The sequence below is a fragment of the Centruroides vittatus genome, unplaced genomic scaffold (assembly GCF_030686945.1).
Source record: "Centruroides vittatus isolate TY-2023 unplaced genomic scaffold, ASM3068694v2 contig_1112, whole genome shotgun sequence".
Taxonomy (NCBI): Eukaryota; Metazoa; Arthropoda; class Arachnida; order Scorpiones; family Buthidae; genus Centruroides; species Centruroides vittatus.
Window position 1 is genome coordinate 755,938 of NW_027120714.1, and position 106,814 is coordinate 862,751.

Sequence of the window (106,814 nt, forward strand, 5' to 3'; positions counted from 1 at the left end):
TTTGAGGTTACGTAAAGTGGCGCCTACGTATACAATGTCGGTGTTAAAACGATGATCTTTTATCGGTATAGAATATACCCCTGTTAACTCACTGGAGCGATCCCTCCTCTTGTCGTTTCTCAGTAAACGGTAAATCGTTGGATTGCGTTTGTAAATTACGCGCAAGTTCTTCTCTCTGGCCACATTTTTGACAACCTTATTAAGAAAAGGCATATAGCTCAACACTACTGCTTTCCGTGAATTTCCATCGTTGCGCTGCCGATTGTTCTTCTGCAATTTAGTTATTAGGCGATCAACAACACTTCTTTGGTAACCATGCTGTGCAGCCACCTTTCGTATGTAGGCCAACTCCTTTAAAGTGTCTTGAATACTTGAGCAGTGGGTGTAAGCTCGCCGGATCCAGGAACGAAACGCCGCCATCTTAAACTGTCCGGGGTCTATAGAGTTACTGGGGATGACGAGGGGGTGATATACTGGTTTCCGGTAGACACTCGTTCTTATCTCCCCTTCTTTGCAGGCGATGGAAAGGTCCATGAAGTTAACAAGGAACTCACTCTGTTGATCCAATTCTACCGTTAGACCGTATGGGTTGTGGTTGATTACGTCTATGAAATGCTGGATGTTGTGATCATCAGCCCATCTTGTATTCCTTGAGGGAAACAAGGGCATACCCAGTTTAGAAGAAAAATTAAAGTGTAGTAATTGACACACAGACATATCAATTTAGTCTCAGTTTGAGTAATGAATCTTGTGACTAGACTAGAGCCTAGTGCCATCTGTCATGAAATCTTAGAACTATTTCACTGTTCACTGCTATTCTTGCAATCAAAGAAACTATGAGTTGCCCCCTTCTATTTCAGATCCTGGATATGCCGCTGGAGGGGAAGACAAAACACTGTCTCACTACTGGCTCATCTGCCCACAATATCAACAGGAACAATTTACTCTGGGCTCTTCTCTCCATTTGCACTTGACACCATCATTCTTTTTCCGTGCTGTACTGTTGTCTCACCATGCACCAGTCACCTCATCATCATATCAAAGTGCTAGAGATATTCATCAGCTGCACAACCAGCATTGGCATATGGATTCAAGATCATCATATAATCAAAACCTCCATATGAACAGCAGATTTATAGATAGATATATGACATTAAAAATTTCAGATTGCTTAATTATTTAAAAATAATTATCTCTGCAAAATCCAAAACTACAATGGTGTTTTAGGACTTAATATTTATTATTAGGGATATCAATAGCATAAAACAGTATACTGACAAAATAAAATATAAAAATTTTTAAGTTTACTAGATGAGATTATTATTATTAGGAATTCAATGAATAAATTCAAAGAATGCAATCGCTTCTAATTGACATCATCAACTCATGCTTGGTTGTCTTTATCAGCAACATACTATCGACTATGATAATAAGTCTTATTTTCTCAGTAATTAATGTTATTACTAAGAATACAGTTAGCTAAGTTACGTCACGAGAAAATCAATGCAACTTCTGTTTCAGTTTTAAACTTTAATCAATCATTAATTAATTAATTAAACTCCTAATATATTCATCAAAAACTGTTTGCTAAGTTTATTTATGTTATGAAATAATTAACTCCAATAAAGCATTTCCTGATTTTAAATCAAAATTTAGAAATAGATTGTCATTTCTATCTTTCTGTATTATTATTTAATAAATCTAGATCAATTAGGCATTTTTAAAAGTAAAAATTTTGTCATTTAAAGCATTTTTAGTTAAGTATCATGCAAACATAAAATAGTCCTAAACATTTTGTAATTAAATAACAACATTTCAAAATACATATAAGAACACTAAATAGTATACATCAATATAAGCCTGTCAATGTTTTCCAATACAATGAAACACTATAATTCAGTAAACCAAAATACCGTATTAAGAATGATTACTTGTAATTTTTACATTTGATAAATTATCAACTTTATAATACACTGCATATAAATCTTGGTATTTAAACATAAGACCAAATATTTTGCACTAATTCTTTGCAAATGATGCATTTATTTTACAATAAAATAATTTAAAATCAAAATAGTATATCATTAGTAACATAAAGCAGCAATATTAAAATGTATCTGCAATACGGGCTGAATGAGACTTGCTTTGGCTAACTATATTATGTATATTATTTAAAATAAATATTTAAGGAACAAAGCATAAATGATAAATTCATTTTATATTCTTGAAACAATAATGTTGTTACCAGGACCATCTGCTCAGAACTGAGGATTTTTCCTCTGGACCCAGATAAAATTAGGGACCTGTAATTGTTTCTACTTTTTTATAAATGAATTTTTACTGATAGAAAGTAATATTTTTAAGACTTTTTATTAAGAAAGAAACATACATATTTTGTTCAAAATAAAATGACAAAGGGCCTGCCTGCTCTATCCTGGGCCTCTTAAAAACTCTAGGAAGTACTGATTGATACATAGAAAAAGAACTGTATTAATCCATACTTGTGAAGGTTTTCGTGAGTTGTATTATGTGTGTCATGTTAAAGCTTTTACTTTATTTCTGGATACATGGGTGCAATCAAGCAGTGTAGTTAAGACATCATGTGTAGATATTAGATACAACTTCACCCGACATTCTTCATAGATGAAATCAGCAATGTCAGAATTAGCATAGATATAAATTATTTTTCAATGTTATATGCCCATTTTTCTCAAGCTTATTTTCAATATTGTTGACTATTGTATTATCTTTTCTCAAATATTCCAGAGCATCAAGCTGTATTGTAATTTAAAAACAGCTGTTAGCTAATACCTTTAATATTTAATCCTTTATCAATTAACTTCATCAAAAAGAATTTCTCATTACATCATTGCGTTCTTTGTCTTCTAGTGCTAGTGAAACATGCAAATAAAATATTCAGCTGTTTTATTTATTGCATTTACTCAAAAAAAATATTTGACATATTTCATATATGTATTAAATCGTACTATTTATATCAGGATTTAAAAAAGAATACATACAAACTAGCCATGTTTTCTCATTGAAAATAATCCAAAGGTGTTTGAATTCCATTGACAAGTCACAAAAAATGCTTTGTACGATTTACATACGGCAAAATACTTTTCCCTATCGCAAATTCAATTGGACTAGCGGCGGAATGGATAAACGACGAGGAACGATACCCAAAATATTCGGTCCAGACCATTGATGGAAACTTGAGACTTGCTCTGGACTAAAACATCTCTATCTCTGACCAGCATACAGATACCATAACTACTTTAGTCAATTGGTCCCTTCTGTATCTACTTTTCTGTCCTTTTAATTCTCACGTCTAATATAAGTCTTATTTGTTACTAACTTTACTCTTAGTCATTTCTCATTCCACAATTTTTCCTACATATATTTTGAACTGGGTTACTTACAGTTTTCCAAACTACCACTAGATTTTGTTGTTATATGAAATTAATTAAAAGAACAATTTCACCAGATAAATCATACATCACATACCTGCCCCTAGATTATGGAATAAGATTAAATTTTCAGTTCCATTATCCAATGTAAAAGTAAATGCAATTAAATTAATTATATAATAATAATGTATTAATTTAGAAAAGTATTAATGCAACAAAATTGAGAACAATTCCACTTTCACATTGTATTTCGATATTTCGTTTCGCGTAAATCGTTTTACGCGATCGTTTACGTAATTATAATTTTTTTTTTATTTGTATAACAATAGATATTAAGGCAAAAATTTTTAAATAACGCGAGCGAATTAATTGTTGTACGGTCGGCCTAGTTTTGTCATTTTTCTATTGGTTCTATTGGCATGAAAATTTAACGCCTCGTATAATATAAATTTAAAAAATTTTCGATAAAGTTAAATATTCATCGAATGGGTGAATGACTGGCCTCGCGTGACTTTGATATCAGCAGGATGGCGCGCCAGCTCATTCCCTGGTAGAGGTGCGTCAATGCGTCAGAATGGTTCGACAACCGAGTCTATACATTTATATTACCGCTGAAGGCCATAGTTTTGAACACTCATGCCCCCTACAGAAAGAAAAAGCTGTTTATGCAATGTTGATTTGCATTCTTTACACTCGGAGACTCAACGTACATTTTGCCAAAACTTAGAACGCTTGTGCTGGGGAGAGATGAGAAAATTTATGCATTGCCTTGAAGTAATGCACCGTATTCGTATACCCGAGCAATGCTGGAAAGATGCCGTGCGCCTGGATAAATGTAAAGTGAACACTGGTGTTGTCCCGATCGAACTGAAATCGATTCTAACTTACAGAATATCGAATTCTCCGGGTTAACAATTAATTTTATCCGGGATTTCGTAGAAATTGTGAAATTATGATGAAACAAAGTACTAGCAAATATTTTTATAAATTTACTTTAATTACTTGAAGACAAAGTCCTTCCCAAAAATAGGAACCACCATTTATTAACTTTATGTTCCAGTCATTACACTTTTGGCGACTGACCGCCAAATAGTCCTTTAAAACACAAGTATATCCAGTTAAAAATACGAAATGTTCGTATTTTTAACTGGATATACTTCAAATAATTAATTACAATTATCGCCATCGGACGAAGATTTACAAAAAAATTTACTTTATTTTAACAGCGAAAAAGACCGAAAGTTAATTCGCCATCTTATGCCGCAACCTGTCAACCTTTTTTTTTTCTTTTCAGCTCTTTAAAGCTAAGCTATTTCATTTCTTAATTTAAGTTGCTCCTACACAAGTCCCTAACTGGTTTAGAACTGGCTTGCACGTTATTCTTCGCATGGTAAAATAACATTGTGCATGCGTCAAGGACTTCTGTTCGAACGAACCTGACACGCCATCCGGGTCAGCAATTTTGAAAAGGTGGCAACACTACTTGGCTCTAATAGTTTGATAAGCCTCATATATCTACCATTGGTTATTTGAGATAATCATTTAATTTAATATATATATACAGTAGAGCGTCGTTATCCGAATCAGTTGGGGACGGGTTGTTCGGAGAATTGATTTTTCGGATAACCGATTATGTTCGAAAAAATAATTATTAATATACAGTAGGGGTGCGTTCTTTTATTCCTCCGCGTAACTTCGCGCGAGCGACATCCAATTAAAAATTCCTGCGGAACGCGTTCCTAAATTCCGGTGAGTGCGCGCGCCGTCGAACGGCAAAAACGGCCGCTTGTAGCAGTAGTTTACGGTGGAAACAACATGGCGTCCTCCATGGCTCAAATAGTTTCGTTTCGGGGTCCATTATGTGGTTTTATGAACGAAAATTTAGAAGTTGTGAAAGCGTGAGTTAGCGCAGATGTAAGTGTCTTTACGAATTTTTTTCGTGGCTATTTTGAATGCTCTTTCAACAAATAATTCATTTTACGGTCAAATTTTACAATTGAAACCCTTCTTTTGCCTTTAAAAGCTCATATTTTAGAATTATAGTGTTTTAAGTGGTGCATTATGTTTAGGAACCGTTTATAAGGATCTTAAACCCTTGCGAGACTGATAAGCATAGGCACACTTACTTTAAATATTTTATTTTGGACTCTCTTGGCCCGAGCGACCTCCGCTCTTACATTAGTCATGGACGTCTCCTCTTGCACGCTCCCTAGCGTGCCAGCTCCGTAACATAGTTTCCTCCATCACGATACTTTCGATAGTGAGGGCGCCGCCATCTTTCTTTCTTTCACCGTTGTTCCTAAATGCCTACAAACAGCAGCATATTCCCCTAGTAGCAGAGACGCAGAACGACCGCTATTAACGAACGCACCCTAGTATATTAATTAATATATCCCGTGTTGAAATTTTTCTCCGTTGCGTGTCGCTTCGCGTTGAATTTTCGTCAATGTTAAGCCTAACGAAAATTTTTATAATAATAATCGTGGCTATTGTATCGTTAAAAATTATTTCTTTATTTTGTACAAACGAAATAAATATATTGAAAAACATAAAAACAAAAAAATATATACTTTAGAAGTTAATCTAGTATCAAAAGCGTTCGATTCAACCCGACACAGTCGGACTGGAACGCTTTCAGTTGATCGATATTCGGATAATCGATGCTCTACTGATATATATATACATACATACATACATACATACATATACTTGTATATACTGTGTATGTGGCCATATTAAAAATATACAGTATATATGTACTGTATATTTTACAGTACATATCAAACATATTTTACATATACAGATCAAATCTAACAACATATACAGTACATATACAGTATACTGTATATGTTGTTAGATTTGATCTTACATCATCTTTGCTTTATTGTATGCTTCAATGTTCCCATTCTAAAACTATGTATAATTAAAATTTAACTTGAACCAATCTCCTCAGACTTGTCTTTTTGGCAAGGCTATAATCAATTCTATAGATAAATAAATTTTAAAGATAATTTCTTATTTATTTATTACAACAAAAATTGGAAGTGCCAATGTCAGTAGGTCTCCACCCCATTTAACAAAAACTTGACAACTACCATTAAGATGCATAAAAACATCACCATGATACAATGAGAAGAAAAAATTTTGATACATAAAAATTAAAATTGAAAAAAAAGAAAACATAAATATGTGTAAAAAGCTAAAAAAATATAAAAAATTTTACCAACACAAGAAAGATAAAATCGCAAATGTGCCAATCAGCTAATGTGGTGAAATAAAATCATTAAAATATTTAAAAAGTATATGGTCAAAGTATTTGATTTGTTCTTGGAAATCGGGAAGTCTGAATGACTCCGATGACATTTGGGATATGATTTACAGGCAAGTTACTGAATTTAAGTGCAGATATATTTTGTGTAGTCTATTAGAAATTTTGGAAAGAAGTGAAGGCGCAGCATTGGAATACAATAGTCAATAAGAGACTGAAAATTCACGAGAAATAATGAACATGAAATGGACTTAAGAGAGAGATTTTCAGAAGTGCTGTAGTATTCACAATGGATCACAAGATTTCACTATTTTATCAATATTGCCTTTGAAAATTAATTTACCAAAAATACCCCTAGATTCTTATGTGAGTTAATGTATTGCAAAGTGTGAGTTTTTTTTTATTTTTTTGTTTATTTAAAGAGTGGATGAGGTGGGTTATGTATCAAGGAAAAATATATAACAAGTTTTATGTATGTTAATAGCAAGGTTTGTTTTACCAAATACACGTATTCCACAAATTAATGAAAAATTGCTTAATTTGATCTTGCATAATCAGGTTAGGAAATGTTTAGCCACGAATGAAATGCTGGTTCTATATCAAGTGAGGTTGAGGCCAAAGTTTTAAATATGAAAATGTCAGTGGCGTGCCGTCATTGGAAGCGATGGAAGCGCCGATTCCACCTTCCAATGACCTTCCCTTGTATTTTATAAAATATAAATTTTCATATTTTAACGTACTTTGAATTAATTAAAATGAATATTTTATTATAACTGCATTATGTATCTTTTACAAATTTCTATACTACATGTGAAAAAAAAAAAAAACGATAAGATTGCTATTGTATATTCGAATAATTCGGTGGCGGAAGGAATGTCGAAACCGGGTCAGTTTCTAATCAGCCAGATTATATAGGCATTAGCACATGCGGTTTACAGAGCACCAACGTCACGGTTTAGCTGGTAGAAGCGACACACGCGTAAAGAGTACGCGACTTTATATCCCGGAGCGGTTGTGGGCTGTTAGCCGCCTGCTAGATATTCGGCCACCCTCGCCCGATTATGTGAATCATGAGCAGACTAGATCAACGGCGGGCAACCCGCGGGCCAGCTACGGCTGGCGAAAAGTTTCTATCCGGCCCGCGAGATCTTTAATAGATTATTAAATTGGAAAAATAACTATTAATTAGTTATTTTTCCAATTCTTTGTAATTTTCGAAAACGATAAAAAAAATAAATGTAGTAATTAACTTTTTATTTATATTTCATATTTGCAGACTAAAAAAATTACGAGTCACAAGAAGGCGTCAATTAACTACTACGGCGCGGAAAAAAACGTAAAATTTATTCTGGCCCATGTTATAAAAAGGTTGCCCACCCTAGACTAGATTTATAACAATCCAACCGATAGGAGTTTACTGGCACGTTTTTATGATAGTTCTGTATAGTTGACAGGAGTTTAAAAAAAACTCCATTAAAATATTTGATATATTTATTCTGCGTTTATTCCGCTCTCCCGTCTTATATTACTTACGGATTTCAATGTTAAACCGGTGATATTACGATTTAGTATGTCCCATCTGTAAGGGGATGCAGAAAAAACGTGTACAATTCTAGTACAGTGTTAAAAATTAACTGTTACTTTGGCAGCATCATTTACAACCAAATTTAATGAATGAGACGTACAGTACATACAATGGTACAAAAAAAAGCTCTAGAATTTATTTTCCTTAAATTTACGATTTATACATCCGTTGTCATAAAAATTTGTCTTTCCACTGTTTTCCCAAGACTACAGATATTCAAGTACAAAGTAACTGGTTTCGACTTATTTCTACTTAAGAAGTAACTAAATAATTAAGAGATTAGGGAATGGGGACATAAATAAAATCCTGTTGAAAGAGCCAGAATTTTACTTCAACAAAAGCTTAACAGAACCAATCACTCGCTCAGTACAGTGGGAAACTGATTTCCGTGTACACCTGGTATTAAAACGAATTAGTTAGAAAACGAATGACTATTAAGTTTAACATAGTTAGATTTTTACAGCTACGGTGAGAAACGTTTAAAATTTACAACAGCCCTGTGGCGTCCTTTGAGATATACTAGTGATGCGACAAAAGAGGCATTTGACATTGACCGGTATCGGCACCCTCGGGATTTGGCACGCACACACTCACTACACACCTACCTGGACCGTCACTAGTTCCATCCATTAGCTACTCGTATCAAGATATTTGACTAAGTGGATTGTTTTAAGATTTAAAAAGTAAAGAATATTTTATGTTATTTTTATGTACGTTTCTTTACAAAGCTATATTTTAATTATAATTTTCTTTAAAAGTATATTAATACAATCGAACAATACATTGTACCAGGTATGTATATCCACCGCACATTTTATTTCACCGAGTAAGTTTTTATAATTTATTTTTAATTTTAGCCCTTATATCGTGGCTAGCGATTCAGAATGTAATTGTGATATTAAAAATACATTTAGAGAAGTCTACAGTTTTTACTGGCTTATCGAACAAATGAATACGAATGGACCCTAGACCAGTGATTCTGACGGCCGGATGGCCGAGCGGTAAAGGTGGCAGCCTACCGCTCTGGGGGACCCGGGTTCGAATCCGAACGGGTCGAATAATCCCCAGGAATTTTTCGGGGGTGGTCCGTTCGGATATGTCGGGCCCCGTCCCTCACCACCCGGTCGCCCCATTGTGGGCCTGGCCGAACCCATAATGGGCCTACTAAAAAAGGCCCTCTTAGTGCCCACAGGGTGGAAAGAGTTAAAAAAAAAAAAAAAAAAAAAAAGACCAGTGATTCTTGACAGGGGGCCGCGGCCCCTGGGGGTCCATAAGAAGTTTGCCGGGGACCGGCAAATTATGCAAAATTTCCTTCGGAATATAATAAAAAGAAAATTGATGTATAATCCGAATATCGTATTGAAAAGTGAAATAAGAAAGATAAAGTTTTCCTATTTAGTTTTTATTTATTTATTTTGTATTTCTTCCTACATACAACTTTGTTAGTACAGAAGAAATAAATGTAAATATGCTACTTACACCGCAGTATTTACTTCTTTTATTCCAAAGCAATTTTAAGAAACTATTAATGCTTGGAATTTTAAAAATAATTAGGAAAAATAGTAGGCTTTGAAAATTTAAATATTTTTGCAAAAGTTATGCAAAATCCTTACGACAAGTGGGCGTTTTAGTTTTAGTTTAGTTTTAGCATCGACATTGGATCGATTTATCGACGTGTTTCTTATTTTATTTTCCGTTAAAAATTAATGAGTTTTCATGTTTAATTGTGAAGTTTGAATGTTATTTAAATAGATAATGAAATAATAAAATTATGATTTACATTTATTATATAAAAAATAAAGCAATAATAAAAAAATCAATTTATTATAGATAAATTATCAAATATAAATTATTATTAAAAAATGGGGGTCACAAAAAATTATGAAATATTTGGTGAGCGGCGAGTATAAAAAGGTTAAGAACCACTGCCCTAGACCATCACTGACGCGCAATAGGGGAAAAAAGTGAAATTTACTCCGCACGCGGCGCTAGTATCGATGAGGTCGTAAACAGACTAAGCGATACGTTGTCGGTTGTAAAGTACCATTTGTTTTTTCTTTAAACGAAAATCTAATAAATATTTTAAGTTTCAAAAATGCCAAGTACGTGGTGCTGTGTACCACATTGTTCTAATAGTGGTGGTCACAAGTTTCCAAAAAATCCAGCATTGCGAAAGAAATGGATTCACGCCGTTAAAAGAGCAAATTGGAAACCAACTTCATCCAGTCTCGTGTGTAAAAATCACTTCACACCTGATCAGTATAAGGAAATTAATATCTTTGGTAAGCACATTATTTAAAGAATTATAATAACTGTACAATATTTTTTTCAAGCTATTAGCAATTAAGAAGCTTCAAACACCTCGCTTGAAAAATACTTGATGTTTACATCAAAAGTCTCTGTTTAGTTTTAATATCTAGGCGTGATAAGCCCTAACAGTAGAGGCTAGTTTTGAGCACTTACATAGCATTAATGCTAAGTTAACAAAGGATAAAAAATATATATAGTATCATGGATTTAATTGTTAATTCTTTATGCTAAATGAAAAATAAATAGATTTATTTTACTTTATTAGGAAACATCCCAGCAAAGAGACAACTGAAGGCTGATGCTGTACCAAATGTATTTCTTTGGTCTAAAAAAGAGGCACCTTCGGTTGCGAGCAGACGAGCAAGAAGAGAAAACCGTGAACGCAAAGTTCAAGATAATCATGATGCATGCTATATAATGGATACTGGTACATTAGAAATAGGAGGAGAAGTAATAATAGATGAGGAGGAGGAAAAGGCTACTTGTCTTATTGAAAATAATGTGGCAAGCACTATGGTCTGTGTAACTACACAGACCCATACTTTTGAAGTCCCAATGTCAGTTGAAAGATTTGAGTTTGACAACAATGCTATACATTACTATACTGGGTTAGAGAACTACAATTCTTTCAATTTTGTACTACAAAGTTTGGGACCAGCAGCATACAGCTTAAAATATTACAAGTTTCAGGTTGTAACACTTGCAGTGCCAAACCAGTTGTTCTTGACTTTAATAAAATTAAGATTGAATACAGCAAATTTTGAGTTGAGTAGGATGTTTAGTGTATCTGAAGAAACAGTACGAAACGTTTTCATTACTTGGATCAATTTCATGTATTTACAATGGCAAGAGTTGGATATATGGAGTGAAAGATCTCTTGTTGATACATACATGCCTAGAGATTTTAAAATGAAATTTCCAAATACTAGAGTTATCATTGATTCTCTAGAATGCAAAATAAGCAAACCAAAAAATCCTGTTGCACAGCAGGCTACATGGTCATCATATAAAAATGACAACACATTAAAAGCAGTTGTAGGTTGCACACCAGGTGGTCTAGTAAGTTTTGTTTCAGAAGCCTATGGTGGTTCTGCAAGTGATCGACAGATTGCAGAAAGGTCTTCACTGTGTAAAATAACAGAGGCAAAAGACTGTGTAATGGCTGATAGAGGTTTTAACATTCAGGACTTGCTAATTACTAAAGATGTTGTGGTAAATACACCCACTTTTATGAGAGGAAAAGCACAGCTGAGCAGCAGTTTGTTATCTCGAGACAGAAAAATATCTAGTAAAAGAATACATATTGAACGTATTATAGGAATGGCTCGTACATATAAGATTTTGAGGCAACACATGCATCCGACAGTAACCAAACTTGGCAGTGAAATTATATTTATATGTTTTATGTTATGCAATTTTAGACCATGCATTGTTGGCAGAGATGCTTAATTTGTTTCACTGTTAGTCTAGCTCTATTAATTCTGTATATAATGTTTTTTTCATTCTAGACCCTAGCCTAATTTAAGTTTTCCATTTATAGTATTTTTAAATTTTTGTCTGCTTATAAATTCTAAGATTAAGAATGTATACTAGCATACACAGTAAGGTCTTCATTATGGAACTTCAATTCAAAGTAATATAGTGGTTTTAAAATTTGTACTATAGTTGAATAAATGTTTGTAAATTTGTAAGCAAATAAAAAATTTTAATCTTTAAAACAAAATCTCTTTTTATTATTTAAAAAATTTACCATCTAGAAAAATTTTACATAAACTCAAATTGTAAAATAAAAATAACAATTAGCTCAATTATTTTATAAACTTAATGTTTATAGAACATCTTTTTTAAAAGAGCTGGCTTAAAATGCTCATGGAAAAACATAATTAGTGTTTCAGTCATGTCTGCAATAAATTTATCATCTCTTGGAATGATAAAAACTTTGAAGTCACTTTTTGTGTAAATAAACAGGTGAGCAACTTGTCTATTTGTCACTGCTAATTGACCTTGGATTTGATAAAAATAATCATGATTCCGTTTTAAAGTAATTTTGTCATCAGTACATTCCAAATATGGTACATTTTGCACATTCACAGGAAGTTTAAAACTGGAGTAAGGACATTTAACTTCTAATATTTTATCATCATCCACAAGCCCATCTGGACTTGCAGCTAAGAATGGGTATTTTGGATGAAGAAACATGCCACATTCTTTCACAGGAGTATTTTCAAAAGAAGAATATGCTTCAATTGCTTCTTTTTCATACCTTAAGCCATGAGAAATTGCCTTACTTTTTATTGGCCTACTTGACAGTAACGAGTCACACAATTTTAGTCTGTCTGCTGATTTTAATTTACAAACTTTTCCAAAGTTTGAAGATGTCAAACGCAACAAATGTTCCTTCTTCCAAACTGCACTTTTTCGTTGTAATCGGGTCTCTTTTTCCAAATGTTCTATGTACTCCCTACTTGCTTCAGTTACATGTAAAGCTTTTAAAAACATTTCGGACATTGTGCTTTTGCAATAATCATGATCTGACTCTAAAGCCCTCATGTTTGCTGGTTGCCTTAATTGTAATATCGGTATTGCACAACCACTTTGCATGTTCATTGCCAAATTAATAACAAAGTTTGTATAATCAGAGATTGAACTGCCAGATGGTCTGGGGTCAAATTTCATGTCTTCCAATCGTTTCCTTTTCATTCCTCTCTTCTTAAATAAATGAAATGGAAGCTCACTAGCCTTAATTGGGGAACCTTTATGTTGGCGGGTAGGCTGATGGAATGTTTGCAGAACCTGAGTGCATGTTTTGTGACACTTATAATTGCCTGTTCTTCCGTATTCTTCTATTGCCAATAGTGTTACACATACATGTTTGCAATATGCTTTAGGCCCTTTACCTGCTGTACATTCACATATTGCATTTTCTATATCCCCATCATCTGTAATTACTAAATCTGTATAATATGTGTTCCCCTTGGTTAATTCAGATTTTACATTACCTTTAAAATATGAAAATTTTTTTTCTTTTGTTCCTCTTATTGTTAATAAGAATTCATTAAAATACATCTGCACAGCAGACAGTGGCATTCTTTGATCTGACATCTCCATGTAGGCATCAATTGTATCTATAGTCAAAACTGGTATTTGTAAACTTGGAGAGAGATCCTTATATTCAGATGAATCAGGAAGTTTGAGTTCAGGAGAGCTATCACAGGATATAGAAAAATTATGAGTTTCCTGATTCCTCTCATATGCCAGTAACCTGAAAATTATTGTAAACAAGTTTAATAACTAGTTAACATATGATCACCAATATTTTATTTAGTTTTTTCTGTCTCATTGACAGGAAAGGCAAAAATTATTATTATATATTATATTCTTACCTTAATATATTACATATAATATAAAAATAAACAGTATAAGGTAACTGAACAGTATTGACAAGCACCTAAATATGGCATATATATATAGTGTATGCCAGATTTAGTAAAAGGAAATGGGCAAAAATTCACTTGTACAAAAAGTTTATTGGTGAAGAAATTAGTCTTATTGCATTAAATTATTGAAACAAGTAAGAAGACTTGTGACCAATAAAAAAGACATTTTGATTATATTTATTTTAATTACTCCAAAAATTGTTTTCTCTTGGTAAAAGATTCAGATATATATCTCTTATATTGTCTTAGAACTTCATAGAAAGTAGTTTTGTTTGTGTTGATTGTTGTTCTAAATTACAGTGATAACCTATTGGTACAGTTAACATTTCAGATACTGGTATAAATTGGTTATAATATATCAGGTTCAGTACATGACCATATTCCAAGAGGAAAAAACTTCATTTTAAAGTTTTGACCTTATGTTTTGGTTAGGCAAATGTGAAAAGAATCAATGACAACTTTACTGATCTTTAAATGTTTTTATCGACGAAAAATGTGCATTTTGTGAAATCTTATCCTTAAAACTTTCATATACTGGTAAGTTACCTTATCATGTAATAGTTATAAGGACTTGAAATTATAAATGTAATAATTAACGATAAAAATATAGATGTAGATTATTTTAACTTACCTTTCTATTAAATCGGCTTTTCTACCAGCTAACTTGGCATTGTACTTTTTTAATTCTTCCTTTAATTGTACCGTTGTTAACCTTCCTAAAAAATATTTTCGTTCTTCCATTATTATAAAGTAAGCTATCCTTCGAACGGAACAGCTTGTTTACAACCGTATCGATATGCGCGACACCTATGTCACGTGATCACTTTTCCCCCTATTAACTGATTGCCCCTGGAAGTCGGCTTCTTACAGAAACACAGCTTCCCTGTCATCAAATGTCACGGCACGCCACTGGAAAATGTGTATGTCAGACAATCAGTGCTGCTTTCCTGTAAGCCTAGAAGTTTGACAATGGCATTTGGAATGTTGAGCATGATTCTACTGACTTTCCAAACACCATTGTCAAACTTCTAAGCTTACAGGAAAGTGGTGCCGAACGTCCGACGTACACGTTTTCGTGTTTAAAACTTCGGCCTCAACCTCGCTATTGTCTCATGTGAATACATCATGAGTACATCATGCAATTTCTTAACAATTTTTGAATATATTGATGCTAATGCTCCACGAAATAAAAAGTACATGAATGGCATTCTGCGGCCTCAGAAAGGTTGAGAACCATTGGTTTAAATATTTGTATAAAAATTAAATGGTTTTATTTTCTAGTTTAAATTCTGGTGTTAATCTACTTAATACTTTATGTATATTCTAAACAGGTGTACACAGTTTTAAATACAGTTCTCATTTAAAAATAAAATACTAATTACATTTTAAATCATTTCATTTATTTGCATATTGAAAAGTTCAGTTTTAATAAATTTATTAAACGAAAAAAAATATACAGCAACGTAAAAAATCGTCATGGTGTAGAAATTGAAAACTATCATATTCTACAAAATCTTTCATAGTCACTCTTTTAGTCTTAAGTTTTTTTTTACAAACTCTACACATTTGTTTAATAACAAAAACATGCATAAAGATTATATTGTACTTTATATATATATACAAACACTATTTAAGAATCATTCATTGGCACAGTAGCTTTGTTTTTATACATTCTATGAGATTTATTTAATAACAGGAAAAAAAGTAAAAAACTGTAGTTTATATTTTCATCAAAGAACAATTTCCAAAAATTTGTATAAAGAGAATTTAGTCTTCTAAATATTTTAAAACTTTAAACCTTTTAATATGTGAAAGGTGCAATAACAAGTGTCTCTATTCACTGACCGTCCTTCATTAGTTTCTCATCCTCCAACATGGCGTCCAACTGGTTCGAAAGGTTGGTCAACATGTGCTCTATGTCGTCAATCACATCCTCTGATGTGGTTGCAAGTTTCCTATTAAAAATTAAAATATATGTAATAAATTTTATAATTTATATCCTAATTAGTCATCCAATGTTACTGTACTTTAATATATGAGATAATATATTGTCTATTGTTAACATTTTTTTTATTTGGAAAAATTGAACTAAACAGCTACTACAATTTGAGAAATTACTATGCAAACTGATAATAAATAATTATACATTGATATTGACATCATAAATATATGCAAATCTTATTTTAAATTGAGTTTGCAACTGCATAGAACTATTCTTTCTATTTCTTCTCATTTTGTAGCGATATTAGTCCCAGTCTTTTTATGGGATCACCACTGCTTTTTCTGATTTGCCTTTGTTGTATGGATGGATACACTTCCTGTTTCCAACCTTCTCTCTCTATATGCAGACTTGAGATCAGTCATAGCAACACATTCTGGGTGAAGTTAGATAACAGCATCTGATAATTCTGTATTGTCTCTAACTGGACCATTACTTGATTCATTCATTGCAATCATCTGATGAAAATTAGTGTGCTATTTTATTTTGATTCCTTCTGCTTTGAGGACACTAAAATGGTTTTTTTAATTTTACTCATCATAGGTTTTGACCATGACCAAAATTGATTTCATATCATTGTTTGTTTTTGAACCATATACTGTATAACTCCTACTGAATACTCTTAGTGACAATTATGAAGTTGGCCAGATGATGTGAGCTCATGTCAATTAACCCATTAATCCATTAAAATTTAAAAATGGTGAGGGATGGCCTGACACAGCTAGGATAATTCATGGAAAATTCCTGACGAGCTGCCACATTTGGAAATGCTACACCAGCCAACTTGATGAGCAGGGAGGGGAAAGGTAAATGAGATGAAGAACTTTTTCAAGTTTCCCAAAATTGGCATGCCTCATAAGTGGTTTAATTTCATCATATTCAACACTAAATGACGTTTTGCAAATGATGCAATGAGCTGAACAAATATCATCATAATCACCAGTTAACCAACTTTTGATTTCATTCATTGAAGCCACGTTTTCTTAAACACATGACTGCATGAACATCACAAAAACTTACACCTTTGTAAATCCAGCAATGAATTTAATACAAGAACATTTTCAATCAGTTTCACCAACCTTCTTCAATTACAATGGAGTGAAAAGTAAAAGAACATAAATACAAATTTTAAAAAGTGTAAGTGCAATTATAAAAGAACAAGAATTATTTATTTAATTTAAAAGAACAAGAATTTGAATACAAGGACATTATTTTAAATAAATAAATAACAGCAAGTGCAGGTGAAATTAATAAAAAAATAAAATAAAATAAAAAATAAACAAATAAATATCTGTTAATAAATGTCCACATCTAATATACACATTGTAGGATATCTGGAAAAATTGGAAATTTATAAGGCTCGTAAAAAGTCCAGGTGCATCGACCATACGGATGCCATTTTGGAACCATAGGTAACATTAGCCAATAATTTTATATAATATTTTTTCAATTAAAACATAATTTTAGGTATGTTTAAACTGTTTTGCCAACCACCTGCCTTGAATTAAAATGTTGGTCAAGTCTACCCAATGCCAGCCAATTGGCAACCCTACTACCTAACCTGGACTAATGATTAAACTTAATGACAATTATGTATGCAACTTGTAGAAAGTGTTAATTTGCATTAAACATTTTTAATGAATTAAGAAAAGTGATTTATTCAAAATTGTATGCTTATTTTATTAAGTATACATTTATAAAATAAAATATATAAAAACAAATTATCATATAATTTTTACTGTGAAAGTGATAATGCTATTACTAGTCTCACAAAAAATTATTTACCTAACAAGAGCATATTCTTCACTTTTTTCTTCTGCATTACCATTCCTTCTCTTGGCAGTTACTGTTTTATTTCCTGTAAAATAATAAATATGACATGATTAAACATTTATTAAATCCGAGATTTTAAAACTTTTTATATAGGGCTATAAACTGATAAACTTAAATTCAACTTATTTATTGACATTTTAATCACTTTGATTCTCGTGAATATGATAATATTCATTCAACATTTCATATAATTGGATTTCATTTTGTTTGCCTTTAATCATTTTGAAATTACTGCTTAATTGTTTCCATCTCATTGAGAACACATGTTAGATTTTAATATATTAAATTATAAAGCTAAATAAATGGTTTTTAAAAATATCAGAGAAGTTATAGGTCTCTTCTAAATTTATGATTAAGCAGCATTTCTCTCATAGAAAGTGCATGTTTAAGTATATTTCTATAATTGCATTGTTTAATAATATAACTGGTGTTTAATGGAATATTAATCCAATTGAAATCACTATATTTTATTATTATTAAATACATTACTTCTCCAAGGATCTGAAGAGAAAATGCATCAAAAGTTATGTTTGGGAAATGATCTTGTATGGTTCATAAACATGGATATTGAGAAAAAAAGGGAGAACAAAACTACAGGCTTTTGAAATATGGTACTTGAAAAGAATGCTGAAGGTAGCTTGGACTGAAATATTGTCCAATGAGCAGGTTTTAGAGAGTAGGAGAAACCAGAAGCACTCTTAACATTATAAATAAATGAAAGAATGATGTGATAGAACAGTTATTAAGACATTCAGAATTGATGAAGGTATTGTTTGAATGGAGAGAAAAGTGGTAAGAATACTGGGATGTAGCAAAAGGCAGAACACATTACAGCAAGATTAAGCAACTAGCACTAAATAGAAGTGAATGGCAGACATGATGATGCCCACCAACAGTGGCACTCCTCTCCCCCTCCAGAAACACATATAGTTTGCCTTGGAGACCATTTGGGCACCCCTCTGCGAGTGACGCCCGGTGCATAATACACCCCCTTGCACTCCCCTCACTACGCCACTGCGCATCAATCCTTCAGTTGAGAAGAGGAGAAAAAAATACTTAAAATAAGTTTAAGTTTTCATGACATATTTCTTTTTAAAGAAATGAAAAATTAAAAAATTACTCAGGAAAAGCTTTTTCAAACAATCTCCAAGTATCAGATGATAAAATGATTGATTACATAGACCATCTTTGGAGATTACAATTTTTAGATATTTCTAAACACAAAGTGCAAAAATTCTGTGGAATTCTCAAAATTTTATATACAGTATTTTATTTATTTATTATGGAATAAAAAATATTCTATAGAATATATAGTTGTTGACATACAGCATCTAGAATACTACAGTCCATACAATTCATTTTTGTCCAAATCAAAATTATATGTAATAAATGATAGGAATTGGGATTTGACTCAAACCAAGATCTTTGCAGCAATAGGGCATGAAAGTTAAAGATTCACAACCACATCAGAAATCCTTTACTTAACTATAATATGAATATAAGAATCCAATTTATAGGAACTTCTTTACCATTTGTCAATTAGAAACTTATACTCCAAATTTCAGAAGAGGTTTTTTTTTTTAATATTTATAAATACTTCGAGTTAATTAGATTTCTTTTTTCCAAATATTTCGACAAAGCAACATTGTTTTGTAAATCTAAAATTACACATTGACCTTGTCGTTATAATGATAAATTGCTCACTTTACTGTTTTCCAAATAATTCAATTCTTTTTTCAGAAAAAATACTTCTTAAAAAACAAACACCAAGTTTTGTAATTCAGCTTTATTTAGACGAAGTTTATTGTATATATATATTTTTTTTTTAAGTAATTTCTTCTGAAAATGGAATTAAAACTCTTTCAAAACCATTAAATTGAGTATTTTAATGGCTTTTCAATGACTAAGTTAATGTATAATGTTAGACCTTGAAATAAAGAGTTACATAACATTTAAAAACTTCACTTTTTATGATTAAGAATTTTATAGTATGAAACTGTTTCAATTGTTGACATAAATTGCAAAATTTACTTGAATTTTTTGTATTCTCTTATGTTTATTTAGGTTTACATCAATATAGATTAGTGCATTGTTGAATATCTTACAACAATGCACTAAAGTGTTGAGAGAACTGCTCAATGGTCTTCCAACATTACATTTGAATTTTTAAATCAATTTACAGATCTGTATGAACATTATCATACAATTTTTTCAGACTTGACAATCAAATGTTATTAGAACTTGCATCAGTTACAGTTTCAACAAATGCCAGACTATATTATTAATTTATAAAAGTGATGGAAACTGAAGAATTATAACATATAAATAAAGCATTTGATGACTTTTATTATGATCTAAGGATATCAAAAATAAAGCAGTTTGTAGCTTAATTAAAGCCCATGATAAGTTTTGGATCCTTTTCTAAAGAACTGTGTTTTATATCAAATAACTGAATTTTATTTTAAATTTATAGTAAATCATAGTCATTTACCATATATTGCAGTAAATCGAATATGCTTTAAGTTATACACAATCACCAAGCAATCCAGCCACATATTAACAACAACACATGTTTAATAATGTAGTTCAAAACATTTATATGTTATTAAACTTGCATTATTGATAATTTGTGCTGGAGTGTTTGGTAATTAAGTACAACTTATCAAACGGTGATACTTTCAACTTCTGGTATTTGCTGGCGTGGCTTTATTAAGCCTTGTTATTTATTTTTCTTTTCTTTATTTTCCTTATACCATCTTCCTGCAGTAAAACTGTACTTCCGGCTTCTGTTTACCTAACCACGCTGTAGTTAGTTGACCCATGTGGTCTGAACTGTAATAAAACAAAAGGGGGTGACACCCGATCGGTCAAGGGGTTACCGGCCAAGGAGGGAGGGATATTCGAACAGAACAAAGGGAGACACTTTCAGGGAGAGAGGAAAGCAGGACAGAGGATACGTGAGGATGAGTACGTAAAGAAGAAAATTATTAAGAAACGAATCCGAGGTTTTTTTTTATTATTATTGCCAGTCACCCCTTTGAACTTTTCATTCTGTACAATTCCTGTATAATTCTACGACTCTTATATCTTACTCTAAATTTTGGGCCCGATATTAGTATAATTTAGTTAAGTTAAACCTAGCTATAGTAAGCTCTTTGTTTGTCGGTACTTGGGAACCTGTCAGTTGTATTGTAAAGACCGATCCCAGTTAATTTGTATATCATAGTTTGTAAGCGTGAATATTTGTATATTCAGGATTTGGAATAATTTTTGAAACCATTAAAATTTTAAATTTATCCATTATCAACGCCGAGCAATTCTCCAGATTCTGTTATTTATTACTCAACTACATTGGAAATTGGCAATCAGGGACAGAAGTCAAATTTTTTAAATTTAAATTTAGATTAAACAAAAAAAAAAAAAAAAAAAAAAAAAAGACAGTTTTGTCTCAAACATTTTTTTATGAAAATGCATCCAATGACCACAAAATAATCTTGAAAGTTTGATGAACTCTTCTTGGCAAAATCTTATTACAAGCCATTTCATTGTGCTATTTTTCAGCTGTCTGAATATCCACTGTCAACAAATGTAAACACATTACACTTTTGTTTACATTTTCAGTTATGCACCCATTAAAGATGCCATAGCGACGTCCTATTCAAATTGTTGAGACTTGATGTCAGAACCTCTAATACACACTTCTTTAGTTAACAAAAACTTTTATGTAAACAAAAAGGAACATTACAACTTCACACGTCTGAAGAAGAAAAAAAAGGTGGGAAGAGAAGAACAAAAAGAAGTAGGGGGAGTTCACAGCAAAAAAAAAAAATGATCAGTGTTGCCACTAATCAACAGATCATGAAAATGTTAATATTTTCCTTATTTTTCAACACAAATGAAGAAGTATATGACTTAACGTACATTTGCTGCAGTTGAAAGATTATGCTGTGAGAGTTATTCTGACTGGACTCCCCACTCGTGGAATGTTTTTTATTCATGCTTGGCTAATCAAATCAGAAATGAAGGTGTCATTCAACTTCATCATAAGACACAGATAGATCTGTCATCGTTACAGATTTTTATTATGTTTTTCCTACACTGATGATATGTTAAATTTTGTAACAAGATATTTTGTTATTTTGACAGTACCATTTTTTTTCATGTATCACACTTTCAAGATCATTCATTTTATAGCTGATGGAGGTATTTTCAGAGAAAATGTTTGAGACAATTTTGTCCTATCTTTTTTTTTTAGTTTAATTCAATCTAAATTAAAAAATAATATTACGTTCCATTTTAAAAAATTTGACTTCTAGCCTGGATAGCCTATTTCCAGTCAGCACCAAACAGTGAAAATATCTCTCTCTCTCTGCGTGCCATATCAGAAATCCTGACATCGGTGAGCACCTGGTGCAGGTTAATAAGTGGTTAGTTAAGGCGCCAAGGTGTATCCTGGGGAAAGTTACAACCAGAGTGGTTTCTCGTTACCTTCTCTGATGAGTGATGTCACGCGAGGGGAAATACCTTCCGGGAGGTCTTGTAAGGGAAACTGGCCCCTATTCAGGTGTTACAAACGTGGAGAAAACCCGAAAAACTTCACGTGGCAAGCCGAGAATGCGACCGAACTACCAGTGTTTAGCGACAGAACTGTTCAGCCACTGGTGGGTGCAAAAATATCACCATTCAAAAAAACACCCAAACCAGTTGTAAAAGTTCAATATAAGTATTAACAATTAATATATAATAATTTGTTCTAAAGATAGGCTATTACAATATTATCTTGTAATATTAATAACAGCAATAATTCTTAAATTAAATTTAATTCAAAGATCATTATAACAACAATTGCTGAAAAACTAATCAAAAATTAATGGCAACAACAGATTATTATTTGGATTCTATACAAAACCTTAACATTCCAAAACTATTTTTACTTATAGCATTGGCCTACATATACCAGTGAATAGATTAAGATCTGTTATTGTCCTGTATTATTTAAAATAATATGCTTGAATGATTCTAGTTGCTTGTTCATAAGTTGCGCAATCCACAAACTGATTATTTTGCTCTCTATAATATAAATGAATCATAATTTAGATCACAAAGTGATATATTATTGAGTATAAAATAATTACATTTTTGAATTGAAAATTTAAATAATTTAATTATAAAACTTTCTCCTGTTATAACTCTTTAGTACAAATGTAAAATATATTAGGAAGAATAACCACATTTTTTCATGAAATCTGAAGATAAATGTAACCAAATTATTTGAATTTATTTCTGAATATAAAATTGGGTCATCTTATCATTACAGCAATATTTAGATGTTTTTATACATATCATAATGTAAGAATATTTATTAAATAATATTCCTGGTGTAAGGAATAAACAAGAAATTTATCTATGCACTCCTTATATATCTAGAGATTTAAAATTTGCATAATATTAAATTGCGCAATGCTGTGTAAATTAAAGCAAACAGCATAAAACATCACTCGATTTTTCTGAAATAAAACAATAAATTAACCATTCTGAAACAAGGCTTAAATATTGTACAAATTAAGACAATGGCAAATAGTGTTACTGTTATTGTAAGTATTTTAACAATAATAAATTTTCAATTTAATTAATAATTTTAGAAATGTTTAGAAAATTGATTCAGAGTGGGATCAAAATGTAAAATTCTGCAAGATGTACATATTCGTTATTGTTATACCATATGGATCCCAGCAAAATCATATTCTTCTAAACATACAGACAGGGATGTTGAGAGGACAAGATGGAGTATTTGCTTCCTGCTTGGGATCCAAACAGGACAGGAGAAAACTTAGGAGCCCATAGCAGTTCCAATTTGTATAAATTAATTTTGTGTTTACTAACAAACAATAAAATATTTAAAACTACTTTGTATTAATTAATTATGCTTTTTTATTTTTTATTAATAAAAAAGCATATAAAAAGTAACTGCCAAAAAAGTTACTGCTCAAAAAATGTGAATAACTAAGTCACTTTTTTGAGCAGCAAGAACTTTTTAATAATAATCATTTTCAGTCTTATTAAAACACCATCTTCAGGTTTACAAACATTCCATTGAACATTGTAAATCTAATGGTTTAGAATGCAAGAAAATTAAACGTAAGTTTTAGGAATGCCAAACATTTTAAATTGTAACCCAAAGAAACATTCTACATATTTCATTTATTGGAAAACAGCTGCAAAAAGACCCCACTCTATCCTGGACCTCATACATGCTCTTGACAGCCCAACCCACAGATACAGTTATATTTAATTTAGAATTATCACAAAATTTCACATGCTATCTTCTAGTTTGATATCCCTGAAAAATATAGTGATATTTCATTGTGTTTGGAGCTGAATTGATTAGCATATTTGAAATGAATGAAATATTAAGATGCCACAAGATATTAAAAATTCAATTAATTCTTTGAGAGTAAGATATTATGTTGGCATATCCAATTCCATTTGAGAATGGCATTCACTTGTTAAAGACTAAAATCAATAGAGTCATTAAAATTCAGAATAAATTTTCACACTACAAAGATGAATATGTAAAAGCTATTAAACTGTTTTCAGTAGATTTACTCAACTAGACAAAGTAATGAGACATTGGCTCCAACAGCTTAGCGAAGACAGAGAAAACCCTTCCTTTGTACAAACCTTCTTCAGAGTGATGGTAGATTTTCTAATTTAGTCTAGTGTCCTCTGTGTAAAAAGGTTACAAATGCATTATATAATTTTTCAGAAATGTAATTTGACAAGGTTAAATGTGCATAGTTGTAATGTTTTTAAACCGTAATAAGGAAAAAATGTTTAATAAAAGTAACTATTTAAATTCAAAAGTAGGAAAACTATAAAAATCTAACTTAAAGTCAGCAAGTAACTGTATAAATAAGCAAATTTTAAATATGGATATAGAACAAGCACAAAACATTTTTAGCTTCTTGTAAAAAATGAAATTTGGTTGTAACATTTTCAGAAGGAGCCCTTCAATTGCTAGATGTGATTATAAAGAGTTTGTTTAATAAAGGAGATATATATTTAAATTTATTTGTTATTTGTATTGTTACATGCTTCTTAGACTTCCTGCTTTATACGTTTTATAACCTTTTTCTTTTATGACTGGTATAAATTTTCTGTTATGATCACATGAAACATGGTATTTAAATACTGTACTTTTTTTATTGGCCATTTCAATGTAGTATTATATAGTTTAAAGTCCATTTCCATGAATAACAGCTCAATTTATGATGGCTCATTTAACAACAATAGTTTTTTTTACAAACTAATTTGATTGTAAAAATGGGAGTTTACTGTATTTTATTACATGAAAATAACTCATTACAATACTCACTAAATATATATCTCTTCTAGAATAATGAAAAACAAGCTCAAGATACATGTTAATTCTATATAACATATATAACAAGTATGCGAAAAGAAATATGTTTGTCAAGAACCTTGACTATTATTTTGTCATACTTGAAGTGACATTTTTCTCTTTATTAATGTAATTAAGTAAGATTTTTTTCATTGACAGACTAAAAACAATTCTAAAAACAATTCATTAAATATTTACTACTTTTATATTTAAAAAAAAGAAGCATTTAAAATTTACTTATTAACATAATTCATTTATAGCAAATTTCTAATTCTGAACATATGTAACTTTTCAATTAGTTATAAAAATGAGTATATTCCACCATGCATCAGCCATAACCATTGGCCAATGGTTTAATAAACTTTTATTGGAACATCTGGCAACTTAGCAAGATGGCAGAAACAAATGGCACTACATTGGCATTTGGAGACTAATTTTATCAAAATAACTTTCAGTTATTTTGGATGAGTAGTAAAACTGGTGATAATAATAGAACCGTGGAGGCAGCCGTATCCACAGCCCAAAGAGTGCGATGTGAATTTGTCACTGCACTGATGAACTCATCAATGAATATCAGAATGCATTTTAGTACATTGAGGTTCACTGATGCACTGTTTGATGCATACTAGAATGCATCCAATTATAATATATTTTTTTAAACAATTAATCAAAATCTACAAGAAACGTTTATAATAATATAGTATAAATTTAACCTGAATTTATTTTATATATATTTATCAAAAACAAAATATTATTAAATTTTAAATTGTTTTAAACTTTTTTAACTATTCATTTAACAATGTTTATTTTGGAGACTTCATAAATAAATACATGATAAACCATTTGGGACATTAAGCAACAGAGTTTACACTTAATTTAATTATATTTAAATATGATTTTCAAACTGGACAAATAACAACTGTAAAGCAAAGCTTTAAAAATCCAATAACATTTATTACGAATGAATATTTTTGAGCATCATCACATTCTAGGGTTAATGTTACCTATGGTAGCGAACATGGTGGCTTGTCTCTGAAACAGTGGGGATGCACGTTCTAACCTAACCTAATCTATTCTAATAAATTACCATAATTATTGCCAACCAAATTATTAGAATAGATTAGGTTAGATTAGCACATGCATCCTCACTGTTTCAGAGACGAGCCGCCATGTTTGCTACCATAGGTAACATTAACCCATTCTAGAATGGAGCAAAATAATAAAATATCATCTAAAACTTAACTTTTAATCAAATGATAGAGTCTGATTAACTATGAGCTAGAACTTGGCTAATAAGTTACATAGATATTATGTAATTTAGAGTAAATGCAATCAATTACATTACAACCTTGTATTAAATTTAATAATTTGTTTAAATTTATTTCTCTATTCTGGAAGAAAAGATTGATCCAGAGCAGAACTTAAATGTACACTTCTGTTCACTGTGCAGGTGAGTTACCAATTGTGTTATACAGACCTGAGCCTTGTTCATAGTATCACAGAATTCTTGCTAAGTCTAGTTATGTTGTGATGCTGAACTTGTTTCTAAATACTACTTGACTCTTCCCACTGCTAGGATTCAAAGTAGTTTAGTCAGCTTATTTTGTCTATGTTACTTCTGCTAGTGATGTCATCATTTTTGTCTCAACATATGATTTGCAAGATGGCTGCTTATGCTGGACTAAATATATCTTATAATGGTCATAAAATTACGGTAAAATTATGATTATGTCATTTACCATTTTTACAGATAATCAGTCTAACTTGCTAACTCAGCATACCATTCAAGGATACTCAGAATGTTTCTTAGCTCTGTCCTTCTGGTCAATTAGATATTTTACTTAGCATTCTATGTAGTGTTGCCACCAGGCCGGTTTTCATCCAGACAAGCTGGTTTTTAAATTCATGGTCCAGATTGATTATTAATTTATCTGGATTTTGTAGAAATTGCGAAATTATGATAAAATACTCGCAAATATTTTTATATATTTGTTTTATTTTAATGGTTAAAACACTTTAACTTCACACCCTCACCCAAACTTATCCCTAGGCTAAGAGTGACATAAAATGTACTTTTAAAATTTTAACTTGCAAATATCTCTGGCAAATATTTTGAGGTTAGCTGATTGGGTGGAAAGATCGTCATGGCAGTCGAGTGGCCAAAACAATCGTATGGGTGCAGAAAGACTCACCGAGACAGGTTTACCATTTAAAACCGTTTAATAAACATAAAAATGGTGCTTACAACAGCTCTATTAATTTGGCGTAAGGCCAAACCAAAGGGTGGACCCATCGTACAAAAGTTCAATAGTCCAGTCGATCATTTGCATGTCCAGTGAAAGTGATGTGGAGAGCGTCGGCCCTGGGGCGTACAGCACAACTTGAAGCATTGATGTTCGACAGTGAGGTGTACCTGGGCGCAAATTGTCCTGAGCAGAGGTCAAAGACAAATCCGAAACGTTGACCCAGTTTTCGTTGTTAAACCTTAGCAAGAAACTGGTAGCGAAGCACTCTGAACCAAAGACTAAGAACTCCGAATGTCCTTGAAATGCATGGTTTTATAAGATTTTCATCCAAAGTTGCCTCTCAATTGGTCTCTCATTGTCACCTGGTGACAATTCGAAACCCGATGGAGGGCGCTGGAGAGGTCAATGTTGCGACTAAATACGACTCCTCTCCAGCCGCGTTTCCTCTACTTTGGTCTTTTCTATTGTTTTACATATTTTACTAAAAAACTTCCATTGTTCAATCGAGATATTCAATTCCTCCTATTTGTGTCTGAAAAGGAGATCTTTAAATTCTCGATTGCTACCCCCATTTGGACCTCCCGGTAGACCCCCGTTCGGGTCTTCACAATATTAAGTATGTTCCAACACAAGTCCCTAACTGGTTCAAAACTGGCATGCGCATTATTCAGTTCTTGGCTGTAAAATGATATTGCACATGCCTCGTACAACTTTCAAGTTTAAACCAGTCAGGAACTTTTGTTGGAACAAACCTATTCATCTTTCTTGGTTCAAAGTTAAGCAGAACAGGAGCACGCACAAAGGAGATTAAGCGAAGATTAACCTTGGGCTGCACCGCTCTAACCAAGATGGACAACATCTGGAAAAGCCGAGACATCACAATATCTACCAAGGCCAGACTGGTCCAGGCAATTGTGTTCCCAATCACAACCTATGGTTGTGAAAGCTGGACAGTAAGAAAAAGTGATAGAAGAAGGATAGATCCATTCAAACTTTGGTGTTGGCGGCGGATCCTCAGAATCCTGTGGACAGACAGCACAACTAATAAAGAAGTCCTAGAGAAAATTCAACCACAAATTTCCTTGGAGGCAATGATTGCATGCTTGAGGTTAAAGTTTTTTTTTGGTCACACCATTTGTGCTGACTCTCTGGAAAAACAGATCATGCTGGGAATGATAGAGGGACATAGGAAAAGAGGAAGGCAACATACCAGGTGGATGGATAATATCAAAGCAGATACCAGCCTGGAACTCAAATACCTGAAAGATTGGGCACTACACAGAACTCGCTGAAGGAAACTCGTCTATGAAGTCACCAATAGTCGTACACGACTCAATGGTTGAAGAAGAAGAAGAATTCTAGTGCTAGTGACTAACAAGTAAGTCTGTAGTGAGCAAGTCTGGTGTATGGATGGTTAAAGCAGTTAATTAAGGCATCAATCTACTGCTCTGGAGGACTTAGGATTGAATCTGGGCAGTCAAAAAATCCCAAGAATTTTTTCTTAGGTAATTTATCCTAGATGTGTTGGATTCTATACCTCACCATCCACCCATCCAATTGCGGATCTGAAAAAAATTTCATTTGTGCCCACAGGGTAAAAAAACATGCAAGTCCACATATTTAAAACTTCACAGTCACACAAATATGCTAAGAGAGATCCTTAATTCACTTTTATTAGTGAATTCACTCTACTTTTATCATTTTTAACATTATTTTAATGCTAAAATAACAATATTAATATAATGAAAATGAACTAATTGGTCTAATATATATTGTTTATAGTACTAAAATGGTTAAATGATGATTATACATAATTTCACAAAATAAAATAAAGGAAAATAAACATAAAAGAAAAAAAATATCAAATTTAAAATTAAACTTCCATTTATATATTACATCAGAATTTCATTTATAAAAAAGTACTATAAAAATACTTTATGAATTCCTTTTCAAAGTAATATAAAAATTCGGTTAATGTTACCTTAGGTAGCCAAGATGGCGACTAGTCTCTAATTCTAGCAAGGAAACAGTGGGGATGCATGTGCTAATCTAACCTAACCTATTCTAATAATTTGGTTGCTAATAATTATGGTAATTATTAGAATAGGTTAGGTTAGGTTAGAACGTGCGTCCCACTGTTTCCTTGCTGGAATTAGAGACTAGCCACCATCTTGGCTACCTAAGGTAACATTAACTAAAAATTCTATTTAGTTACTATAAATAAATGATATATTTATATATATATATATATTATGTTCATATTAAAAATATAAGATTAATTTGCACTCCTTGTTTGATTTCGGTAACACAAGTAAATAAATATAAAAATTATTGCTTACCTTGAATAGTCAAAGTAGTTTTACGAATTATTGATGGCGATGGAGATTTAGTTTCCGACACTTGAGGTTTGTTTATTTTCTGTTTAATCGTGCTCACATTTTCATTTGCAAAAGGTAGGGTATTAGATTCTGAACTGGAAACAGTGGAATCTAAAGAATGTTTTCTCCTTTGTTTAAACATGGCATTTGAAAATAATTCTGGAACTTCCTTTTGTTCACTATCATTATAACTATTTGTTGATACTGATGGTTTTGTATCTACTTCTATTACTGGTAATGGAGGAGGAGGGGGTGGAAATTCTTCAGAATTTCCTTGAACTGCTCTTATCTGATTTGAATTTGATGATACTTCATTATTTTTTGCTATATTAAAGTGAGATGCTAATCCTTTAACACATGTAGCAAATGCTTCGTCTTTCATTGCTTCTATGGTGCGTTCGACAGAAGAATCGCTTTTTATAGAGTTGCTTCGCTTCGGAGGTGGAGGTGGCGTTTTTTTATATTTCAACGTTCCAAAATTTGTAGACAAAATATTGGCTTGCTGAGAACTTTCTACAGAAATTTGATCTGTCTTTTGTCCATTATATTTCAAATTTTTCACAGTTTCCAAATCGTTGATTTGATTATTTTGGCGAGATTTAGCAATAATTTTAGCTACTGGTCGCGGTTTCACCAGTCCTTTTGGCCTCTGTAATGTTGCTGTTCCATCAGATTCATATAAATAGCAATGTTCTCCATGAGTGCTTAATTCGCTATCTGTATCATAACCATGATGTCTCCATGCACTAATAGTATCATACCAACTATCAGAATTATTTATATAATGATGATGGGATGATGGTATTGAATCACCTTTATCAAGATTTTCTAATGAATGCCTTCGATTTGGAGACTGCACCTAAGTAATATCAATAATTATTAATTAACTGGTTAATTACTTATGAAATAATTCATACATTTTTACCTGAATATCCACCATTTGGGGTTCAAAGTTGTTTACTGCATTCACAGGTGAGAAAGAATCTCCATTTCCAGGCCATCTGAAGCTCTCTCCTTTCATTGGAGAATATTGAAATGTTTTAAGTTCTGGAAAAGTTGAAATTTCAGCAGATGGAGAAGTTTTAACTTTAACAGTAGTGATGGCTATTTCTTGACCATGACATTGTACAGCAGGAAGTGGATTCATGGGACCTAAAATATAATTAATTATTAATATTTGTAAATGAAAAATTTAACAGACTATAAACAACATCACGAGACATACCAAGTGTTTGCGGACGGGGTAATGTCCCTCTGCCGATATATTCGGGGACAGGATTTAAATTCGGTTTTCGTATCCCACTGTTTATATCTTGAATTCTTTTAATGGCAAGCATAATTTTTTTCTGATGACCTAATAAAATTGTGAAAATAAGTAATTCAATCTAATCTATATATATCAATATTCTTCTAAAACTGATTAATAAATGACATTTACAAGTTAGTCTTCTGAAAATGAAATTAGATTATCAAACAGAAAAGAAATTTTTGTTTTATAATCTAATTTTAGTCAACTAAATGATTACTTTCTAATCAATTTAGACATTTTTATAATCCGTATTTGTGTGTCTGCATAAATAGATGAAGGAGAAAGGATTTCAGAAAAAAGAGTGAAACAATAAAATATAAAATAAAGTATAACAGATAATGATAATATTCAAATAAAATTTTCTAATCTTAAAATTCTCCCAACAGAGTGATGAAAATCCACCAAAAACAAATGCTTTCAGTCTATATCTACGACCTACTTCAGGTTACAATTTTTGCAGAAATGGAATGCCACGGGCTTCAAAGGTTGTAAGGTTCCAGAGAACATAGTTTGAGTACCACTGATTTATTTCAACATTTATTTATTTATAAAGGTAGTGCCAAGTTTTATAACCTTTTATAGTAAAATTATGATGTAATGTTTTACCATAAAAGGTTATGAATATGAAAGGTAATAAAGAACAGTATGTGGGATATCTGTATGTAATGTAAAGAATTATAAAAAGGTGATTAATGTTACCTATGGTTCCAAGATGGCGGCTCGTCTGATTCCAGCAAGGAAACAGTGGGGACGCACGTTCTGACTTAACCTAACCTATTCTAATAATTTTTTTGGTAATAATTATGGTAATTTATTAGGATAGCTTAGGTTAGATTAGAATGTGCGTCCCCACTGTTTCCCTTCTTCTATTTGCTGGAATCAGAGACGAGCGGCCATGTTGGAACCATAGGTAACATTAACCAAGGTTATAAAACTTGGCATTATCTCTGTAAATAAATAAATCAATTCTAATTTCAGGAAGTCAACCTTTCATTAAATAAAAGAAACATTTTCAGTCAGAATCTAACCGACCTCCTCAGCTTTAAATTCTTAGAATTAACAGTGATTTATTTATTTATTAAAATAATTTTATATTAAAATAGTTTATTAAAAAAGTAATAATTAAAACTTGAATTTTTATAAATGATTTAAAATTTTTGTTATAAAACTATATAGAAATTTGTTTCTGATACTGGAATTGTTTCAACAGTTTTTAAATTAGTAAACTGATTGTTTTACTTCTAAATTCAAGGTCAGAAAAACCATTAAATTTAGAATTCAAACAATAAATTTAATAATTTAAAATATACTTTCTGAAATTGTTACTGTATATTATGTAAGAAAATTTAATGATAAAAGAGTGTTACGTGACATGTATTTATTTATGTATTAATTTTAAACAATTGAGTAACTTGTGCATTTACTTTTACTTAAAATAATAAATATGAAACAAAATGCAAAGTACTTGTAACTTCAATTGTTTTTTAATTTCTGTACTTTTGAAAGCAACCAAAAGGAATGTTATGGATTTTACTTTCATTAAAAGGTGAGAAACAATAAATATGAAAGAAGATATTCCAGATAAGTGAATTTTTGATGCTTATATAAGAATATTAGAATCATATTGTTAATTGATATAAGTATATATAAAGAACAGTACAGTAGAGCATCCATTATCTGACTTAATTGGGGACTGGGGTTGGTTGGATAACCGAAAAGTATGAAAAAATACATTATTAGTATAGTGTATTAGGCCTGGTTTAAATACTAGTCTCCCTTTCATAGTCGAGCCAGTGCTGCCAGCTAAAACATGCAAAAATTTAACAAAAATAAATATTAAAGGAGCCAAGACATAACCAAATATTGTAGTGCCACATCACTAGCAGACATTTGAATTTGCCGACTAGAACGCGGTCGGTTAATTGGAGGTCGGGTAATCGATGCTCTACCGTATATGGGATATCTATATGTAACGTAAAGAATTATAAGAATTTATTTTTATAATATATAAAATTACACAAAATCGAACCTATAGTATTTTAAAAGCAACTCAGCTTTATTCTATTAATTTTAGAAGTGAAATGCTCATTTGTAGCTCTGCAATGACACACACATTAATGCCAAACATTCCGCTGTATGTGATGATTAGTTCTTCATAGCTACTATGCATATGTTCTTCATTATCCGACATTACATGAGAGATAAGCAGCTAAATTTATTGTAAAACCCGATGGGAATAAATTGAAGGGGGAGATAACAGCAATTAAGAAAGAAATCTCTTTTACCAATCTATTGTTTAGGCTTAATCTAGCAATATCATCTCTTCTTTGTAAAGAGTAGGTATTTACAAGAAGTTTTCCGGTTGACTAGTCCAGTATATCAAACGTCATTGGTGTGCCTAAATGTTATTACAAATGCAACTTATATTGACAAATAAAACTAATTACTCTATAAAAAGGCATAGATCTAAACAACATACTCAGGCATAGATCTGATTGTTGGGTACTTTAAACTTTTATTTTAAAAAATGTTTGTAATTATTCATATTATTTAATGTCACTTTATATTTTTAGGTATTTTTTTTTCCTATATTCCAACGTTTGTCAATTCTTTTGTAAAAATTTTTGTATAAAAATTTTGTAATAAAATAATAGGATTAAAAAAATTATGCATTAACCTATTTGTTTTCTTTATTTATTTAATGCCAGAATAGAACTTAATTGACCTTTTTTTGTAAGAAAATAGTATGTAATAGTTTATGTGAGAGCCCGCCAGTGGCTGAGCGGTTCTGTCGCTAAACACTGGGAGTTTGATCGCAGGTTTGCGCTGCGCTCGGAAGGGCTGGCCACGTGGAGTTTTTTGGGTTTTCTCCACATTTGTAACACCTGAATAGGAGCCAGTTTCTCTAAGACAAGACAAGACAAGACCATCCGGAAGGCATTCTTTCCCCTTGTGTAATACCGTGCTCCAGAGAAGGCAATGGGGAACCACTCTGGTTGTAACTTCCCCCAGGATACACCTTGGCGCATTACTAACCACTTATTAACCTGCGCCAGGTGCTTGCCAATGTCAGGATGTTCTGATATGGCATGCAGAGAGAAAGAGTTTATGTGATCAACATCAGTTCAGTCCAGCAATGAAAATCCAATAAAATGTTCACAAACATTTTTGGATTCTTCCTGAATCCTACTTCAGGTTAAACTTGTACTACAAATGGAATGCTTCAAAAGAACATCTGTGGAATTCAACTTTAAATAGGCATGTGCCAGTTATGCAAGGAGAGCTTTAATGGAACTGAAATTATAACAAACCGACATAAAGCACTTGCCATGCCCATGAATATTTGCATTTCATCTTATCATAATGGGAATTGCATCTCATGCTTGATGCAATTCTCATTATGGTCACTTTAAAGACTTCTGAAAATTCAAGACATTTATATGATCACATTGTAGGGCATATCAGGTATGCTTGGTGAAACTTAGCTTCTGTCATTATCCAAGGCATATACTGAGAGGGCATTCACCAGCAGGATGAGATGAAAATATTATGAGCATGAAAAGTACAGTACTTTGATGGTTTGTTATAATTTTGGTTAAAGCACTCCGTGCATGAATGACAGATACATATTTAAAGCTGAATTCCACAGATGATCTTTTGAAGCATTCCATTTGTAGTACAAGTTTAACCTGAAGCAGGATTCAGGAGGAATTTGAAAAGATGAACATTTCTATTGACTATTCATTGATGGACTGAACTGAGGTTTTTTGGCATGTTCTTGTGTACTGTAACATTCAGTTTGTGACAGATTGTGTTGTTTTATGTGACCAATTTAAATTTGTCAAATCTCAGGTAACAGGAAGCTGACTGAGAATGAGGAACATATTTCAATCTGAAAAATAAAAAAATTATAAGGATTGTAATGAGCTTAGATCCCTTGTGCTAAAAAAATTCTCCACTATGTAACTACTTAGCCAAATATATAATATCTGAAGTTTTTTTTTTCCACTTTATTTCAATTATTTTATATCAGCATTTCAAAAGTATAAAGGATTAAACAATTTGAACAATAAACAATTCAATATTAAAATAAAGTAATAGATTCATCAAAAACTTTAATTACATATATAGCAGGAGTGGCCAAATTGTGTCACAATAGGAGCCATATATCACTTATCAGAAATATGCAAGAGCCACATTCTGTATTAGAACAGTATTATATATATAAAAGTTAATGTTTATAAAAAGAAATTATATAAGTAGACTGTGAGGGAGCCACAGTAAGAGTCTAGAAAAGTGACTTGGGGCTTGCAAACCACAGTTTGGCCACTGTGAATATACAATATCTATTTCAATTACTTTTCAAATTTCAAAATTTATCTAGCATAAACACTTACCAAGTTTCTGTATTCCAATTTCTTCGAGATCTTCCCATGCCAGTTCCGTAACTCTGTCGATGGTATCGTAACCCTGTTTGCATAGTGTGTTGTGATAATCTTCCAGTCTGAGCAACTGTAGCCATTCAAGCAGTGTATTCTTTTAAATATTCAAAAATATTTCATTTAGAAATAAAAGATTAATTGTATTTATTTCTTTAAAGAAACATATATTTTTTGGTAGAAGTGCATCTAGGTAACCCCAATGGTGGTACTTCCAAGACTATGGTGTTTAATTATTTAGCCCACGTGACTATGCCGGCTTCAAGTAGCCCACTTAACTGTTTGTGGCGGATTTGATGTTATTTAGTTTTAGGAGGGTGTGGGGGCTCACCTCACCTGGGTGCCGAGGAGCAAGTGATAGCGAGCACTGAGGCGCACATCTACATGCTTTGCACATAGAATAGGTGGTAGACTGATACATGTCAAAAACTAACCTTTGTGCCATGGAGGCTACCTAAATGCAATTTTACCTATTTTTTTTATGTAAACTATTAATAACTTAAAAATATTTAAGATCTTAGATATAGAAGTAAGGATTGAAGATTGTAAAACAATTTTAACAGTTTAATTAAGATCTACAATACTTTTTATTTGAATATGAGAGATAACAATTATTACTTTATACAGATGGCCTGATGGGCTAAATGGCTAAGGCATTAACCTATCACTCTGGGGGACCTGAAACGAATCCGAGTGGTTGATAAACCACAGAAATTTTTCACGAGCGATCTATTCCAGATACGTCAGTTCCCATCCCTCATCCCAGACTCCATTATGGGCTTGGACGAGCCACAATGAGTAGAGGTAAAAAGTACTTTCTATAACTGTTTTATAATAATAATTAAGTTAATATTATCTATTGATAACAAAGGATATGCAAAGCACATATTGGCATAGAAAAAATTCCAAATAAGCTCTTGTGTGACTGTTGGATGACAGAATCAATAAAGGCTCCGGCCTGTTGCTCCGGAAGACTTGGGTTTGAGTCCGGATCCACTCATAAATTTTTATAGCCGGTTTAGCCTCGATATATCTCTTGTCATCTGGCATGCACCACAGAGCCTAGGTGGCAAGAGAGAGAGAGGGTCCTTTAACACAACGGGTATGATCAAAAAACACTTTTAGTGCAAAAGAGATGAAAACAGTCAAAAATAAAAAACAATTTGTTAATTACTTCTAAGGGAATTAATACAATTTAAAAATTATTTAACAGTAGTAAGACTGTAAAACAATCATCTGGCTGTTTTGCATTATAAAATTACAATAATTTCTTTCAAAAGATACAATATTTATATTCTTACTATTATTTAAAATTAATTGATTTTAATAGAGGGGGAAACAGACAAATTATTAACACACTAAGCAATTGATTTTCAAACTGACTTTCACGCAGGCTGTTGCAACACTCCTTCATACCCAATAATTTATTTAATCTCTGTCAGACATGTCACAGGAACCACAGCTAGGGTGCCAGCTTAAAAAAAAAAAAAATTGTAAACTACTGCTGTGGAGTTACACAGTGATGTAAACATGTTCCGGAAAGAAATAAATATTCAACTTTTTCAGTCATAAATTGATGTAAATTATATTTTTTAAACATTGTTATAACTATAAAGTATAAAATAACACAAAGTTTACCGGTTTATAGTTGGGTATTCCATCAGAAATGTTCAACTTGGCAATTTCTGCTTTGAGAGTCCTTCTATGCATAGGTTTAGTTATCCCGACCGCAGTCAGATCCTGCAGGACGTAAACATTGATAAATATTTCAAAAAGTGTCGTGGCATTTATAGCAAATTTAATGACTCGAGCGCACTCACTTCTGGTGTCATGCGAGACACTGTAGGCATGTCGTACCCCGCTTGTACGAAAAGAGGAACGTACTCTTCGAAATGAACACTGCTGAGCCAAGACTTTAATATTTCATTTTCCTAGAGAAAAGTTCAAGTTTTGGTTTCATCAGCATGAAATTTAAATCATTTACGTAACTTAAATTCGAGTTTTTGCCGGTAAGAGTAAGCTTAAACAGTACGTTGCCCCCGTATATGAATGAACAACGTGTCAAATTCAGCTGCAATATGTCATTTTCGTTTAGGATTTATACTGAAAATTTGCGATTACGCGTTAAGAAACGAAAAAAAATCGTACCGAAACTTAAAAATATGAAAGAAAATCGGTGATTTTACACGAAATATTCCAGCAATTATACTGGAAAAAGTCAAGAGAGATTAACAATTGTGTGCAGGGAGGGAAAATCTAGAAAGCTGGAGATCGTGTGAAAAATCGAGTAAAACTGGCGATTGTGCACGTAAAATCGAAAAACCCCTTCTTAGTATCGACAGAAAACTTCACTTTCGCTATCATAATTCCTACCAAAATAAGCGCACAAACTATATCGATCGAACAAGAGGTCACGGCAACTTGCAGTCAACTAACTGTTAAGCAGTCGGAGCAATAACTCCCGCACGGAAACCATACATAAAACACCCTTCGATTAATTAAACCACAAAAAATTTAAAGAAATAAAACACGATAGCAACAAAACACAGGGGAAAAAAACAGTTCTACCCTGCAGTTTTTAACGCAGCAGCTCCAAAACAACAAGAACGAACTTCACAAGTGAACAGTGGAATAAATGAAAAGACTAATTACATTAACCCCAAAGTGATGAAAGTTTTAAGGGTTTTGCGTGAAATTTAATTTTAATCATTTCGGTAATGGATTTTTCGCTAAATGGAAATAAACGCTCTCGGGAAATTCGGTATATTAAAATCGATTATGTTTATTTTTGGTGTCGTAATTAAGTTATCCGAGTGATAACCCGGATCAAAAAATCATCATTAACGAGGATGATTGACAAAAATTCTCTTTCCTAACTCCCGGAGCCAAGAGCAGAAGGGTCAAGATCTTCTAAAGAAACACTAAAGATTGGTTTTTTTTTTAAACCCCCTTAGAAACAGGCTTTGGGGGATTTCGTGTCGAAAGAAATCTTTATGGTAATTCGAACGTAAATCGAATTATCGATGATGTATTCGGGTATTAAAATAAGGGTGAAAAACCCGATGGGATTTTTGAAAGCCGCAGATCAATTCGGGCACCAATTTTGCAGAGAAGTTAACGCAAAGGGGTGATAAATTTAAGCGTATTAACAGCGATGTACTGTACACGCGTAGAGGAGATAATTATGCTGTGTGTGTGTGTTTTTTTTTTTTTTTTTTTTTAGTATAAACACTCATTTCCTGGTGCCGGAGGATTCGGAAAAACACGTAGAAAACACACAAATTTTCAATTTCCTCTTTCTTCAATCGAAGTGTTTACGCGTAAGAAGACACCACGGCACATTTCGGCAATGGGAATCAATTGTTTTAAGTTGACTTCCCTCAACGATTAAATTTTCACGAGAGGAACTATTATGGGATCGGTACGCCAGCCACCCTCCGACACTAGGTCAGCACTCTTAAACAGACATTGACCCCTTACCTTCCTGTTAAAGTCGATCGCTTGTCTCTTCGACATGACGTCACGCACTTCTTCATCTAGCGAGGATTCGGTAACTTCACCCCCATTTCCACGGCGGGTCACGTGATAGGCGAGCGGTCGAGGCGAAAAACTTGCTACAGACGAGTGGCATCCGAGTGGCAATGTCTGCCTTTCCGCCCGGCTCCGTCTCGTCGCACGACGTGTCTGATTGGTCGCTTTTTACCGAATCCACCAATAGCAAAGGGGATGACGAAAAATATAACAAGGAGTTTAAAGGTGCCGAAGTGACTGGGAAAAAGAGAAGCAATCTCCCACGTCTCGCATCACTTTTCCTTATCACCCAACGTTTAAATCATCCCGAGATGTTAAAAGTTCTTTGGAATTTATTTCTTTTTTACATATACAAACGCTATTCTTTATGGAAATGTCTGTGTTGTGGAAGGATAATGCGCACCCTAAAATTACAACAGGTTCTAGAAAAGAAAACAAAAGAGCACCCTACTCACTGGTAGATTGTAGACTAGCATCTCTGCAACGTTAACGCAGTCTTCCACGTTCGTGTTTAAAACTTGGCCTGATTCCGAATTTTGAGCAGATATTCTGGGCGGATTCTGTAAAGAATTAAACAATATTCTAAGTTTTTCTCCCCCTTTCCGTATCAAATTACTCCATTTTAATGCAAAACAACGAGGCATTCGGAAGGATACAATCAACATAAACCGGAAACACTAGCAATTTCCTGGCTTATTTAATTATTAAAGTGGTCTAAAATTTTAAATATTCGTCAAAAATTTATGTTTGTAAGTGCTTCTACTTTGTGTAATTTGAGTGAAGTGTTTGCACACCAAGCCTTTAAGTATCTTAAATAATTAATTCGTTACGAAATATTTAAATTTTTGAAGGTTATCTTTAATCAATGAGCAATTTTTATGCCATTTCTCCCTTATACTAATGTTCCCGAGCATTTTTTAATTGCTCACTCCGCATCCCCTTTTGGGCAGGGTCGGATTTGCACGTAAGCCAAACAAGCTGCAGCTTAGGGCCTCGCGTTACGAGTCTAGCTTAGGACCTCACATTTTTACTATTCATTATTTAGCAGCGGAGAAGGGCCTGTTAAATATTATACCTTAGGGCCACCATGCTTTTCGGATACTGGAAGGCATCTTTGGGATGTTGCAAGTGTGTAATTCGACCCTTCTCGATTCGAAATCCGTTGGTAAATATTAAAGTAAATTAATTATTGATTTTAAAACCCAATTTTATTTTTAAAATGCTAAAAAAAACCCTCCAAATTTCAGGCTTTTTACGTTATCATTTTTGTAATATTAAATGCAGAAATAGCTGCAGTTATATAATTGCACGTTAGTAACGTAGAGTAACTTAGAATCACCCAGCAATATACAATACAATAACCTTCTGAGATACACGTAACAATAGTCGAGTAACATATAATTTCTATCCAAATTGGTAGTTAAGGGAAGGAGAAAACACAAATAACACATGATGAGACAAGAGTTGTGTACATTTTTAACGGTAAGTGTGAAGAATTTTCATCACTTTCGTGTAACAAATACAGCAAATTAGAAGGGGGGGTTACCTTAATTTCGGAGCAAGTTATCGAGCATCTCCCACTATCCACACTGGCGGTGCTGTGTCGAGATAAACATCCCACGCTACTCCCTCCGGGACTTTCACGTCCAGGGCTCGCTTCTACTTCGATCCCTTGGTCTTCCATCTGTGAATCAACTAATACAACACAATACAATTTTTAAAACAGTCTATTTTTTTAAATACAGATGTAACACACAAAAGCTCAATCAAATACCTGAAGAAAGAGTTGCATGCGTCGAAGAGAGAGTTGCATCCACTTGAATGAGATTCTACAATTAAAGAAAAAAAAACAGACGAAATTTTGTTTAAATAACAGAATTTTACACGAAATTCCGGATTACAAATCTGCAAAAATGGCACCTACTTCAACGTTGATACTGGCACATATTCCTCCATAATCGGTTTCATCTGTAAGTTAAATAAGTCGAGATGAATAAATGGAGGTTTGGAGTAAATAAATGGTTTGTTTTCTATGAAAAAATAAGGAAGAAAAATGTCGAAACTGTACGACTTTATTTCTTATATTAATAGTAATATCTACAATTTATTTTTGATGGATAGTCGATGGCGAATGGAGCGCATAAATCACTCGAACCAAATCGTTAACTCAGCAAGACCAGTGATAGATTTACTACATCCCATAGCAAGAAATGCAATTCCAGCTGCGACCTTCCAGCATTTACTGATTGAAAATGTTTGTTGTGTGGCCCAGTCGAAAAAAATATATATAAATATATCTTCTGCCTTTCATTTTACACTCGACTTCTTGAGTTCGCGTGTTCCAGTTTTAAAGAAAATCGCTTCCTTAAAACTTCCGCCACACAATAGAAAATATATTCATTTTCCTACCCCCTCCCTTTCCGTTTTTCGATTAATAAGAAGAGACTTTTCCATAAAAGATATTCAAAGAAAGTGAGAAAATTCCAGAAATTTATTTTAATGTATTCTTGCATCGGAATTGAGAAATGCCAAGACTTTTATGAGGTGTTCTTCGATGCACGCTTCAGAAAACACAGAAATTGAGTCGAAGAGGGAGAAAATTACAATAAAAATTACACAATTATACGCCAATAAGCTGGAAGAATACAAGGCGAGGGTGTTTTCGGATATAAATTACGTCACAGAACCGGCCAGCGGGACACTACATTCGATCAAGACAGTGGTAAATCTATAGTGTCCCGCTGACCAATTGTAGTAATTCCACTCTGAGTAATATAATTTACGATGGAAGAAAGAGAGAGATGGAAAAATTTGGCAATCGACAAAACCGAAATTATGGTTTCGAATCATTAAACAATGAAATATAAAGAAGATAACTTACCGACGGATTGATTATTTGATTGATTGTGAGCATTGGTAGAGATGGATCGATTCGTAATCCCAGGCACAATTGGAGGGGTGACTTTTTTAATGGTCGACTTTAACGTCCCGGTTTTTTTGTTTCCCCCGACTGTAAACAAATTATTGTTATTATTTAAAACATTCTAAATAATTTACGCTCTTACATACAGGACGTACGTTAAAAAAACGAATAGAAATATTCCCTCCGAATTGATTTTTGCCATGGTTTAATATCGTAGTTTTAAAAATTATTTTAATATAACAAGAAACGCGATTAACCGACTTTTCGGCTAATCTGTGTACAGTATATCGTGTAAATTATACCCGTATATAAAGTATTATGGTTCTGGCTTTTATATGGTTAAATTTATATGATGAATTTATGGTATGAATTTATATTATATTTTTTAATTAAATTTATATTTTAATCAGGGATGGTCTTACTATTTTTAACTGTGAGCTGTAATAAGGACGAGTAAGGTCGTAAACAAGTTTTCTGTACGTGGTAAGGCCGACTTTTTGGCATTGTATACACTGGTTTTGGTCGAAGATTACAGCATAAAATTTATTTTTGGTGTATTTTCGAAATATTCGCTCGTTTTAAAGACAGAAATAGAGAAAATACAGGGTGTCCCCGAGTTATTGTTAAGATTATTGGTAAAATGAGGCATCGCAACACAAAGGCCATCTGCCAAGGAGGGGGTCCACCCGGAAGGGCTTTCTATGGCACTAATTAGACACGTGAAGAAAGCCTGAAAAACTCCACGAGGGTATCTCTTTGCCAGGTGCGAACCCACGACTAACTACTAGCATTCAGGGCTCAGTGTCTTATTGAATACTTCATCCATAAATTACAACTCTAATACTTTTACAAATTCTCGTATTTTTTGTAGAAATTGTTGAGTTATTTAAATACAAATAGGTTAGCTGACTTTGGGCTCCTCACCTCTTCTGTTTAATGGCTCAAAATAATCTTTTTTCTTAAAATTAAGTTTGCTAAACCCGAAAATTTTAGTTTTTACGGCTTCTAGTAACAGTTTTTTTTTAAAGTGGCATCAACACACATGCAACCTGTAACTGTTTACACAACAAATCCGCTTCTAGTATATTCCAGAATAAACATTTAATACTGTACTAGAAAAGTGTGTAAAGAATAGAGCAGAGTCTGAATAAAATATTTTACTTTATCTCCATTCCATCGGGCATTAAAACAATACGAAAATGGTGCTGACACTAAACACCGGATTTAGCCTTAAGTGGTTCACGAAAACACCTGAAAGTGGGTTAAGAAAATATAAAATTCTTTTATAATACTTTCGTTCTTATCCGATTACCCGGCATGAAATTTTGTTTTACTTTTGTTACAATACTTTTATATCCGATTAATTTATTATTGTTATAAAAATAGAACAAAAGCATGTGTTAGTTAACCTTGCATGACTCGTTATTCATAATGACAGTGGCGTATACGTCATTACTTTATATGACATTTTAACGTTTCCCAATACAATGGGATTATAATACATGTAAATATATATACAGAAATTTCCTCATCGTATAAGAAACTTTATGTTTCCAGTCGATGGAGGCGTGTTGCAACGGTCACAAGTGAGTAAATTACAACGCTGTGTGACGTTAAAATATCGCCTAAAAATAATAAATTGCCCTGTAAATGTGAACATTATTAACAGGAAAATTCGATTGTTTTCGCAATTTTATTGTTGATCCTATCAAAATCAGCATTAATTATTACAGGGGATGATATACAAATACAGAGAAGGATGGAGCTTAGTAACGTAAAGTCCCTGTGCCATATTAATTCTATTCTAAGGACTTGGCTCCATTCTAAAAAAGAATTAGGCCCTATTATCTAGTATAATTCGATGGAGAATGTAGGGCCTCGTGTACTTTATGGGCCATGTCGTATTTAAATGCAGCATTTCCTCTGGAGACACCGGAATCGAAAATTTCCTGACATCACACTAGGGACGGTGTAAGAAACACTGCTCTAGATATCGGGAAACGTGACTCGCTCCCCAATCGACGTCTAATGGATTTTTTATTGTTCCAAACGGGAAAAAATTAAACTGCTGTTACGTTTCTATTGTTCGATTCCATTTCGTCTTATGTGACGACACCAAACTTTCAATACCTCCTCGTTAGGGAAAATCCCTACAATTTTTCAAAGCTGAATCATCTGGAGAACTATTTTTGGATTGCCCGATTTATAAAATATTTCGATGACGTTAACAGAAAAGTATTTATTATAATTTGCAATTTCGTGACTTTCAATTTAAAAATTTGCACACTGCACTAATTTAATTGTTCTCAACAGTTGCACTGATTTAAACCTAATTAACATTATACAGATTTTATGGAGGCGAAATTCTGTATACTTTGCTATCAAACTGAGGGTTATTTCCACGTATAATATAAATTCAAGTGTCGCCGCACTTACGAGCGACTACAGTCAAATCTCGATATAACGCCCCCCGAAGTAACGCCACCTTCGTGAAACGCCGTATTTTCCTCGTAAATATCTTAAAAACTTCAATATCTGTGCGATTTTGGGTTGCATCAATAAAGAATCGAAGGCGGGTCCGTCTTTCTGTTATAATTAATTCAACGAATATTCCTTTGATGTTTTCTAGAATCAATTACGTAACTTATCTAAAAGATAACTTTGTTACGCTAGTTTTAGTTCCTTCTCCTTTCTAAACCGCCCGTTACTTTATAGAATTAGTGCTCTTTAATAAGGAGCAAGACGTTATTTTCTCCCGTAACAGGCGTTACGATAGCCGTTTTCCACGTTATATAGCCTAATAGAAGGAACGGGCGCTCGAATTGCTGTGTTTTACTGTATTTTGTGGTGTATTCGAGACGTGTAAATGGTCTCCGAAACAGTAATTTCGTTCAATTCATCTTCGTTAAGCTACAAATCTCGTTTGCTGTCGATCGATCGAACCCGATCGATCAGCTCTTACAATCTTTATTTTTACGAATTACGCGGCTCGAAACAAATTACAGTGTTCTAAATGCAAATTAAGCAAAGAAACGTTACGTTTTTCCGCGTATTTATGGCGTTTCTGAGCTCATAACTTTGTGCAATTTCCAGCTTCGTACCCCGATTTAAAGGCACAATTGGTTCTCCTCTGAAAATGGCGTTAAATCGAGTGTGGAAATAAACCGAAACACTTCAAACAATAGCAATAAAGTCTGTGGTATACATGTGATGTGGCAGTAACTCGGATGCAACTAGATCAAATTTAAAGTACGTACGCGAAACACGTGCAATAATATAAATTCACCCCCGATTTAAGTCGTAAAATAAGTGAATTAAGGAATAAATAAAGTGAAAATAAGAAGCAGAACAGCTGGATTAAGTCAAAGTAGACAGATAATATCGGGGAGAAAGGCGAGTTGCGTGTAACAAGTTCAAATTACGTCTATATTTAGATGGTCAAACGACTAAGATATCGTTGAAAGTCACCAACACACACTCACTTTCAGCATATAATAAGCTATGCGCGGAGGGGAGGGCCTCACTTTTCCTACAAAAACATTTTAAAAATTACATTACTAAATTTACGATTTATCGCAATTTAAAAACTTTATTTAATTCGAATACCCGAAACCGGATCTATTGATTTTCTCGCAATTCCGTACCGGAAGTGTGTTGTTAATTTTTTCGTATCGCGTACTGCGCGTTGCGTCGCGTTGCGTCGCGTTGCCCACGCACTATTAACGATTAACCGCACTCTTCTTGCTTTTTCGTAATCGATTTTTGATGATGACGTAGAAATTCCACATTAAATTATGTCTAATTCTTCTATAAACTGCACACGTCTTTCCATTGTGTGTTACGCAGTCCTTGTACTTCATCTTCTTTAATTCGGGTCAATCATGCTGCTTTTTTCTTTATGTTTTCTGTCTCTAAAATGTAATTTCCGCACTTCCTTCACACTCCCATTTCGTCAACTTTTCTTATATTGTAATTTAAGTTTATGTATTAAAAAAAAAACAAGCTTGCTTGTCTATTCTTTCTTTAACCTTGATCCTCTTTAACCCGTTCTACGTTAGTGCTGTTATTCATATTGATAACTTCATTCACCCCCTTCTGTCGCTTATACACCGAATCTAAAGTCTAGATTATTGCTTCTTAGTACAAAAAACACCACCCAAAACTGCAATTATTTTCAAATTTTCCTGCTTTAAGTGTAGAATTACACGCATCTACTGTACCGAATTTGCATGTAAGCTAAATAAGATGCAAGGGCCTCGTATTCAGTCTATATGTTAGGACCTCACGTTTTCAGAAGGTAACGGGGGCGTGGGACAAAATACATATCGGGGGAACCTACAGCAATAAGAATATAAACGAGAAAAACGTTGTAAAGGGACCCAATTCCTCTGGACTCGAGGCAATTTGCTCTTCCCCTCTGAGTTCCCCAGCCTATCTTTACACAGTGGAGAGGAAGGGCCTATTATATGTTATACCTTAAGGCCACAACCTGCTAATCTACCTTAATCTTATAAGTCTACAAATGCTTTTTTTTTAAATTAATAACTAAAATAATACGTCATTTAATACCTTATAATCATTAATTAAGATTCTAGGCGTGGAGAGCCTCCACCCACAAAGACTTTCTATTTATATACCTCTACAAGTAGAATTTCTAGTCTGAGCCACCATAAAAGCCCTAACTATATGAATATTTGTTAAAAATGGGGCTTTAAAAGAAGTGTTTCCTTGTATGAAAATACGCGGTTAGAAACGGAAATATTTGTACGCTCGCGTGCTGTTTCGTGTCAAGTATCTATCGAATGTTTGCCTTCGGGGGGTGAGAAGTATCACGTGACATCAATCGGATTGTGGGCATCGCACAATATTCTTCATAACATGGATTTAATTCAAATGAATTCGAATAAACACACGTTGATACATACCTATATTAAGACCTGCTGGGCCCTCTAACACAGATGATCGGCGTAAACTAATAATGTTAAATTGTAGTTACGGAATTATTTATAAATTATGATAAGGCAATTTTACGGTTGTAATTGTATTTTGTTTTTTTCCCCAATTTTGGAACTCCTCGAGCCCCGGGTCCTTAGGCATTTGCCTCACGTGCCTACTGGGTAATCCGGCACGCCATCAATCAATATCTTGATATTTACTTTTCTCATTAACGAAACTTTTATTATAAATATTGTGTCTTATGGCAAAATATAAAAGAATATATAAGTAATTTGTATATAAGTGATATGGGAAAGAAAGAAAAATTTCTACGTTTCTCTTAACTAATTCTAAATATAAATATAAATTCTTAAGAAACCGGTAAGCCCACCTGTAAATAGCGGACATTTTCCAGGAACCTTTTTTTGAACAAAAAATGCATGCAAAATAACAACCTCCAAACAACGGCCACTGACGGAAACAATGAAAAAAATGGCCGACGTTCGGTGGTGTGACTGTATTAATGTTTTTACAGTGGCCTGTACAAAATAGTTTCCACATCAACCGAATTCATATCATTAATATTACGGATCTTATAACCAGTACCGAATTGCCCACAAGGCACACCAGGCAACGTCCGGGGGCCCGAGTCTCGGGAGCCCCGAAGTTGGAAAAAAAATAAAGCAATTGTACCGTTACAATTCTATGTAACAATTTATAATTCTTCAGCTATAATTAGACGTTATTAGTTTGTGATGTGAAATTATGTAGAGGACAACCACCAATTTTCTGTGCCTACGGGCATCCGAAGGCCTTAATGCGCCACTGCTTATAACAGCAGATTCCTACAACACGAAACCACAGCTTAGTTTAAACATTTCACACGAATTAATAGAATTATTTAAGATGCTTCTGTTGTTCTTCCTGATATGTCCAAAGACCTGCGAGCGTCATCTTGATTCTCGAAATTGAGAACACTTCTGTGTAATGTTACTAAAACGCTACTTTGAAAAAAGGTGCCAAATACTAAAAAAATAAGTGAAGTACGTTCGCAAATTCCTGAAATTACTACTTTAATTAATAACACAGCTGGGAGAGAGTAAAAAAATTCCAAACAGCAGTCATAATTAGGGGATAAGTACATTCCACTCCTGTTTGGAGTGACGATAAGGCCAAGTTTTAGTAAAATGTGTCCTAAAAAACTGCTCGATAAGGATCGGAGCAGAGAGGGGAGACTTACAGAAAAAAAACAACTACGTCTAGAAAACTTCCGATTAATGCAGAGCTGTAAACATGTTTATATTTTGTAGAGGTATTTAATTGCGTGATGCGCATTCTCATTTGAGCGCCATATTGTAGCGCTCAAATCTTTGAATTGACAAATGATCTAACACCAAATCTAATCTTTGCATACGCAAGGATTAGATTTGGAGTTAAATCACTGGTGAAGGTTTTATTTTACTGTAATACAAAAGCTTAGCGTAACATAGAAGTAAAACAACATAACATAAATTGGTTTACCATTATCGGTGCCCTTGAATGCGTTTAAAAGCGTTCAGACGGGCATTTCTTATGTTGCGTTACGCGCAAGTGGTCATACGATTAGCCAATCAAATAACGGCATTTTCACAATCCTTTCCCTGTATAAAATGGGATAATTATGTTCTAATTTTTCAACGTACTGTACTTTCCTCCATTTTTTCCTCCTGTGGTTCCTGTGTTCGCGCGGAATTATGGGACGATTTTGATTGGCTGAACGTGATTCTTCCGTGTAAATCAACTCCAGATCGATTCCAACGTAATGACGTTGTTGCCCCTGAAATGGCTTCCTGGCATATAACAACGCCACGTTACGTTCCGTGTGCCTGCCTGAAACTTCTATACAATAAAAGAATACTTTGAAAGTAACTAAATTGTTGTTTAAAAACCTATTTGCAAATGATATAGCATTTTGCTGTATTATTTTCAAATAGGCTATACTTAACCTGACATATACATTGTGTCGAGATTCTCTATACAATACTTTCCCTCGTTACTTTGAATGACGATATTTTTTACCCGTTACACTCATTTAATTCCCATTTAATAACTTTTAACTCGGAAGAATGAAGAAAGATCATTACTTTTTTTAAAAAACACGTACTTTTATGCAGCTGCAATTCAGCATCTGTTACGTTGAATGCTAACGAAGGGTTTCGTAACTTTGTTCCTTAATTAGTTTGCATATAATTGAAAAATACACTTGAATCTAACTTGTACATTATTATTCTACACTGAATTACACAATCCGACAGTAATAATGCACATTCGAGAGGATAACAATTCGAAATGGCCAGCAGAAAAGGTTGTCACGAGTCGACCATAATATGCAAATTAGTGTAAATATTCTCATTAAATTTGATTGTTAAATCAACGCAACGTGTTGAACTTTGATTAATGCTAAGATATAAAATGATCCAAACAGAAATTAAACTGTATTCTTTATGAATATCATTAAAATAGCCATAAATAACGCAAAGAATATATATTTTCGGTATGTGTTTGCATTGTAAATCTTAATCTTTCCATATGTAATTTACTTGTTTGTTGTCGATCGTGTTTTTTCATCGATAATACCGTCCAACCTCCAAACAACGGCCATTTTTATGGTTCTCGTCAATGGCCGTTGTTTAGAGATTTGGCGTATTTAAGATATACTAGAAGATTGGAAAAAATTCAAGTATGTGCACAGAATGGACGCCAAGAGCCTATATTACAAAACCATCCGGGACGGCTTTGATCTTGGATCCATGCATTTTATAATTAAAATAGCCTACATGAAAATTTATTAAATAAATTTAAAAGATCTTGAGGTGTTATTTCAAAAATAAACGTTAAGATCATTTGGAAATTGTCATCTAGTACATCTTACGGTCAAACCTCTAAACAACGGCCACTGATAGAAACAAAACATGGCCGTTGTTTGGAGGTTCGATTGTATTATCGCTAAAGAAACACGATCGACAACAAACAAGTAAGTTACATGCGATGATATGTTAAAACCGGCTTTTAAAGCTTACAAAAATGCCCATTTTTTCTTTATCGTCACTAGAAAAATGCCTTACATTATACAGACATCTTTTTTTCCTGTTTCAGAAATCACTTTATGTCCTTTACAGATCTATTAACCGGTTCTTTTACATTAAAGAACCATCAATTAAATCTTGTAAGTTAAACATTTATATATTGTAATTTATTCCAATATATGCATCATATTTACTTACTCTAGGAGTAAGGAGTAAGGAGTAATTCCTATTCTTAGAGTGGCCTGGTGGATAAAATCATTAAACACAAGTTTGTCGCGGATTCGCGTCTGATCAACCAGCCAGTCACGAGGTTTTTTTTCACGTGTCTAACACCTAAATAGGGGCCAGTTTCCCATTGAAATCCTCCCTGAAGGTACTGTACACTCCTTGGCAGAGGGCTTGACTGTTACGTTGCCTTATTCCATCAATCCATCCTTATTCTTAGATTAAAGAATAATATAGTTAATGGCATTAAAAAAAAGAAATAGAAAAGATTTGATGATGACCAAATGGCCAAGGCGATTTTGCACGAGCCAACCGTTGTAGGGTACCTCAGGATATTTATTGGGCCCAGATATGTCGGGTACACGAAAAATCCTCAGTTGGGCCTACGACAGACCTGGAGAAGATGCCCTCTTAATAACCACAAGGCAGGAGGGTCAAAAATAATAATTATAAAATAGAAGAGACAGGACAAAGAATGGGAATTCTTATGAATATCCTTATGACTAAGGCCTATAAAATTCGTGTTATTTTCAGAATATCCGCAATCCTGTATTCCTAGCAATGTAGTAGCCTATATAGGATGGCGGATATACTAAAAATATAAAGTTATTTTCAGAATATCAGCGATCCTATATACTATATTATATTATATATTAAAAATAACTATATTCCAAGAATTTCTTATTCTTCATAATTATATTTAGCATAAAATCCAAGGAATATCTTAAATCCTTACAACTTTTTGAACCAGTTTGGTGTTTTTTATTCATTCATTTACAAATTTCGACAGAATGACACAAGAAAAATTTCTACAAATCATAAAATTCCCCTACAGTTTCGTCACTTTTTGCTGACTTAACACAAAAAAATTAGATATAAAATGAATAAATATTGTAGTTAATTCAGAATTAAAACAGAAAAAATATATATGAAAATCAATAAAAATTTCGAGAACCGGTTATCAAAATTTATAATTCTGAACTCGTTAAGTTAATCTCAAATTTTTAAATAGCACAGAGTAGAATGATAAATTGGCTGTGAAAATTAATGATTTAGGTGAAGAATAGGGAGATTTTTGAAATTTTCTGTGACTTTTTTCCCACAGAAACCATTAAAATATTTGTTATAATTTCCGAGTTCAGTTATTTCTGAAAAAAAACCCGAAATAAATTCGAAATATTCATAGTTTCGTGTATAACACGCATATTGATACGGCGTGTACAATTATATCTACCGCGTTAGCCTGTAACAGTACACGATTTAACACTTGGCCTCACCCCTTTCCGATCTTAAAAACATACTTTTTAATAATTACACTAAATATTAACCTCTCAATAACGCGCCATACTCGTAAAAAACGCATATCGATATCGCTAGTCATCGGCTTTTTCATCAGCAAACATTGCACCATCTGTTGATTTTTTTTGTACACTGGAGAAGTGGCATGTTAATTCCGACCTACTTAACGCGTACGCGTGTACTCGAGTACAAAGCTTAGAGGTTATAAACCGTAAAAAATGATTAATTTTGACATTTTCCGTACGTAATTCTGCCTGTAAAGACCCGAAAATCGTTGGCTTCTAATCGATAATACCGTAGCGTTAAATGCGGGATAATCACTTATGTGACCTCATTTCCCCCGTCGGAACTCCGTTATAAAGTTTCGTAAATGGCTGGTACACGTTGCGGTACAAAAGCGAATTTGTTTAGATCGAGTTCGAGTGGTAAGGTACTCACCCAATAGTTTCCTGGGCATTCTACACGCTCCGATATCATTAGATCTATAGGACGGATATGTACAATTGTACGGACAGGTGGCTGTACCACACGAAACCCACGTACACCCTTATCCAGCCTCGTTTTCATTTCTGGTCTGACAATTTGTCGTTCAACTTTCGCTCTCGTCATTACCTGGACCCATCCATTATAAAAGGAAAGTAGGGAAAGCAGGTACGAGCCAAGGTCAATAGGCACCTTTTTTTTAAGGGTTTCTCGTATAGCGGAACCAATTAAATCGCTCGATAACAATACTTTAAATGCGTCACACTGGAAAAAAAAAAGACACGAGACGTCGCGTTAATTGGTGGAATTACGAGGATCGGGTTTTAATTAGTTCGTGTGTTTTCGAGGGGTTTTGGTTCCTGATAAATTTCATTTTATGACGTCTTTGATGGGGGTATTGACATTATTGAAGGTTTCGAGCGTGTCAGATTGATGACACACGATACTGTACAGAAGATAGTGTGCAAGGTTACTCTTCTTCACACCAGATTAGTTTGCGCTCTTCACTACTTTTTTCCCCTTTTTTTCGTTTTAAAAATACGTCTCTTAATTTTATAAGATATTATATTATTTAACCAGTTAATAGATTAACACACGAGGAGGAACCGTGAAAGGTGTGTCGCGACAAAAATAAAGAAAAAAATATATATATGTGCGCGGAGTTTTATCGAGCGGCGTCGCTACAATCGATTAACTAATTTCGTTTCTTATATTTTGATTGGTTTTTCGATTTGACGTATCCTTCGTCTCGTTCCTTCTCCGACTAATCACCATGCGCGTATCTTTTTCCGAAGCGAAGACGATCAAATTAAAAATATTGTCTCGCAAATCGAACAATAGATGTCGCTGTTTTAATCGTATTGTCTTAGATTTATAATACATTTATAAATTATATATATCGTACAGTACGTAACACATATATAAAATGCAAGTAACCTAGATAAAGAATTTGTTATATGTAATCGTAGTTGGAGAAAAAGGTTAACTAGCCGTAATCTCGACCACACCGTAACAGGAACAGGAAGTTGTCGTTTGAAGGCGAGGCTTCTGGTGTATGGCGGTAGCCATATTGAATGCTGGCAAGAAGCGTGTTTTCTTTCTGTGTCGAATTTTGGACCGTCGACTGAACCATGGTAATATCGTGTAGTGCTTACGGCTGTACCAATAGATTTGTGAAAGATTCTGGAATACATTTTTATCGGTAAATAGTCTAGTGTACCCCTAACACTAAGTTTAGAATAGGAAAGTTATACTCGTTCGGAGATAAACACGTGTAAATTAAAACGAATTTAAATCGTAACCCATTTATACAAGAAAATATAATCCAGTTTAAGTTAAATTCGAGCTCGTTATTGTCTCAACCAGACATAAATTGTGGCGCATCTAGTTCTATCCAGGTTGATATGTAATAAATAAGCTAAATTTTGTAGATAATTTCGTTTAACTTCGGTTGAAGTGTTTATATTACGATCAAGGGCCATCGAGATCTTCTGTAGGAGTAGGATTGAGCGCTCCATTTTGCCTTTTAACGGGTCCCTAAAGAGCAAAAAGACGATATCAGCTGTAGTATTACCGGCCTTATAGAAGCTCTCGATGGCTCTGGTCGCAGTATTAACGATATAACATTAATTTATAGGAGTAGGACTCACTAAAGAGCCCGAGGAAAATTCTCAATTTCCCTATGACCCTGGCTACGACTATTTAACTAGTTTCACGACTTAAACTCGTTTAACTTTTCTAATGTAAACGTATTGTAAAAATTCCAGTTATATCGGATCAGTTTTATCTGCACAGTTTTATGTTTTGCAGATTTCCACTGACAAAACCTGATTTACTCAGAAAATGGGTTACTGCTGTAAGAAGGGAAAACTTTAAACCTACGAAATCGTCATCTCTCTGTAGTGCGCATTTTAAAGACACTGATTTTAAATTACGACCTGGAGCATTCGCGAAAAAACTAAAAGAAGATGCAGTTCCGTCACTGTTTAGTGCTTTCCCGTCTTATTATCAACCGAGTGAAAAGCCGAAAAGAGCCTTTTTACACAGATCGGAAACTGTTGAAAGTAGTAATGTACCAGGTAATTCAGAAGCCATACCTAACACTTCGAGAACGTCGACCTTTCTTGAATCTAATGTGATTAATGACGGTATAAGGGAAGAAAGTACGAATGAAGTAAACAAAAATCAAAATGTTGATAAAGTTACTGGCAGCACAGTCAAAACTGAAACAGAGCCAAGAACAAAAGATCAAGCTGTTCAGAGGCGTGTGCATTACCAGTCACCGTTCGAGCTTTATGCAAGAGAATAAAATTACTGCAGCAGAAAGTGGGGCTTAGAAATTCACGAATACGTAATCTGAAACGTAGAATTCTTTGTCTAAAAGATAAAAAGCTTGTGGATGCAAAACTAGAACATCCGCTACTTGATCAGTACGACCTTGCAAATGTTTCAAAGCGTAATGAAAAACAATAAGAAATGTAATGAGTCATCGCTATACGCTTTAAATAAAGCAATTTGCTCAAATAGGGTAGCTGTATTCTTATTAATTTAACTCTATATTTCTTTATGTCAGGTATAGCTGTCGTAAATACTATACCTGACATAAGGATTATAGAGTTAAACTAATACAGCAGTTTGTTCTGAAACTCCATTATAAACACTTCAAAACAAATATATTCTATATACATGGTATATCTTAGGAGATCACGACGTGATCATTACAGTTTTCAATGATATTGTTTGTGTGGATAAACGTTGTTACAAACCTTTCTTCACTCAACGAAGGGGGAAAGTGGGTTAATAATTTTTGCCTACTTATTTTCTATTTAAAAAGTTCACTTTCTATTCCTTGAAAGTTTATTTTTTGAATTGTTTAAATGAATTCGAAGTTTGTTTTTAAAACTGGGATAATTAATCATTTTATAGTGTATAATTTTATTTTTACTGTCTGCTTGTATTGTTAGCTATGAAAAGGAAAAATACTTATGATATAAACAATAAGAAACCAGAAAAGTGACATTGAAAAATGGTCGCATACTGTCATATACGTGGTATGTGTAAAACGTTCGGTAAATGTTAAAATAAGGTACATAACAATTACTTTTGTTGGCCTCCAAAATATTTTCCATGAGACACAACATGCTTTTGACAACATTCATATAGCTTGTGGAAACAGTTGGAAAAGTTTGGAACCGCCTTAAGAACTGCTATCACATGAGCATGAAACGCAGACACGTCAGCAAAACGTGATCGCTTAATGAATTCTGAGGCAAAGAAACAAAAACAAGTCCGCAGACACAAGATTGCTTTGATCAATATTTCATGCGTCTCCGTCGCTATTTTCCCCAATTTGAAGCACAACTTCAAGCGCCGTTGTTCCACTGTTCTTCGACGCTACCACTCACACAGATCATGCTCAAGTGACTGCGGCGAAAGGCCACTTACAGCCATGCGTATTCCACTCTAGAAGGTGCTTCTAGACATGTCCTGGATGTCGGCACGCATTCTTGACCTTGTGACACGCGTTGCATTCAATGTATCCTAATATTCACCGAACTTTTCAGATACCACGTATTCAATGTGATATTGGGAGTTAGTTATGACTTAATAATTTTTTGACTTTAGATATAACTATTTTTTTTTTTTTTTTTTTTTTTTTTTTTTTTTTTTTTTTTTTTTTTTGTCATTTAGGCATACTGCTGCCGTGCCGCCGAGTCTTTAAAGAGACACTTCGCAAAGCATACTCATAAGTCTTGGGATTTTTTAAAAACGTTTCATAAGCGCGCTTTTTTCCTTTTCTTTTTTAACGGTTCGTATTGAAGCTTATCCCCGGAGTCAATATGGTTGAAATCTGTGATGACCATGTGACTTTTCCTTGTTAGTGCTGGCAAAACCCAAGGTCCTAGAATACATTCTAGAACCTTGGGCAAAACTGGGAAATTCTCGAAATCGAGTTTTTAAACAGATGTCAAACTGATTTTAATTCAGAATTGATATTTAATTATCGAATTTTATTAATAAAGTGCTACAGTAAATACTGTATTAGCCAGGATTCACGAATACGCATGTATCACGTATTATTTCCGTTTAAAAGTTGTCAGTGTTTCGTTGATGTTTACAAAAGCTGGAGTCTAACAGCCGATTGCAAAGATAACGTTTAAATGCCGAGGGCAGTTTAGAGATCGCGTAGACCGCGGTTCAGAAAAAATTTTATTGCAGAGACGGCGTTTTTTCGTTTTTCCCAGTTTAAACAGCGATTAGAAGCAAGTTATTTGACGTACTTTCTAGACTCCCTTGATAGCAGGTTTAGAGACCATTTTATTTGAGTAGAAGTCGCCATATTCATTTGTTGGTCACAAAGTTTGTTATAATGAATATTGTTTATTTAATAAATCTTGTAAACGAGACGAATCAAGAAAATTATTCATCTTGACAATTACGAAGAGAGAAAGAGTAATATGAGATCGGAATAATCCTTTACAAATCTGTTCCGAAGACGAATTTCGAATTCGGTATAGATTTTTGACAAGACTATGTCTTGTTTATAAAATCGTACCGCCGTTTTTCTTACAAGCTTAGACGCATGAAAAAGTACAGTACATATCAAGAGTTGATATTTGGCACAGAGTATTAGGTGCCAAAATCATTTGCGCATAAAAAAAAATCCAAACTTGTAGGTAGTCGGGACCGAGAACCGAGTCAAAATAAAATACAAAATGGCGACCCTCTTCTACAAACAGGCAAAACAGGCACCTTACCCAACGCCACCTAGATAATCTAGGTGGCGTTGCCTTACTCCACGGAAGTCAAGGTCTATATAAGAAGGTCAGGACACGCGTACTAGAGCAGCCATTTTGGGACTTTTTGAGTCGCATGTTTAAAACAATCTTGTACGAGCAGTCAGTTTTATATGACATTGATTTAACTAATTTATGCAATTTTAGTTAAATTAATGTCGTGTAAAACTGACTGCTCGTACAAGTTTGTTCTAAACACGCGACTCGAAAAGTCCCAAAATGGCGGCTCCAGTACGCGTGTCCTGACCTTCTTATATAGACCTTGACCGAAGTCAGGTGGGGATAGTACCACCCACAGTCATTTTAAGAAGTGAACTCTGGCCTTAGGACTGAACACGTAGTATCTTCTATGTTAAATAAAATTTGTAATCTAATTTTGTAAATTTGGGAGTGCTTCAAATATGACGTTAAAACGGTTTTATGTCGTTACACGTGGTTTTTTTTAAAACATTATCTATTATAGTAAAATCGTAGGACAGATAAAAATTTGACGTATAGGGCAGAGGGCGCCACAGCACCCTACTTTTGGACCTGAGACGAAAAATAAGAAAGTCATCATAGTTTTTAAGTTGTCATACTTTTTTAATGCTTTCATGCAGACGGCACCGTAGTTGCTAGTGCTGCCATCTCGCGGTAAAGTCTGCAAACAAATTTAAAAAAAAAACACTCTGAAAGGCAACAAATTGCGCGAACAGTCGAACGCCACTTCCTTTTGTTCCTCGCCCTTTTTGACCTTCGCCCTTCGACCTCACTTTGCTCCTAAACTCTAACGAGGAGAAACTTCTTTGTACTTCATTTAGTTAACCTTTCGATTCGACAGCCTTGGATTTATATTGTATCTCGACACTATTGTAAATATCGGGTAGCCGATACAAATGAAGTAAATTATCAGTTTCTCAGTTAATTTTTATCGGCAGAACAAAAGATGCAGAACGCGTGGTCGAGGTAAACGTGGACATCACGGACAAGGTAGGACGTGCGGAGGCCGGATGGCCGAGCGGTCAAGGTTAGCAGCCTACCGCCTTGGGGGACCCGGGATCGAATCCGGACGGGTCGAGAAATCCCCAGGAATTTTTCGGGGTGTGGTCCGTCCGGATATGTCGGTCCCCGTTCCTCACCACCCGGCCGCCCCATTGTGGGCCTGGCCGAACCCATAATGGACTTGCTATAAGAGGCCCTCTTAGTGCCCACTGGGTGGAAAGAGTTACAAAAAAAAAAAAAAAAAAAAAGGTAGGACGTGCCACATACAGATTTTAGCCACTCCACTAAAGACATTATATTAGGGTTGTCGTTACATCCAATGACGTTATAATCGGGTTAAACTGTATATTGTTTGTGCAAAATAAAAAAAAAAAATATAATAATCGTGGCTATTGTATCGTCCGAAATTATTTTTTTCAAAAAAGGGAAATTTTCGTTACGCATCGACAAAAATTCAACCCTGGCAGTCACGCAACGAAAGAAATTTCGACATTGGATAGGTTAATTTCACCGAAAATGCATCGTGGACGATCTCGTGTTCGTGGCTGGCGAAGTTTGAACGATCGCGCCCAAAACCAGCGATACCAAAGGAGATTGGAGAATGAGAACGAGACCCGCTTGAGCGTCAGTGTATTTGCTTAGTAGTGAGTCTCCGAGACAGTCTTGTCCCAAATACGGCTTTGCCGTTTTACTTGTCTAAATCTGGATTCGTTCGTATTTTAAATCGTATTGACGACGAAATTAAGCATCTAAATCGAAGAAGATTGCCATTAACTACTGAATAACAATTGTTGACGAAATTACGATTTTATGCTTCCCGAAGCTTCCAGAGGGTAGTCTGTGATCTTATCGGAGTTTACGTCTGTACTGTGTGCAGATATCTATCAAACTACCATTTAATAAATTTGAAAAGTTTTTTGTATAGTGATACAGACGTTTACAATAAGAATAAGATCTTGCTGCGAGCAGACCGACAAGGAAACGACGAAGAAAATTCGCTCTGTATCATCTCCCATGCAATATTTTTTTATCCCCAGAATAACCTTTACCCTCAACTGCAGGATAATTTTGGGGATACTATAATTACCACCTATAGAATTTCGAGACTTTGAGTATATATCTTAACTGAGGGGACTGAGACGAGTTCAACGATACCCTACTTTTGGACCGGAGACGAAAAATAAGAAAGTCATCATAGTTTTTAAGTTGTCATACTTTTTTAATGCTTTCATGCAGACGGCATTGTAGTTGCTAGTGCTGCCATCTCGCGGTAAAGTCTGCAAACAAATTTAAAAAAAAAACACTCTGAAAGGCAACAAATTGCGCGAACAGTCGAACGCCACTTCCTTTTGTTCCTCTTGTTCAAGAACTACCGTTAATCAATAACTAGTGACGTTAAACAATCAGCGGCCTGCCGGCGGCTCCCCTCCCGGGGGGGAATCCGTCGGGAGCACGAACAGTCGAACGCCAGTTCCTTTTTTTCCTTTTGTTCAAGCATCGCGACTCCCGATCGCGATGGCGCGGTCGGCTCGTAGTACTAGCCGACCGCGAACGATAGCGAGACTGAGGAGCCGTAGCCCCAGAGGTCGACGAGCACGAGGGTGTGCGAAAAGGACTTAATTCGAACTGCAGACGATCAGTGTGCTCGTGGATCAACATCTGTCTCTGTTGAAAGTATATATGGCCGAGTGCCGGACTGCCTGTTAAATACGCGATAGGCTTAGCGGAGAGAGCGACGCGACTCCTGATCATCGCACGATCGCCAAAAAAAGTATGATAACTTTCTTATTTTTGCCTCCGGCCCAAAAGTAGGGTACCGTTGAACTCGTCTTGGTCCTCTGAGTTCAAATATATACTCAAAGTCCCGAAATTCCATAGGTGGTAATCTATAGTGCACCCATAATGTTTTATAACTTCCGCGAGGACAGTTTTTTTCTGCTTCCGAAAAATTCCGGCATGATTTGAACACGTTGTGCGCCGCCGTTTTTCTGACGTCATAAACGAATGACCTAATTGGTTAAATGACACCTGAGAGGGAAGTAACAGCGAAGAAAGTAAGAGCCAACGTTTTGCCGACATTCGTTTAGATGGCGTTCAGAAATAGACGACTGTCGTCTTTGCAACGCATTTTAAACCGCGGTTCGTGCAGCCAATAGATGCCGTTCGGATGTTAAATGTCGTTTAACGTAAAATCTGTCTCTGCAATCGGCTGTGTGTACAACTTGTAATGTTACACTGAATTTCTCGGTAATAATATACCGGTTACGCTGATTAAATCCAAATCTAATTATAAAAGTGTATATGATGTGATGTAAATCAAATTTATAATAATTAGGCATGTAGTGTAATAATAATTTGATCTATCGGAAAATTTTAAAATAATTTTGCTTAAAATATACAAACGAACTTATTTTTTAAAGTATTGTCTTCTTTAAACACTTTAACGTTATAACTGTATTCAAAGTTTTAATCAGTAATTTATAAACGGCACCTGACATACCTTTCATTATCATTGCTGATCGTCTACGTCATCGATATGCCTTTTCGTAATAATCTTTTCAAATACTAGGGGGCGACACCGAACGCTTGACGATTGACACAGAATGGTTATAGCCGGATGGCCGAACGGTGAAGGTAGCAGCTTACCGCTCCGGGGGGACCCGGGATCGAATTCGGACGGGTCGAAAAATCCCCAGAATTTTTTTGGGGGTGGCCCATCCGGATATATCGGGCCCGTCCCTCACTACCCGGTCGCCCCATTGTGGGTCTGGCCGAATCCATAATGGGCTTGCTAAAAGCGGCCCTCTTAGTGCCCACAGGGCGAAAATAGTTTTGAAAAAAAGACACAGAATAATGACCGTGCGATTCTTTGTTTTGTGTCAAGATTTGAGAAGTTCGGTTGTCGAAGCTTAAAAAAACAAAAAAAAAGAGATTTTTCTTTAGGCCTATATATGGCGCAGCTTGGCCAGAATGGTCCTTGCGCCAATAAAAATAAGCCAATCTTCATGCATAAACTTTAGATAATGAACGAAATACAAGATGTTCCAAATGACGATAGGATGGCCAAGTAGTTAAGTTGACAGCCTACCGCTATGAGGGACTCAGGCTCGAATCCCCAGGAATTTTTCGGAAGACGGATATCTTGGGTCTCGTTCGTTACCATCCGCGGGTCGAACCCATAATGGGCTTGATAACAAAGGTCTTTTTTTTTTTTTTTTTTTTTTTTTTGTAACTCTTTCCGCCCAGTGGGCACTAAGAGGGCCTCTTATAGCAAGCCCATTATGGGTTCGGCCAGGCCCACAATGGGGCGGCCGGGTGGTGAGGGACGGGGACCGACATATCCGGACGGACCACCCCCCGAAAAATTCCTGGGGATTTTTCGACCCGTCCGGACTCGATCCCGGGTCCCCCAGGGCGGCAGGCTGCTAACCTTGACCGCTCGGCCATCCGGCCGCTAACAAAGGTCTTAGTGCCCACAGAATGGAAGGAGTAGAAGAGGCACACCTATGGACTAACCCCATTGCAGTCTAATTTTTCAACACGCTGGCACTATAAAAGGCCTTTTTTTTAATGTCCCGCCGAGACCGAAATGAGGTCATAAGAGACGGAGCTCGAAGTATCCCGCACAAACCACCCACAAAATGTCACCCATTGAGGGTCAGACCCGCAGTTATCAGCAATGGAAGACTAGAAAAGCGTCATCTCGCGTCAGCGAACTAATTCCGCTAAAATTATTACTAATGATTGGCTTTTACAAATTCTAGTATCAGTTTATGGAAAAATAATTATAATATGTTTATTTCTAAGAAATTTTATTTAAAAGAATACATTTCTCGTGTAAAAGTAATGTATTTTTACAAAAATTCAGACTACACAACACGCTTTTAAAAAAACTAAAAATTCAAGACAATTAATAACATTTAAGAATTAATATAATTAAAGTACGATTTAATAATTTTTAAAGTAAAATTCTTTAATAAAAATTAAACTGGGGGAAAAAATAAAAATAAAAAAAAAGAAGTAGAATTTCAACAAATTGTTTATCGTCTGGTCGATGAGTGCGGAACTGTTGTTTTCCGTTGGGAGGGAAGAAAATTTTGTTATTCATTCTTTGTGTTAAATGTTAATGAAACTTTATTCGTGTACAGATAATAATTTTATCTTGTTATAATTATCAGTTTGTAAATTAAGATCGTCTATATTCATATAATATGTTATGTGCGATTAAATACTTGACGTTTTCGCTTTAAAAATGGGATATTCGTAAGTACCGGTCTTAGGCTTAAGGTAAATATGAAGTTTTTCAAATGAATTTACAACGTTTCGCTCGTGCATTACGTTTCATAAACGTCTTTGTGACGTAAACAAAAAAAAGGGGCGATGAATTTACGTAAAAACTGCTTAAGTCGACGTCACCGAAATTGATACGAAATGTCTCCGTTTACACATTTTAAATCTCTTTAAATAAATATAACGCATCTAAAAGTGATTTTTACGAATGAAGGACAAAAATTTTATTTATTTGATGGTCAGAAACGTTGCTTATCATCATCATTATCATTTGCATCTTCCTCTTCCTCCAGATGAGGAAAGATTTAAGTGGTGTTCCTTTTAAACACTTCTTATCTGTTTGATCAGCATTTAAATCCTTTCTATTTCATATTCTTTACCATTTCTTGTTTCACTTTCTCTTCTGGATTGTGACTAGACAGAGAATTTGAGTATACACTTAAATGATTTGATCAATGGCTTGGCTATATAAAATAGAATTGTCCTGTAAAGATGGAGAAATAATTGAAAATTAAATGCTCTTAGGAGTTTTGTTTTTAACTATCAACTTATAACCTACGAACAGTGAATTCAAACCTTTGTTTTACATTTTTAATTGTATTTCTGGTATCGTATTTCTCTTTGCAAAGCTGTGAATTGTTGATATTGGTCTGTATGTGGGGTTGGGCCCACGAAAATGAGTAAGAAAAATTTGTGGCCGGTTTAGAGTAGATGTAAAAAGTAAGGTGTATCTGTTATGTTTGTAGTTGTTCTGACTCCTAATTTTTGTAGTGTGATGTGTATATATTTTGTCTTGGGAAGGAGACAATTTGCCGATACAGAAATATTGGGGAGCATCCCTTTTGACCCTTATGGATCGATGCCAGTTTATCCTATTGTCATTTTATGTATAATTGAATCTACACTTCTATATATTCTTTCATGAATATTTTTGTTTTTACTCTAAAATATTTGCTACTAATTCTTTTTTTAGCAGACACTACATACTTGGATGTTTATTCCTCTTTGTATTCAGTCTTACATTCTTTCTGTTCAAAGAATTAGATTTATGAATATTAAAATTTGTATAAACTGTTATATGGATGAGTAGTGTTAAATCATTTATCAGCCATCTAGAAGTATCTGTGGAAATCCAATTAATAATTTGATTAAAATTATTAGTTTTACAATTTAATAATAATATTAATCATAATTTGAAGTTTCTTTTAGAAGTGTAGTGAATAAAGCATACAAAAATTTTTTGGAGCTGAACATTTACTATTTATAAGTAGTATTTAAGAAGCAAGAATTCAATTGTTGTTAGGAATCTCAAATTCTCAATGGTTTAGATCTGTTAAATGTATTAAAAAGTCAATGCTTAACATTACATAATTTATGAAAAATGTAATTAAATATAAGAGTAAATGAATACATTATTTATTACTTCTGTTTCTTCAATAAGTTTCAGAATACAAAATTTTTGTATTCAATTCAAATTTGCTATCAATAAATACATCATTATTAAAATACATAATACATCTGAATATTTTATTAGCAATTCTTGTAATTTTGTTTTGTATTTGAGTAATGCATTAGTAAATATATTATTAGACTATTTATTGTAATTATATAAACCAAGCCCTATAAATAGTAATAAATGACATCATTGGATTTAATCAGATTATAATTAATTAGCCACATTATAGCCTGATTAAAATCTGACAATATTTTATTGCCTTGGCATGTAATTATATTACATGAAGATTTTTTTTGCAGTATTTTTATGTGAATATTTAATGATGCAACTTTATACAATAACAAATTATTTTTATTATATTATTATTGTCATTATATATGAAATTTATAATTTGTAAATAGTTATATATAGGCTATATATATTGTATCATATTTATATGAAAGTAACTTGAAAATAGCAATTCATTTCACTTATAATGGATATTATCAAACTATTAAGTATTCAGTTATAAACAATGAAATATATGTCTTACTAGTTAAATGGGTTAATGTTACCTATGGTAGCGAACATGGTGGCTCGTCTCTGAAACAGTGGGGATGCACGTTCTAACCTAACCTATTCTAATAAATTACCTCGGTTCTAATAATTTGGTTGGCAATAATTATGGTAATTTATTAGAATAGATTAGGTTAGAATGTGCGTCCCCACTGTTTCAGAGACGAACTGCCATGTTTGCTACCATAGGTAACATTAACCACTAAATGATTATAAATTATTCTAAATATATTTTTATTTAGTAAATTTATCTCTAAAACCTGATAAGTATTTGCATTTATGATTTCATGAAGTAAACTTTTAATTTTTATTGACTAATTAGTAATTCTGAAAATAAGCTGTTTCTAATATAAATTAGAAACAGCTTATTTTCATTATACTGATTTGAAGTTTGACACATTTACCTTATATATGTAAACATATATAATAGAAATGAAAATAGTGTTTTACAATATATAAAGAAATATAAACAAACTCCATTCTGTAAGAGATATTTCAGTAGGGTGTACGATAGCGACCTTGATTCCTCTTAAATACACGAATTTATCAAAAAGTGATGTTTATAAATATTTAAATTTTACTAATTAACTTATATTGAAATTGGTGTAAAATTATATTATAAATGATTTAATTGTAAATGTGTGTGTGAAGAATTTTTGACAATTTATTATTTTATTTAATATATAATATTCGTAATGTAGACTTCTAAACATTTCAGAATATTTTAAAATATATTATTATGATACCAATATTAAATTTTTGAAGTAAATAGTAATAATAATAATTTTTGAGATGAATTAATTTAAAAGTTTTCCTTCTTCCCTAAAATACATTGTGTTTGATAGTGACCTTGAGTTCATTCTTGTAATTGCGTAACAACATTGCCTTTTAATTTAAGAAGAATTTGATTTTCAGATGCAAAAGGTTATATTGAAATTCCTACAATACAATGTGATGTTGAAGTACAAATGCTAGATACTGTATATAAATGACTGACAGATTAATTAAACATTTTAAGTATATTTTAAATGTTCTGTGATTTTTGTTTTATAAAGTAACAATGTGAACAGATACTACATACATACTGAAGAAGAAATTTTCTGTGATTTTAAAATTTGTAAGTAGTATATTTAATTAGAGATATATCCACATGTTATCATGCCATAATTATCGTTATTGAAATTTCCCAACAATTAATCTATAATTGTTATTAACTGATGTGAAATAATCAGCCAATATTAACAGGATTATTAAATGTTGAAAATAAATATGGAAAAAATTCAATTTTGCAGTAGAAAAATTCATAATAGCTACATTTTATTATATAATAACAAAGTATTAAAGTTGAAATAATTTCTAGTACAGTAAATAAATGAATTATTTTAATTTCTGAATTAAATTTTTAATGATCATTGACATAGGTTGGTGATACCATTCAGCTTTGGAATAAATTTAGTTAGTTAATAGTATAAATTAGCAAATATTTATTAAAAGTAACAATTCTTCATGCTTAATTTGACATATTTTAGAGATAACATGTGAATTTGCAATTGAAAAGGAAGGATTAGGATTTATTATAATATTGTTAGGTTATGTTACATGTTATATTTAATTTAAAAATAATTTTTCAATTGTATTGTTTCAAATGATGAATAAGTAAGAGTTATAACAAATTGCAATAAGGCAGTTTCAAATTACTGGTGTTTGCATATTTGTATTTTCCATTATTCTTATGTTTCTAGTGTAATGTTGAATATCGCAAATAGTGTTTGTGCAATTATTTATTATACAGTAGAGCATCGATTATCCGACTTAATTGGGGACTGGGGTTGGTCGGATAACCGAAAAGTATGAAAAAATACATTATTAGTATAGTGTATTAGGCCTGGTTTAAATACTAGCCTCCCTTTCATGGTCGAGCCAGTGCTGCCAGCTAAAACATGCAAAAATTTAACAAAAATAATAATAAAGTAGCCAAGACATAACCAAATATTGTAGCGCCACATCACTAGCGGACATTTGAATTTGCCAACTAGAATGAGGTCAGTTAACCGATAAGCCGGTTAATCGGGGGTCGGATAATCGATGCTCTACTGTACTTACAATGTTACATTTTGAAAACAAGATTGTTATTGATATTCAGTTGTTCTTGACCACTCTTTTTTGCCTTATGATTGTTGTATTTCATAAATTTCCTTCTTTTGATCAAGTCTGTTTTGTTATTATTTAGTAAAGAGTATTATTTTTTGGATATTATTGGTACTGTATCGTTATTTATACTTAAATCCAATTTTTCAAGTATTGCATAGTCATCATAAGTCTGTTCTGATAATCCTAAATTATAAGATTTAAATCTAAAAATACAAATATATATCAACTTCTATGAATTTAATTACCATATTTAATGTAATTTATTTTCATTACCTTGGAATTATTTTGAAATAATACAGAATGCACATTCCTTTGTAATTTGGAATATCCTTGGAAACAAAACAATTTGTATACTGTTCTGTCTTTCAGCATTAGAAAATCAAAATACTTTTTTCTCTTTATCAAACAGCAACTAAAGTGGCATTATTTTGTTTCGTCTTATTGGATTCATATAAGGATTAATCTGATTAGCTATCAATGCAACCTTATTTTATAATATGAGCTTATAACAAGAGACTTCACACTCACTTATAACATTACAACTGTTCGTAAGGTTATAACAAATCATTTTATAATGGATAATTCCAATGCACAAACTTTTTACTATCAAATGAGAAAATATCACAATTTGGCTGTTAATTGATGACTGAAGTTCTTGAGTGATAATGAGTCATTATTGACTCAATACATAATAAATATATATATATATTATGATAAAGAAATAATTTTTCATTGAATACAGTTTTTTGAATAATAAAATTAATATTTTATTTAAAGTTATATATAAAGTTTCTGAATAAATTGAAATATACTACAGGTATCTTAGCTTAATACAGTTTTGACTAATGCGCAAAATTAATTGCATCAATTCCTTTATATACATAATTCCTTTTAATTTATAGTTTTACCAGCTGTCTTTACTTAACATAGATACTGTATTTTGATTAATGTGATTTTGATATATGTGGTATGATTTAGGGCATTAAGGTATACCTGTATAGTGATAAGGCTAATGTTAATGCTGGTTTTTCTGAAATAATGATTGATAATTATAAAACAAATTTTAGTAGTAGTAGTTCTTTAATAATTAAAAATGATAGGAAATTTTACTGAAGGAATTAAAGGAGGATATGATTTTTCTCTATCAGTCATGATTAACATCTTGCTTAGATTATAGGTGTCTATACTGACAGAAAGAAAAGCAAAAGGAATCATAAGTCTAGGCATGATTACTGACAAAATATTTGTTATAAAGTTTTTTATTCCTTTTAGTAGGCCAGTTCAGGTCTGTGTCAATGTTTTTAAAGGCGTGCGGTTTAAAAAAATCATTTTTTATAATTTAAATTAAATTATTAATTTTTAGAATATAGACCAGGGCTTCTTAAACTATGGGTTGTGACCCCATTTGGGGTTGCTTAGCGAAATCTTGGGGTTGCGAGATTTTAATGCAAAAATATTGAAAATAATTTGTGAGAGTTTGAAAATGGCACACTTTGTGTCATAGGTTTTGTGAGTTGTGCTTTGTGTCAAACATTGCACCAAGATTTAGTTTGTTATGCAGTCAGGGCCGGATTTACCAATCCAGGGGCCCTGGGCACAAATTCGGTGGGGGCTCCCCTTTAAGAGTAGGCAAATTTGATGATTTAGAAAATTTACACAAAATACTGTACTTTCAACTCAGGTTAGTCCATAAGTTCATGCGTATTTTTATCTACAAAAAAAGCAGCAAAAAATTTTAATTAAATTTTATTTCAATCTATAATGTATTCACCATTATTTTGTACAATTTCTTGCCATCTTGATGGTAGCTTTTTAATCCTGTCTTCATAAAATGATTTTGGTTTTGAATCAAAATATTCAGAAATAGCCTTTTTTACATTGTTCTCATCCTCAAAAGTTTTCCATTTTAAAAAATTTGCAAACTGCGAAAAAGATGATAATCACTGGGAGCAATATCTGGCGAATATGGTGGATGAGGTAAAATTTCCCAGTTGTAGCTTTCAAGTTTCTGTACAGTTATTTTTGCAGCATGTGGTCTGGCATTGTTATGCTGCAAGAGAACCTGCTTTCTGTTCACTAATGACAGTCAATTTTTTTTTTTCAATTTTTCATTTAAACGCTCTAATTGCTCACAATACATTTGAGCTGTAATTGTTTGATTAGGTTCTAACAGCTCAAAGTGAATTACACCTGACATATCCCACCAAACAGATAAAAGAATTTTTTTGGATGCAACCCACCTTTTGCAGTTGGTTTTGGCTGCTTGTCGCAATCCATCCATTGTCTTTTTCTCGTCACATTATTATAGGGGATCCATTTTTCGTCTCCAGTAACCAGCCTACCAAGAAAAGGTTCTAAAGCAATATGGGATAAAAGAGACGTGCAAATGTTTACACGTTGTCTGTTAGCTCTTGACAGTGCATGTGGTATCCATTTTCCTAGCTTTGAAACTTTTCCGATTTGTTGTAGGTGTCTATGAACAATTCCATGGGATGAATTTAAACATTCCACAATTTCATCAACTGTTAAAGATGGTTCTGCTTCAACTAGTGCAGAGAGAGCATCGTCATCAAAGTCAACGGGTCTTCCAGTACGAGCCTTATCCTCCACACTAAAATCATTGTTTCTAAATCTTTCAAACCACTTCTGTGCAGTCCTTGCTCTAATTACAATTTGATTATGTGCAGTATTTATTTTTTTGGCTGCATTTGTAGCATTCTCACCACTTAAAAATAAAAAGTATAAAACGTCTTTTGTATTCGTCAGTTACTTCCATTTTAACGAAAATAAACAACTGAAATGTTCACAATTCTGAACAGTATTATATGAATGAGATTCAATTTAACACTTCAGTGTAAAAATTATCACATTAGACTGACATTTTTAACAGCAAAAAAAGTTTTTTGTCAAGGTCATAAAAATGGGCATGGACTTATGGACTGACCTGATAGATTTCAACTAGGAAGTTGTAAATTTCATTTAAAAATAAGGTTACTGTAAACATACATATATTTTATTGTATAAAACTAATTATTTTAATTTAATTGAAAAATACCTATTAAATTTTTTTCCCGAAATTTTCCGATGTTCCATAGGTTTTTTCCCGGGTTTGGTTTGATTTGCCTGTGGCCCTCGTGATTAGGCCACACTAGGCTGTTGCAGAAATAGGGGGAAAAATTATGTTTAAACATAGTTTTGTGGGGGCCCTGGGCACCGGCCCCAAATGTCCCTATGTAAATCCGGCCCTGTATGCAGTAAAAAGCAAGCACATCCATCTCATTAAAAAACAATTTTTTTTTAAGTTTTGTATACTTAACTGTGTAACAGCTGCACGCGAATATATTCAAACGAACTAAGACGGCCAAAATGCCCAGGCTCGAATATATACCAGCGACGATATATTTTGCCCAGTATTCTCTTTTATTTATGTTATTGCAAAAAATGCAGTTTTGGTGAAAAATAGATATATAACGGGTGGGCAAGCAAGAGTTCAGTGGGAGCCGAAATGTAGGTTTTGCAAAATGCATGGGAGCCGCAGTTCTGTACTATCATGGCGGATAGTATGGTAAGGTGCGTGATTGTATTATATAATATAAATATAATATAAAACAAATATTGAATTTTTTTAACATATTTTCACAAAATTATAAAAATAAAATTGTAAAAACAATAATAAAAAACAGAAATTAACACTTTCAGCAAGAGCTGCATGCGGCTCTCAGCATTTGCCCATGTCTGGTATATAATTTTTGTAACTATAATAAATACAATTTTACAACTTTTTGTGCAATTTTTAATTTTGTATTTTTGTATGTTTTCAAACAAATTCTAAAACTATATTTTTTCATATGTACTGTATATATATTGTTACCTAATCAATAAATCATCACAAAATATTTATATATTTTTATTTTATATTTTTTTTTGGGTTGCGAAAAAAATCACAATCATAAATGGGGTCGTGAATAAAAAAAGTTTAAGAAGCTCTGATATAGACCATAGGCATTATTATTATTATTTTTTATTTAATTTTTTTAATTCTCAAATGGGGGTTAAACTTCTAAAACTCTTCCAGTGCATACAGTCTTGAGCCAAATGTACCCAAAAAAAAAACTTCGTATACTAGAGGTTATATTTGTATTTATAGCTTTGCTTTACATTATGTTCCAATAAATATGCTCTACAATTCTAAGCAATCAGTGTTGCTTTCATTTAATGCAGGATTTGTGCCAAGCATATGTTGACTAATAACCTCAAGTTGGCGATACATCTTGCTTTGTATAAAATGTAATTGCCTCTTGTAAAGAGGAAAACATTATATTTTAGATGTTTAAATTTATTATTCTGATTTTTTTTTAATTTTTTTGAATTATTAAGCATTCTAATAATGGTTTTCTAGGGGCTTATAAAGATTGCTAGACTTTTCATTTTGTTCTATTTGTACACAGTAAGTATGCTTAGCAGGATGCTGATCATATCTGATTGAAATAAATTTTACAAAATATATAAAAATATTTTTCTTAATTTATGGTAATGAATATTTATAATTGAATGAGGTGTTTTTGTTTCTGTACCTTTCAATATCTTTATTTAAATAAGAATTATATTAAAATCATCAGAGTTTGTAAAACTTAGCATCATAGCCAGTATCTTTCCTTTTTACTCTGCCTATTAAGAAAGAGTTACTAAATTTCCAAAAAAGCGTAAAACTTGTAATGAGATTTGTCAGTTACATGCTTGTCATCTGGAGGCATAAAGAGGTAGCACTAGAAATAATAAAAGTCATAAATTGAAACACTTCAGGGGTAAGTCTTTTCGTTACAAGGAACAGTTATAGTAGGACCAATTTCCTACATATGACAGTGTACAAAAGAAACAGCCATCTTTACACAAAAGTCTTTAGGAAATCCACATTAATAGTCTTATTTCATTCATTGGAAATCAGAAGACTTAATAGGACACAAATTAACTGTCATCAGAACCCTCATCTGTTCATCTTCTGCAGTGTTGAACAGGTACGGCTTTTCTCTCTTCACCTGTTCCATTACTGCAAAATGTCCTGCTATGCAACAAGAACCATCTGACATACAATGATGCAACTGCAAAGATGAGTTTTCTTACAGGAGTCTTCATCTAATCATCATTTGTGATTGACAGAGAAAGAAAATCTCCAACATATCAAGAGTAGCTAGAAGTCATAGATTCCCTGAAGATATTGTGAGCAATATGATGATGAACAGGAAACAAAATAGGAAAGATAAAAAATAGGTATTAACTAACACACAGGTAAACTTATGGCTGCATTAGTTATTCTGTATACCACGAATAGCAGTTTTATTGTTAGAGTAAGATGGCCATCTTACTCTAACACTCACTATCATGAACATACTTCATAGTGATAAGGATTAAGTAGAGATGCTTTTCAGATCAGGAATTTATGGCCTGAAGTTAAATAGAAATGGTGAAAGTTTTTATTACATAGGTTTCACCACCAGATCAGTTTAGAAGACATTAGATCTGTCTGATCCTATGAAGTTTTTGTCATTTCAATAGCTTCTAAAATTGTTTTATGATCCATTTTCTTTGCTAATTTTTAATCCTTTATTGATTATTGTATACCAATCTGGTCAATGGCTTGTCCCTCTCTCTGCTGTATAAAATCACAAAAGAATAAATAAAATATATCTAACCTTAAATTCTGTAATCTTCTTTTTACAATCTACTCTAATGTCACTAGGTCCAGATTGGTCTTCCCTTATTTACTAATCACACAAAATATTTTGATTAATTACTATATCATAGATATTATAATGGATATGAAATGTTCAATTTGGTTAGATTAAGTGTTCCCTCATGCAGTTTTCATAATTTTTCAAGCACATATACACTTTATATATATATACAGTAGAGCGTCGAAAAGTGGAACCAATTGGGGACTGGGGTCCTTCCAGTTAATGATTTGTTCCAGTTTCCGACTTTGTACGAAAAAATACATTAACCTGTCCAATGTTCAAATTTTTCTCCATTGCGTATCGCTTCCTGTTGAATTTTTCTCCGTTGCGTGTCGCTTCGTGTTGAATTTTCGTCAATTTTAAGCCTAACGAAAATTTTTATAATAATCATCGAGGCTATCGTATCGTTAAAAATTATTTTTGCATTTTGTACAAACAAAATAAATATATTAAAGAATATAAAAAACATGAAAATTATACTTTAGAAGTAAATTTAGTATCAAAAACATTCGATTCAGCACGACACAGTCCGACTGAAAATCGTTCCACTTTCCGGCCATTCCACTTACCGACGTTCCACTTATCGACGCTCTACTGTATATATATATACATACATATACACACACGGTAGATATGTTCCGTGTTATATGAATCCATGTTGTACGAGTCACGTAAATACATGAGCCAATCAGCCCGCACTTGTGCAGTTTAGGGACTACAGCTGTTTGAAAGGTTTTCTTCCATAAAATTAACCGATTCTAGACTAATTTGACTCAACATTTCCAAATCACGTATAATTTTTTTGGGAATAATCCATATAAACTATGCTATAAACAAAAAAAATTGTAGGATTACTTACCGAGTGTGCATCGTTCGATGACGCCATTGCTTAAGCTTGTTTTCATCACGGAACGGCTCATCGAACGGCGGACATGTGTTTCCTGATAAGTTATTTTTCTGCGAAAAATTCGCTGAACTTTGGAGACATCATTAATATAAAAATCATTTTTATGGCTGTTGAATAATAAATGTTTTTTAGTAGGTCCAGTGCTTGTTTAAACTCAACGGTTTGTACAATATCCGCTACTGGTCCAGATTCAACCAATCCTGTCACGACACGAGTCGGCGATGACATTTTACTGTGTTCTACGAATACGATTGCAATTTTTTCGCCGTGTTATACAAATCTGTGTTATATGAACCCGTGTTATAGGGGGGTCTACTGTATATCTGAAAGATTTTTCTTTTTTTACCAGATATCACAAAATATAGGAAGATTCAAAGACTTATTACACCTTGATTATTGCTGTTTCAAAAAAAGCCTGCAAAAGAATGTAATATAATTCTTAATTTTTTTATTTTGTTACTTTATTTGTTGTTTTTTATGTATTTTAATTGAGGTTTTAATGTTAATTAGGGAGAGGAAATCTATTGTCACAAGACTTTTTCCTATTGTAATTGAAAATAAATAAATCAATAATTGGTTCAGTTTAGCTACTTTTCTAGCACAGTAGGCATATGGTAAATAAGTATTGAATGGGACAAATCTCTATTAATAGAGAATGCAGATTAGGGTTGCTGATCAGAGTGTTAGATCGAGTGTGTATTTTTTGTATGTCTAGGCATCTATACATAGTAAACATAAATAACATAGCACTCTCTACTGCTGTTGGAAGACAGTATTGGATAAGGTGGATATTATTCAATTAATTAATAGGATTAAATTGCATTCATCATAATAATAATTGAACATTTTTTAAGAATACTTCAAAGAATATTTTTTAAAGGAACTTTTGAATATTTAAAAACATGCAGTGTTCTATTAACAGTTCATTCCAAATTCTTTAAATCTCTTTCATCATTTGAATTCTACGTCCCATTTCACATTCTGGAAGTTTGCAGTGAATAGTTCAGTTGATGTTGACTCAAGAGTTAAAAACATTCCCTTTAATAGTTTTTAACACAGTTGGCTTCTTTAGTAAGCAGAATAAAGAAAAAGATATACAGTCAAACCTGTTTTTTATGCGGTCTTTTTTTGTGAAATTTTTTTAATGCGAATTTTTAATTTGTGCGATTTTTTATTTGTGCGGTATAGTTGGCGACTAGTCTCGTGCAATTCGTCATGTCTCATGTTGACTTATTATAGCTAAATAAACTTATTATAGCATAAATGCACTTATTATAGTAATATTATTGCATGAATATGCGAAAAATGAAATAATTTACTTTTTAAGTCAACAAAACATTACCTGGACAAAAATATGTAAAACAGACGATAGACCAGACGATGCAGTCAAGTGCTGACATCTGTTGTCAATAAATTCTATTTCATACGGTTTTGAGTTATTTTCTATGCGAGACTTTTTTTATGTGGTCCCTATTATCCGCATAAAAAAAATATTTTTTTAATTGTGTTGCGAAAACTATTTTTTATAGCCACTCGTGAAGTTTCATGCAATTTTTTTTATGCGTTTTTTTTAATGCGGTCCCTATCCACCGCATAAAAACAGGTTTGACTGTATTTAAAATATTTTAAAAATAAATTATGAAATTTTTTATGAATCATATTAAGGTTTAAATTCATACTCAGAAAATGAAGTTCTGAGAATTTTCTGAAATAATTTTAGATACGTAACTATTGATCAGAACATAAATTTTGCTAATTCCTTTGATGTAATATCAAATTACTGCTACCATCATTAATATTAAGAAACACAAAATTTCTAATAAAGTTTAAGTGAGATCAGAATCAGATAAACATGTTCAGTTTGAGATTTTGATCTGATAAGATGTAAACCATGTTGAATAATTCAATCAGACAGACTATTTGTAAATGCCTTCCAGACCATCTAAGATTCACTTCTCTATATTAATTAAGACACAATCATATTATGATTGTGTTTTAATTAATCCAGTTTTTAATATGATGTCATTCAACATCAAGATGAGCAGTGATATGGTGGGGCTTTAAGCAGATTTCTTCTCTTACATATTCTAAATTTGGATATGGCCTAACAATTTGATAAGTGGTCCAATGAGAACTAGGGGCTTCTGCAACAGTTTGTATTTCATTTATTATTGAACCCAATTGTCGAATTTTTCAAAGAATGATGCATTTATCATGTGGAGACAAAAGTGGAGACTGCCATTACACCCCTTTCTTCCATAATTTTTCGTTTTTTAAATATTTGATAACAAAATCATCAGATTATCTTATTTTCAACACAATTTTTCTGCATGATAAATTGCAAAAATTGAAATTATTTATTGTGACATTGTCAGGCAGCAATTTTTAATCATATATTAATTTCAGTAAATATAACTTTTGGTGCCAAATCTGAAACTATGATTACTTTTTTCTACACTGATGTTATTTTTCACACAACTTTTATCACAGGAAATGCGAGATTTCACGAATATTGTACACAATAGAGTTTGGAGTGATGTATTATCTACTGATCTTGGTTTATGGTGAGGATGAATTGTATATCAGATTTATTGCTCTATATAGCATAACAAGGTAAAAATTTTGAATTGAAATCACATGACTTCTGGTCCAGACTGGAAGTTTGAATGGAGTTAACTGGGGCCTCTGGTCTCTTAAGCTTTCCGCATGAGGTCGATTTTCATCTATCTAACTCCATTCTTGAGATTAACAAAGGACAGATGATGGGATGACAGTGGGAATCGGGCTGCAGTTTGAAAATTGCATTTCAAATTGCAGCCCAATTCCCCCACTGTCATCCCATCATCTGTTCTTTGAGAAAGGGCTGCAATTTGAAATGTAACAGTCACACTTGCATCTTATACATTCGTATGCAGTGATCGCTTTTTTGGATCTGACATATATCATACGTTTGTTGTCAAAAATGCTCTAGAAATATTTATTTTAACCTCTCTGATGTGTTTACTTTTGTTAATGTTTATTTCTCTATTTCTTCGATAGATGGCATTATGTTATAAAAATTATTTTGCCTTTCTTTTTCTTACACACAATGAAATGGTATAATAAGGCAATAGACTATCAATACATCAACTTAAAAGGATGAAAGAATTTACGTCAAGCCAATAGAAGAGGGGTTTTATACCTGAAACACATCTTGGCAATAAATATAAAATATAATATTTAATAAAGTGAATGTATTGATAGTCTATTGTCTTATTATGCCACTTCATTGTGTGTAAAGCTTGGACTCCACATTACCTGAAAACAGAAACTCAGAAACAGAACTGAAACATATAGCGTTTTCATTTCAGTTCTGTTTTCATTTTACCTTGACGCTTACATGGAAATGCGTAAATTGCCATCTGTTGATCAGTTCTGTAATTGTCGTAAAGAGTCAAATATGGACGACGCTACGGATTTTGCCATGCTTTCTCTGCATTTATTAACAATGAAATTGTTAATCTTTGAATTATTTACATTTTTTGTCATACAGACATCTGTATTTTCTAACTTCTTCGATGAATAATTCCAAATTATTTGTTTCCTCGTTCGTTTCGCTACACTTTCCGCCATTACGACAATCAAATACACAGGACTACGCGTCACAAATCCTTGTGTTTTTATTGGCTGCAGCACGACAGAAGTGTGGAACAAAAACAGAAAAGTTAAATAACTTTTAACTCTGTTTTCAGTCTTGTTTCTGCCCAACTGAACGTTCCAAAACTGAAAGTTTCGTCAGTTTGGCTTTCAGTTTTACAATTACGTCGCAGATTCCGGTAATGTGGAGTCCAGGCTTAAGAGAAAGTAACAAGGAAAAGGAATGGTTTCATTATAAGAAAATTATTTTTCCATTTTTGGCAAGAAAATGTAATTTATTTTCAGAATTTGGCAGCATTTGTGTAAATTATTTTTGGGAGTTTTTTCAAATAAATAATCAAAATTGTTTTATTTATTATTAATATTAATAACTATTAAGTAAATAATTAATAAATTATTCTATTTTTAGGAACTAATTTTTTGCATATTCATGAATATTAATTATATATGAAATAGCAATGAAAAAAAATTGGCATTTTTTGAATGGTCATCTGAAATAAATTAGCCTGAGAAGGGGCAAAACTCTCAGCAAAGTTGTTACATTCAGTTTATTTATAGTTTTTATCTTTTTGCAAAGAAGGCAAAGGCAATTATAGCAGCAATTATTGACAATAAAAAGCATTGATCAAATGAAAGTTGTTGTAAAACTTAATTTACCAATAATCGATTAGTTGAAATCTATATAAATTTTTTAATCAGATTTTACGTTTTCTGTTAACTGTCTTTTTCTAAGTGACTGTAATATTTATCAGCTATACTGAATTTAATTCATGCATTTAAAATATTGATATGTAATAAAAGTAAAATTATGAAGTATGAAATGAAATTTAATATGATGTAATTTAAAGTGCAAATTAAATAAATTTGAAGACAATTATTGTGAGATCATCACAATGCCGGGCTGCAATTTTTTTATCATAGTGTAATTTTTAAAATTAAATTACAGTAGTGTGTCTTTAATCCAAACCCCGGTATCCGAACGATTTTCAGTTGGATTGTGTCGTGCTGAATCGAACGTTTTTGATACTAGATTTACTTCTAAAGTATAATTTTCATGTTTTTATATTCTTCAACATATTTATTTTGTTTGTACAAAATAAAGAAATAATTTTTAACGATATAATAGCCTCGATTATTATTATAAAAATTTTCATCAGGCTTAAAATAGACGAAAATTCAACACGAAGCGACACGTAATGGAGAAAAATTTGAACATTGTACTGGTTAATATATTTTTTCCTACATAATCAGTTATCCAAACAAATCACTAATCCGAACAACTTCAGTCCCCAATTGATTCGGATTAACGACTCTCTACTGTATTTCCAATCCAGAACAGAAGTCTGTGTATAGTTAATCGAGCATCTGGGTCCCTAAGCTTTTCATGTCTGGTCTTGATTTTTATCTATCTAACTGTTTTCAAGATTAAAGAAGACCAAACAGACAGATGATAGTCAGAATCTACATGTGTGTAGTTTGAAAATTGCAGCCCAAGTAGTGTCTAGATCAGTGATGGTGAACTTGCGACACACACAAGCATTTCAAGGTACCCATATTGAATATTTAGAAAGTTCAGGTTTATAAACTATAAAAAATATTTGATAGATTTCAAAATTTTATATACAGTATGCAGAATGAACGCAGGGTCCTAAAGCTGCTGTGAAGTCTTAAGTCATTGTGGACCTCAGATAGGAAAATTGTCATCAAATAAACAACAGATGATTTCCCATTAAATGAAATATTTGTTTCCATTATAATCATGTTGCTTGTTATGTTTGATAACTCATATTAAATATTTGACCTGCAATTTATAGCAGCAGTCAGTAACTGATTCTGTGGACCACTGGTGATCCGTAAGAAAATTTTGCTGGTTTGTGGAGAAATTTGGACATTGATCAACTCAAGGTTACGCAAAGTATTACGAAAGAAATGCAAAATGTTTTTTCTCACCCATTGGGGTTTTTTTTATTGAGATCTAAAACCAAACATGAAAGGACTTATCAATTGAACAAGCAACAACAAACTTCATACTAATTTGTTATAATTAAACAAGTGAATTTCATATTAATAAAGTAAAAATGGAACTTTTATGATCATTATTCTATAGATGTTCGTATCATTTAAAAAAAACTCATGATAGTGGTCTGCAGAATTCAAAATTGTGAGTTTTGTGGTCTGTGAGGTCAGATAGGTTGGCAGCCACTGATTTAGAGTTAATAAATTTTGAATTCAATTTTGACTTACCTTCGGGAAAAGGTTTGCCATTGCTGGACTAGATAATGATAGAAATAATCTGTCATCTGAATGATTGAGAGCACTATTCGGTTCTTCATCCATCAAATTTTGAAGACATTTTAATTTTTTTTTATTACTAAAATGGACTAGTTTCAATGTCAGCTGTAAGTTTATAAAAATGAAAACAAATGAAATGTAATCTTGTATACAGTGATGAAACATTACAATAATCTTTCACCAGTGATAATATTAAATGAAACATTTGAATTTTTTAAAGGAAATAAGTGCATTTGCGAGCTTTGCATGTCAGGATTCTAGATATATTTCTGAATCCATTACAGTTAATGTATTAAACTAATTTAGATTCCAAAGAAACTGAGATTATCATCAGTGCCTAAGGATGTTGTCTAATGACAATTTTGCTATTGGATAATCTTGAGATGTTGATGATAATGAAGATAAGTCAAACCTTCGGGCATAACTTCAAGCGTAAAGATGGTGATTAATCATTAGGAAATCAATGCTGGCATAAAATTGGCCAATTTATGTTTTCAAGAGATTAATCAAAGAAGAGAAAGATGCCAATGGATTGAACATAGTTGTTGTTGTTTCCTGAAGACACTTTACAGGGAAGCAAGTTTTAAAGCATAGAATCTCCTTCAGTGATGATATGTTTCTATTCAAACAACTGGTGGCAATTACTGTAGCTAATGTATATGAACAGTGTAAATTGTCATGAATTAAAGGATTACATGTTCAATGATATCTATATTTAGAAGATAAAAAAAATATACTTTTTTTTTGTTTTTAGGGTAAATGAACACACATGTAAACGGAACTAAAAGCATGTTATTTTGTTTCTGCTAATTGATTTTATGCATACATATTCCTATCCTTAATCCTGGACCTAGAACACAATATGTCTGAACACGGATTCCATGTTAAATTTTGTTTTTATAAAAATAAAAGATAAAGTAGCAAAGAATGTCTTAATGTCTTAACAAGCTTACTTGATAAATTCATTCAAAGTATAGCTAAGAGAATTCTTTTCAGTGATTGAAACAAGTAGTCTGCTATAATTATCATTTTTTTGTTTTTTGAATGGCTTACAGGTTAGTAAATAGATGAAAAACATTTAAAAAATATTATAGTTTGCTGCTGATTATTACTCATGAACTGTTCATAGATATGAAAATAGAGGAGTTGTTATTAAATCATGATTTCTGCATGTTTTTAATATGTGAAAATAAAATGTATTAATAGTAATCATAATACAGTAGAGCGTCGTTAATTGGAACATCGGTAACTGAAATGGCCGGAAATTGGAACGATTTTCAGTCGGACTGTGTCGTGCTGAATCGAACGTTTTTGATACTAAACGTTTTTGAAAAACTTGATGCACTACTTGGTAATTACGTCTAGCATTGAAAGGTTCTTACTCTTAAGAATGCACCCTCGCAAATAAATATCTGAATTATATTTTGATGAATCGATGCCATAAGCTTTTTTCTTTATACTTTTATATATAAATACAGGTACTCCTCACTTTACAACCGAGTTCCGTTCTGACGACTATGTCGTTAAGTGAATTGGTCAATAAGCAAGGAGTTGCACTGGGAATATAGGATCGTTATAAAATTATACAAATTACGCAACAAACTTCAAATTTATTCATAAAAAGACTATTATAGTACGCTATTAGCCTATTATAGTACTATAAGATAATTATAGTAGGCTTAGTGTGCATGTCACCATTCGCCACTGATCGACACTCAAGCTGAGAAAGGGGATTCCCCGAATTTCAGGTCGTAAGTGCGAGTGGTCGTAAAGTGAGGAGTACCTGTAGTTTACAGTTAATTAAAATACAATGCTAGATATTTAAAAAAAACATTAAAAAATTGTGGTTGGAATGTTATGAATTAAAAATAATAATTAAAATTTTTAATTTCAGGAATTATTTAAAGCTTTGGGGTATAAGTTATTAATGAAATACCTGTATAAAATGTCACCGTTTAAAATGGAACCTACCATATTACCAAAAACAATGCATCTTTCAAGCTCACCAGTAGTAAGTAAAAAATTATTTGTATTTGCAGTAGCGATACATTTTATATAATAAAATCTCTATGCTCGGTATTAAATGATAATCAACAATTTGCAAAGACTTATTTTTAAGTTGTTTATGCCGGTTTTAGTTTTCAGATAATATGAACTGAAAATTTCTGTTAATTAGGTTTAATGAAACAGTGTTAACGTATTAACTAACATTTAGTTAAATTTTTACTTTTCTGGTTCTGTTATATATGACAGAGGGAAAGTATAGTAATCAGTTAAAAAAAAAGATCCTCCAAGATTTTTACATTGTTGGACTCAACCATAAAATGTCAAGGAATACAAAAAAATTTGGGAGTCTTTCCTGTATGTATGGGTATTAATGTGTATGTAGGGGGGCATGATTTTGTTCACTCTTTAAAGCTTAACTCCCATGCTTTTAGTTGAAAATTTCTGAAATTTTATAGGCAGGTTTGTGATATTGTAATAATAAAAAATATAAAAGTTTTTTAATAAAATATCATAACAGATGGTACCACCGAAATTTTAAATTCTGTTTGGAAAGTTAAGCAACTCGTTGCTGGATTTTTTAGTGATTTTTGTGTTCTCCATTTGATTTTACTTTTCTGGCTGTTGTAGAATGTAACATAGGGAGAGAGAGTATGGTGATAAGTCATATTTTGACTCCCCCTGGGGTTTTGCATTTCTTGATGTTTTGATGCTTAACAAGAACAAAAATGTAAATTGCTTAAATTGTTTGGTGATGTTGGTCTTTATTTTGCATCATATCTCAGGACTGGATGAACCAAGACTTTGAAACTTGGTGGGATTATTTGTATATATAGGGACATTGATGGTAAAGGTCAAAGGGGTGGGGAGATAGAGGGATGTTGTGTGTCATATCTGAAATGTGTTGGACATAATGAAAATTTTACTTGTTATTGGCATTTAAAATTTTTTTAGAAAATTATTTCTTCCTTGAAAATTAAGCCTTTTCCTTTTTTGTAAACCTAATAATTAATAATAATAATAAAATTTTTTTAATAAACTCTAACAGATAAGACCACATACAATTTTAATTTTGTTCAAATGCATCTTAGTATTTTTTTCAGCTTAAATATACTTTTAAACAGAGAAAGTTCTCATAATTCAACAAAAATATTTTAAGCTTCTGTTGTTTAAATTTTATATCCTAATCATAATTGTAAATGATTGTACTTCCTAATGCTCCCTTAACCTCCTGTATTAGTACCAAGAAAGTCCTTGCCAGCCTTTTTTTTTCTCCATATTGTAAAATTGGGATTATAAAATATCAAAAACAAATTAGAAATTTTCAGTATAAATGGAAGTAAAATGTGGATTGACAAGTAAATGCCTAGAGAATATTACTGCAAATTAAATTGATTGTAAAAATTTTTTTTGAAATCAATTATTTATATAAACTGTACATCTAACGATAATTCATATTGCGTTATTAAGATATGGAATAAGTGACACGTATACAGGTAGCCCTCGGTTTATGCCGCAGTTCCGTTCCTACAAAAGTCGGTGCAAATCGAATTGGCATAAAATGAACCCACATTTACAGTGAGGTATAGGGTTAGGTTCTACATAAATGAAAAACAAGCTCCAACAGCTCGCCCAGTGGTCTAGGGTGTCCAGTGCATTTTGCGCGTACTTAGTCATGCTAGCCTGAGAAGTACACGTTGCAATGATGTAGATATCGTCAGCCTATACTAAAGTTGTGACCGAGGGCGGGAGGGCTTCTCACAGGTCTGCCATGTAACACGTGAAAAGCAGGGGTGCAAGGACACTCCCTTGCAGGACACCCTGGTTGAACTCATAGAGGGTGGAGAACACCCCTCTCCAGCGGATACGAAATACGCATCTCAAGAGAAATGAGGAGAGCCAACAACACGTGTGGTTTCTGATCCCCAAGGTTGACAGTTTTGCCAGAAGTCCTTCTTGGCAGACTGAGTCATACACTCCTTCGAGATCCAATGCCACCACGTATGTCCATTTATGTTGGCCTCTAGCCACTGCGACGTGGTGATGTAAAACCACCAGGGCTTCCCCGTCCCTGTAAGGGAGGAACCTGAAGTGGTGGCAGTGGAAAGGGTTCTCCCGGACCAGCTGAAGTTGGATGCAATGTTGGACCATCCTCTCGAATGTTTTTGCTACCTGTGAAGTGAGTGATATCGGCCTGTATTAGCTTGCCGACATGGGCGGACGTCCGGGCTTTGCTATCAGGACTATTATCGCCGTTTTCCATTCTGGGGGGCAGTCCCCTGTTGTCCAGATGTCGTTGAATCTATCGAGAAGAGCCCTTAGGCCCTCTGGTGGAAGGCCCCTCAAGGCTTGCGCTGCTATTTGGTCCAGGCCTGGTGTTGTGGGTTGCAACCGGCGGATTGCCTGTATCAGTTCTGGCATCATGAAAGGCTGCTCGTCTCATCTATTCTGTGATCATTGGGGCTCCAGGAGGGGTGCAAAACATCCCTGCACACGGGGGTGACCGAAAAATCTCGCCAATTCATCCTCCTGTTGACTCAGTGTGATGACTGTTGGAGTTAGCAGGATAGTGATGATCCTCTGCATTCCCCAATGGGGAGCGCAAGCGCTGGAAAATCCTGTAGATTGTTGCTGTTGTGAGCAATCTGGTGCAAATGCTGTTCCATCAATCACGCCGGGACTGCCGAACCCGTCGGCGGAGCTCCACTCTCATCTTCTTGTATGTAGTCCACCATGTGAGCGACGCATACTTCTGGGCCAGATTAAAGGCCCTCCTCTTCTTCGCCTGTATGCGCCTACAAAGAGGGGTCTACTGTGGCGGGAGCCCCTGAGGTGGTGTGAGGTAGCTCTCTGTCACTTCCGTAATTGTTTGTGCGACGCTTCCCAGCAAATCATTGTACGTACGGGGTGGAGGGTTGAGGTGCTCCTCTAGGTGGTTGGTGTACCGGGTCCAATCCATTCTCCACCGGATACGGATAGTTGTGCGCCGCAAAGGTGTGCCTGGCATAGTTACAGTCGTCTCTACTGGGGCATGGTCGCTGCCCAAATTGTCTCTGCACATACCCCACGTCATTGATCCCAGAAGATCAGTCGAGCAGAAGGTTATATTATCGCTGTTTCCCCACCGTGGTAGAAGTGCATTGGTTCCCTGATATTAAGGCAACCATAGTCTGCCGTCGTGAGCCATGTGAAGAGAGTTCTGCCTGCGCTGTTCAGCTGCATGCACCCCTTTGTCCCAATGGGGATGGTGCACGTTCCAGTCACTCTCCATCAGTCGTTGCCTGTGGTCACAAACGTGACCACCTCTAAATTTTCCTCAGTGAGCTGGCCGTGTGGTGCATAGATATTGACAATCGAGATGGGCCGTCCTGTGGCAAAGACTAGTGACTCTTGATATTTTAGATCGCCTGCTGTGATTTCGTGACTCAAATGTCGAGCCGGCCACCGCTGGGAAATCACTGTGAGGAGTCCTCCTCTTTGGCTGGAGGGTCAATCCGATTGAAAGATTGTAAACCCCAGTAGCCTAAATGTTGTGTTAGGCCTCAGCCACGTTTCCTGTAGCATTATGATGTCAGCCTCATTATACCAGTCTGCTGTTAGGATCATCTCTCTCTCTTGGCCCTTACTCCCCTCACGTTCCAGTGGATTATGCGTAAAGCCTGTTGGTTCTGTAGCCACCTAGACATGATGATGGTGGGCAGAGGTTGTGCGTCCATGGGTCTTGATCCTTTCTGCTGGCGTTAAGGTCGGGTTCCTCCAGGGGCTGTTCATTCGATAAGCTCGGGCTGCTCGGGTCCTCGTCCCCTGTTGGGAGATCGTCTGTATCTGTATAACTCGTTGCTGTGTGCTGCCGTTGAGTACGCCCTCTCATCTTTTTTACTTGTGGTAATGCCACCTGTGTCTCCGCTTTCCTGGATAGGTGTTTCCCAGCTGTTGGCGTTGCCGCTATCTGTGGTTGCTCCTGGGTTCGGTCTGCGGTGTGTGGGTCCAGTTTTCCGGACTAATCGCCTGTCGTATTGCACGCAGTTCCTCCCTTAGGGCTGCTACCGCTGTTTCAAGAGTTGTTAGACATGTCAGTATTTCTGTCTGCTGCCTCCTTTTTGTGTCATTCCAACCCTCTGGCTCCCACTCTACCCGCTGGGAGGTCCTGGGCCGTACTTGTGCCGGCGATGGTTTTGTAATAGCCACCGCTTGCTCATACGTTTTGCTGTCCTCCCGTTGCAACTTCTTGGCTTTCGTGTAGAAGCATCTCTTCTGGATGTTTAGTTTGAGGATGTTAGCTTTGCGCTGGTACAGTGGGCATTGTGGGGAGGTTACGCTGTGGGTGTTTCCCGCAGCAGATACAGTTGTTGGTGATCTTGGTGCATAGGGCCAGGTCGTGGTCCTCACCGCAACAATGACATCGTCGCCGTCCTTGGCAGGTCTTCTTTGAGTGCCCAAAAGCGAAGCACCAGGTGCACTGTCTTGGCCGTGGTACGTAGCGCTCACATGAGAAACATTGGTTGTATAGTTTTACAGAATTGATGGGAGTAGCCCGGCCTACCAAAAAATATATGGTAAGGCTCGGGTGGCGAACGTTGTTGTGGACTCGCATGAACAGACGGACCTCAATAATTGGGTGGCCGGCCTCCATTAGCACTTCTTGAACTAATATGGAGGGGTCTACCCCTCGTAGTAGGTACTCAGTTTGGGCACTGTCTGGGGCAAGACGACCCCTGACCGGGGTTCCTGCTAACTTGGTTAGTTGGAGAGCTCTCTCAATAGTCCGAGGGTCCCATTACTTTAGTATCAGAAAGCCGCCCCTAGCATACTAAATGTCTGTTAAGGTCGCTGGTTGGGGAAAGTGCGGTTTAAGTGCTTTGTATAATTCTGCCAGACAGAGGCGGTGTAGCGGTCCGCTCCCCTCTAAAAAGACAGTATACACATGGTCTGATGGAAAATCCGAGCTCATCAGTTGGAATTTGTTCAGTTCCGCAAATTGGGAATATATCTGAAAATGTTCTACGTCGCTGCGGGCCACCGTCTCCGACGGTGCCAGCGCCTCCCCAGATTCAAGTCTACCTCCATCCTGGAGTAGAACAGCACTTAAAATAAATTCTACCTGCTCTGAAGCTCAGTTAAGCAAGATGTATTAAGTGAAATAATAAAGAAGCTGCTAAACTAAACGTCGTCCACACTCTTGTTGAGTAAAGTGCACTCGCAAGAAAAGTCACCTGTACTCGTCGTACTCTCTCACAATCCTCTTGTCTGACAGTCTTCTCTTGTTTACATTCAGGTTCTACGTTTTGTTTACAAGCAAAACGTTATGTTCCTGTTGAATGGCACACTCGCAGTCACCTCCCATCTGTCAAACTTTCCATAGTTGAAATGATACACTAACCTGACATAGAGCTACAGACGAGCAGAGATGCTAATTGGTCAATCGCCGGCTGCCATAGCGCATATATAAGGTCAGTTTGGGTGGGAAAGTTAAAGTTGGTTTTGTTTCACTAATGATAGTTTATGATCACCAGAAGTTCTACTGCATCGTATGGTGTTTTCCTGAACAAACTGATATGGGATACAAACTATTCACATTCATTGGCGCTCTGGATTAGGACACCATTTATTGGACTATTAGGTTTAATAACTTTACTCGTGGGTACCTAAATGTTTAGTATTTTAATATTAATTTAATGCAAATGTATACATACTCAATAATAATAAACAGAGAAAATAAGTTATTCAATAAAAATCTTTGTTTTGATGAATATACAGTACAATGTCGCGGCTCAGTATATGCATCAACACAAACGAAAATCAGTCTAGCATAAGGAAATCGGGGAACTACACCGCGAAATGGCAAATTGCACAGTGGCGTTATTGTGAATTGGTGTAAATTGAGCCAGCATAAACCGAGGGCTACCAGTATAGATTTAAGTCATTTCATATTTAAATTCATATAGATCCATTTATATCCATATACATGGTATGATCTAAAAGTTTGGGGACTACAGTAATCTATGACAACAAAAACATGTATTTGAAATTACAGCATGTTCAGGTTGGTTTCGCCCATGTCATGTGATTAAACTGTGAGTGCTGCTGTTTTCTTCCGGAGATAGTTACCTTTGTTCTGCAGTGTAATAAAAGTAAAGTTTCAAGAACAGCGCTGCAACATTAAATTTTGTCAGCGTTTAGGTAAAACATACAGAGACTAAAATTGCTAAGAAAGGTGTACAGTGATTCTACCATGACGAAATCAAAGGTGTATGAATGGCATCAGCATTTTAAAGAGAGCCAAGAATCCATCACAGACAATGAACGCTTTGGCCGACCTTTGACTTTACGGAATGAGGAAAATGTTGAGTTGGTCTCTCAATGTGTTCACAAAGATTGTTGCCAAACCCTTGAAAAAATTGCTGTGGCTACTCACTTATCAAAGGCTAGTTGCCAGCGTATTTTAATGGAAGATCTTAACATGCACAGTGTGTCTCAGCACATTGTCCTTCAGCTTTTGACTTCTGGACAAAAGGAAGAACGAATGAGAATATTGGGTGATTTAATCAACAAAGCTGATAAGGATCCAGCTTTTTTTACTCACATCATAACAGGTGATGAAATGTGGTGTTATTTATTTGATATCCAATCAAAACGTTTCTCTTCAACATGGAAATCACTCTCCTCACCGCGATCAAAGAAATTCTGGCAGGATCGGAGCAAAGGGAAAGTTATGATGGAGGTATTTATTGATTCTCAAGGAATTGTTCATTCAGAAGTTATTCCCGAAGGCAGAACAGTAAACAAGGAGCATTATCGAGACATTTTAAGTCATTTGAGGGAATCCATTCTCCATAAACGGCTGTTTATGGCAAATGGATTCTGGAGATCTGGTGAAGTGGAGACTAGTACCTTCTGCATGACAATGCACCTGCACATTGGTCCCAAATGGGCACACAGTTTCTCGCCAAAACTCAAATTAATGTGCTTCCACACCCCGCCTATTCATCGGACTTAGCTCCGTGTGATTTTTATTCGTTTCCATCAATGAAAAAGCATTTGCAGGGATGTCGTTTTGTGTCATCAGATGAGGTGAGAGCCACATTGCAGGAGGCTTTATGGGGGGTTTCAAAAAATGGCTTCCAGCAGTGCTTCCAGAAGTTATACGAGCGTTGGCAAAAGTGTATCGCCCAAGGTGATTACTTTGAAGATGGTTGTGCATTGGCAATATAAACTTTTTAAGGTAAGGAATTTTATGCCAAGTCCCCGAACTTTTCAATCGTACTATGTAGATGATGATAGAAATTATACACAAGACAAAACACTCACTTGACATGTAGTAAATAACCGTTACAATCATATACAGTCAAACCTGTTTTTATGCGCTCTTTTTATATGCGATTTTTTTAATGCGAATTTTTAATTTGTGCGGTATAGTTGGCGACTAGTCTCGTGCGATTCGTCATGTCTTACGTTGACTTATTATAGCTAAATAAACTTATTATAGCATAAATGCACTTATTATAGTAATATTATTGCATGAATATGCGAAAAATGAAATAATTTACTTTTTAAGTCAACAAAACACCACCTGGACAAAAATATGTAAAACAGACGATAGACCAGACGATGCAGTCAAGTGCTGACATCTGTTGTCAATAAATTCTATTTCGTACGATTTTGAGTTATTTTCTATGTGAGACTTTTTTTATGCGGTCCCTGTTGACCGCATAAAAAAAATATTTTTTAATTGTGTCGCGAAAACTATTATTTACAGCCATTCGTGAAGTTTCGTGAGATTTTTTTTAATGCGTTTTTTTTAATGCGGTCCCTATCCCCCGCATAAAAACAGGTTTGACTGTATTGTTTTGAAATTAATATAAGTCTGGAAGAACTTGATTCAGAATGTTTAGATGGCATATTTGGCAATATGTTTGAATATTAGATAATAGTTGTGGGGTCCATATTTGATTCTGACTGTTGTTTTTAAGATCAGTTTAAGGAAATTTGGAATGTTTTAATTTATTTATTCATAGGAGATAATAGAACTCAGGCAAATGTTATTCTTTTTCAATCCATGAGATCTACATTGCACAATTAAAATTGTAATCTTTTGATTTTTATCAGATGCTATACTGAACATAGAAATCTTTAACTGTGAAATAAAGCAGTGCTTCCCAAAATTTTGACACCTGTGAATTCCCTCTTCAATTTTCATAAGTACAAGTACAGTACTTTCTTGTCAGAAAAATCTTTTGCAAACTACCCAAATGCAACACTTGATGAGTAGAACTTGTGATTTGAGTAGATGAATTCATATGAAATATATTAGGAATTATTAGGAAATGTATACATTTAAAATAATTTGTTACTACAGTATTTTTTTTTTAATGATTTTGTATGTTGGTGATATATGTATCCAAGAATTGTCACATACTTCTCAAAGACCTTTAGCACAACTCCTGGAGGTATATTTACTACACTTTGAGAGAGACTGAAATAGAGGAATTGTTTCATTAATTTATGAGGGTAGGCTGAAAAGTAATGCGCACATGCTTGTCGAGTGTGAACAAAATGATTTTCAGAAGCGTGCCAGGTGGCATATGGAAGTAACATTCTCCCTCTATGCGCATGCGCAGTTTGATTTCGTTTGGTTCATCCAGTATATTTCGAGTTAATCTGTTTATGATGACGATGCTATTGATAGGTCTACTGTAAATTGATGGGTAATAAAATTTTGTGGTGTGAGCCTGGAAAAGCCATAATTGTTGATGAAACATGCAGTGGATGTCTGATCACTGCCACAGATGTTAAACATCACAATGAGGAGCAATGGTAAATTCTTCTCAGTACATACAGACTCTAAAACACCTCGACATTGAGTTTGTTGTGTTAGAGGCAGCCTGGCACCAGTAATCTTGCAACATGACAACGATCGTCCATACACCTCGCACACAACCATAGAGGCTCTGCGAGACCTGAAGTTTGAACCGATTCCACACCTTCCTTATTCCCCTGATCTTGCGCCTTGCAATTTTTATTTTTTTCCTCTACTCAAGAGAGACCTCAAGGGTAATCATTACACCTCAGACGATGAGATGAAGGCAGCTGTCAAGTCCTGGATTCTAGAAAAGTCGGAAGAATTTTTTAGTGACGGAATGAAAAAACTTGTTTCATGTTGGGAGAAATGTGTTAGCCTTAATGGTGACTATGTTGAAAAATAAATATATGATTTTGAAGCTTAAGAATTGTACTTTTTGCCCAATCTTGCTATTTGTTTTTGTTCGTGTTATACAAGCATGTGTGCATTACTTTTCAGCCTACCCATGTATTTAGCAAAGTTTTTATTTATACAATTAAAAAATTAAGCTTTACTAACATATAAATAATAAATTTATTTACAGAGACACAGTCATATGAATGTGATATTTTGCTATTTGCTACTGTGAGAAAAGATGTATTTACAAGTTGATACATAAATATTTAACACAAAAATTTTTTTACAGATTTTCAGAGAAAAATCAAAGAAAATTAGTTAAATAGAACTGTTTGTTTAATTTTTTTTTAATTTATGCAGATGATGATGATTATTATTATTATTTCATATTAGATTCTTGGTACCCCTCAGAGAATGGTTGCTAGCACACAAATTTTGAATAATAGTCCAAGAACGCCTCAACATTTATTGTCTCCAATTGTGGATCATTCTGGAACGTGGTCAGGAAAAAGATGCCATGAATTGGGTGACTCTGAATATTCAGAAAGGTATGATTGAATTATGCTTAAAATTTTAAATGATGTCTTTATGAATTTACTTCATTGAAATTATCTTTCTTTTATTTGTTAAACTAATCCACTTATTTTCATAAAAAAATTGTTTTTTTTTTATTATTTAAAAACTAACTTTATCTAACTTTAGATTTCTATTATTGATGACACCATGATATAATAAAATTCATAATTCTATGAATGTAAAATTTATGGCATCATGCAACAAAAATGGCAGAACATGACATGTTTGTAATGAGCAGCAACAAGTTATATATATGAATTTGTTCATGGTGCTGTAAATGTGGACTCTACAATACATTCATTGATGATTAGATTATATTATATTTATACATAGAAATTAACTTTATATTTTATATTTAATCTAACAATTTCTCTTGATCTAACTCTAAAAATATATAAAATATATTTTTTGAGTTAGATTAAGAGAAATTTCTTTTCAAAAGAATTCAGAAATATTTTAAAGAAATGTTTGTTTATTTTACAATTTTGAAAAGAAAAAGTAAAAGAATTTTCAAAAAGAAATTACATTTTTTGAAAAGTAAAAGAAGTAAAAAGGGAGAAAAAGGTGGAAAAGGTTTACGGCATTTCTCCATGAAAGTATGTGAAAAAGTTCAAAAAAAGGGAACTACCTCTTATAATGAAGTGGCAGATGAACTTGTTGCAGAATTTACAGATCCTCACAGACATATGTCACCTACAGACCAAGTAGGTAACTGTTTACTTAAGTTTGTTTATTTAAAAAATTCAAAATATATTTGAAAACATTTGAATTTTTTTCAAACAGGCATATGATCAAAAAAATATCCGGAGACGTGTTTATGACGCATTAAATGTTCTCATGGCAATGAATATTATATCTAAAGAAAAAAAAGAAATTAAATGGCTTGGTTTACCCACAAATTCTGCACAAGAATGTCATAATTTAGAGGTAAAAAATACATATATCAGTGTTTATAATATCTGTGTGTTTTTGTTTGAAGGTAGTTTTAAAACAGTTTTGATTATTAGCTTGAAAAACAGAAAAGAATCGAAAGGATACGATTGAAAACACAACAGCTGCAGGATTTAATTTTACAAGTAAGTACCTGTATATTTAAATGAAACAAACTATGAGTTTTTTTATGCTTTGTTATGATGAAAAACTTAAAAATTTTATCTATTCAGCAAATAGCATTTAAAAATCTAGTGGAACGCAATAAAGATAAAGAGAAACAGCAATGCTGGCCACTAGGAAATTCGACCATTCAATTGCCCTTTATTATTGTCAATACTAGTAAGAAAACTGTGATCGATTGTAGCATCTCTAATGACAAGTATGTTTATATATAATGTGCATGTGTGTATATAATTTTTAATTTTTTCAAAAATTATATTAAGAGATGTTTTTTGTTAGGATGGAATATTTATTTAATTTTGACAATACATTTGAAATACACGACGATATCGAAGTGTTAAAGAGAATGGGACTAGCGTTAAATCTCGACACGGGAAATCCATCTTCTGCCGACATTGCAAAAGCCCGACTGATGGTTCCAAAGTCTTTGGAATCCTATATTGTTCGTAAGTGTTTGAATTTTACCAAAATTTATTATTTAAATAATAATAGCATAATAATAATTAATAATAGCAAATGGTAGATAGGCTTATGCTTGACTCCTTAGCAATAACATTTTCATAAACAGCTAAATTCAACTTAAAGATGTCTGTATTTAAAAAAGGGATAAAGATTCTTGAAACAATTTCAACTACATTTATCATTCTTAAATGTGGAATGAAATGTTTGATTAATTCAAACATTTTACATCATTATGTTCTGAAACAATTTTAAAAACTTTCTAACTGAATTTTCAATAAACAGTTTTTATAAACCACATGGCAACATACAAAAAAAAAACAAAAGGATAAAATTAAAGAATTCATATAAATAAAAGGCATAACGAAACAAAGCTTAATAGCAAAAGTTTTGAGAATACTCTTGTCTTTTATTATTATTCAAAGTATACTTATACGAATGGCAATTATATTCTCGAATAAACTATTTTTTTGTTCTTGAAATACATGTCATGCTATAAAACTAGAAAATTCCAGAAACTTTTGCATGGACCCAATAGTTTGGAAGCATCGTTTTTTAAACAATACGAAATATTTAATTTTAGAACGTACATCAATGACAAAATTTGTATTTTAAATAAGTTTTAAGGAAAGATACGTACTGTACTATTAAAAATGCTTTGAAATGGATGACGATAAATATCTTCAAACGATGTAAATTGTCATAACGTGGTAAGCCAGTAAACGGCCAAGCGATTAGTTAACCAGAAAATACGCAAAAGTATTTCACGTAATTACTGTTAATTTTTTACAGAAATGGCCCGCGGAGATTTATTTTCGGAATTCATACAGAATTTCCAGATCCAGGATATTCCCAACGAGCAAACAAGGTAAATAACGTTTTCGTAATTTCCGTGTTAAACGAGTGTCCGGAAACATTCGCTCGGAGTAAAAGCCATACGTACTGTACGAGGAGGGGTTAGCTGGTAATTTACCAAGTCAAAGGATCTAATGCCGGCTCCGCACTTAGCGCGATTGGCGGAGCGAGGCCATCGCTTCCCTACCTGCCTACACTACTCGAAAGAGAAGGCGATTTCCGACCAATTATGGGAATTTTTTAAAATCTAATATTTGCTATTTTTTGCACTTTTTTGAAATTTCCACTCCGGGCGGTATACGGTGCTAAGGACGACGTGGCCTACGCCGGGAATTACGGATTTCGCGTGTTGATCGGCTGCGAAAATATACGTCGCCTGGCACTTTGGGGCCAAAGTACTTGAAAGCGATTTTTCTACACAGGAACCACGACAGAGGTCATTGAATGGCCTGAAAATCGCGATAAGGAGAGAGCCACGTTAATGGGGAATTGGACCTAACGTATTATCGGATGGCGGGAAAAGTCGGTAGCCGTTTGGAAGCTGCCAAAAACTAGAAAGTGGTAGGAAGAGGGTATTATCCGGCTTCCCCTAGACCCGTGGTTCTCAATCCGTGGTCTGCGGAACGGGTGCTCCATGAAGCCACTTCGAGTGTTTTGCGAAAAAACAAGTATACAATTAAATTTGTTGCAAAAGAAAAATCAATAGAACGTAAAATAATTTGTGTGTGGAAATGTAATTAGCAAACGCCAATGGCGTCGTCTACTAGACAGAGTGCGCTCTGTCTAGTAGACGACGCCATTGGCGTTCAAAAAGGTTTGCCACCTCTGCTTTAAAGCGGATGTATTGTAAGTGTTCTGCAGGGGAAAAAATGTGTTAAGTTTAGTGTTTCTCCGACTTCAAAAAGATTGAGAATCACTGCCCTAGAGGGCAAGGCGCTTACGTAACGCAATAAAGGTAGTTTTTAGTTTTAAAACCGTCTCTTTCGTTTCTATTGGAAACGGCCACCAACTTTCCCGACCGCCCAGTGTATAAAGTTACAAAATTTTAATAAAAACACTGTAAAAGGAATTTTTAGTTATTTAAAAAGGCCAGGCGTTAGAAGTCCACTCTTCGAAAGACTACCACCAAATTCGGTGGTGGCGGGTCCGCTTTGGCGGGGGGGGGGGGCCCCAAGCCGAGTAGAGGCACCCGTCCCGCCCCAGATTTTGGTTTTCGATGGCTAAAAGGGAGATGGTTGCAGGATGTACCAAGATCCGGCGTCGTCGGCCCAGTCGTCCGACATGACCGACGTGGAGGTGGCCATCACGACATCCAAGACCCCGGCCCTGTCCAGACAATCGAGCATGGGATCCCTGAGCGACATGCCCTCCAGACCCGGCACCAGCACTCCCTCCGAAGACTACACCGACAGCGAGTCCGAATCGTCCAGCGTTGGCGACCTCAACTAGCCCACGCCCCACCACACGCCTCCCGCCCGCCCCACCACCTTCATTTTATACATATTCATTTTCATTTTGCTTCCTGTGTAATTACGTCACTACAAATAATACATTCGAGTTTTAATTTAAATGTTATTTTAAAGTAGACTCTCGATCGGTCCGCTACGGAATCCGGGCGCGGAACGACCACCCACGGCTTTGTACGGCACGTTATCGGGAAAAACGCACAACCGTTGGTTTCTGCGTTAGCCTCTTAACGCGTAATCCAAACAAATCAAAATTAATCGACGGGCCTTTCCCTTACGTTCGACACCGATTATGCAAATTTCCATTGGCCCGATTAGTAAATCCACCGCATTTCGCCTGTGCCGCCCGCCGAGCGATTTCGGAAGCGTCCCAACGCGGAACCCACCGGAACCGCGCGTCTCTACGCAATACTTCGACCACTTCCAGGACCAAGTTTCTAGAAATTCTCTCGTCTTTTTGGCGGCGCGATCCGATAAATTATTATTGTTTGGTGATTTTGGGGGAGGCGCGGGTGACCCGCGAGTTAATTTTTTCGGGCCTCCTTCCTCCGTCGCGAATTTTGGTCGCGCTGGGAGTCGACTCCGGACGCAGCCGGAAAGTACGTAGTACCGCTCGCCAATGTACATAATTGTTACCGATTTTTTTTAATTGTATAATCATTTTCAAATGTAGTACGTAATTTCCATTGTATTTGAGTATTAATACAAATATATTAAAAGAAAGAATAATATTTGACAAGATACTTCCGCCCGAAATAATTGTCGTTATTTTTTTATTATTTACGCAAACGGGATTCGTACCGACCTACGGACCGGTCGTTCGTTAATTTAATGCTTCGTTTCCTACCCAGTAGCGTTTCGACTCGGGTTAATCCGATGTAGATCCACGCGCGCATCCGTCGTCACCTTTCCCAATCGCGCCTCGGATCCGCGGAAGTTCTTTCGTTTGTAATTGTTTGGCAGTTTTGTATTGTTAACTTTGTCCTATTGTTTGCCGTAGTACGAGCGTTAAATATATAATCCTATAAAACTTAGAATTACCGACGTTCGGAATAAACGGGCCGTAGTTGTGGCATAAACCGTTAACCATTTTGAATTTTTTTCTCGCCAGAAGAATCGCCGAAGAATCTAGCCACTTTCTGCGAGGCCGACGTGACTTCCACGCGCCTTTCTCGCTTAATTCACTAGCGACGCACGAATAGCTTACCATCGTCGAAACGACCGATCGCGTTTCGGCGGAATTATTGGTTATTTCGGATCTTTACAACCGGCAGGTTCCGTTTTATCCGTATATGGCGATTGCTCCCGACAGGCCTTTCGTGCGAAACCTGACCCGGATTGGCCAATCGGTCGTGAGTTGCGATGTCACAAAATTCGGTATTGCGAAACTTGTAACCGAAAGTGTCGTAAATAGGCGTGGTTACGTACCGCGTAATGGGTTGTAAGTCGAGACAATTCGAGAGGGCCGACGCGTATTTAGCTTTCTGCATCGATGAATTACGCAATTCGTGGAAAATTGATCATTTTTGTCGTCCGACGATCGCAAGGGAGTTAATCGGATAATATCGAATGTCGGGGAAACTATCTTTAGTTTAATTCGGAAACCGAAACCTGGTTGAGAAAGGCGTACGCGCCGTGTAAGGCATACCATTCTCATAATCGTGTGGAAATTATAAACAGTTTTTATAATGAATTATATAGAAATTTTACCGGTCTTTTCGGAACGCCTTCCATTGTTTGTTTGTTTGTTTTGTTAAGTTATGGCAAAGCAACACTTAGCGATCTGCCTACGGGGACGCCTTCCGGGAGGTCTTTTTAAGGGTGACTGGCCCCTATTCGGGCGTTACAGACGTGGAGAAAACCCAAAAAAGCGCGAACCTACGACCGAACTCCCGGTATTCGGGTAACGGAACCGCTTGGTCACTGGTGGGTCTCCGAACGCTTGTAATCTCTCCATTTAGGCCGAATTTCGTGTATACTTCTACGTACATTACTAACGATATTCAACTTCTTCTCGAGTTAAATTAAAACGACGTCTTTCTCTCTGTTCCGTTTTATCACTGGAACTGCAAAACTCTAGTCGGAGACGACCCGCGCCGTATGAAAGTTCCCGGACCGTCTTCCTACTGGACGGAATCGGACGGCCGACATTTTGTCGTAAACAGTAAATCCGGCTAGGACCAGCTTCGGCAGTTGCAGGTATGTAAATTTGTCTTGTTTAACCTGTTTAACTACGTGGCGAGAAATCGACGTTGAAACTAACGCCTCGGACGTGGGACCGAACCGCCCGTCTACAGATTTCGTCGCGCCCGGTGCCACGGCGACGACGCTCGACCGTGTGCTAATCGCTAAGATCGACGTCGGCTGGTGCGTCCTGACATGCGCGTAGCCAGGCCAATTAATCACGCCGACTTTTAGTGGTAAGTGACCGAAAGTCGATACGCGTCCGGGACCTTCCTGGTAACAACATAGGTTACGCATCCCAGGAAACCGAACGTCATCCGATACTAAAGTTGGGTACGTTGCGCGCGCGTCTTCAGTTGCTATGACGAAACGGTTTTCGGCATTGCTAGACTGTCCGTTTGTTTACGGTAGTACGAGGAATTTATCTTCAGTTGGTCGTAAGCGGCCAACTGAAGATAAATTCCTAATAAGTTTTTAGCGCGCGACATACGAGGTGAAGATATATGTAACATCGTAGCGAAAACTCCGCGCGCCGCGTGAAGTTTTCGCATTACCTCCGGATATATGCGAAAGAGGTAACGCGTTATCGTTAGTCGCCCGTACTGATGCGATGGCGATTAATACGATACCGAGTTTTTAACATACTCTACTACAAAACCGTGGCGTTACGTCACTTTAACCCAAATGGTAACTTATGCCGCGTGAGAAATAACTGGCGATTGGCAAGTTATTTCTCAAATAACCAATTCCCGCCACTCGATTCGGAGAAGGGTGATCCCGGGCTTCGTTTTGTTAAGTTAAAAACAAAACGGAAAATCGGCGAGGAAGTAAGCAGATTCTCTCCGCCGTAACGTTGGCTTTCTAAAGCCTGGTACTCACATGCGGAAATTACCCTACAGCAGCGATTCTCAACCTTAGCTCCGCGACCCCCACCCAAAGGAATAATAACAGTAAGCCTTACTCTCGCGTCAGGCCCATCCTAGTCTCGTGGAATGATCAATTAATTTTCGTAACTCTCACCTGACCGTCTTGTTCGTACGCCAGGTTCCCTGTCGTATGTCCAATCAAGCAAAAAGTCCACTAAATCTGTCTTTAGATTTTATTCACACAAAACAAAAATCAACTACATTAATTCGGTTATAAGAGCATTCCACTATGTTTCCGCGCCTTTTTGGAACTTAACAACTTTTTTGGTGTTGCCAACTCTCGACAAAAACCAAAATTTCCGCCATCTCTAGTGGGATGAATGGATCACTTACTATTACTAATTGAATTTTGACTGTAATTTTAAATATAAATTTTTTAAAATATTATATAACGCATTGCACTAATTTTATACATTAAGAAAATACCGACAGTATAAAAAATGTAATGCAACTATTCCTATTATTTTATGTCGCTGTGTTTATAGCAGAGGTGGGCAAGCAAGAGTTCAGTGGGAGCCGAAATATAGGTTTTGCAAAATGCACGGGAGCCGCAGTTCTGTACTGTCGTGGCGGATAGTATGGTAAGGCTGGGAAGGATAGCACTTTCAACAAGAGCCGCATTTGCCCATGCCCGGTTTATAGCGACGGGTATGAACATGCATGTATGACGTGTACATACACGAGCAATTTACAAGTTCCAACTTGATATGTAGGGGAGTTCCGTTTTTTAATCAACCTTATATTTTGTTAAGGAAACATAATTCTAGCCTAAGTATTAAGAGATTAAAATTTAGTAATATATCTAACTTTGCTATAAATACAGTTTTTGGGGTTGATTTTCTGTAAGTTTTTTTATAATTAATAATACAATACCAAAAGTCGGAAAGTAACAACTTACCCCGGTTCGGGGCTAGTTGTTAACAGGGTGGGGCAAGTTGTTACAAGATCTATGGAACGTGTAATATGTAAAAAAAAAAAAAAACAATTTATTTAACTAAGTATGTATTTAAAGACTAATCAATAATATCTTATCAATAATTAGTTGTTTTTCTTAAATTTATTGTAAAGAAAACATTTTTACGTTTCAACATTTATAACTTTTACTTAAAGAAAAGGGGAGAAAGGAACATCCTTTCCAAGTTCTTGTATAACACCAGAAGTTGCAGGCAAATTTACAACTCCTGATGACCCTGGCTGATCCAAGATTTATCTTTCGTCAGTAAAGCTTACATTTAACAAATACTCTGCTAACTTGTTTTCCTGTTCTTCAATAAAGACCAATCTTACTTTTCTGTAGCCAATCGCAACGTTTTCTACTCCAGATTTCAACTTCTTTACAAATCTATATAACGTCATATGACAAATATCTAATTCTCTGGCAACAGTTTTTATTTTTTTAACCATCTTTAATAACTGCATCTGCAGCTCTTTGCATCAACTCCTGAGATACAGAACCCCGTGTTGTTTTTCGAATATAAGTCCGCATACTGCAAAAAAAACCATTATTTTTACTGCATTACCGGTACAGATGAACTGGGGCAAGTTGTTCCAAGGTCACAACATGCCCCCAAAGAAGGGAACATCAAGCCCCGATAACACATGGGTTCAAAACAGCAACTACTAGATTAGGTTACGAGACATATACAGTTTTAGCGTAGTATATCAAGATACTAGATATATTTTTGAATAAAAATACCAAACAACTAATCGCTAATTATTTAAATTCGCCAGATATACCAAAAATATCAAACACGAAAATATTTACTTATGTGGATCAGCGACGTACAGGCTCTCTTTCCAATGTACCGGACGTCACTGGCCTGATTAAGATAGCTGCCGTCGGTGCGCAGAAACGTTCGATTTCATTACATATTTACTAATTATATATATATTTTTTCCTTGTGGAGCTATTTCAATCGGAACAACTTACCCCGGGAACTTTTAGCCCCGCTCTCCCCTACGTGCTCTTTGTAATTTGATCCACGTGCAAGGGCGTCGCCAGAGGGAGGCAGAGGGGCAGTTGCCCCTCCCTAGACATGCGAAAAAAATTATTTAAATGCTAAGTCATTTATTGCCCGATTTATAATTCCCGCGCGAAAAACCCAAGAAGATTATGTTTTAATTAAAATAATCTTCTTAAGCTTCTTAAAATTTATGAATCGTTTTTATTTTACCTACATACAATTCATATCCTCTATCAATTTATATCATCTTGCTCCCCCCTGGCCCATTGGCTGGCGACGCCCTTGTCCACGTGTGAAGTAAATTTTAAATGAAAAACAAATGTAACCATCAAATTAATTTCTTTTCTTTACATTGTACTTATAGTAAGTTTATATCATTTTATGGGAAAAAATCGTATTTCAGTATTGTTTCGCGACCCCCAGGTTGAGAAACGCGTTATCTGCCAGCCGTAAATATAAACAAGCTACTACAGTAGGTAGGGCCACGTGCCAGTAGTCGAAAATGGCGTCTACCGGGATTGCTTTGTTAAATAATTTTTTTAAGTTTGTCTTTGATCTTATCGCAAATAAAAGTCCCCCAAAAACAAATAATTTGGATAGGAAAAATTTTCTAAATCGTCGAAAGTTAGCTTTCGTCACCGAATTTCGATTACGCCATTCCCAATACTTTACGCAGTAAGTACGTCTATTTGACATTAATATTTAAATCGGATATTAATATAGCGTATAAATGAAATATATTAGCGTATTACTGTACAAATAAAGCTTTTTACCTCGCCGGCCGCCATAGTTCGAATGCTATTGTCCCGCGTGATTTTTATGACGACATTGCTAAACGGCCTTCCTATTGGTCTAATTTTTGCCGCGACGGCAAAAGTGACGTCATTTTGCCGTTCCGTCGACGGTTTTCGTCATCCGTTGCCGCGTGTGAGTACCAGGCTTAAAAGACGCGCAATGGGGTACTTGACCGATCTGGCCTGGCCAAAATTCCAATGTGTAAAAAAAAAAAAAAAAAAAAAAAAAAATGTACCGCCTGACAAAGTTGAATAGTCAGAAAACAACAGGGTTTTCTGCGCAGCCACGTGCCAGAAAACGAGTCAAAACTTGCTCGTTCCGTTCTTTGCGCGTTTTATCTCTGCACGTACTGTTTCGTCGATGGATATATTTTATATTTAATGTAATCGAAAGCGAGTAATTATAGCCGATGATAAAGCGGGTAGGTGTGCATAAATTTTAAATATTGTCGTTACGAGTACTTTAATTTTGAATAAGATACAACAGCTCGAAAAAAGAGTTTGTTCTTTTTCAGCATATTTTTACAATCTCCAAAGCCTTTGTTGTTCCGGGTAGTTCCGTGGTACAAGTGAGTTCCGGGTGCGTTCTGGTATTAAAATAATAATTTCTACATAAATTAAAATGCTAGTTTTATTATATTATATAGAAAAATGAAGTGAATATAATTAACAATTATTCTATTAAAAACATATAAACAAAATTTAAAGTGACTAGCTATATCTATATTAATACGCGTATAAAACTGCGAAAAGCTTCATTTTGTGGGCGTAAATGACTATTGTCACTATCCCCATAACATATACATAAGTAACTACATTCCACGGTACATTACAGTGTACACAACGTGAAAGACTTTTATCCAAATAAAATATCGAAGAAAAGTTTATAATTGGCAGGGTATTTGTTCTCTTTTTTTTACACATGGCTTAACACGTCTAGAATGAAGTTTCTAATTCGTTTTAAATGGAAAAATAAATCATTCTCAAGAGGGATGTTTAGTCACTCAATAGATCTCATTATCTTTGTATCTCGTCTCCTAGTCCAGGTGTAAGCTTTTATCTATCACTTTAATTTAACGAAAATTCAATTTTATTAATAGATTGGTAGATGTACTATACTTCAAGCCTATTCTTTTTTTCGGATCGAAAGATCATAAAGTCGAAATTTTTATTCACATTTATACAGACACGAAACACGAGAATATTAGATTTTTCAATTTATATTACTGTTAACACGAATGTATATGGAAACAGTGATCCGCGAAAATCCGTCTCTTCGGCGACTGGGAGGCGCAAAAATCACGAAATTCGGTGAAAAGTCCAAACGTTTTACGTTAAATATCGTGGCCACGCAACAATAAATCACCCATAATTTGTTGCGAGCGGTCTGATTTTCTATTCGTGCATTAAAAGTGATTTATTTCGAGCGTTTTCTGAGTTTCGCATCATTTGCAGCGATTTCATCGGTAAGTTCGGACCACGAACTTTCTAAATTTAGGTATTTTTGAACATTGTTAAGTCGAATATCACAGTTAGTGGTAACGATTTTCCGACAGAACTCCATTTAAATAACAATTGATGGTTTTGGTCTCAGAGACGACAAATGGGGTCTTTTCACTTATTTTGAAAGATACTTTTCACCCTTTTTATTGTTAAATTTCATCCAATCGAATTGTTTAATAAACTCATTTTTATTTACAGTGTTTAAATGATATCTGTAAGTTACATAAAATTATAAGTTCTGTAAAGGATAGTAGCCTAAACTTAATTTAAAATCGGGCATAACTTTACAGCGCTAATGGAAACCGTTTAATTTACAAACGTTTACGATTTACTTTATAAGGTTTTGCTAAGCTACGAACTTCCGAAATCCCTATACGGCTATAGTTTGTAGTTTCAAACCCGAGGCAGCTACGACTAACAATTCCGAGGGCGCTGGGCGTCACGACGGCCACCCACAATATGCTGTTAGTGTAATCGCTACAAAAAAGTTTAATTTGCATAAATTTGAGCTTTTGTTATTCCGAACAACATTTCGAATGAAAATCATTCGTTCGGGTGCAATTTTACTCTAAGAAGCGATAAAAGCAAGGGATAGGACTCGGCTAAGTTCGATTTATCCACCCGCAAGTTTCGCCAGCACCTCACTGATAACGAGAAAGGCTTAAGTTTAAAATTTGAGCACTCTAGACCCAGTGGTGTTCTTCCCCTAAGAGCACCTGCACCGCCAAATGAATAAGGAAAAGAAAAGATACAGCTTTCATGGAGATCTTTGCACTTTTCAACTGCTTATATTTCGGCAACCCCCTTATAGAAAAACCTGAAGTTTTGCACACTACCTAAGAAAACAAGTATCTTTCGAACGAAATATTCACATTTACTACAAACGTTTAAAAGACGAAGAAATCGGCAATTTTGCTTAGTCAGTTAGTGAATTTTCCATTTGGCGCTGTGTGACTGCGATACTGCAGAACGGCCTTTTTCCTTCGGAATTCACTAATTCGGCGTTGTAAAAGCGGGAGAGCAGTTTTGTTGGTGAATTCCCGATATTTTCCAATTCATTGCAAAACTATGGTACTCATTTTAATTACTTTATTGCCCGTTTCTACATTAAAAATAGTCACGTTATTGTAAACCGAAACGATGACAGGGATGGAAATAAATATTGATAAAAGTAGAAACGTTTTAATGAATCTAAAAGTGTGCAGTTTTAATATTTATTTTGATAAATAGCCAATCTTTAAAATTAAATTTCATATTAAAATTTATTAAATATGAAAGTTTATATACACTTCAGACAATTCGATTTACAAATTTAATTGTTGAAGTAATTATAATTCTGGTTCGGACTACAATGACAGTCGAACACCTGTTTAAACACAGTGCGAATGTCCGTACAATATAAGTCGCCTTGTCCATTTATAGACGGTTAACAGAGTCTTTAAGCTGGTAAAAACATTGCTTTATGTTTTGGTTATCACTTTGCCGACCATCAGACTGTCGTTGTTCTGTGGACGTTAATCTAATCGAAGTTGAACAACCAGTGCAGAAATGTCTGTCCGTCAATTCAAAACGAAAACTCCCAATCCGGAATGAAATGTCAAGTCCAGTAAATTAAGTCGTAGCCGGGTGAAACGTCATTTCCGGGTGACAAAGTCGTATTCGGGTGGCAGAGTCATATCCGGTGAAAAGTGGAACGTGAGTGGAAGTGACCTCGGAAGAGAGAGGGTTCACTTTATGCAGCAGAAGAAGAGCCTTTTCCACCAAGGTTTCTTCTGCTTGACAGATGTTTCCACGACCACTTTGGACTCCCCTGGACACTCCACCGTCCATTCTGCAACTTCCGGGTATCGCAGTCCCAGGTAGTCGACCACAGTCGAGGCGCTATCGTCGGGAGTAATGACGACCACCCGTTTGACGCACTCTCCGCTCTCCTCGACATCTTTCGGGAGCACCCGAATCACCGGAAACGGAACGGAAGACGACGAAGAGCCTTCCTCCTCCACACCATCTGCCGAGGTGCGCCACTTCTTTAATTGCTTGAAGTTATCCATTCTGCAAAAGAAAGAAACGACTATTATGAAAATACAACTCGTATTCGTTTTGTTAATTTAATTTCATGTAAATTGTAAGATTTCTAATAAAAATCATTTAAAGGAGCAAATTTCATATGAAACATGATGCGTATATAAACTATACCAATGCAATGTATTTATTAATTTAGATTCCATCGGATTTAGGCTTGACGAAGAGTGAAAATAAGTGGAAAGACCCCGTTCGTCGTCTCTGTCAAGACCGATCAATTGTTATGGAAATAAAGATTCGTCGGAAAATCATTGGCACTAATTGTGATATTCGGCTTAACAATGTTCAAAAAATACGTAAAATTAGAAACATCGTAGTCCATACTTACAGATAAAATCGACGTAAACGAAACGAATCTGAGAAAAACACTCGAAACGAGAAAATTTTGATCGCACGAACTAAAAATCCAACCGTTCGCAGTAACAATCAACGACCGCTCGCAACAATAAAACTCTGTGTACTAACAAATTGTCAGAGTTTTATTGTTGCGTTGCCGCAAAAGTTAATATTAAGAGTTTGGCCGAATTGCGTGATTTTCCCAGCATATACTCGTGCATTGATGTTAACGTCAATATGTACGCAAAAACATAATATTCTGGTATAAAGATGAATAAAAATTTCGATTTTATCATGACCGTTACAACCGGAAAAACTTCAAATATAGAAAGCCCAATTTTATCTACCTTTGTAATTTAGTTAAGCAGTTGGAGGGCGCTTTAAAGTTTAGAGTATAGCGGTGTGAATTTCATATGAGATATAATGTGTATATAAACCGTAGCGAAAATTAACAATTTAATGTATTTATTCATTTCCATTTTGCTTTAACAACTCTAACAATTCGATTAAATTTGGGCCAAACGAATATTAATAATAATGAGGGTTAAAAGTATCTCCTAAAATAAGTGAAAAGATCCATTCGTCGTCTCTGTGACGAAACCGATCAATTGTTATCTAAGTGGATCTTTGTCGGAAAACCATAGCCAATAATTGTGATATTCGGCTTCAAAAATATTTAAATTTAGAAAGTTCGTAGTCTGAACTTACCAGTACAATAACTGCAAATGATGCAAAACTCAGAAAAACGCTTGAAATCAATGACTTTAAATCTCACTCACTGAAAATTCGACCGCTCTCATCAACAATAAACAACCGCTCGCAACAAATTGTCAGAGTTTTATTGTTTCATCGCCTCGAAATTTAATGTAAAACGTTTGGATTTTTGACCGAATTTCGTGATTTTTCCGCCTCTCTGTCGCTGAAGAGACGGATTATCGCGGATCATTCCTTGCATATACATTCATGTTAACAGTAATACGTATTCGAAAATGTAATATTCTCGTGTTTCGCGTCTATATAAAGACGAATAAATATTTCGATTTTATGATGATCCTTCGAATCTTACTAAATTCCGCCTGTCTTTCCTTATCTCGAGAACGGAGTTAAATAGATGAAAGACGAGACCAGATACGGAAATTTAGGGGCAGCAGGAGACCCCGACTATGTACCAAGTATGTACGAACTTCCGATGCAAACCGGAAGTAACGTTATTTCAATTGAAAAATTTTCCCCTTAAAGCAGTTAGATAGATGACCGGCACGACCCTATTGTTAAAGGTAAAGTATGACGTACAGGGGCAAGCCACTACTGATTTGGTTTGGAGAGCATATATTTTAAATGAAATAAATGAAAAAGTCAACATTCCGACGATGTGACAATAAAAGAATTGCTCGTGGGATTTTTAGATTGTTTATTATTTATAATATTACATATATAATAAGTATTATTAAGTTAGTAAAATTGACTGACGTTGTCAATTTTTAATGGACTTTTTCCCCCATCGATCCTGTCGATCCTGTCGATGTAATAGCGAACGTTTTAAGAAAACCTGGTTTAAAGTGGAATGCGATGGGAAGGACAAAAACCGATATTCGAGGCGCGAATTGAGTACGAATATGCATAAGCGATGCTGTGCGGGCGATTTGCCTCGGAAAGCGGCCATACCACGCTGAAAATACCGGTTCTCGTCCGATCACCGAAGTCGAGGAGCATCGGGCCCGCTCAGTATTTGGGGCGGAGACGACCTGGGAATACCGGGTGCTGCTGTCACTGTTCTTTTTCTTTCATTCTTCGATCTATCTCTTTTTCTTTCGTCTAATAAAACAATCATTTCTTTTCTGTAACCTTTAGCTTCAAGTACTGTACATTGCTTTAAAAATTCTCGGTGAGTATCAATTAAAAATGTTCTTTTACACGTAATAAACGCATTTAAACGCGTTTACTACGTGTAAAAGAACATACTTCGGCTATCATCAAAATCAAGCAATAGCCTATTATATATGTAGGAATAGTGATTGAGATAGAAATAGAGAGAACCAGAATTGACAACACGTTTTCCAGCGTCTTGCAACCGTCTTGATAGAATGATAATCTTCTTCGTAACGTCTTTCGTCCTTTCTTCCTTTCGCGCCGTCACCAACTGTCGTCTTTCCCACCTCTCTCCTTTCTCGTTCTCCTCGTCTCCCCCGCAACCCTCGCAAATCTTAACGGTTTAGGAATGTTACTCGTCTAAACCCAACATATATATATTTTTTATTTACTAAAAATACAAATGGCACAAGTCATTAAATGCGAAATAATAATGTGGGTTTAGAATTAAATAGAATTTGTATATAGTTGCTGCATACTAAGCAGATAGGGGGAGAGCGACGGTTATACTGTCATGGCGAAAATTTTGGTTTGCAGTAAATTTCAGGCCGCAATCTTTTGAAGATTTGTAATTGTTAAAGCAAAATGGAAATTAATAAATACATTAAATTGTT

The 106,814-nt window shown here is 34.4% G+C and overlaps 4 protein-coding genes and 1 pseudogene across 7 annotated transcripts; 4 read left to right on the top strand and 1 right to left on the bottom strand.

Annotated features, from left to right (window-relative positions):
• Positions 1-10,318: 10,318 nt before the first annotated feature.
• Positions 10,319-12,290, top strand: LOC136976443 (uncharacterized). Its single transcript, XM_067271723.1, has 2 exons — positions 10,319-10,545; positions 10,839-12,290. The coding sequence occupies exons 1-2, from the start codon at positions 10,359-10,361 to the stop codon at positions 12,020-12,022; spliced, it is 1,371 nt and encodes a 456-aa protein (XP_067127824.1). The 5' UTR covers positions 10,319-10,358; the 3' UTR covers positions 12,023-12,290.
• Positions 12,291-15,388: 3,098 nt separating this feature from the next.
• Positions 15,389-52,268, bottom strand: LOC136976747 (caskin-2-like). 2 transcript variants are annotated; one of them, XM_067272107.1, is made up of 14 exons: positions 52,033-52,268; positions 42,029-42,157; positions 41,072-41,115; positions 40,922-40,976; positions 40,694-40,842; positions 39,603-39,707; positions 37,437-37,547; positions 37,255-37,356; positions 35,575-35,713; positions 31,094-31,222; positions 30,794-31,020; positions 29,830-30,727; positions 17,795-17,867; positions 15,389-15,965 (listed from the first exon to the last, which is right to left on the bottom strand). In XM_067272107.1, the coding sequence occupies exons 1-14, from the start codon at positions 52,049-52,051 to the stop codon at positions 15,848-15,850; spliced, it is 2,298 nt and encodes a 765-aa protein (XP_067128208.1). In that variant the 5' UTR covers positions 52,052-52,268; the 3' UTR covers positions 15,389-15,847. The 2 variants fall into 2 exon arrangements, with proteins under 2 accessions (XP_067128208.1, XP_067128215.1); XM_067272114.1 differs by lacking the exon at positions 52,033-52,268 and having other exon boundaries at positions 41,072-41,177; positions 42,029-42,145.
• Positions 52,269-53,207: 939 nt separating this feature from the next.
• Positions 53,208-54,385, top strand: LOC136977215 (THAP domain-containing protein 1-like). The gene is made up of 2 exons (XM_067272687.1): positions 53,208-53,278; positions 53,887-54,385. Exons 1-2 carry the CDS (start codon positions 53,208-53,210, stop codon positions 54,383-54,385), a joined length of 570 nt encoding a protein of 189 aa, XP_067128788.1.
• Positions 54,386-61,902: 7,517 nt separating this feature from the next.
• Dp (transcription factor Dp) lies at positions 61,903-95,285 on the top strand. 3 transcript variants are annotated; one of them, XM_067272393.1, is made up of 10 exons: positions 61,903-62,141; positions 80,768-80,884; positions 90,467-90,621; positions 91,143-91,353; positions 91,433-91,576; positions 91,657-91,725; positions 91,813-91,961; positions 92,042-92,208; positions 93,014-93,089; positions 94,318-95,285. In XM_067272393.1, exons 2-10 carry the CDS (start codon positions 80,801-80,803, stop codon positions 94,523-94,525), a joined length of 1,263 nt encoding a protein of 420 aa, XP_067128494.1. In that variant the 5' UTR covers positions 61,903-62,141; positions 80,768-80,800; the 3' UTR covers positions 94,526-95,285. The 3 variants fall into 3 exon arrangements, with proteins under 3 accessions (XP_067128494.1, XP_067128487.1, XP_067128503.1); XM_067272386.1 differs by having other exon boundaries at positions 61,903-62,117; XM_067272402.1 differs by having other exon boundaries at positions 61,904-62,117; positions 91,188-91,353.
• A 10,697-nt stretch (positions 95,286-105,982) lies between these two features.
• On the top strand, positions 105,983-106,101 carry LOC136977273 (5S ribosomal RNA; annotated as a pseudogene).
• Positions 106,102-106,814: the final 713 nt, after the last annotated feature.

Excerpts from the sequence above, each read along its gene's own strand:
- LOC136977215 (XM_067272687.1), top strand. The coding sequence starts at position 53,208 with ATGGTAATATCGTGTAGTGCTTACGGCTGTACCAATAGATTTGTGAAA. Across the intron at positions 53,279-53,886 it reads TCTGGAATACATTTTTATCG|ATTTCCACTGACAAAACCTG; the intron begins GTAAATAGTCTA and ends TATGTTTTGCAG.
- LOC136976443 (XM_067271723.1), top strand. The coding sequence starts at position 10,359 with ATGCCAAGTACGTGGTGCTGTGTACCACATTGTTCTAATAGTGGTGGT. Across the intron at positions 10,546-10,838 it reads TAAGGAAATTAATATCTTTG|GAAACATCCCAGCAAAGAGA; the intron begins GTAAGCACATTA and ends TTACTTTATTAG.
- LOC136976747 (XM_067272107.1), bottom strand. Across the intron at positions 37,357-37,436 it reads TGTCTCGCATGACACCAGAA|GATCTGACTGCGGTCGGGAT; the intron begins GTGAGTGCGCTC and ends TACGTCCTGCAG. Across the intron at positions 31,021-31,093 it reads ACCCCGTCCGCAAACACTTG|GTCCCATGAATCCACTTCCT; the intron begins GTATGTCTCGTG and ends ATTATATTTTAG.
- Dp (XM_067272393.1), top strand. The coding sequence starts at position 80,801 with ATGAAATACCTGTATAAAATGTCACCGTTTAAAATGGAACCTACCATA. Across the intron at positions 91,962-92,041 it reads TGTAGCATCTCTAATGACAA|GATGGAATATTTATTTAATT; the intron begins GTATGTTTATAT and ends GTTTTTTGTTAG. Across the intron at positions 93,090-94,317 it reads ATTCCCAACGAGCAAACAAG|GATGTACCAAGATCCGGCGT; the intron begins GTAAATAACGTT and ends AGATGGTTGCAG.